The following is a 144,179-nucleotide window of genomic DNA, read 5'->3' on the forward strand; positions in this document are numbered from 1 at the left end:
AGATCAATTGCTCATTTCAACTGAAGAGACAAGAGTGGTTTAGCAAAAAAAAAAAAAAAAAAAAAATTTGAAGGGTGGTGGATATTGCATGACCAGTGCTGAGTTTTACAACACAGTACAAGATGCAACTGCAATCTGTATCAACATGTTTAAGTTAGATGTAAATTAATTCTGATGTCAATGGCAGTGTAGCTGCAGCAATGTGAACTTCAACTGGTTTAGGGCATTAACTAGATTAATTTGCCCATGGTTTGTACCTTGCACTGAACTCCAGACAGCCACTGCAACACTATTTGTTCCCCAAGCAAGTTTATTCAAAGCAGAACTGTGCGTTTCTGCAAAAGCTGCTGTCACACCTGGAGTGCGATATTTTTTGCCTCTGTTCAAGTGGTACAAACCATCTGGAAAACTAATCTAGCTGGCTTGCTGAGGATTCACCATTTGTTAAAGCACCTTTCCGGAGCACAGCCCACTATACCTGACCTTCAGTTATGGGTGATCCCACAGAGTCTCAGGTAGTCAGCAAGGACAGAACAGTTTCAGATGGCTCAAATTTATGCCAAACTCAGTCTGGCTCCTGCCAGTCCCAAAATCATAGGAGTGCAAACGTAGATTCAAGCCACATTTTTCCTACCTTTCCTTGCAGATCAGGCAGACAAAGGGCTTATCCATCAATTGTACAGCTGCAGGTTAACTTGGAGAAGTCTCTTCTTACATCATTTAGAAATTGGATTTAAAACTAAAAGGAAAATATTTTATAGTTAGAACGTTGTAGCTGAGGACAGAAATCTGAAAGTCTACGAATAGCTAAAACTTGACAGCAACCTTAAATGTACCCTTTTTCCTTTGTTTATTTTTCCTATTACTGAAGGAAGAATCATTTCTCAGGGAACAAAATACACTTATTTATAACACAGTATGTAATCAGTTCAATCTATTCCCTACCCATAGCAACAACAAAACTTCTACTCAGAACACTGAACAGGAATACATTAAAAACATGACATGAGCCCTTCGGAGGTTTTCAATTATTAGTTTTCTTGCATTGCACAAAGGTACAAGCTGTCATTGTATAGTGGCTTTTTAAAATGCAGAATATGAAATAGATGTATTTCCTCCCTACATAGCCTTTAAGCACTACCATTGCAAAATTTAAACTCTCTCTCTTTTTAATCTCCTTGCTTCTTTAATAACTCCTGACTACTACTTAACCCAACAATCAGGAAAAAAACAGTTTCCATGGATGAAAAATAGAACAATGAAAGGCAGCAGAGTGCACAGGATAGGATATGGATCTTTGGGATGCTCCATTTCTTTTCCAGGCTATGCCATTAGCTCCCTGTGTTGCCACAAGCAGGTCATTCTGTTTGGCTACTGCTGGTTCCCTGCTATGCAAATAGCAACACCACCACTTGTCCATGTTTTAAATTTTGAGGAAATAAACTTGGATTTAATTGCTAAAAACTTAGAGTGATTCTGAAATTCAAGACTGAAATCTGTAAGAGTACTTCTACTGGAAGATAATTCATAATAATAAATATTACTGCTAATAAGAATTTAAAAGCAGATAATTACGTACAATTTTTTGAATCAACACTTCCTCTTAAGTGTATAAAAGACCTGTACTATATAAATTTATTTAATGTTAACAGTAAAGCCAAATGAAGTCATCATCTAAACTTGCTCCTGTTGTTGCAAGCTACATGTTTTTGAAATTTTGCTAGTGTGCTGATGGATTCTAAAAAGTGCCTGTTAATACAGTATATTTGTGATCTTCACCCTGCACATTATTGTTTATTCAGGTCTTTGGACTAGAGAGAACAATATAAAAATGAAAAAAACTATAGCCTTTAAAAGAGTCACAGATCAGACTATCACACACAGAGTTTGGAGATTCCTGCTATGCCTTTCAGCTTGAACGGGTAAAGATATCCTTAATCACAGTGACTGGGAACAGTCTACCCCTTCTCACTTCCATAGGAATTAGAGCCTCCAGCAACACGGTGTGAAACACCTCAGCACATGATACGGTGTTTGTCACATAAACCTTTCTAAAGATTGCACAGAAAGTAGTATCACTGTGTCTGAATTTATCTTGTACTTTTGTAGTCAGCCACTCCTGGGAATATGGTATAGGATATATACCTTGTTTAAAACTCATACACTGTATTTTACAAATGTTCGTTTATAATTAGTACTTTCCGCAAATAACCCAGAAAGCAGTTCAGTGTCAAAGAAGTTTAAAAAGTTGTATGACAACTACAGACTACTTAAAAGAATTAGTTATTTCCAAAGCTGTCATAATGGCAAATAGCAGAAATAAGAAGAGTTGAACATATTTTGTAAAATATTAGCAAATGTGCTTCAGGAAAATTCAGTAGAAATGGGTGTAAAAAGAGAAGTACTATGCTGATATGCTTTCAGCCATATGTTATGTTGTTTTATTTTTCAGCACATGTCATCAACAGTTTTCTTTTGATACGATCAAAGAACCATACACATTCACTCAAATAAGGTGTAAAGAAATCTGTGCTTCTATTTTTCTTTAGTTTTCAGTCTTCCATTTTTGTCTGTTCTTTAAACAAGAAACCTTGAGTGTTCTTATGGCTAAGATATGTATCAATTAAAAGCAAACTGTTAACTACAGAAAAGCTAAAAACTTCAGGACCTTTCAGATATGCACATCAATGGTAGGAACCTGATTGCACTCCAGGGAGATACCCTCAGTTATCGCAGAAACACTCAGAACTCTAGTCATTAGTGCAGGAAAAGTACATATACAGTTAACTGGATTAAACAGAAGCAACCAATTTTGGCCTAGTGCACTGAGCCTACAAGGTAATTCCTGTACATATTTTGGGTTTTCATCAGTGGCTAGAGGTGCATATTATTATATAGGCTTGTGCTCTTCTGCTACAGGGCTGGGCTACACAATAGTGCATCAAGATGAAAGGAACCTTCATTTTTTAAAGGACTTCTAGTAATGATGTAAGATCTCCTAGTGTCCATAAGTGCCGGAAGTAGAGTTTGATGCAATAAACATACAGCCACCAGACATATTGTACCAACTTTTTCCTGATCCCATCAAATCTCCTAAGATAGTTTGTACTAAGATGGAAAACTTTCTAGGGATGCTTACTGGTGATGGTATTCCATGTAGTCATTTTGCACTGGAACACCTCTACCTTCTGCTCAGAGAGAAGGAACAGTCTCATGGAGATAACTGCCTTCCATATTCTGCATGCTAAGCACTGAAAAATCATGACTTGGGCCAAAAAGTTATCTACTTGCATTAAGAATAATGAGGATTTTTTTGGCCTTTGTTTAAATGCACAATGCAGGTTCTTTTCAGACACCCTGTGAGCTTCTTCCTTAAGAGGTTGTATGCCAACTTCCCTGCAACTTGAGAATCAAAGATTAATCCATAAAAAAATTGTAGACACTTTAGCAGATCCACAGCTCTGGATCCATTCCCTAGTCTCCAGCATGTGGAGAGGGCCAGAAGAAGGGAGCATGAGTCCAAGATCCCACCAACCCCCGCTTGTAACTGTACTAGACACAGTTCAGCACTCTTCTGAAGCACTACCAGAGCTGCATTTGTGCTATGTTCCCTTTTATTTCTAGTTCTGGCTTGGCAAGGTGGCTGTTTCTGTGCCTACAGTAGAGGTGTTTTGGCCATGATGATGTTCACAAGAGCGAGTGTGCCAAAGCTGCCGAAAAAAAAATAGCGGGAAATGCCCAATATGTCCTAAATACTGCTTCTCTTAGTAATTTACAGCTCCAGTTACTTTAGGAACTTCCAAGTTTAGGTGGAAAGTGCATGTCATCTTGTCTAGACCTGCCATTACAGAGGTATTGCTCGGTGCATGCAGGGCAAAACTATGAGCAGACGGAGACTGTGTATATCATGGGCAGAGAGACCTGGGGACCTGAGGTACCTCCTGATTTAGCTGTGCAAATGCTCAGGTAATTGCAAGTGTGGACCTGGAGACTAATGGGGGAGCAAGATACAAGGTGTGGTTGTCTAAAATCAAGATCCACAAACGTGTCTTCACAGAGCACCAAACCTTTCAGTTGAATTGGGGACCAATCTATTTTGTAGATCTGGCCCTAGCACCAGACTAAAATTGAGAGTTTCATGACAAATAAGACTTGGAGCTGAGAATATAATAAAAATACCAAGTACTGCAAGATTGGTGCTAAAATTGTAAGCACCGACAGTGTCATTCTGAAATCCTCCCTTCACCAAGGTCAGTGAGAGTTTTACCGAGGCTGAGAACTTCATGCCATGTTTTTAGAGGCAATATAAAACTACGTAAGCCTTGACCATATCTACTCATTTCAGCCTGTTTACTAGAGCCCTGGAAACTTTCCAGTGATACTGTTTTTAAACTGGCACCACTGCTTAAATACAGGTTGCTTAACTGCTGAAGACCAGGCACATCTACATGTTTTTAAACATTTATGTCCAGCCACCGAGGGTGGCATTGTCTTTAAATGAAAAGAGAAAAAAAAAATTTCAGAATTAAAAAAAAAAAAAAGCAGCAAATATACAGCAAAGACAGACAAGAAATGGGATCTTCTAATAAGAATAGGGAAGTTAACCCAAGGATCCTGGACATGTTTCAGTTCTAATAATTGCATTTTAGCTCTCTAAATTCCCTCTCTAATTTCATATAGGTAGAGTATTCTTCAACTCCTGTCCTAAGCTGTTGTGTAGATTTGCTATTCATTAACGAACAATGCCATTTTCCAGTAAGGCAAAGTTTAAGCTATACATAAACTATCTGGATTTTATCAAATTGACTATCAAGAAAATGCCCTAACTCCAGTTTAGTCACATGTAACTTCTCGGGTAGTTTCACTGGTGAAAAGAATCACAGTTCTCCAAAGCTGTAGTTCTTCTCTCAGCTGAAATACCCAAGATTTTAATATTAAATTACACAGCAATAGTATCTTTGAATGAGAGAGCATACACGCCCTACTTTGAACAAAAGAAGGTACATAATTCAGGTGATCACAAAAGGAAATACATAACATATGCATAAAATGTATATCACTAATGTTCAACAACATGCCTATCTACAAAAGCAAAACCAGAACAGTTTTTCCTGAATTTTACTCTGTCATTTGAGTACATTTTTTCTGATGCTCAATCTTTACTAGAGTGCATTACGGACTTCTCCAGGGAACAGAAAATGTGTTTTTTAAGTAAACACGAAATGCTTTGATAAATCAAAACATTCAAATGAGATTACTATTGGAAAAAAAATCTATTCTGTTTTTAACTGAAATTCTATTGTTTAGGATAATAATAAAACCCTTTATCCCAAAAGACTGAAACAAATTTTTATTCATTGTTGCCATACTGCACATTTCTTAAAAACTAAATTGTCATATCAAATGTAAATAACGTGTTCCCATAAGCTAATCATAAAGAAGTAGAGATTGCCTGCAGCATACTGAGTGATCAATATTTTAATGTGGTAATTAAAAGAAGCAGCACCTTTCCAGTCCAAATATTCCTGTATCACAGACGTTCAGTGGTCCACACCTTTACCTATACAACAGGAAACAAAGCAACGCGTAGGGCAAATGAATCACTCATCTTTTTACCTCTGATAGTAAGTTTCAGACCACTGCTTGGATAGTGCTGGGTAAAACACCAGAGGATCATTTTTACCTAAAAAAACACTTCTTCCTACTTACTAACTTATATTGTTTTAAATTACACCTTGGAATCTTATGGCTATGCAGAGATTTGTTTTTATGGAGATAAGCCCCCAAATACCTACTTTAAAGTAAAAGCCTTATTTTTCAGTTTTAAAATACAGATTACAAGCCTGATACTGCAACGCTCTATGCACTGTTCAGTAGTGCCTATTATCTGCAATAGGCACCTTGCAATTAATTGACACTGCTCCATAAGTGGAAGATGCAGTGTATAATTCTACATGTATTACTTACGTACTGTACTACAAATGGTAACACTGACATTAAAAGTAGTATTGAGCAGGAGCCAGATCTGCAAAAATAAACTGCAGTAGCCTTATTGCAGTTGCCTGAGGCACGATGGTTTATAGCACTATAGGTTTAACCTTGTGTTGAGAGAAATAAAATGACTAAATATGAGCTACAAGAGTATGAGTCATACACAGTAGTGTTTGGAAAGTTTAGGTAACTAAACAGGAATTAGTCAATGTTTAGATAAGTAAAACTACCTGTGAATATTGAGAGATCTCTTGCCCCAAACTGATTTTCATAGAAATCTAAGTCCGCCACCACTTTCAGCTGGACCATAAATTCTTAAATCGGGAGATCTGATTTCAGCAAGTTTAAGAAAGGTACCTAAATCATAAACCTAACAAGCTGCTAAAAGTCCAGCAAGGCACTTGGGTATGAGCTTAATTGTAATCTAGTGACTAGCTCCACTGAATTAATAGCACAACTCATGGGCTTGAAGTTAAGCAAATGCTTAAAGCATTTTATTGACTCAGTTACAGCTGTTAGATCAGGGCTTCTTGGGGCTGCTTCTCAGACACTGCCAGATTTGTAGTGAGTGTGAGACTAGAACAAGTGTTGATGTCACGGAAAACCCTGCAATTCTGTAAAAGCAAAGGGGCACACGAACTGCACGTCTTTGCAAGGGTCCCTGCATTTACATTTACTAACCTTGGAGCCTCTTCCTGAAATGTAATAAATAATTTACAGATTCCACAGCCCTGTACAAATATTAATTACAGCAAGTCTTATCACACTACCTTAGCAAAACTGAAAAGAAATTGTCCAAAGCCAGGCAGTGAGTGGCAGAGCTGGTAACACACTTCTAATAGCCATTCCTTTGCTCCCTACTTTGATTTGATATCTGATTCAAAGATCTAGACACTCTGTTTGAAAAATCAGACTTTGGGCTGAGGTTATTACATTTTAGCTAATCAGTCATAGGTGGAGGAGCTGTAATTTTTGTTTTTTTCTTTTTTTTGGGGGGGGGCCTTTAGTTTCCAGGAAGGAGAGTAGGTGATGCACTTATTTTTCAAGTATGCCCCTAGTTCTTCTCCGATACCAGAACTGCACATCCACCCTCGCCTCTGCCTGCTCAGGTGCTGTTACTCCTGCATCATCACAAGTACCTACATTCTTCTCAGTACACAAGCTGTGAGCTCTAACACTTTATCATATGAAAAAGCAGTCTGAACATTAGAATCCAAAGCACTTCTTTATGAATTAACTAGCACCACAGGACTTGAACCCTTAACTAGACTGTGGTTTGTAATTTGAGGGTTATCATTAGCAGCCCCTATAAAACTGGTACAATAGTTCTGTAAGCAATGCCTTCTAATCCAGAGTAATAATCTTCCTACAATGTGGTCATTGGTGTTCTTTAACTATGGGGAAGAAGAAACATATCAATTCAACTGAATGAATCTAGTCTTTATCTCTCTCTTGCTATATTGTGTTAAGAAGTTACAGAGCATTACTCATAATATCTATTTGGTAAAGACAGCAGTAAAAGGTTGGTGTAAAAAATAGGTACAGCACTTTTTAACAAAAATACAGTAAAAATACTGAAATTCAGTAGGTAGAAAGCTTTTATAAACTCTGGTTTCCGCTAGGTTACTGTATTAGGAGTTTCAAAGCTTCCTCCAGTTAAGGTTAATTTATTGTTTGTATTAGCACATATGCTTTAACAATGTAAAGAGCATTTCCCACAGATCAGTTAATAAGATGCAGCACAGAGAAAAGGCCAATGAATCTGTTTGTTACAGTCTACTTAGTGAAGCTATGACTACAATACTCCAGTGCTGAAGTCAGTGAAAAGACACCAGCACAACACAATCCAAGGAAAATGCAAGCTGATATAGCACAAAGGACTATTTGTGTAAGAGCAAGCAGAAATTTCCAGCAACTATCTGTACAAAAATGCACGATAGAAGAGAATGTAATTAAATAACAAAACAAACCCAAACTAAAAGAGGATCATTATAAACCAGGACAAGGACACTTTGTTTTTAAGTGCACACAATGAATTTTAAAGATCTTTCTTCAGAAGGGGCAATAAAGTATTATGGAGGAGTGACACATTTGATGGATGGGTGTGTTCTGAAAAACCACATTATCAATTACTTTTTTGTGTTTGGCTCTGGTCCAGTAATTTTTATTTGAACAGGCCACATGCTAGCATCGTTTTGATTGCAGGAAGTGACTGACTGTTGTTAAAGAGGGTACTATTCATTTGCTATCTCCAGCTTTACTCCATCCTTCTTTTTTCTGACAGGGACTCTGTTATGGCAGGCACTGTTTCAATTCTTAAAAGCAAGAAAAAAAGAAAAAAAGTAAAAAAAAAGTTTAAAAAAAGTTTGCTTAGTAAACTACTCCCTGTTTTGCTTTCAGCCAGCTCACATCAAGTTCAGCCCAAAACGTCTTGCAGGTTGTTCAGAAAACAAGCAATCTGATTGCCCCTCAGGTTTATTTCCCAGCCAGTTCGACCCTGTGGGTTGTACCCCTTCTCTCTTTTAGACCAGTGTTCATCCAAAGCAGTGCGGATAAACCCGACGGAGTCGCCTGAGCTACAAGCAATTAGGGAGCAAATCCCCACTCACTGTTTCCTTAAGTAAACTTTACAGAGGTTCAGTGGATTGCCTCATCAAAAGGTTTAGTTATCAGGAACAAAATGTCACTGTTTACCTTGGAGACAGGTGTGGGTTAAAGGACTGGCTGATACCTGGAGTACCTGGGGGGAGGATCGCTGCGTGTACACCCAGTTACACAGAGGGAAACAGTCCTTCAGATAACAATAATTTCCTCTTCACTTTCGTTAACTGTGGATTGTGAAGGTCCATTCGCCAGCACCCAGTGAAGAGAATTTCATGGAGACCGGACCGTGATCCCTATATAAAACATACCTAGGACACAGGACAGAGCCTCACCCCTTCCGGAAGCCACTTTGCTGCACTGACAGCAGTTCTCCATCCCACAGATGATGCTCCGGACTCCCCGCTGGGCTCCTCTCTGGTATTGGGGGCAGGAAAGAAAGATGTGTCAAGGAAAAGAAAGGCAGGACTGCAACTTAATGATGCAATTCATGCTAGGAGAGCATGAACTCTCAGCTCTCCAGACCCAGGTGAACAGGGATAACAGAAAAGTAACCTTACACACTGCTTTGACATAATATGATGACTTGGCAATATTTTTCACATCATCTCAAAATATGCATATATTCCATAAAAGCCTAATGTTGACCATTTTCTGAAGAAAGGATTGCTGACTCCATGGATATGTCCGTGTCCATATACAGGTCACTGTACCTTAATCCATTAAATACAGAAATAGAAGCAGAATGCATTCAGTGCCTCTCAAAATGCATTTACTGTTTAAAAATTTCAATGCTGAATACACTAACTGCCTGGACTCCAGTAAGACAGCAGGAAGTTTACATTGCAACTAATACATTTACCTGAAGCACATCACCCTGGCTGTTTCCATTCTGAATAATAACTGGAATTATTCTTCCTATTCCTTACGAGGAAAAAGTGTATTTAGAGAACAACCCTGGTTGTTCATCAGGCAAAAACACACTGCCATTGAATTAGAGTCTCCCATTGTTTTAGAAGAACAAACTTACATATGGCAGCTGTTTGTTGAAATCAGTCTCTGTTAAACACATTGATCTCTTTATATAGTAATTCCCTAGCTACTAAAAGAGGTGTGTACATCTTACTCATGAATGTTGCTCCGAAGGAAGGTGTAAATAAAATAAAAATATTTCACAATACGCAGTGTCTAAACTTCCAATTCCCTGTGCTTGCTGAGTCTGCTGTACAATGACAGCATGCAAGTCAACTTCAATATATAATTGAAGACTAAAAGAGAAATGGTGCTTTACTCTTTCAGAGCAACCAGGCAATTTGCAGTATATGATGTGAAAGTTCAAAATCTTATTTAGATTAGTAAGTTAAAAACCTTTTTTGAATTTTCCCCCCAGATAATATTTTTGTGCTCTTCAGTTTACTCACTTTTGACAAAGTACAAAAACATTAAAAGGGTCAATATAAAACATTAAACTAAAGATACATTACATTAACTTTAAATTATTTTTCTTTCTTTTGACCACTTAGCTTTCAGTACGGCCTTCCTCATCCTACTTAATGCACCTTGAACTTGAAAAATTAAATTGGTTTATATAGTTTTCTTGCATGACAAAATATAAATCATATCTCTTTTATCAATATTATGTGACAAAAATTCAACTTAATATTTACTTTTGAAAAGCTAAAATTTTTAAAAACGTGGAATAGTACTTCCCCTAAGAAATCCTGAGTCAAAGACTTAACTGAAAGAATTGGATTTATTCAGTAATTAATATGTGCCAGAGGCTAAATAGTGACTTTCATTAATGGTGTTGCGAGGGCTGGGAGAACTTCCTTTACCTTCAGGGGCATGGACTACATTTTGCATAGCAAGAAGGCATGCTAAATCCATTCTCCTCATCATCTAATATTGCTAGCAGACTCCTAACATTGTAGTAAGCACTGAAACCTGGTTAGAGAAGCTGAAAGGCTGGGTAGGATGGCAAGCCATGTGTTTTCATACAGTCATCACTCCTGAGAGGGAAATCCGTGTTTTTCTCATACAGGGGGTGAACGCAAGGGAGGCTGTGTCGTGTGAGGGGGTGACCGCTTCCTCGCTGCAACTCTGGCTTTCAGCACTTAAACCAGCCTATACATTTTCCTGTGAAACCATCTGATTAATTTTTTGGAAGTTAAGAAAGATTTGGATCAAATGCTGAAAATGAACTGGTGGACTTTAAGTTACTGAGGTTAATGTGGTTCCTATGAATAAAGTGCCCTACAAAATACTGTTGTATTCTCACCAGGGGTATAACTTGTTATCTAGCTGCAATGTGACTATAAGGTATAACTGCGTGGAAGTGCTTTGTTCAGGTCCAGCTCTGTCAGATCAAGCCATATTGCACTCATTCCATGTTTATTGCAAGCTAGAAGAATGTTCTGCAACACATGGGATAAACATTCAGCAAATGTTGCATGTGCGCCTCAGGACTAAGTCACACCCTTGCAGAAAATGAGGGGTGACTAGGTAGCACTTGCATCTCAAACATAATAAAAAGGCATAAACACAACTTAATGGTGGCACAGGACTTTATGAGACTTCTCTGAGGGAGTTAAGTTTTCTTGCCAAAGAATTTGTCATGGGTTTGCCGTGGAAAAAAAAAGAATTGTTATTGCTAGTTCATAGATTTCAATGAGAAAGGGAGCATTGTCTAGGAAAAATTACTTTAATTTCAAATATCTGTAAGCCATTCTGTACTGCCTCAGTTTGCAAATCCAGTTTCCAGTATATGATAGGCCATAAAGCGCTATCCTTCCTGCAGAAAAAAACTTCTGTGGACTTTAACACAGGTTTTCCTGACACAAGTGAATCTCTAATAAGTGGAATTGTGTCATTGCAAGAAGTGTGCATGTAATGAATCAAGCAAAAATGAACAAGGTAAGACTACAAATCCAAAACACCAATGCCTATAAAAGAACTAAATAAAATGGGACTTTGGCAATGTTGAAGAAGAATGTAAAAACTTTACTGAAAAATAGTTTGGAACATGCAGAACTCCTGTTTTGTGAAAGAACTACATATAAATGGACATACAAATCATTGTATTATGCATAGTATCATAAATTCTCTTAATGTGCTTACTAGCTACAACATATCCCTAAGGTCACTAATGACTAATTTAGAAGGTTGTAGGTAGGGAGCATTTTAAAAACATACTGAGACAGGGTCACTTGATAGCACTTGTAAAACACGAGAACATAAACCGTGTGTCATGCTGTTACATTCTTCTACCAGTAAAACCTGGCTTAACACCATAATTAAAAGTTTTAAGCAGAGAGAACTTGGTGCCAATTCAACTGAAAACCTCACTGAGTTTATCTTTTCGAAAGATAAGAAGAGCACTTGCTACACAGTGCACTTAAATATGTGTACTGATGCAAGATTTACTCTGAGGCATTTTGAACTGATTGATTTACCAGTTTAACACCGTTATTTTTGTGAGAGTGTGTGTGTGTGAGTACACAGCTGACCAAGCATGGTGACCTAGTAACTGGGTCCCAAAATAAACCATAATAAGTTGCAGTGCTAGGCGCAACTCTCTTGGTCTTCAGCCACAATCATTTCAGTCAGGAAATCTGTGGGGTTACATACAAAAAGGCCTCAGGATTGGACCCCTTATTAGAGGTCCTCTGGCACTCAGAAATCTCAGTATTAATGTTATGATTCGCCTATAAAAAAATCACCACAGTCTGCAAGTGGGTTAGAAATCTTAGCTGGAAAACGGAGTTTCTTTTTCACCTGTCCTGTAAAATACATATATAAGCACACAATGTTCTGTTCATTTCAGACCTTAGACTTACAGAGTAGTTCTGAATTATTAGGACAGTAATAACCAGCTTCTTCTCTTGGTAACAGGAGAAAAAGAATGGATGTGACGTTTTGCAATCCCGGGCGTCCCCTGTGATACGTCATAAGGGTTTTTCTACACCGGTCAAAACCCAGCACACCTACTGTGCATATAAAACTGCCTAAATATTTCTTGCAGTTGATTCACTTACGAGAAATTTTTAGTATAGGTTATATAACCTACCATAAAAGTTTTTTCATAAGAGGAGAAAAAAACAAGAAACTTTAAATACAAAACCGCCTATATTTAAAGACCCCTCAAGGCTGTGTCAGAAGTGACAAAAGATAGGAAAATAGAATGACATTGACATTTTGATCTTAATTCACATCATTTTAAAAGTGTCAAGTTATAGTGCACTTTCTCTTAAACTTCTGGCTTTCTTGAATCTTGCCAGAATGCTGCAAAACTGTGCAAAAATACACCGTGATTAGTTACACAAAGAGTTAAGTATATAGATATATACATCTTGCTAAAGCTTAGCATACGCAACTACGCCCTACCTCTAGCCACACAAATTCACTGAAGACTAATGGGCAAGCAAGAGCGAACACTGTTGAAGCTTTGACAAACATCGCTGGTAAATTGCCCTCCAAGAGAAGAAGAGGGAGCGGTTTGACCAAAAAGCTGTACACGTTTGCCTTCTGAGGTGTTGAATACCTTTCTGTCCAGAGCTCTGTGCCTCATGTCAAACTCATGCTGGGCGACAAGGAACAACGAATCCTGCTGTTATTTTCAGAACTCAGTTTCTTCAGGTACAGCGTTTATTTTATAACTGGACTCATCCTTCTCCAGGTTGTGGATTTGATGGTAAAATCCACTGAGCTTGCCCATCATGTTTCCAGAGATGCTTGTGCCTCTGCAGAGTGAGTTGTTCTGTTCTTGCACAGCTTTCAAGCACTTGGGTGACAGGCATTTAAGCACATGCAGTTTTGGAAGCCAAACTTCTGAATGTCAAGACTTGATCCTGGCACATGGTGAATGTCCTCGGTTTCAAAGGCGTTGAAAGTGCTCTGCTGACTAGCGAAGGGTGCTCATGACTGATCTTTTAAAAGCATTTTTTGTGCTGGAAGGTTTAGACACATGAGAAGTGCTGCTTTCATAATTAGGCAGGTGTGTTATCTCCAAATCTTTAAACAATATTTAGAGGTTTAATCCCACTGGATTATGAACTTGGTAAATATGAAAATTCCCACAGAAATGAAATACCGAAGTAGGCTGAAAGCTGAGTATTGCAATCACAGAATCACGCAATGGTAGAGGTTGGAGGGGACCTCTGAAGATCAGCTGGTCCAACAGCCCTGCCAAGGCAGGATCACCTAGGGCAGGTGGCACAGGAATGTGTTCAGTTGGGTTTTGAAGGTCTCCAGAGAAGGAGACTCCACAACCTCTCTGGGCAGCCTGTTCCAGCGCTCCGTCACCCTCACAATAAAGTTTTTCCTCATGTTGAGGTGGAACTTCCTGTGCTGCAGTTTGTGCCCGTTGCTCCTTGTCCCATCACTACTGAAAAGAGACTGGCTCCATCCTCCTGACAGCTACCCCTCAGGTATTTATAGACATTGATAAGGTCCCCTCTCAGCCTTCTCTTCTCCAGACTGAACAAACTAAACTAGTACCTAACGTGTTGACATTTTGGTGATATAAAATCAGAAAGTGAGGTGGACATGTTTTGGTCCATTTCTCGGTGGATCATTTTAGGCAAAAAATTGCTTCAAAAAGATTCAGACACAGTTGCCGCAATCCATGCCAGCTGCTAGCGGCGACGGCACTCCCCGTGGCGGAAGCAGATTTTGGTTGCAAACTCTGCTTCAGAAGAGGAGGGATTTCCACCCTGTGCCTCCTGCAGCTCCATGCCCTAGGCAGTGGTAGCAGATGGATGCCATTCCACCTCCATCAATGCCACCACTGCTCTCCTTTGGAGTCCTGAGCTCCTGACTGCTGGGACAGTCCCAGCAAGGCAACACCTGGGTGGCGAAACCTGGGTGGCATCTCTCGTCAAGGCCTCAAGGTGCTTGGCAGCTGCAGGCCTTAGTCAGAGCTCTGTGGGCAGTAAAGAGAATTTATGACCGAAAATCTAAGTATGTGTCATTTATCTACCATCGTTAGGGCATTAATTGCTGAGTGCAAGTTTTGAGACTGTAGATTTGGAACACAGGCATCAAAAATTACGTGACTAAGCCGCATCTGTTTTGCACGCAGGTTTAAAGTGCAGCTCATCAGGAATACAAACTGCTTGAAGGCAAATCTAAGCATGACAGTCACCAAGCGGGGGGTGAAGGAAAGAAAAAAGGCTGAGCCTATCGCTCATGCGTGGCTTGCCGCACGGGCATTGTCTGCAGTGGGGCTCAGCAGAAAAACTGTGCTGGGGTCTTTTTAGGACACAGCCCCATTAGGTGCAGAAATTGGTTGGGGTTTTTTTTTTTGGTTTTGAGGGAAGGAATCAGGAGTTCACGTTACTGCTTTCCCGTGGCAGCAGCATCGCAAGCACGCAACGTGCAGGCCGGGGAAGACATTTTCTGGAGCCTGCTCCCCAGCCTGCAGACGACAGAAGCCGCGGCAGCCGCAGCCAAGCCTCCCGCTCCCCATCCATAGGCGATTTCCAGGTGTGCTCCTTGCACCTGCGGGAAACAGCCGCCCTTCTCCCATCTGACGCCGGCAGAAACTGCCCCGTCGAATGTCGACGTAACCTTCACGATGTATCACTTAAAGGTCACGTCTTTAAGCCTTACTCTTGCGAGCAGCTAACATCCGCTCACTGCAGCCGCTTCCCCGGGTGAAGGCTGAGCCCCATAACTACAGCCGGCGGCGGGGGGGTTTAAAAAAAAAAAAGCCTTAAAACACGGCCCCGCTCCGCTTGCCCAGGCCGCACCGCGGGGCCCAGTGGCACCGGGCTTGGCGCGGCCCCGCCGGCACCCGCCTCCACTCCGCCGCCTCGGCCTCGGCGCCTTGCGGGTGCAAATGCTTTAAAACGGGCCGGTGCAAAGGCGAGGCCTGCCCCGGCACCGCGGTGCCCCGAAAGAGGAGGCGAGGGCAGCGGGCGCCCGGCCGCTGTTGCCGGGCTCCGAACCGCCTGTCGCTCGCGGTAGGCAAGGCGGGGCCAGCTGCCCCGGCGGCAGCGCCGCTCCTCCCGACGAACCCCCTACGACGGGCCGGGGAACGCGATCCCGGTCAACAGCAGCGCGCCCGCCTCAGCCAGCGAGGGGTATCGGCACGCCGCGGCCTGTCTCTTTAAGGAGACGTTGCCCCCTAATTAGCGCGCGTCCCTGGCGGGGCGGGCGGGCGGCCGGCGGTGGCCGCGGGCGGGGCGGGAGGCGGGCGCCCTCCGCCCCCCCCCGCGCCACAGCCCCGCGCGCGGGAGGTGGCGGGAGCAGCACCGGCGGCGGCAGCGACAGCCGACACCGGCCCACGTTACTTTGATTGACGGCTGAACAAATGTTTCCCCTGTTCGAACGCCGGCGCCGCGGAACGCCAGCGATCTCGAGGCTCCACCTCGGGCGGCGGGCAAACAGGAACGGAGAGGCAGGGATTGCCGCCTGATTGGCTGTGAGCCCGCGTGGCGTCAGGTCCCCACGTGGGGGCTGAGACGGGGCGGCCCCCCCTCCCCCCCGCTCCCTCCTCGGGCCCGTATGCCCATTTGTCAGCGGCGAAATGATGGGCATTAATACAGAACGGCGATTAATGTACGGCCGCCGCCGATTGGTCGCCGACGACGCCCTTCATGGGCGGAGCGGCAGGGGGGCGCTCTAGGAGGGGCGGGTGGCGCCGCACTGCCCGACGGGAGGAGAAGTCCCTAGCGCGGCAGCACGCGGGCAAGGCGGGGAGAGGAGAGGCACCAGGAGGACTGCGGCTCCCAGGGTGCCCCGCGGGCGGCGGCCTTCCGGCTGTTCTGAATATGTATCAGAATGTTAATGACCAGCCGCTGCTAAATTTGGTCAAAGGAGTCACCTCGGCAGAGCGTGCTGTGGGAGCGGCGCGGAGCGGTGGCCGGCTGGGTTGGGCTGGGTCGGGTCGAGCCAAGGCAAAGCCGGGCCGAGCCGGGCCGCGCCAAGCCAAGCCGCCGGGCCGGGCTCTGCTCCGCTCGCGCGGCGCCGCTGCCGCCGCTTCCCGGAGTTTCGAAAAGCAAGGAGGGAAAAAAAGAGAGAGAAAAAAATATAAATAAAGCAGCCCGGACCGTATCTTATTTTTCATCTTTCTCGCTCTCTTTTTAATTTTTTTTTTAAATTAAAACAAACCAACAAAAAGAACGAAAGCAGCAGCACTAGCCGGGGAGGTGCGGTCCGGCCGGGAGGAGCGAGGACCGGCCCGTCACGCAGGAGGGCACCACACCGCACCTCCGCGGTCGCAGCCCTCCCCGCCGGGGCTCCGCTCCGCTCGGCGCCGGCGGCGGGAGAGCTGCCGGCAGCAGTAAAAGTTTGCAGAAGGGGAGAAAACTGCCGGCGGGGATCTCTGGCGGAGCGCGCGCCGGCGGAGGGGCTTTCCCCGCCCTCCTCCTCCTCCTCCTTCTCCTCCTCCTCCTCGCCCGCCGCCGCACGGGGCTCGCAGCCCGCCGAAGCCCGCGGAGCGGCGGCGCTCCGGAGAGCCGGTCGGCGCCGCCCGCTGACCGCCCCCGGGGGATGTGGCAGCGGCCCCCGCGCGCCGCGGACGCCACCGTCGCCGCCGCCGCGCCTCGCTGCTGCCGGCGGTGCCCCGCCAGCCCCGGGGCGGCGGGGCCGGGGCGTCCCTGCCCGCCGCCGCCGCCGCGCCTGCAGCCCTGATCCCCGCCGCTCCGGCCGCCAGCGCCCCCCGAAGCGGCGTGGATGATCCGCGACTTGAGCAAGATGTACCCGCAGACCCGGCACCCGGTGAGTGGCGGCGGCGGCCCCGCGGGCAGCGCTCCGGCGCGGGCACCGCGGAGTTGTAGCCATTTTCTTATTGTTGTCCGCCGCGCCGCCGCCGCCGCCCCGGGCCGGGGTTGGCTCCTCCGAGTTGCCCCCGCCCGGTGCGCGGCGGTCCGGGCGCCCGCTCCGCGTCCCGCCGCCGCGGCCGGCGCGGGGGGTCCGAGCGGGGGACGCCTGCCCCCTCGGCGGCTCCTCACCGCCGGCGGCCCCGTCGGGGCGGCAGCCCGGGGCGCGGCGGGCGGGGGCCGTGGGTGGGCTGCGCCTCCGCCGAGCCGGGGTGCGAGGGCAGCTGGGGGCGGTGGCCGGGCGGGGGGAGCCGCGGGCGGGCGAGAGGGGGGCGATTAAAAGACCCGCTGTTGCTTGCTTGCAGGCTCCTCACCAGCCAGCGCAGCCCTTTAAATTCACCATTTCCGAGTCCTGCGATCGGATTAAGGAGGAGTTTCAGTTTTTGCAGGCTCAGTACCACAGGTAACGCTGCCCACTTTCCCCCGGCCCCGCGCGGGCTCGCCTCCCGCCGCTTTCCGCCGCCGCTGCCCCGGGAAGGGATGGGAGGGTGTTCGGCGGGGCGGGGGCGCTGGGACACCCCCCCTTCCCCCCCTCCCCGCCGGAGCCCGCCGCGCCGCTCCCGGCCCTCGGAGCCGAAGGGTGCGAGCGGATTTTCTTGTTTTTACCTTCGTCTTTTGTGTTTGGTTTTTGTTTCTTTGCCTTTTTTTTTTTTTTTTTTTTTTGAGGGCGGGGGTGTGTGTTGATGGAAAAATACGTGGCCGGGTGGGCTCGTCCTCTGCTTTCCTTCAAAATGCCGCTCAGGACACGCATCTCGTCTTGGCTCGGCCCCCTCGCGCCTTTCATGGACATGCCGAGCGCCGGTAACCTGGACGTGAGGCGGCGAGCTGCTCCGTGGTCCTTGGGTGGAAGAGCGCCGTGTCCTCGAAGTGACGAGTGACTTTCGGGCGGGATTGCTTAGCGGGCTTCTGAAAACAATCCAGGAGAAAAACAGCGGAGGTGTTCATGTTTATTTACTACGGTATTCGTTAAATTACCGGCAGTATTTTCCTTGCAGTTCTGTCATCAGTAACAGCAAAAGAAAAAAAACAACCAAACAAACAAAAAAAATCCAGCAACTTTTTGCTCCTTGAAGTGGCGATATGCGTTTGATTCCTCTGCGGGTTGTGTGAAAGCCAGAGGTGTTTCTAAAACTCAAATAAAAACTCCGAAACCCAAATTTGGATTTGTAAGTGGCTTCTCAAGCTTGCTATAGGTGTGAGCCCCTGCACGCTTCCTCTGCAAACCAGTGCTGTGGTTTTTTTTTTTTTTTTTTTTGTCAGAGAAAAGTACCCTCCTGTGTGTTGTATGCGGTTCGCTTAGGAGATGGGGATGTTGCACAGTATTCTCTTGAAAGTGCAAAGTACAAACCCCACCCTGAACTCCAAAGCAAAAGCTGGAACGGGCATTTCTGTTTATATGTGGGAGAAATGCTTGAAATGAGGGAGTAACCTGTGCTCAGAAGAATGTCACTTTTGTGTTATGAAGTACCCATGCATCTTCCCTTTTTTATGTCTTGCACAGTTTAAAGCTAGAATGTGAAAAACTGGCCAGTGAGAAGACAGAGATGCAGCGGCATTATGTCATGGTAAGCAAGCTGCATAACAAATTCAAGATGTCTATTAGCTTGGTATACTGAGACCGAAATACATTCAGATTGCTGGAGGCGAATGGAAAGATTATAGTAGCACTGCTGTTGTTGAGCTTGCATCAGTGCTTCCCTTAGAAATTCTTAGTTTCAGGGTTCTGTAACTTGTTTGCAGCAGTTAGTTTCTGCGCAAAACCAGCGTTTCAACATTTTAAGCAATTGGGGGTATTTCTTCCGCTGCTAGCAGGTTACGTGTCAGCCCTTGAAAACCGTGTACAACTTTCTTAGTGTACCCGGGGATGACATTTTTTCACTTTTTCTGATTTCTCCCAGCGAGCATAGCTCCGTGAAACGGTTCAGGGTAATATTTGTTTCTGTGATGGGAGCAAGCCAAAACTGTGCATGTACGCGTTTAAACCTGAAGCCTGCTTCTTAGAAGAACTGTTGCACCTGGGCAGCTGGTTCATTGTTTTGCTAAATTCAGAATGGCAGGGATCTCAGCTGTGAAAGGGATTTCCTCAACGGTTGTGGTCTGCCTGGTTAAATAACGTGCATAGGAAGACATCTCTAAATAGATAATTGCGTGATAGATCATGATAACTCCAGAGGAGCCTTGCTATCTGCTCCCTTGTACCTCTGTGAAGGATTAGCTGTCTTCCATATGTACCTGACAAATTTGTGTTTACAAAAAGAGTAAGTAACCTTGAAAAATTCTACAGCCAAGAGCACAAGCAAATGTTAAAGCTCACAGTTGTCTTTTTCACGCCTGATACACCTAAGCCTTGGAAATTGTTTGGTACTGAAATTCACACACCGAACCGAGTTCCCCACAATACTTGGGCACAACAGGACATACTCAGATTGGTCTATCTGCTTTGGCTTTCAATTTCCACGCGCTTTCATTTTTTGCATCCCTGCAATTTAATTGTAGGTTTTTTGTGTTTTTAATTTAAGATATTGAATAACTGGTCTGTAAGACATTGCTGATTTGTATGTGTGTCTGGCTTCAAGCACTTGGGGCGGATTTTTTTTTTTTGGCATCTTTTATGTGTGCTAGGGAATAAAATCTTAAGCATTTTCTCTCGTTTTTTTTCTATTTCTAATCTTTAACTCTGATTGTGATTACTTTTTCTGATTTTTTTTTAATTGTTTGTTCTTTTTGCTTGTTTTATGGCTGTGCTTTGTAAATTTGATACGAAGCAATGTACATAAAGCAAAAAAGCAAAAAAAAAAAAAAAAACTTAAACAAAAGGTTGTTGTGAAGTGCTCTTTCGAATTCCAGAAGCTCTTCAAGGCTAGTAAATGTTTTTGGGTCTGTATGTCTTTGTACAGATTATGTCTGAGTCAAAGTGAATTCTGGAATGGTTCTCACAATTGCAAGGTCTAATAGAGTAATTTTCTTCTTTCTTAGTATTATGAGATGTCCTATGGGCTGAATATAGAGATGCATAAACAGGTAGGTAGATTATTTTGTTTTGTGTAAGAACGCTCCATGTAAGTTCTCCCGTCGGTCTTAAAACCGATGTGTATCCCGTGTGATTTGCTTTAATTGCATGCTTGAGTGCATTGCAAATTTTTTTGTACTTAACCTGTCCCTGAAACTTGCACCTTGTGTATGGTATATGGGCTCTGTGTATGTTACGCTCTTGGCTAGCAGTTGCGCGTTATTTGGTTGACTTTCCACGTGGAATCGCCGCATATGCAAGCGGTCCTGTACTGCACGGGGAGGGTGTATGTGGGTTGGGATGGGTATGTGGATTGCACCTTCAGATCTGTCTGACCTCAAACCTTTGGCTTTTACTTTTTGGGATGATAATGACACCACAGATGCATATGGGGTGTCTGGGATTTGTATTTGTGTGCGGAAAAGACTGTTCTCTTCAGTGAACCTGGGCTGATTTAAGCCGGAGCTACAAAAGCAATTCATGCACAGCCATGTTCCTCTTTCCCTCAGGCTGCTTACTTGGACCTTTGTCCAAAACCAGTGTCTTAGCATCTCAAACACGGAAGAGTAAATGAGCTTTCTGCGAGGATGTTAGCATGCTGGGCTTTGTGCCTTGAAGTCTAGCACTTAGGCCAAGATTAGCAGGAGATTAGTCAGATGGAGCATGGTAGTGTAAATCAGAGTTTCTTATTTGGTAATGTGTGTTTTTAACCTTCTCCAGAGGAGAATGAATTAAACATCTGACCTCTTTTCCAGTGAGGGAACTTTTTATGTGGTGGTGTTTAATACTGACAACTCATTTTAGCAAACAGTTAAGCAATTCGGCAGCGTTGCTGGGGAGTGTAAGCTTCAGAAATAAAGAAATGGTTGGATGAGAGAAGCAAGACCATTTGAAAATTGGTTTGTAAGTGTTTCTGTTCAAAGTTAGGGGTTTGGAACTTCTCTGGGTTGTGGAAGCAGGATTTCTTTATCTTGTTGAGAGCAGACATACAAGTCAAATGTTTTTTCACGTTATTTGTTATTTATTGTATTTTGTATTTCATTAGCATCCCAATGCCACAGTACTGATTAGGGCCAGTTGCTCTAGATGGCATACAAATACGAAGACAGTGGGATTTTCTGCCTCAAAGCATTTTGCATCCGCAGCTCCAAACTTAATGGGACCTTGTCCATACACGTTATTTTACAGATGTATATGTAGACCTGTTGAATTCAGATGTCCTCCTCACAGGTACCTAATCATGAAGACTCAACAAGTGCGTTTAACAAACGGTTGAGAGGAAAAGGCTGTGATTGCAGCTGATCAAGTTGTACGTACGTACGTTGGTGACTCTCTGGACCGGATTCAGGTCGTGGGTGCTGGTGGAAAGAGTGATCACTGACTCGCAGAGGTGTTGGGTCTGTTCTCAGATGGATAGCCAGGTTGTTTCAGGTCCCGTTTAAAAAACAGACAGACAACCAAACAAATGAAAAAAAGCCAAACTGGGAACAATTCACGAAGACCAGAGTCCTTACAGACCACCTACATAGCAAATTCTTACAGGCGTTTGAAAGCAGGCATTGCAGTCAGACTTGTTTATATTTCTAGGTATTCTGTTTTTACAGCAATCAGTTGGATGTAGACTTAACACTGACTGCACAAAATTCTGTGGGACAAAATCAGTTTGCAAGTGCAATGTGTAACTAAATTGTTTTCAGCAGGGGTAAAAAACCCTCGGTGAAAACCCTTTGCGCTTTTAAATTCTAAACGCTTTACTTCAGAAATTGTATACAGTTATGGCGGTGGAGTTGTTGGTGATATTCTGCAGAAATTAAATACGTAGTTACCACTAAGTGTGCAGATTACAAAGGGCTAGGTTTTAATTACACACCTTTTTCCATTACTGTTCAGTCTATTCCAATTAGTAGCTTAGATATCGTACTCTCATGCAAAACATTTAAATATTTTGTCAGATGCTGATTCAAATTAGCTGCGGCTAAGAAACTTGTTCGCTATCGTTCTTAAATCTGATACCAATTTCATCTCTTCCATGTCTCCCCTTCCATTGCCACAGCATTTTTTGGGGGGATTTTTATGTTTATTTTGTTCCTTTCTCCTCTTGCTTCAGCAACTGCAAAATAGTTCCCATCTTGCTTTATGATCACAACATTAGGGTCCAATTTGATACATTATATAGTGTTGATTACTTCATTTTATGTGCGTGAAGTCTTCCACCTTAAATTCCCTTCTCTTCCTCTCCCATCTTTGAATTTTACTCAGCTGAAATTGAGTGATTCACCTTTGGTTTTTTCCTTCCTTTCCCCCCACCCCCCAAGCATTCTGAACTCAATCATATCAAAAATCCTAAGGGCAGTTTATCACATTATGAAATACAGACAGCCCTGCAAAGCACCTACTTATTATATTTTCTTTTTTTTTTTCACTTTAGCACAGAGGCGTATCTGTCTTTATTTGTTTTTCTGGGCAGACAGCCTTGGTTCCTCTCAGGTTCTTTTCCAGATGTACTCGCTGGATGCCCTTGTAATGGAAAGCAGGCAATAACGCAGTGAAGTTTTGCCCTTCGGCGTAATTGGGCCTAGTTCTCAAGATCAGGTTAGGCTTATTCACTTATTAGATTTGCGTCTCAAAGGGTTCAAGAGCAGGACTCCCTGGAGTCCTTGGAAGTACCCTAGTAATTGGTGGCCCTGATATTTGAAACCTTTGTGTATTTTTCCTGTTAAAGCTTCTGTTCTTCCTGGCTGCTCCCAGCCACAGAGTATTTATTTTTAGAGAAATTTTTCACTGGAACAGAAAATGATGGCTGTGATGGAGTCATGACTCTGTGACTTAGCAAATTGATAAAAGGATAAACGCACAGAGAGCAGCGGTAGTGAGCGTGCCCGTGTGTCGGGCGGGGGGGGAAGAGCATCTCTTTTTCCCACCCCTCGTGTGATGCTCATCATCAGTCATCCTGTGTTGATTTTGATAGAAGACTATTAAAGTGAAACCTATGGGGAATTTGTCATTCTGAAAGGAAAGCTAATGTAATTAGTACCAATTAAAGTACATTTAGTAAATTGGATTTAATCTTAATTAAGCCTGCATAATGTTGCCAATTTTTAACAATTATGTTTGAGAACATAATTAATTTAAATTTTGGTAACTGAGTAAATAGCATTAGACTGATAGAATTAGTCATTTGTATTTTTTTTTTTGAAGACAAGTGTGGGGTATGTTGTGACATGTGGTGTTATAGCCTAAAATACTAAGCTAATTTTTGATATTCTGTTCTAGGATCAATAGAGCTTCAAACCAGACATTTAAAAAAAAAAAAAAAAAGGCATTGATTTGGGGGTTTTTGGATTGTCGTATGAATAGATACTTCCCTACAGTTTTAAATTTCAATATTAGCATAAATATGAATGTTTGAGTGTGATCTGAAGACACCCATTTCTTACTAAGTCGCTTTTTTAACAGTTGTTTTTAAGAGGCTCAGCCAATAGTTTATGAATGAATACTTGACGTGCTGCTCTGTGTTTCTAATGTACTGTTGCTGTTTGGTGGTGGTGATGGTCATTTGGTTTAATTTCTGGAATTAGGCTGTTTTAATGTTATGGTAAACAGTTTGTTTAAATTGCTGTAATCAAACATGCTTACTGAAGGTTTTAATTCAGAATTGTAATTATCGCTTAAAATAAGTGTCTGTATTTGGCTACAGACAACATATTTGTGAATGGGACTGATGGAATGCATAAATAGGGTACAGCATTCACTTTTTACTTTGATTATGTTTTTTGGAGGTGGCAATACGTAAATTCTGAGTCACTCCTTTTGGTTAGACATCTGTCTTTGAAGTAATTCACATGCTAGAATGTTGGATTTCAGCAGTTTTGAAAGAAAATTCAGGTCTTTCAAGAAGCTGGGTATTAAAAAATAAATGAAATGACTTTTTAAGATCACAGTAAAAGAAAAAAGTTCAGTCCAATCCATGTAAATTTTATTACAAGACTTGGGCAACAACCATTTGAGTGCTGCTGAAATATTAATTGGGTAGAAATGAAAGGGCTCAGCTAGCTGATAGGATATCATAATCATAGCTGCAGTGGTCGATGGTAAATGATGATAAATGGCATTAGGAACCTTTTAGCAAACTGTAATAACTACGAGGAGGGAAGCAGTATGGATTTGCATTATATCTGATACCCTCTAGTACCAAGTGGATTGCCAATACTGCTTGTTTAGCATTTTCTAAGGGCAATAGGATATTGATTTCTGACTTACAAGGAACGGCTCTATTTTCACCATTGAAAAGTATTGCAGGTTGTTAAGAAGAAATTGACTTGAAGAGGCCTGACTGCTGCCCATCATGGAGCAAATAAAGCAAAACTGCCGAACCATGGTGGAGCAGTGAGATGGGGCCCTCAGCAATTTGTTGCTATTAATTTACCATGCTCGACAGCAAATCAATCGGCATCTACTTCATCTGCTGGAGAAAATGCTGTCCAGGGCAGATAAAAGGCCCTGCGTGGTACAGGGAATAGACTGGATTGGCCAAACGGAGGCTGCAGTTAATGTGTAAATAAGTGAAATCAAGGCCACTGTTGCCGAGAAAGCTGTTTTTAATTAGGTTGGGGCTTTATAGTGAGCTATTTAAGAAAGTAGTATGGAGAGTGAGGGGAGATTTATTGCGGACTGAGTTAATATATGGGTTGTACGACATCCCCGCCTTGAGTCTGCTTGCTGCTTGAGCCTTAGTAAATTATTTTGGTAAAGGGGTAAAGATGGGAATCAATTTGTTTAATTTAGGGCAGAGCTTTTACCGTTTTTCATCTTCATGGCTGTAAAAGGCATATATCACAGAGAATTGGTTTGTACATGTGCTACCTGTGTAATGTAAAAATAGTGGTGTTTTTTTTTTTAATTGGGAGGGATCTGGGCTCGTCGTGAATGTGTGTGCGCGCACTTTTTTTAACACAGTCAGTAGTTGAAACTATATTGTCTTCCATGTGAAGAGTAGCTGGAGAGCCAGCTAAAATTATATTGGCTGAATTTGTTCTCCATTATAAACAGTAGGAAAGATTTAATAGAGATATAGGCAGTGGGTAGTCAGAACTGAACGGGAAAACTTCAAAATGAGTGAGATTAGAAGTGAAATTTTGAAGACTGCAGCTCACACAGGACTATTAAGGAGGAAGAGAAAAACAAGTGGCTTTTCCATCAAAGTCGCAAAATGTAAAAAATAGGCTGTCAAATCAGTTTGACAACTGAGGCTTGTTTGTCCCAGTTTTAGGTTATTTAGCCTCTGAAGCCAGCAGAAAAGCTTAGAAGCTTGCGAAAAGTTTGAAATTCTGCAGATAAACCAGAAACCTTTTACTTGGTAGTAACTGCTAAGTTCTGAAACAAGGAGTCTATGCTTGCTTTTCCTCATGATGCAGGTGTTCGCTTTTCTGTGGAGGGGTCCTGCTAATCACTGGGAAGTTTGGTGTTGCCACTTCTCTGGGAGTTACTGTTGAAATGGCCGCCCCCCCCCCCCCCCCCAACTGCAGAACAGCGTGCATCAGGACAAGAACTTCCATTTCACCCGGGTTTTGCCGTTCGTAAGCAAAGCGTCTTTCCCCCCCCCCCACTTGTTTTGGCAATTCAGACAGACGTTGAAGACACAGGAAGTACCACAAAACACGCTGAGCAAACTTCGAAATTAAGACATATGCTCTGTTTTTGCTGGCGAAAGTCTGTGCTCTGCAGTGCTTAGGCATAAAAGCATTTTTCTGTCTTTGAACGATAGCAGTTGCTGTGATGCTGTGGCGATGCAGTCTCACTGACCGGGTTAGGTTATGGGCCCACTCGTAATACAGAGGGGGCCCGCGGTGACCCTCTGGTTAGGGTTGCCTGACACCTTCCCCTATAAAAAATTCTTGCAATTTTTGGTGTCCTGTCCCGTTCCACACCCTCCTCCTCCCTTTTTTTTTTAATGCAAGAAACTCCGTCACCTCAGCTGTTCGCAGTAGGGGACGCGGTTCCTGTGAGGAGCCCAGGCCCCTTCTGAGCAGCGGTGGGGGAGAGGGAAGGTGGAGGGGGAGGTGATGAGGGCCTCCCTCCCGCCGCTGCCGGCGTTGTGGGTCAGCCAGCGCGGCTGGAAGTACAGCTCCAGCGTCAGCTCCGTTCTCCGGCTGAACAGCCAGAACGTGCCGCCTGCGAGGAGAGGGAAGCCGTCTCGCCATTTTGTGCTCAAGTAGCGTTTGCACCATTTCGTGCGGTGAGATTTGCCTTCCGTTCGGGGGTTGGGGGGGCAAAAAAGCAGTGCAGAGGGAAGAAAACATTAATTAGCAGGTTGGTTTCAAAGGGAGGTGTCGGGGTGCTGGGATGCCCCAAGCCTGACAGCATTTGTGTAAGCTTGATCCTGCCTCGTTGCGTATGTGCATTGTGGTGCAGGTGTCAGTGATCTCGGTACCCGTTTTCCTAGAAAACTTTTAGAAAAAAGCGCGCCTTGTTTCAGTGCACAAAGTAGACATTAGGAGAGTAGAATTAAGGCTGCAGGGGCGGTTGTAAATCTGGCGGGCAAGTGTTTGGCTGCTTGGCTTGGCAACTGAAATAACTTTAAACTTAAGGGTTCAGGCAGGCGTGTGAAGTAATGGCGATTGTAAGCTCCTCGAGGCAGGGGTTCTGATTTTGGTTTATGTTACAAAAGGTGAAGGGGTGCTCACACAGGCTATACACAGGCTGTACACTATACATGGTGTATACCAGGGAGTCGATGCATTGAAGCCGGGAAACACATTTTTGTGACTCTTAACACCAAGGCTGTCTGTCCAAAGTTGAGAATTCAGAGTTACCAATTTGATCTTTTTTTTTTAACGAGAAGGTATGATGTACTGTTTGTGGACGTGGTAGAGAACTGGATTTATCACAGGCGTGGGCCAGTTTGTGAACAGTGCGATTATAATTGTTACAGAAGTCACTTCTGCTGCTCTGCAGATTGAGCACATCCGTTACCACTGACTTACAGAAAACCTACTTAGCCACAAGGCATGACGAGAAAAGATGATAATGTGAAACACAGGATGTATAAACGAATACTTGCATTAACTAACAGATGACAGTATACTTGAGGCTGAACCTATCTATACTCAAGAAATACTATTCTGTGAAAGAAGTTGAATGTTTGAACTAAAACTTAGTGTTTATTTTAAAATACAAAAGTATAGAGTGGTTTTAAAAATACCTATTGGTCTCTCTGTGTATTTTTACAGTTTTTTTTCTTGATACAGTTCCACTAGTACCTTGAAGTAGTACTTCTCTAAACTTTTCCCCTTAATGTTGTTTATCTTAGTAGTGGCACAAACTCTGTAATTTAGTGTAGCAGGAAGCGTTTTGGCACAACACCAAAAGCAGGTGTCCATAACTGTTGTGGTTTTATTTAATCATGTTTTTTAAGTATAACTGAAAGATGTCACAAGCAGTAAAGACAACTCTAAATAGTGCTTTCTTGCCTACATGGATAGGATATAGACATAAGGAATCACCTTTCCTAGCCCAGGACAGGTATGTAATGCTCTGGTATTGAACACTGTGGTGTTATGGCTAAGATGTTTTAAATGTGCAGGTGTCAGGCAAGGCAAAGTTATAGTCCCCAGAGTAAACTTGAATTGGTCTCTTTATGGTTATGTATTTGTATGGCGTGCTGTTTTGCCAACTCCAAATGTTAAATCATGCCAGTCCCCAGAAAATCATGAGGTTGGCTTAAAATTAATCACGAGATAAAAATAATAAATTCGGGGTTTGTTTTATTTCCTTTCTAATTTTAATCTGCATTTCTTAGGTTTTTCCTCCAGTATTCTTCCATAATAATTTTTTCCAAGCAAGGAGTGAAATGTCCCAAGATTCATGATGAAGTCAAGGGAGCTGGGTATGAGAGATAGTTGGCAATTTTTGTCATGATTTCCTGTTCTCGGAAAATGAGAGAGGTGAATCCTAAGAAAAAATAATACCAAATTAAAGATACATACATATTCTTTCTGGAATTGCCTATTAAGTTTTTGTGTTATATCATAAGATGGCACAGATACGCTGGTGGCAATTCCCCTTTCTGTATTAGAAGGTGACAGAACACAGGACATAGTTTTGAATGGAGGTCTAACTTGGCCTCTCTCTTTTGGTCTGCTTAAATGGTTTCTCTGCAGGATCTTATACTGCCAGAGGTTTCTGACATTTGCTGGATGAGTTTCAACTTCTTCAAAGGAGAAAAACCTTTCACTGTTACGTTTGGAATGTGAAACACTGGCAATGAGAACGTGTACTTTTCTTTTTTCTTGTGTTTGCTTAAAAACCTCAGCAGAGCATCTCACAGTTGAGCAGAAGTCAAAATCTGTCCCTTTCATGCTGTAAAGAATCTGCATAACAATAGGTCCTGCCAGTAGATTCTGTTTGGCATGTGTTGTGTCATGTGCTGTGCGCATGTTGTGTAGGATCACTGAGAGCATTTAATTTCTTAAAAATGCTGCTCTTTCTTCCCATCTTAAATACAGTAAACTTCACTTGTATTTACTCTGTCTGCTTATGTGCCTGGCTTCTCTTAGTGTCTTGGTTATATGGAGAATCCACCAATGCAAAGAACACCCTCTGACCCCATCATGGCTCACCCCGGAGAGAAGTGGTTGCCCTAGGACTGAGTAGCTGGTGATGGAGTAGCACCCTATAGAGGGCATGGTGAGGCTGCTACTAAGACTGCTGAGATTTGGACCCCTTACTACAAGAAGGACATGGAGGTGCTGGAGCGTGTCCAGAGAAGGGCAATGAAGCTGGTGAGGGGTCTGGAGAACAAGTCTTATGAGGAGCGGCTGAGGGAACTGGGATTGTTTGCTCTGGAGAAGAGAAGGTTGAGGGGAGACCTTATTGCACTCTACAACTACCTGAAAGGAGGTTGTAGTGAGCTTGGTGTCTGTCTCTTCTCACAAGCAACTAGAGATAGGACAAGAAGAAATGGCCTCAAGTTGCTCCAGGGGAGGTTTAGATGGGGTATTAGGAAAAATTTCTTTACAGAGAGAGCGGCCAAACGTTGGAACAGGCTGCCCAGGAAAGTGGTGGAGTCACCATTACTGGAAATGTTCAAAAAATGTGTAGACATGGCATTTGGTGACATGGTTTAGTGGGCATGGTGGTGTTGGGTTGATGATTGGACTTGATCATCTCAAAGGTTGTTTCCAACCGTGATGATTCTGTGATTCTAGGACATCACCTGGGTTTCAATTATAGGTGTATCCAGTGGTGCAGATCTACTGTGGCAGAAGAGTACTTTGGAAAGCAGAGAGGCTCCTTTCCCCTTGTCTGTTCCAGCTTTGAACCCAAAATCAAAATACAGCAGGGCCAACACATGCCGTCTGCAAATACTGACTCAAACATTGTGGTACTTGCAGGTAGTGACAGCAAATGCTGTTGAAATTTAACACTTGACAATTTTAAAGCCACGAACAGCAGCAAAAAAGCCTAGCCTGGGTCTGTTGTGTCCTCAAAGCAGAGAGCTTCCTCAAAACTCATTACAGGGTATCCATGGGGTTACAACAACAAGCCCAGCATCCTGAAGCCTGCTGAATGGGCACTGTAGTGGGATCCTCAGGTCCCCCTTGCAGCAGCTGGGAGGAGGCTTGTGTGATGACGCACGGACCTCAGTGTTTGGAGAGACACAGTGGTGCTTTCCTGTTATGCTTTCCCATTAATAAATGCAAGGGAGACAAAACAACGGTAGCGCATTCCAGCTAAGGGCTGGGGAAGGGGGCATGCTCGGACCTGGCAATGCTTGTCCATGTGTTTTCACGAAAGCCGCCTCACCAAGGGCTGTGCCGGGGCTGGTTTCTGTCAGTACCTCCAGCAGTGTCTCTGACCGGCTTCCTGTCTGCCTTGGGAAACCCTGCGTTGCGTTTGAGGAGCGCAAGCCACCGTCTACCTGCTTGACAACCAAGTAGCCAGTGGCAGCGTGGACTCTGCATGGCCATTTGAATCCAGCAGCAGAGCCAAGCTGTGTCATGGTTTTGGCTTTGAGAGGAACATGGGGGCTCCGCTGGGGTTTTGTGGCGGCGGCAGGATGACGGGCGCGAGTTCAGTACTCATCGCTCCTGAAGCACTGTGGCCCTGCAGAGAAAAGTCCGCGTTGATGCTTGTTCTGTTTCCTGCTCTGGATACCTGCCGGTGCCTACCCCAAAGGGGCTTGACTGCCTCGGATCTGGGGAAGAGGCCATTTTTAATTTGAAGTGTGCGACAAATCAGCAGGCGTGGTTTGACTGCGAGCTTGCACTCCGCAGCACTTCGTGAAAGTCTCTTCACATTTCTGTGCCTCTGCCTCTCTCTCTGAAACGGTGATGATTTTTACTTGACAGGGAGTGATGTAGAATTTAATTTGTTAATGTCCATTACTGGATGAGAGGCTCAAGAGAATCACAGAATATTGAGTGAATACGTATTTGCTGTGGAGGAAAGAGGACTCCTTCCAAACCTGTGTCCGCTGCGTAATGAGGTCCAGCAGTGCCCTAAATGCCGTGAGGTTTCCTTTGCTCTTACGCCCCAGAGGTTACCAGAAGAGAACACTAAAGACACTTTAGTTATCCTCCTGCCTGCTGCCCTATTAATTGTATTTGGAGATAAAAGTTGGGAATGGGGGAAAGGGGAGAGGCTGGTCTTGTGATAACATTTGGAGAAGGAAAGCAAGAAGAATAAGGCCAAAGCTGGCCAAAACGCTTATGCTGGGTTTTTGGTTTGAGGGAAGAGGCAGAGAACAAGGAATGATTGGAGGAAACTCGTTAATGGTTTTCTTCTCACGTCTCCTATTTCCCTGCAGTACCATTCACTCTGTATGACAACCATCCACTTTCACAGTGGCCCCCTTTGAAAGATGGCACTGGGCTGCTGTGTAAGGGTCAGCTGCAGCACCACTGCTGTCTGCTTTCTCTAATTTTATAAAGCGTGTGACTAAACACAAAGTAGGTGCCCCTTCTTAAAAGATCAGTCCATACTGAATAGCACAAGAAGGTTGGAAGGACTTTGTGGATAAAGCACACCCCGTATGTTTGTGTCAGTGTGTTAACAAAAGATAGATTAACCAGTAGGCTTTCTGTCCTAATTGCAGAAAGCTGTTGTAGTCTGAGCATGTTGCTTATTTACAGTTTTTATCAGTACTTTTTAATTTCTGGGGATAAACTGTATGGTTTTTTTCTCAGTCTTGTCCTAAACAACAAATACGATGACAATAAAATACAGGCATTGATGGGAGTCTCTTGCTTATTTGTTGCTCTAAAACACTGTTGGTGGAAGAGACACCAACTTCTCCAAACATCAAAGGATTTTTTAATGTCAGAGTTACTTGTTATGTATTTGTCCATATGTGACTATGGAGGTGTTATTCTTCAACAGTAAATTGCCTAAAAGCTCCTGGTTTAATTTATTCAAGAGTGACGTCCTGCTTCCTTTGCATCTCTCTGCTTCCATGTGCTTCTAGAGATGGCTGTTAAGGAAAACAAAGCTAATAATGTGTCTTCAATGTGGACAACATGAGGAGAAAGACATTTTCCATGCATATCTACGAGACACTCGGTTCTTTTCCCCTTCACAACTTTCCCTGGTTTATCTCTACAGACTTGTGACACCAAAACACGCATCTTGTTTCACTTGTTGGCAAGATAAGAAAAAGTATTACAATTCTGTGCCTGTGGCATCCTGGAAATTTCTGGGGAATTGTTTGTTTCCGTCATTTTTTTCGAGAACCACATTTGACTGAGGATGACAACCGTTCTTTTTCTCAGGTTTGATCATGTAGACAGAGATGTAAAGAGCAACAGCACCACAAGATTGTAGAAGAGAGCCCCCATGAGCATACATGCGGGATGTTTTTTTTTCCTGAGGTTTGAAATTTCTGCTTAAAGATGAGTTTTCAAACATGTGTACAAGATGCTTTTCAAACTATCATAAGCAGCCTGGTTACTATTACGCTTTCAAAACTTACCTCTGTAGAAGGACTTAAGACTTTCCTTTGCAGATACAAATGTACAGCTTCTTTGCATTTTTTTTTTTCCAAATATGCCTTCAGCCAAATGGACATAGAGGCCTCACGAATGTGTGAATTGATGGTATTTTGTCCTTTGTTTGGTTGCTATTTACTTAGCTCTGTTTTCTGCCTGGCAGTCATGTGTGTATTTCTTCTAAAGCATTGATTTTTAACAAGTCTTTTTGTGTGGGTGAGAAGAATCCTGGGATAATCTTAGTTTACACATTTTTCAAAGAAAAATGCCACTGTGAGTATACACTGTATTAAGGGTCATGAGGTTTGTTTAAGCCTGTGACAGAACCTGGAGAGCCTGAAAATCTGTAGACACAGGAAATACCTCTCCGTATTAACGTGAAGCAAAGCAGAGCGCTCCTGGGTGGATGAGATGCAGCCGCCAGGGTCTGGGGCTTGGGGGGATCCAGGTGCAAGTTTCTGGACTAGTGAAGGGCTTCCTGTGAGACTTCGGGCAAGCTGCTTTGACCGCTGTCTGCAGCGAGACAGGAATGATGCTGCGGGCTCTTTTGCAGCACTGGGCTGCAGGCCCAGCTGAATGAGGGCAGAACGGTGCTTGCGGTCTCTGGGGCGAGTCCAGTGGTTCGGTATGGAGCTGGGGAAATACAGTACGTACAGAGGATAGCTCATAGGGAAGTGCTGGGGTCACAGGTGTGTCTTAAATCTCTCACTGCTTGAAGGCTGAGACACCAAGGTTGGTGTTGCCATGACATGCTGCCTTAATCTGAGAATCACTTTTTGAAGAGTGACACCTAAACTTTATTTTTAAGTGTACACATAGTGCAGATTTGTCTTAATCAGAACATGAACAAAAAGCTGGGGAAGGCAACACTCTTGGTTCATCTCAGTTCATCTCCTTTTCTGTCTACTAGCAACATCCACATTTCTTCCCTCCCAGGAGGATGACCCAGATACCCAGTAGAGAGGTGTCTGGTTTGCATGAGATCCTTAATGGTTTAGTAGAGCTGAAAGAGGAGACATGCATGCTACGCTGTTATCCTGGAAAGACTCAAGCCAGCTGGAAGGAGTTGTACTGTGTTCCAGTCCCTGCCCCAAACCCATTTACATGTTTTAGCCCATGGTTATTTTTCATGTACATCGGCTCTGACCAGGGGCAGGAAAAGGGACTTTCCTTCTCCAGTGAAAGAATAAGGAGTGTATCCTTCCCAGAGATCACAGAAGCCTGTTAGACAGGGTGTTCTCCTAGGAGGTGGGAAGGAGAAGTAAAGAAAGAATGAAAGTCATGTATATAATCCGCTGATTAAACTCTTTAACCACTAAGCTGTTACACAGAAGTCCATCTGTTCTCCACCTTTTTTTTTTTTTTTTTTTTTTTTTTTTTTTTTTTTTTATGTGCTGCTGTGTTTTATATGGGAGTAATTCTGGCAGTTGTTCTCAGCTCCCTGAGAGACATGGATGGGGAAGTGTTGCCCTGGGGGAGTTGCAGGGCTTAGCTGTGAGCTGGAGGCCAAAGAGCTTGGTCTTGTCGATCCAAAGATTCTTCTGAATGTGTCTGGGAAGGGGACTGAACAGGGTTAATGGGGAGCTTCAGTGCTGCAGGTAGAGATACCTATACACTTCTGGCAACTTCAGCACTGCGTCATTTGTGAGTGGGGAGGCAAGGGGGTGAAAACTGTAGTGGGAGATTTTAGTGCCTAAATTCTTATGGTGTTCCAACCTTTATATATGATGTGCCTTCTTTTTAAGATGCAAAGGTACATTCATGTATCTATAGGTGTGGGTACGTGCCCCCCTTGTGCTTAGGAATTCTTGAAAATCTTCTTGAGCATTTGTCTGTTGCTGACGTTCTGCCTGAATTACCTGTCTAGTCTGCTTAGGCATTTTTAAAAATTCCACTACGTATATTCTGGAGACTTACGTGTGGCTTTCACTGCCTCAGTTCTCTGTCTGAGAAGTGGAAGTAATACTATTTCCTGAAGCATAACCCTTGCCGCAGAGTTTTTGGAGATCAACATGTGAAGAAATGGGAGGTGAGATATTATTATATGGGAGTCACTTAGCAGTGGCTGTGTTTCTAGATTTTAAGATGCTTGGGGCAAGATGCTTTTTCCCAAGATAGTTTTGTCCTCATTTTGCCTCCCATGTGAATTCTGCTGTCTTTTCCATCCCAGCTGCAATTAGCATGCTCCAGTGATGTATCTTTCAGCAGTAATGCAGTCAACGCTTTGATTTGTATTAAGGAAGTTGGCCCTTGGTAGTCTTATTTTCTCAGCCTTGGTTCTCCATCTGCAATATGGGATAATACTACTTTTTTACCTGTGTGTGATTTTTTGGGGAAAAGCAAAACAAACTTTCTTACCTTGTGGTAGCATATCCTTGCCTTCTTCCTGCACACCCAAACCTTGGCAAATGCCAGAAGTGGGGCTTGTTGCTGTGTGTGCAGGGGTTGCAAGCACAGTGGGATCTTGATTCTCTGGTACAAGCAGTTATATTGTACAGTTAGGGAAAGTAAAGGGTTTGTTAAATGTTTCTGTGCCTCCTGGTTCTATGCAGAATTAGTCTGAGGTAGGCTCTTGCTGTAGATCTCAAGTAGCTAGTTTCCCAGTCTTTTTTTAACTTCATTTGAATTTCTACCTGTCCATTAGCCAGTGAATCTATAGAAGGCTCTTTCTTGATTTATTTGTTGCAAAGGTTGAAGTAAGATAATGACAAAGCGAACTGTCAAAACATCTGGCACACTAGCTTAGTAGTCAATAGTGAGGATCACAGCTTTGGTTAAGTCTTCACTCTTCAGCATGTGAATACCCTACACGTGTGAGAAGCTCTAAGTGTAGTTACGGGCATAAATGCAAATTGGACTTTGGAAAAGAAATACTAGTCTGAGGGCTGTCTTCAGTGTAACATAAGAGGAAGGTTTGATATGCGGTGGTCTCCACTGAAATGCTGCTGTGCACTTTGATGAAGCAGTGGGATTTAGATGGTAAAGTAGGTAACTTTCTCTATCCAAGCATCACTCTGCCGCTACCTTTCTTGGTTACCCTTTTTTTTATCGGTTTACCCGATTTTGGAGTCAGAACAGCTGTGGATTTAGCAAGACTATACTAACTCCAGTGTACAGTCTAGCTTAGTCAGTAGAGCTGGAGAAAGCCTGATTTACAACCATATCAAATGAGCTCTACACAGGTTCAGCGGTGGATATTGAGAGTAATTTTACATTGCTTCGGGCTGCATGGGTGGAAAATGGCATCTATTTTTAAAACTTTGTTTACAGGTACAGAGTTAAGATAAAGTGCTTTTTGGTGCATGCAGATGGGGTTCAAGAGTGTGACTGAAGTACTCAGAGGTGTGCTTTAACCACTGCTGAAGAGACTCGCTCAGGTCCTGCTAACTGAGGAGTTGGCAAGGTGTTACTGTGCTGAGTATTCCTCCAGCTTCTTGGGAAGTTCTGCAGCTAGTTTAAGGCGACTTCAGTTTTGTGTTCAGGAGCTGAAGTTACACCTGTGATGTAAAGTCACTGTATCCCTTGGTGAATGTTAAAAAATAAACTTTTTCTCACTTCTCCTTCCTTTGCGTTCAACAGATTATGTTACAGTAGTGAAGACTGACTTATTTCAATAAAGAAATCAGTCATTTTGAACTGCCTTCCTTTTATATTAAAGGTTAATATTTTCCAACTTGCTCTTTTATCTTCACTGAAGCTCACACAAAGGAAACGCAGTTCGAGCTATCTGCTAGTCATTAAACCTATTTCCCTTCCTCCCAGCCCTGCTTTTTCTGTTGTCTTCGTGAAAAACAGAGCGTGGTTATACACAAACAGGTTTGCAAACAGTCAGTAGGTAGTTCAGTGATTTTAAGGTTTCCTTTTTTGTATTCTGGCAAATTCCTAATGTAAACAGCATAGTGCAACTAAGTCGCTGATTGTCATGGGAAGCTGCTGTTATGAAAAGGAATAATTATAATAGTTTGTGCAAACCAGATTCTCATGAAACAAAATAGATGCAACGTCTGTGTATTTTTGTGGGTAAAAATGTTAGGATTTGAATGAGTGTTTTTCATATAAATGCTTGCCTGAAACCTTTTTGATTAAAAGAGTGGCATAAATATGAAATTAACAAGCCCAGAGACTGCATCTTGGTAAACCATAGAATTACTCCATGGCGAAAAGCCAGAAACCCATTAAAAATAAAAACCAAATGGGCACAGAAATGAGGTTTTGCTGTCTGTCATGCTGTCTGCTATAACTGAAAAAAATACATTGTTTTATGAGTGTTTTTTCATCTGACCACTACCAAGCTAGGATGTCTGCTACTAATGTACACTAGTTTTTATTTATTTATTGCTTTGAATTCACTGTTCAATTGGGTATTGGTGATTTGGTTTACCAGGTGATCTAATAGGTGGCTGTAAAGACTAGTTGAAACTTTCAGATAAACCAGGTCGTAATGCTAACGTGAGAGGTGAAAAGTTTAGGATGTGGTTGATAACAATACGTCTTGGTCGCAACATAGTGGAGGAAGTGAAACGAAGTCAAGTGCCTTCCCATGCCCAGGGAATTACTGGTATCTGTCACAGATGAGCAGCTTGCCAGCAGTGCTGCTGTGTGGTTTGCTGTCTTAACCGTGCTCTTGTTTTCTGACTCCAAGCTTTGGGCGTTCACAAAAAGCCTCAGCTTAGAGATTTTGTGTGTCTGAGGCTGAAGTTTTCTGTGCGCTTCAAGCGGGCAGGAGGGGACATTGATAATGAAAGGGGTGATCCTGCATTTGGGTTAACCCCATGGTAAGCTGGGTCTGGGATGGAGTTTGTGTTTAAAAAAAAAATTAAAAAGGGAGAGGGGGCTGGGTTTTAACTTGGATAAGTTCCTTGCTTGGTTCACCACATACCCACAAAACTGCTAGCACCACACGGGTGGGGTGTGCAGGAATAGCTGGATTAGGGGAGAGCCTCTTCAGTGCCTGTTTTTATGCCAAATTAAAGTGCATGTGAAGCTACAGCGAAAGCCGCCTCTCTGTCTCAAGAGTAGATACGGCATAGCTGGTTGCGCATAATCTGTATTTCTGGCCCAGACATCTTTATACAGGGGTCATGGGTGCAAAATTGGACCAACTTTATGAAGGAATCCTGTTTGATGCCTTTTCTGATAAAAACATGTTTAAGGAGAAATGCATTGATATCGTTATCACATGGTTAATCTGTTTATAGAGTTGATTATTTACCCCTTTTATTTACTTATATTTGGCCTACTTTCCGTGTTCTAGATGTTTTTATTAAAGTCTGTAGGTGCAGTGTGATGAAGGGTGCATTTAACATATGGTGCATCTTGAGCATTTGCCTGAAATTAATGCAGTTCATAGTAGTTCTCCACACAAAGTGTGATCTCACAGGGAGTTACAGCACTGGAAAAGGTTTCATGGAATCTACATTTCCCAACCAGAAAGTTCTCTTCTGCTCCATTCCTCCTGTTCTGCTTTTTATGGCATTTTCTTAAACTTTTTGCTTCTTTAAAAAGTTATTTTAAGTTGAAATCCCTCTTGGATGAAGACTATTTGAAAACTTCAATAATGCTGATGTAATTTAAAGATAAATGCCATTTGGTGTTGTTCGACTCAGAGTCTGTCCTGGTAGGAGTTTTACTGGGGGAATGCCATTCAAATGAATTGAACATCAAGATGTACTTAGTGTATCCAGCTGTCTTGGAAAAGTGAATTTCCTGAACATATTAAGCATGCATGTCTTACAAATGTCTTTGCGTTTTCTTTGCAAATCTGCCTTCTTAGGAAGGTTAAAAAGAGAATCATAAATGGCCTGATTATTTTAAATGTACTTCACTAGTGAAACTACTAGTTGTTAGACATTCACATGTTGAAGGATAAAATTAACCTGTTCTTTCCTTGTCCTCCTTCACTTAGGGGAAAAATAGCAAGAAACCCCAGTTGCAGAAATGATGAAATCTGAAATCTCTTGGGAAGGCAGCATTTTGCTGCATCAAGGATGCCTTCCTGTTGAGCTAGTCATTGCGCCAAGTGTTTTGCTTAAAAAATACGAATATGAATCAGTATCATCTGAGTGGTGGCAAAGACATATGAAATGCTGGAAATTCCAGTTTTAACTTGTTGGATGAATGTCTCCTTGGTACTGTACCTCTTAGTCTTGGGGCAACCTACTCCAGAGAAAAGGAATTGGAATCCTGACTGGCTGTATCATCGTATGTGGCATGGTGTGAGCCCTGAGTGACAAGGCTGGTGATGGTTCATCCTAGCTTGCCCATCCATAGAGTTCTGCAGTATGGAAGTTCACAGCTGGTGGTCCTTCAGTAGAAATGTGGCATTGCCATCTCAAAGCATGAGGAAATCATGAGTCAGCAACTCAAGTTGAAACTTGTGTTTAAATTCAGAGTGAAAGAAAATATGCCCTACTTATACACTCATATTTTAGATAACTTTCACTTGTTGAGTGTTCATTTAAAAAAGAAAAAAGAGCTCTATAGGTGGGAAAGGGAGAAAGATGTCTTACATGTAATCTGATTCTCAGATGATAACTTTATTCCAGAAGCTGGGACTTGATAAAATACCACCAACGAGTATGAAACATTTATTTATCTTCAGAAAGAACTAACAGGTATCATGCTTCCACTTAGTTTAAAAATTGATATAGTAACGTGCCTGATTTCAATATGTGTCATTGCAAGGATCCAAAATTGAAGCTTGATTATAGCATTGCTATAAAATACAGTGCACTGTTCTTTAATCTTTTTTGGAGCGTTGTTGAAATCATGCTTTTATATACTGGCTTAAATGGGGCAGCATTTTTATCTATTATGTCAAATACAAAAATCTTTTACCGTAAGCTATGGAAGTTGCATCTGAGCATTGCTCATTTTCGTTGTACAATGGGAAGTTGCAATGGAAAAGGAGTTAAAATGTTGTTTCCTTTATGCAGACTGCTTTTCCTTGAAATAATACCATTTTTTTTTTCTGGATTTCTTAAGCTAATTTATAGCTATTCACCATATGGTGCGAAATTGTTGGGTAGGAAGAAAAGACGAGGGATTGAAGGCGAAACATGATGAAGTTTTCAAACACTAAGAATTCTTGTAACCAGACCTAACAAATCCACTGATCAGTGTGCTGAGTCCCAGTATGTATCTCTTCTGGAAGCGAACATAACCAAGTGTGCTTATCAATGAATCAGGCAGACTACGGGCTCCACCTTTCATGACCTGCAGGGCTGAGGTGGGTAAGCAAAGGAAACCGGAGGTGGAAGAGAAGAAGTAACCTTGTTGCTGATGCAATCAACCTGGCCTCCAGGTGAATCTGGAAGAAAATAAATTGAGTTCAGCAGTCATGTTGCTTTTCCTGTTTTCATGGGGGACTTCTGATTGCCACTTTTATAAGTTTATTGATCAGCTTTATGCAGTTCATTAAAACCTGGAACAGCACAACACTTGCTTGGAGAAACTAAATTTTCTTCCTTCTTTTTTGTCAGACTGTTACATGTTACCGTTGGTTGCAGTGTTTTCTGCAAGCTTTGAGACCGAACAGTACAACCTTGTAGATGTAACCGGAGGTCTGGCACAAGCTTCACAGTTCTTGGCCGTGACAGCATTATCAGCTTCTCAGTGATTAATGCTTGGAGCATACTGTTCCAGTGTAAGCACCGTAGCCATAATACAGATAGTGGATGTAGGATAATGGGTACCTATAGCTGTTTCTGAGTCTTCCTTTGTGTGTATTTGCAAATAAAAGATAAGCGCTGGTGAGGATCAGAAGTGGACGCTGACAGCTCTGTTTTGTAGAGGGAAAATGATTTTAGTGTTTATTTTGTGGTAACATTTAAAAAGAGCATCAGAAGCCCCTTTCTAAGCATTATAAATGTAAATTTTTAAAGCATGATTTCTTTTAGATTGATCTGCTAGAGGTTTTCAGCTATTCTTGAAGTGGCAGCCCCCTTAGTATTTTTCCAGGGCAGTTAAGGACACCTCAAGTTAAATGCAAGCCCACTGAGAACAGGTTTTGACTATCTCTCACCGTCTTTCTTTAGTTTTTCATGATGTATGTGTTGAAACTACCGATCCGCAGTATTTCTTTCTGACTACTGTTCCTACTACCCCTGAGAAACAGAGTGTGAACTTGTGATGTAAATAAATAGGGGACTTTCTGCATCCAATTAAATTAAAACTACACACTAAAAGCAATGTATACATTTAGTTGTAAGAACAGGCGCAGATATTGCGCCATTTTCAGCAGGCACAGAAGAACTGTGGTCAGACTCTTTGGAGGGATGTGTGAGGGGTGGAACTGAGTAGTAAGGGAGTGGAGATTGTGCGTGTGCTGCTGTGTTTCAGCTGTTGTGGGAAAGATTAAAATGGGAGATTCTGACCTAACTGCACCCAGGAAACAGATGCAGAAAATGGAGCTTGGATGTGAAGCTGCCTCAGTGTGATGCCACAGGTTTATAAGCTTAAAAGTTGTTTTAAACTATGTCAGTTGGTGGAGAGTGGTGGAAATTTCTCATGCCTATGTTATGAGGTCATACATCACACCACAAGTATTGCTGTGAAATCCTGAGGATTGCTGGTAAGTGAAGGGATAGTAACTTATAGAGGACTTCAAAGCTCTAGTGATGGAAACAGCATCTCCCATGGCAGCATCCCCTTCCTACTTGTTTCTGTCTGCTTTTTCAGCAAGTGTTTCCTGCTGCCTTCAAGGAAGGGAAATTGAAGCCAGCCTCTTGCCATTTCAAGTTCCACTTGCAGCCTTGTTTTCTGGACGCACTGTGGATGCTGGTGGCAGGGCAGGGCGGGATGCAGCTTGGTGGCAGCCTGAGCAACTGAAGGACTATGGGGATCTCCAGGCTGTGCCTTTCTATTCCCCTACTTCCTGGTAGAAGTCGATAGTAACAAAAAACATTGACTTCCTTGATGTGGCAGGCTTGAAGCATGTTTGTATGTCACCTTACTTGACTTGCTTTTTATTGTCTTAATCATGAATGATTCAATATGTATCTTCTCTTGCTCAGTTGAGCTCCACATGGTTCTTGAGACATTAAATAAAAGCCATGTCTCACCAGATCACTTCAGCAGCCCACGCATCGGGATGTACATTAGAAAATTGATTTTTAAAATTTTGTCGCTCCGATTTATTGCTTATGTTGCTGTCTGCAGTATTTTGTGCAAAATAAGCACCTAAATAAACTTACAAAGGGTAAGTATCAAGTTTACAGTACTTCATGAGCTTAGCTGGGATGTTTGTAAAAAAGGTTGATAGGAATGTGAGGTGGTGAATGTAATTGTGATTATTTGGCCAAGTCCAGTGGTCCCACTTCTGTTCAACTCATGCAGGCATCGCTCAAATCTCCTTAACTTGACAAACTGGCTTAGTGAAGAGGAAGTTTTCTGTTCAGTATCGTTCTCACCAGGGAACTTTTCCATCCACTTTTGTTGACTAGAAGACTAGACTCCTTGTGGTTCAGTTTCCAAACACCATTCCTTTAGGGCTGAAGAGAAATTTTATGTTCAGGGCTTGCAGTATTTCTTCCAGTTCTGTAGAACTGGAGTAAGCACTTTCAGACAACAGTCTGTGATTAAAACAAAACACATTCTTCTTTATGAAAGAAGAGTTAATTTTCTGTGAAATACTAAGATTAGCTTTTTTGCTTGCTTTATTCAGAATTGTGATATGTCTCATACAGTGTAATAATGTCTTTTGTTCTCACTAATTTGTGAAATGCTTGTTTAGATATTATGGGTGTGTGCATGTGTTCTTGGTAAGCACTTAATAAACTAGATTGATCTTTTTGGCAAAAGCTGCATTGTGTAGAACAAATTAAACCTGAAATAACAGTTGTTTCAGATTATTTTTCTGAAAGTGTAATTGCATATATTCTTTTTCCTACTGGCTGCTGAAATAGGTTTCCCAATAGTGTTTTATTATTCTGTTTTATTTCAACAATACATATATAGTAGTTTTGTTTCCATTCCACTGACAGACCTACAGCTTCCAGTGGTAATTCTTTACCAGCAATTTTTTATAATTGTAATAACTATGGAACTTTGTGAAATATAGTCGAAATATTTTCCTGAAGTTTATATACTCTAAATAAAATCCCAATTCTCTTTTTTCCCTCCACCAAAAAAGAATGCAAATGGAAATTTTTAAGCAACAAATTGATTCTGAACTCCCTATGTATTAGAACATTTCTGAGTATTTTAAAATATGTGGAGTTTATATGACTCTTGCTTCTCTTTTAGTCCCCATCTGTGCTAAGAATTCGGACATATGCTAAAATACTTATCAAGGCACTTAAACATATTCCCATATTTTACCATGTGCTTATGTCCTATTTTAGCTGTGTGTGGCAAGGGTAAATGGAATTAAACCCCTACATTGCCATCCTCAAAGGGATTTAGAAGGCTAATGGTCCATCACACGCTCCTCTCTGTGTACAGCTGGTAGCTGCTGGGCTGTGGTTGTACCCCAAGGACCAACTTTGCTGAGCCCTCTTCTGGACTGGTTTACCTACCTGAGATGTAGCCTTGCCCACGGGCTTATCTTCTGAACATTTCTCAGAATGCTTCATAGGCACTGTTGAACATAAAGGTCAGGTTTCTTGGCATATTTAGGCAATTAAGTACCATTTAATCATCGGCTTTGGTCAAAAAGATTTTGTTGGCTGAATTGGGGACGTAAGCCGTTGCTCTTGTGTGGTATCCCTGCAGTAATGCTGAGGGACTGTTAACCGATAGGGGTCTTCATTCCTTTACTTGGATCAGATTCTGGCACAGCGCTTTTACTATCGTCTCTTTATACACATAACAAAATGAAAAAATTATTAGCATTGTAGTTAATAAACATTTAATCTTCCTCTCTCTTCTAAAAAAAGATGCCACCTAAGTGGCTATGAAAAGAGCTCAAAACTGTTAAAATAGTGTCTTTTGTAGGTGTCTCCCAAAGGGTGCAAACAATACAAGCTTGCATTAGATAAGTAAAAAGATGATTCCAGCCTGAGCCTTCCCTGCCTGCCTCTCTTTCATCTTTTCTGGTTCCATGCTGGTGTGTGTTTATGCAAAACCAAACATCTTTTGTGTTTAGGGAAAGGAGTAATGGAAGTGTCGGTGTCTGTTAACATATTTGACAAACTGTGGCAGCAAAAGCTATCCTTTTTATATTTTGGCATGAACAATCGCCCTTTTATTGGGCCATTAATGCTATTTCAGAGCATCACGCTGTATCCACAGGCAATAATTTAGCAGCTGTTTATCAGGAGCTTTCATAAAGCTTTGAATAGTATTATAACATTCAGTAACCCTAACAACAGCATTTCAGAATCTGTGCCGGTTTAAATGGGATATCCGTGAATGTAGTTGTTCGGGGATGCGTGACCCACATAACCTATAAATTTGATTGGAAGTTACAGTGCTGGCATAGGCTGATGGATAGCAGATTAGAGCCCTGATTAACCATGTGATTCACAGGCTGGGAATATATTGTCCTAAGAAAGATTCATCAGATGCAATCAGAATTTCAAGTGGTCAGATGAAATTCAAATGCGCTGCGTGCTCCCTGCCCGTCCCTCCCTCCTCCCCATGCTTTTCTTCTTAGGTTGCCCTCTGTTATTTATTTATTTATTTATTTATTTTATTTCCAGAACTGAAAACTACTTCTTTGATGAATCTGCTCCTCACCCTAAAGCTGTCTGTCTGTTATTCATCAGAAAGCAGGTCGCAGTTCAGTGAGCAGAAGAAAAGATTTTAATAGAAGCTGTGCCAAGGGCTGTAATGCATCATTTTAGGGCCCTAATTACATTACAATGACAAATATCAATGGTGACAACAGCAATAACCTACATCCTTTAATGGCTATGCTGGAAAAGGAGTTTGGGCGCTGCGCCATCAGATTAGACTTGGTTTCAAAACACAGGCCATTAGAAGTGTGTGTGTCCACAGTATTATTGGCCGATAACTGAAGCCCAGTGGAAAGGTCTGTAAATAAATGATGCCTCTCTAAAGCCTGGTCCCATGGGACAAAGGAGGCAAAATTAGATGACCGTGGAAGCGGCCGTGTTTCCGAGGCAACTTTGGCTTTCCATGTGAGGAATTGGCTGCCTGATTTTATGAAATCATACTTCTTCCTTCTCCTGCCAATTAGGTTGATCATGAAAAACCCATTGGCCTGACATAAGAGAATAGAGAAGATCCTAAACTGGCTTTTAAACATAGCATTTTAAAAATCTATGTGAGCATAGAAATGTGAAACGGACTTGTGTTTTACTTTGTGTCTGACTTCGTACCTTAACGCAAAGAAGGATATGTTTCCAGGCCCCCTCCAATAGCAGCAGGAATAGGTTTACCAAGATCCTAACCTACATCATCAGTACCTACCCCTTCAAGTTTTAGGGCGTCATCGCAAGAAACCCTCTCAAGCTAGCTTCAGGTGTCTAACTGCTCCTCTTCTATGTTTTGTAGTGAACAGTCAAGCTTGTTGCTGTGGTATTATCCCATAAAATTAATTGCAGATGCAGTTGCAGTGTCAAGGCAGAGGGTACTTTGTATGTACTACAGGGCAATGTCTGGTTTAATATTTTTTTGGGTACGGAATGTGTAATGTCCTTCCTGTCATTTCTGCATGTACACGGTATTTTCCTTCATGCCTTCTCGCTGCCTGTGGTCTCCAAAGGTAGGCAGTCTGTGTCTCAGTCATGCCATGCCTCTGTGGTTCGCTGCTGCTTGGTTGGGCTGTTTCCTTGCCGCCCAAATCTTGAGGGTGATAAAACATGACTGTACACACAACCACGCAACTGGGGATGCTCATTGTTAGGGGGGAGTGAAGACCGTTTTAATAAAGAAATACCATAAACATTTGCTTCAGCATAGCAGGGGCTTCTCAGCTTTGTTGTCACTGGCCCAGCGGTCCCCTTGCCTACCTGAGAAATGCTGCTGGGGAATGTATCGGCATCTCTTGAAGCCATTAGTGAGCTCTTTCTCTTCTCCGCAGGCTGAGCTGGGTGCTGTCTCTATCAGCTCACTTCCTTGCGTGCATACAGCATGACTGTTCTGCACTCCAGTGGGATTGATATCAAGAGGTTTATTACGGTTGTGTAACCATTCATATACAGTCACCTGTTTTCAGTTACTTGCAGCTTTTTGGAAGGCGCTTTTTAGCTTAACGTTTCCCAGGCTCAGAATCTGCCGGAGGTGAATTTTTGTATAAATACTGAGCAAATAGGTTTCAACCACTCTTTGGCCAGAAGAGCAGTGGAAGAGAGACATACTTCCTCTGTTGGGGGGCAGTGAGGAAAGTGATCAAAAGAAAAACAACATAGCTGAAAAAGCTTGAAATAGCTGGGGCTGGGTACCTTAATTGAGAAGAAATGCCTCAAAGTGAGTTGAATAAAATTATTTTTCTTCACTAAGCTATATTCTAGCTGAACTAGAACTTACAGGTTTGATGGAGAGGTTGGTGAAGTTTTACAGCCTGCGTTACTTGGGAGGTCAGATAAGATGATTTTAACAGTTCCTTCTGGCCTTAAAATTTATGAGTCTGCAAGCCTTTTAAAATCACAGGCTGAGCTCCTGCCATGGCATTTCAAGCCAGTTTGATTCTCAGTTCCTAAGCAGTGCAGTAGAGGCATCCAGCTAATGCAGCTGTGGTGGAGGAGTGATCTTCCGCTGAGCGCAGCCAAGGCAAAGGCTCCCCGCAGGAGCTGCGCGGCAGGTGGGTAAGGTTGCAACAGGCATTCTCAAGATGGGTAGGAGGAATTGTTTTGGAGTGAGGAAAGCATCACATGCCTTTTTTTACTTAAGGCACATATGTGTGTTACATGGCAGGTCAGAGGGGCTTCAGCTCAAGTCAGGGTGTGGCACTTCGAGGCTTTTCCATATGAAGAGAAAACTTCGGAGAGTAGGACGGGTAGTGTTCGGTTTTAAAGCACTCAGGAGATCCCTTTAAAAAAAAAAACAAACACAACAGCAGCGTGGCTGGGACCCAAAATTTGGATATGGCTAAATTAGCGGTGCTTGAACCACTACAGCACAGGTACTTTGGAGCTGTGTGTTACATTACAGTCTACAATTCCTTAATCAGATATTGTTTCTCAAGTAATGCCATCTTGGATCGTACAGCTTCTCTGGCTGAAGCTTAGATGCGCACATCTTGTCGCTCCCTATACTGCTCTATGTAACAAGCAGTTCATAAATCTCTGTGTCAACTAGTATAGTGAACACTGTCTATTTAAAGGGCTATTTAAGTTTTACATTGTGGGATATCTGATATTATGGGCACATACGGACCTTTGAAATTAGCAGGTAATTTAGCTTTGTGGTGAACAGAACATATTCTCAAGTGTCCTTTAAGGTACCTATACTGCTGAATAAACAGAAAAGGTGTAGCAGGTGAACATAAAAAATGTGTTAAGATGTATAACTTTAACAATATGAGGACTTGCATAAACAGTGATGACCAGTGAGAAGATACTGGGGCAGTGTAACATAGAAATTACTGTATAAATAACGAGAGGAGTTTAGATGGATTTCAGAGAAATGAAGAAATTGTATTGCAAGGTAGCGTGTGTTAACTCAAGTGTATCACAGTATGCACAAGGGGGCAGAGTTAGTTTCATGTGTACCCTTACCTCTGACATACCACGTCTTCTGGTTACGTAGCCGTGTAACTGTACAGTTCCCTGAACCCAGCTTTATTTTATAGGTCGTTCTGACTTTTTTACTGCTAGTGCTGAGCCTTTCTGTTCTATAGGTTCTTTTCAGTTTGAAAGACAGCATAGCAAAAAGGCTGGAAGGGTTGCTGTTAAAAGCAGGAAGCCTAAATTGCACAAGATTATATGTCTTCGTCACATGGCTAGTGACTTTGCAAGAGGAAGAGCATTCTGTCCTACTGTCTGATGAGGAACTGACCCTGATTACAATTTATTATAAAAAGGTTATGATTTATTGTGAGAAAGTCTATGTGGCTTTAAATATTCTGTTTCTGGAGCTGTAATTCTTGTGTTACCTCTCCAAATCTCCTTCGCCTCTGTTGAGGTTTGCAGATCAAATGCACAGAATAAGAATTGATCTCCAGTATGTAAATAAACCAGTGTATATTATTCATTTCTGATCACAATTGCAACATGAAAGTAACTACTAATAACCTCGGGCTTGATAACAGCATAAATGTGATACCTATGACAATCATTTTGTCAGTGACGTATATTGTGTTGCTAATGTTCTCGTGATACGCAGTATTAGTATAGAAGTAATTGGCTTGTTTGTTCCCTTTGCTTACAGTGGCGTTGTTGTAATTTGAAATGATCCTTCTTTTTGCCTCTTAGGGGAGAGTTTAGTTCAATACACGGTATTTTGTTTCTCTTTTATGTTACATGTCCTGAAGATTTTTTTGTTAAATGCCTTTGATTGCATAATCAGAAACAAACTTTCTTTGTGCCAGTTCTAAACTGTGTTTATTAAGGAAAACTTTTTAGCCAGAAATGGTTAACTTCCTAGATATTGTTGAATTGATGTCCAAATACTTTTGTTACTTTGATAATCTGTCCTGTCCAGAGAATGACAGGAGTTGAAAACAAACAAACAGATGTATCCTCTGTGTTTGTGGGTGACCATCGCAGCTGGGAATTTACATAATTGAACTTCTTTCTTCTTGTCACTTGCAGGCAGAAATTGTCAAGAGGCTGAACGCTATATGTGCACAAGTCATTCCCTTCCTGTCCCAAGAGGTAGGTAGTCGTTTGTACTGGTGCTGAGGTAAACGATTGCCTCATCGTATTGCAAAAGTGGGACTTCATGTTGAGACACTTTCTTTATGAATCTCTTGGTGCTTGTAGATGACTTTCCACTGTACTGTTACCACTGTAACTTCATTATCTTCTGAAGTCCGTTATAATATCATTTAAACATATTTATGAAGTTGAACATGTTGTAACGTGCCAATTTTTGTTGTTTAAATATTTTGCTCCCATGTACAATACAGTTTTTCTTGCAGTTATGACTTTGTTGGTCTAAAATCAGAGGATAGCTTGCAAAAATGCTAGAAAGGCATGATTTGTGCTACATTCTTGGCAACAGGCATTAAAGTTCAGTGGAAACTTCTATTTTGGTATACCAACTAGTGATGTTCAACAGAGTAGATGTGCAAATGCAGCTTTTTTCCTGCCTTTTTTCTCTGCATTCCAAACTACTTATTACCTTAAATCCTTTTATGTTTTCTGTGTATTTGGGGAATGTAGACAGAAGATTGAAACTCGCTGTGAGCTAATTTCTCTAAGCACTAATTTTCTCCAAATTATGATTTGCTGGTATTATCTGGAGTGCATTGTAGATACTTCGAGGGGCACTGGGATTTGGGGGAGTTGGTGGGAGCAAGTGAGGGAGCCTTGGAGCCACAGGCATGTGTGAAGTAAAATGCTGGTGTAGTTCATGAAAGGAGACCTCGGGTGCATGATGGCTTCTCCTGCCCACCCTGCTGGAGGAAAGGGGCTGGAGAGTGGTGTCTGCTGTCACCGGCTGGCATGCATCCCTTCAACACACGTATTCATTTCAGTAAAATCGGTAGCTGAGAAGTCAAAGCTGGAAGGTGTATTTTTGTGCATTGCATCTGTGAAACATCGTGCCTGAGAACATGTTGCGACTCTTTTCTCCCACCTTTTCAGTTGTTCCATAAAGTGCCATTGCTTTTCAAGGGAGCTACTCATTCTGCTGCAAACAAGAAGCTGTGTGCTCGATATTAGCATTCAGCTAATGCGCTGCATGTGTGCACGTGCGCGTGCATGTGTGTGTGTTTGAAATGAGACTAATGCTATCAAAACTAGAGCCTGACAATGTTCATGAGCGCTGCTGTACTCTCTGCTTATAAAGATGGATTTGTGGAAACTAAATGACGTGTAATGATCTAGTTGCATCGCTGGGGGACTAGAATTCAAGTCCTGCGTGGATCGAAAACAAGTAGCTGTTGATTTTGTGCTTTGACTGCTACGGAATCTCTGTACATCCAGTTACGGGTTTTTATTTGCTCTGCAGGAATAGCACAGCATCTAAAAATGAGGTGTAAAGCTGATTCATACTTATGCTAAAGTGAGCACTAAAATTACAAGATTTTGAAACAAAGGCAGGGGTGACTACTTGGCAGGCAAATCTGTGATCTTGGCAAAAACATGGGATTGGCATTTCCATGACAGAGACATCTTCTCTAGAGTATGTGATACCGCATTCAGAAACGTCGTACCAGTATACTGCTGCTGGTACCGGTACTGCTATTTTCATCTGAAACACTAAACAAAACGTTATTACCATATACAAGTAAGTCACACTGTTCTGCTTCCACAAACCCAGCCCCTGTGCTTGCTTGGAGTAGGTGTTTCTTGCCAATTGGGCAAGCAAAGGGATTACATGGGCTTAGAATACGTTTGAGGAAAGATGGGTTTGATTGACAGTGACTGACAGATTCTGGCCTTTGATTTTGGAAACCCTAGCCTCCACCCCCTCTATATGCTTATGTGGAATTGAAGGAAAAAAAAAAAAAGGGCTAAAAAAGTGCTGTAGGTTTTTGAGCTTTGATGTTAGTGGCATCCCACTCAGGTGAGCGCAGGCTCTCTCTTTTTTCTCTGCTCCATATGCATCGTGCTTTCCTGTCCTTGGAGCTAAATCACTCGAGTCATTCTCCTGAAAGCTGGTACTAATGCATTTTAAGTCCCTGCCTTAGAGAGAGGAGGCACTGTGAAGGTTGCACATCGTACTTCCTTCTTTTCTTCCATTGAGGAGAATCTCCCGTGTGGTGCTCACACGCAGTAACTTGGGAACTGAGACAAGCTACGCATGGAGGGCAATTTTAAAGTAATTCTTGACTTAGCCATTGCACTAGCTTGTCAGTAATACACCCGTCATAAGAACTATGTAGGTAGACAACTGAGATGATCCAGACTGTAAATTTAGAAAATGATGTTGTCCCACTTCTGTCATGGGTACAGTTAACCACCCAGTGAGCGCACCAGCACCAGTGTGCTTAATGACTGCTGTTTATTTCGTTAGGCTTTAGATCAGAGCTTTGAGTTAAGTTGTTTTAGATCTGAAAACGGGCTCTCTTATGGCCTCTGTGCTAGTAAGCCTCTGCTTTTTAAATCTATGGCCCATAAAGTTTCCTTTACCTTTTCGCACATCTCATTTACCAAGTCTTAAGAGTTCCTCCTCTGTGCATGTTGCATGTTGTCAAAGCTCTTTGGGCTACAGAGGAGATAGAGAGGTCAAAAAAAAGTTCACAAGTTCAGCGTTTTTACCTGCATGGACAAAGTCAAAAGGGAGCCCTTCGGAAAAGCCAGTGTACACATTTGTCTTGTGTGGAGGCAGGTGTGCTTTTTAGTTCACTGAGCAAGGGGGGGGCGGACTAGACAACAGAGGGGTATTGAAAGGGGAAGCACAAAAAAACTTTTCACAAAAAAAAGCCGCTGATTGTGATAGTTTTCATATTGGGGCTAGGAAAATCTTGGTAATCATTTGACCTCTGTTAGTAGAAACACTTATTTAAATCTGTTTAGATTGGCATGTGCTGATGAGACAAAAGAGAACTGATCTCCAGATTTGAGTATTCTGCTAGTCTTGGTTTCTATCGAATTTGTGTCTTTAAAAAGTGTGTGTGGTAATGGAAGCCTCTTTATTTCATCATCTAGATTAATAGAGAATTGAATTGCAGTGTGCTTTTGCTGTTTATGCATTTTGCATACAGTCTAATTGTGGAATAGTGGCTGAAAAATGTGATCAGGCTCCTTTGTATTGTGCCTGAGGGAAAAATGAACAAAACGCAGTGGTTACATGCACTGATGGCAACATTATTGCCTCATAATAGCACCAGGTTAACTTGTCTTATTGCTTGTTAACTTTGTAAGGAATCAATGGCTTGCGATAACTCACTTCGAAGTAAGAAATCATGACCAAAATCACTAGAGATCTCGTGAAAAGGATGGAATATACATCACCCTGCTGCGTACCAGTGCATGCTTAGTTTCAGGGGGCAATCCAGTAAAGTATTCAGGAAGTTCTCTAGGCTTCAGTCAGTTTTACTGTGCTGTACATCATCTAAACATATGTTGAAAGTAAAGTTCTTAACCTGCCTAAATACACAGTCAAGTGGTGCCTTGTTTTTAGGTTGATGCTGGCTTAGGCAGACTGAAAAACAGCACCAAGAAATACGAGCTTCCCATTTTGATAGAAAAGAGTCACTTTGTGGTTGAAGCCTGAGATGGATCTCAAGGGTGATATGTGCTCAGTTTCTGCTGCGCTTGCAGGCTTCCTGTGTTGCAACAGTCATTTTCCACCTCCCTGTGATGTTGTGAGATACCAGTGTGCTCAAAGTAGTTCCTATTGCATGAGGTGAAGGGGCTGCCTGCAAGGTTGTAGGTAAATGCTTGGAGGTTGCTAGCACTCAGTTACCTTAGTTTTGATCTGGTGCAGCTGGTGATCGGTAGCTTGATGTTCAAATTGAATGATCCAGCCAGAGAGATGCAATTCATTTTGGGTCTGAAGCCACAGATCATGCCTCTGCTAATTTACACTTCTTCTGACCTGAATTTACAGCTGCAGCACAATGTGGTATTTGCACAACCCTGCGGCTTTCAAGTTGGGGCCGGTTTCTGTCTGGTCAGTGTGGGGTGTGTGGCTGGCTGCAACATGTGGCTATCATTGTGGGACCCTGTGGGCTATCGAGTGCTGAACGACCTCATGTGCTGGATAGTGGTATTTGTTCAGTGTGGCTGGAGGTACTCATATATCACGGTTACCTTCTTTTGAGTAAATATTGACTAAGTTTATATTCATGAGACTCAGGCTGACTGATTTACAGCTAACGATGTAGTTGTGGCAATGTGGAGCTCAGCACAACCTGCAAAAGCTGCTTGGGAAGCCAGACAAATGTTCACAGTACTGTCCCCTGTCAGCTTCCATAGAGGCATTGCACAGGTTGGAGGAAGCTGTAATAAACTTTTTCGGAAGGCACTCTTTCTGTTCCAGCTGCCAGTGAACTAGCTAGTAACAAACTAGAAGGATTGTTCTTTAATGGGCATCTTCAGTTCCCTGTCCACAATAAGGTGGTTAAATATACTTAGAAGTAAAATAAAATGCCAAGCAGTGGCATGCATACATGCAAACAAACGTATGAAAAGGAAATGCTGCATGCAGTCTTTTCCTTTCAAACACCTTAATATTAGTTGATGGTTTTCCTTTTACAGGATAGATGTGCGCCATGATGTGCTTGCTCTTCTCTTTACATGCATTCCGTAGAGGTGCTTCTAAAGTTCAATAAATTTGGACGAAGAATGTGAGATCCGTTATATAGAAGCAGAGCAGGAGTCTGTACATGCTGTTCAAAAAGGAAGTAGTTGTTGGTCTGAGGTGTGAGAGGCAGAGAAGACAAAATTGTTTTCTTCCATCTTAGATTTGCCCCAGAAACAGTAGATACAAGGAAGCTGTCAGGTATCTATAATCCTTCTACCAAGGAAAGCATCTTATTAGCAACTTATGCATAGATTGCTAATAATGTTCTTACCTTTTAATGAAGTGGTTATTATATCACGTCTGAGTTACGGTGGCTGGATGGAGTGACCCTGCTGGTCCCTTTTAGTTTTCTAAGTGTGTGCTGTACTCCACGGTAAACGTGTATTTGCTCTCCAGTCCTCGCTAGTGTAAAACACGAGTCCTTGTCTCATTACGCCATCTCTAGATGGAGCTTCTCAGAACGGCACTGCTGCTGTTCTTCAGCAAGACCTGATCTGTACTCCCTCTAAACAGATAATACAACGGCAATATAATATGAATAAAACATAGCAGAGCCCGCTTGTTTCTGCAAAGTGAGTTGCTCAGTGAGTTTTGCTTTGGATGTTGTTGGCAGTGCTGGAGACAGGCTGGAATTAGGCATTTTTGACACCAGGTCTGTACGTGCGTGCCCAGGGGAATGTTGACCACTTGGTTGCTCTCGGCACGGCTCCCCTGTCACTGGGAGCCACGGGGAGCTCTCACATGGTATAAAAAGCCCAGGTGTTTTCCAGAACGCTGCAACGCCTGCACGGGAGCCAGGGCGAGGTGACGAGGAGGTGTGATGAGGCAACGTGATGGTGAAAAACCCTACATCCTTCTTGTGGTCTCTGTTGTTGCAATCCACCGTGAGACTGAAAGGAGGTGATTTTCCAACACAAGGCAAGTGCAGACACACTGCTCATCACAGAAGGCAAGAAGGGGTGAAGGGAAGAGACAGGGAAGAAGTTAAAAAGGAGAAACGATACTAGTGTCTGCGTGACAGGCCGGGCAGGGCATTGAGTTCATTGCTCGGGCCTGTTAAAGGCAATGCAAAATACTGTTTTCCCGTAACTGAAGAAAATGGGTCTGTCATTTGCTTCTGTGCACAGAGGAAGGCTAGCATTAAATGTGTGCGAAAGCCTCAACCCCGTGTCTATATTTGGTTGGGGAAAAAAGTAACCCTCTTTTCGTCGTTGCTGTTCTCACTTGGCTGTAAATTGCTATGTGATCACTTGACGGGCAGGCTAACGCGCGCTGCTTGGTGGTAGCACAGTGCCGCTTGCTGCCGGCGCGCAGGCTGGAAAAGGCGTTCGAGCACGCGGCGAGCGCTGGAGCCACCCACCCTAGGGTGCCCGTGCGGGCTGGGCCTGCCAGCTGCCGTCCCACCCAGCGGGCCGCTGGGCTCCTTGCCCCTCGCCTTGGCTTCGGGTCGCAGAGGGTCACCGGAACCGGGTCAGGCTCCCACGTAGGTAGAGATCTCCGCCTGTTGCCAGAGCTGGGGCCGGTAACATGGAGCCCCCCCGCCTGCCCTGGCTTCAGAAAGGCCAGGGGCAGCCGGCGGCCCCCCCAAGCCCCGCGCAGCGCGTCACCACGCCATGGGGCGACTCTGCTTTCCCGTGTCTTCATCTGCTGGAGCGTGTGGTCAGCGCCCGTGATGGGAAGTAGCCCCAAGGTCACTCAGGGCAGCCCACCGTGGGGTTTCACGGCGCTGGGCGGGAGTCTGCTCGGTCGCTGCGCTGGGCTGGAAGTGGTGGAGGGGCTAATTGCAGACCATCTATTTTGGGTCTTCTGCATGCCATGCCACTGAAGATTAAATCAGTGTTAAAGCAGCTAGCAATAGGAGAGTTTTCATCATCTCTACCATACCTAATTTAGGTTCAGCGTTACAGAGCCCATGGTTTTTCTCTTCTCTATGAAGGCTTGATCCCAAACCTGTTAGAATCAATGAAGGATGCCGTGTGTGGCCGCTGAGGGGATTTCTGTCGTATAGTGCTTTCCAGCAGAAATCTCGAAGTGCTATTTTGGTAGTCTACTCCTCCACCTTCCTGTCCCCTCACATGGGAATGAAATAATGTTTTTCCCAAATACTCCTCAGAGCCATTCTTCGTGTGTTTGCTGTAAAGGAAAGGAAACAATTAAAACTCTTGTGGAGTTGACTTATTTTTCCAAAACCTGGATGAAAATTCAAGCAATTTCTATAATGACTTTGATGTTTTCAGGCTGGCTTTATGTAGGTCCCTCAGAAGTTTTTTTTCTTCTCCTGCCTGTGGCCCTGGGCACAAGGTTTAAGTAAATGGGTGTTGGAATTGTACACTCATATATACAAATCAAAAGCTAGATCCCTTTCTTTACCTCAGTGCAAAAAGCATTGCTTATGAAATGGTAGGAAAGCAAAGATGACTATAAACCTCACAGTAAATGATTTATTTTTTAAAAGTAATTTTAAAGATTCTGAAAATCCATTTCTGTGGTTGGTTTTTTTGAAGACCTGATCAAAAATGCTGTGATCCATTTTTGGCGTGCCTGACCTCCACCAGAAAATGGTGGTATAATTTTTATCATCACCCCGTTGTCAGATAGAGACACATGTTACCAGGCTTTCAGCTACATAATTGATGAAAATTGTACCTGTCCTTAACATGTGATGACCTGGAGATGATATCTCATCGTCAGGAACTTGAGGCTTGAGTATCATAATTTCCGTTTTACTGGTTATCTGTGATGGTGGTACATCACTGCGTTTTTGTTTTTGTCTTTGTTTTTTTTTCTGAATGCCAAGAACACATTTGCTCACGTTTGGCCTGCTTTTTGTTCTTTACATTATCTACTTATAAGTGACAGATTTGGTTTATGTTAGCACTGTACCTTTACAAAGCTCTAAATGGGCTGCTGTGCTGCTGTTTGGAGCAGTATGTTATTTGCTCTCCTGGTGTTTCCTTCATTTAATTCTTCTTTGCTTAAAAACAAACAAACCTTAAAGCCATTTTCTTCCTTCCAGGAGTGTTTCTAAATCACCTCCTTCATTGTTTACTTTTATCCATTTTTCGTAGGTGAGGTCAGCATTTCTTACAGTTACAGGTGGATTTTTAGACTTGCTTTTCCTCACCCTGAGGGCTTTTGTGGGAGAGAGTTTCTAAGTGAAAATGCTGTTTGTGTTTGTGCATTGTGCCGAGAACCGGCACATCTGAGACTGCCAAGCCCCCGAGGCGGCGGAGCCCTTCCTTACGGCCCCCCTCTGCCAGCGGGGCTCAGCGTGCTGCCTGGGGAGGCTTTCTGATGCTCTTCCCCTGCTCTCGCGTTGGAGGATGTCTTGAGGATTTGGGTCCCCACCTTATTTTATGCAGCTTTCTGCCCCTGGTAAGGACGCACAGGAGGTGCTGCTGCGTGGGCCGTACCTGGGCTCCCCTCTGCCTGTACATGCAGCCATGGGCGGCAAACTGGAGGCTTTAAAGAGACCCTCTCAGCCCTCTCCTAAGCTTTGCACCAAAGAAATCTAGACGCTGGTTTGCAATATAGAGCTGATGTTTCATCGTTACGGTTCCAGCATCTCTCGAGAAAGGCAGGAGCTCACTCCTCTCTGCGTTCAGCCTGTGGCTGAAATCAGAGAGGACTCGCTCCCAGCACAGGTCGCACAACCTACTTGCTCCAACTTGCACAACAAACTTACTCCCTGACCCCCTCTTGAACCAATTTGTCGCTTGTAATCCTGGTCCTGCGAGGCTGCCTGTGCCGATGAATTTACCACTGGGGTGGAGCTACGAACAGGCACGGATCTGGTTGCAAGAGAGGACCTTATTTTATTTGTCATTGATGTTTTCAAATAAATATCAATCAGTTTCCAGCATGCAGCAATTTTTAATTTACTGCAGGAATACAGTATCACTCAAACTGAGATAATATAACCACTGAAGCTTGTAAACTGTATTGTTAATTAGACCATGTGTTTTTGATGGACTTCTTAGAGCTATTAAAATTTAGATGTTGGGGATTGAAATAATTAGTTCTCTTTCACGTGTTTGACAGAATTGTGAATGGCATTTTAAATTTCTTTCTTACGGTTGAGCTGCTTTGAAATGTACCAAGAAGGAGAATCTGTATATTCTTCAGTGATGTGGGTGCCACATGCTTATTGAAAATATGTACCTTTCTTTCTCAGTACGCCTTTTTTTTTTAAATCAAAAAGTTTCTATGGCTGTAAGGAAAGTGCCTTGCATTTTAAGTTGGCGTGTAAATTCAAGAACACACTGTGGTGATGAACAAAAGGAAGACAGTACCCTGTTTAGCCAGGTTGTAAAATAGCTCTTTTGGGGACCACGGGTGTAATTCCTCGCAAGTAATGGCATAAATAAAATCCTCCCCTTACCTAATACTCTTGCAGATCAACACAGAATGTGACTGCCTGTTAGAGAACAGTTATTTCAAGCCCTGCATGTGTTTGAAAAGCAAAGAAAAAGATAAAAGGAAGAATCTGTGCTTAATAATTTAGAAAACAAATAATTTTATTCTGTTTCTGATCTTCATTTATAGCACCAGCAACAAGTGGTGCAGGCTGTGGAGCGTGCCAAGCAAGTGACCATGGCAGAACTGAACGCAATCATTGGGGTATGTGGTCTTTCCGTTTTAGCTCTAATAGTGTTTGTAAATAGCTTTTCTTTTTCTTTCTCTCTTGTATGAACTCATTTCTATCAGCTGGGCAAAAGTTGTGGGCAGTGATGAAGTTCAGTAGCTTGATCTTCATAAATGCTGGCTACCAGCTGAAAACTTTTGCTTGCTCTGTGCCAAGAAAACTAATGGGGTAATTAAGGTCTGTGTTTTATCCATTCCCTGAAGCAGGGTCATTATCTGGTTTTTTTTTGTCCTTTTTCAGTAACATTGCTTCCTTTGCATACTGCATGCCAGTCTGCTTCTGCAGCCACCGTAACAGGTAGCCTTTGTATGAGACACTGTGCTTCAGAAGAGTTTTTCCCATTCTTGCTGCCTACATCTTTTTCTGGGTGGTGGCCCAAGACTGTGAATATTCACCACACTTTTTATTTTTTACATTAAAGAATAGCTGTTACTTTTCTTTAAAAAAACCCCAAACAAACAACTCAAATCGATGGCAAAATGACTTGTCACCAGTGCCCTCATGGGCACCCTGCTCCCAGTCATCTCAAAATATGGGTGTGTGGAGCCCTGCTTGTCAGAAGTTTTACTGCCAGCAGTACTAGCACGGTATAGCAGTCCTGTGAGGTTTTATGGTTGTGGGCGGCCACAGTGTTTACATTTTACAGCTGGAGAGGAAAGGCATAACAACGAAAGCTGTGGCTGTTCACACTACATAAAATAAAGGTGAGAAGTCATAGCTTAATAGCACATTATTCATGTGTGTAATTATGCAGCTGGTGCAAGCAGTTGTTTTAAGTTATTCTAATGAAGACACTACAACTGTACTTCCCATCTTCTGCACCCTCCCAAATGCTTTTTCTTTTGTGTATAGATTATACATAAAAGTCCTTTCCTTTTTTTTTATTCAGTGTATCAAACACACTTTGAAATGCTAATTATTCCATTTACTTTCATTAAAATTCAAATTGCTGAGTGAAGATGTGGATAAGGGTCGACGAATAATCAATCTGAAGTGAAGATATTGCTTCAATTATGCCTCTGTCTTTTAACAAGGAAATCAGGACTCTCTGATCATTGCTGACGGTAGTGTAGAGCAGCAGTCTGATTGTAGCTTGTTTTTAATGGGCTGTTTCTAACTCTATTTTGTATCCCTCTAACCACAAGAAAACACTGGTAGTCAATTAGAAGATATAAATGGAAAAGAGTAACCTTTATTTCCTCTGAAGTGCCCGTTAGAAAGAAGGGGGTGAATCAGAGCAAGTCGTGTAGAATCATGAATAACATTTGTTGTACGTCTTTTATGCTCCAGCAGGGAGAGTGGGAGATGAGTAATTTCCCAATTAGTTTTCATTACCTAACCAAAAATATTGCCGTATATTAACATTCTTTGCATAAAGTAAGTAGTCAAAGGTTGGCTTCTTCGTTAAAGAAGTTTTTATATGTACGCTGCATGTGTGTATGTAGCGAGCGTGTATATGTGCATGTACCATTTTGTGTGTGTGTGTATGTGTACACGCATGTATGAATACTTCATAGGCTATCTGTGTACATTTTTGCCATTCACCTTTGTATGTATTAGGGAGACTGCAAAAAGCAATTTGCCGTCTAGTAAAGAATATGTTGATTGATGAAAAACATGTGATGTTCTAGATACTGGCTATTGCATTCATCATTTAAGTTTATCCTGCTTTCATGAACCACTAAAAGACATAGAATAAATATAAACAGACTAGGCACTTGTCTGGGAGCCTGGCAATAACTTTTGTTGGTCTTCCCCCACCAGAGAGAAGTAAATTTTGTGTTTTGTTTGTTGCTGTCTGAATTTATCTTTTCAAGTCAGTTGAAATTCTGTTGCCTCAAATTTTCATAATATTTGAATTCTGAATTTTTGTTTTGTGCATTAAAATGGACAGCTCTCACCTCCCTCACAAGACTGATTTTTATTTTGCTCAGAGGCATTTTTTCACTCTTCTGTTTTATGTTGACTTAGGAAATGCTTTGTGGCCCACTCTTTAGTTTTAGAGAAGTAGGAGCAATATGGACTGAAAATTTTGTGTTCATCAGGTTTAAAGAAAAGTAGTCTAATCTAATCTTTAAGAGATTCATTTAAAAAATTGAATAAATAGGATAGCATGTTATTGAAAAAGCTTAAGTTCTAGTTGCATGAATACCCAGAATAAGTTATGTCTGCACTTAGAGAGATGTAGAGTCTGAAAATGTAGCCTGGGACTAAAAAAGGCTTGTCCTACTTTGTGAAGTAAGTACCAATAAAAATAAAACAAAGAGCATAATTAGAAATCATGGCTTTTTTATACCTCTGATTATGTTGTCCTCTGTTATTTTGCTACTTGGTAAGTCTGACAGAGTTTGTGTTCTTTTAGCTCTGTGATTTTTAAAAGCTTCTGAAGTTTATTTGCTCTTTACAGTTTTTAAAAATCTATCTTTTAGTTACCCATTGAGCTGTGCATCTAACAACGACAGAAGCAGTACTTGAGGTTTTGAAATATAACTGTGGCTTAAGTTTCTCTGTGCTTTGGGGCCTTATTCAGTTCACCTCGCTCATGCTAAGCCCCTTTGGTTCAAACGGAGGAACCCTGGGTTTGAGTTTAAACTGGATTTTACCAGAGTGGAGGATGACACAAGGAAGGAATTGAATGTGCACAAATCACGTCTCTCTTTCTGTTCCACATGTATATATTTTTGTATGAATGTGCTCTGATTTAATGGTATCTGATGAAGCACCTTTTAACTTTGCAATATTATTCTATCTTCATTGGTAAATGAACCAAGTCACTGATCCATGCAGTTTAAATGCAAAATACTGAAGTGAGCCTGGAACCCGGAGAGACTGCTTGTTCTCCTGACAATAAACTAGTTGTGTTTAATGGAATGAAACACAGTTATAATGACTTCTTTCACAGGTCATGTTCAGTTTAAAACTGTTGACGGGCTGAAACAAGTTAAATATCATCTATCTTCTTGCGGAGATAGGCAGGGAGAAAAACTAAACTGAAACTAGATGTCACAGAGATGCTGCGGGAGGACTGTAAATCTGCAGGCATCCAGACTCTGCGTCTGGTGCTTGCCGTGGACGGTGCGGTACAGCGTTCTTGCTCTGCGCAATTTGCAGTGCACATCCAGAGCTCCTTTCCAGGTTGGGTGTTCACTGTATGAGCAGTGTGATGTATCCAGCTGATCTTGTCATGTGTCATAGCTGCCATGTTTTTAAATTAGAACCTGCAAGATCACACTGTTGGAACAACACGCAAATTGTAGCCTTAAATCAGTAATGTCATCTAATTAGGAATGATGTTTTCATTTCCTGTATTATTAAATTGAGCTGTCTAACTCTCTTAAAATGTTTTTTGAGGTTTTTTTTTTGTTTCGTTTTTCAATCCATTATACTATATAATCAGAACACGCTGTGTGAATGTGATTACGTTTTAATAAGGGAACCAGGGAATTAACTTGTAACTTTAAAAGAATTATATCAGTCTTTCCCCCCCCCCTTTAAAATAGTCAGTTTTCAACTGCAGTTGGGTAGTGAGGCAGAAATGGAGGCTACTGCTTCTGTGCTTGTTTATCACAAGGAGAGAGATAAATGTACCAAAAACTTAAGAACAGGTATGTGATGGTGTTGAAAGAAAATGCAGTTTAGCACAAGAAATGCTGAACCTCAATTTTTAGCAGTGACATTTTAATGATAGGAAGTCTGCAAAATTATTTGCCATCAATTGTGAAGGCAATAACAAGCCTTGGTGGTTTTTCACACCCTCTGTGTTAAGTGCTTTCAGAATGACAGCGTAAACTGTGTTGGAGAACTCCAAGGAAGTAAAACTGATTAAAATGTTCATGCTTGAATGGTGCTGATGGAATAGTTCATTTGGACTTTCTCTACCTCCTGCAGCTCAAGCTGAAATATTAAAATTCAGTGGATTTAAATCTCTCTCCCCTCAGCTCAGGAAAAAAACATTACATTTTAATAGGTTTTAAACTCATAATTCATTGGTTTGGAGCAGCACTATTAAATCTATTTAAATATTACTTGTATTACTAAGGAAATGATTTAAATGATTTCTCCTTTACCATTCTATACATCTGAGCAGAAAAAAAAGTCTTTGGTTTAATTTTTAAGCATTTTGTTTTATTATGTCACTTTTATTATTTTCTTTAAAAACAAGCAAATGGCAGTTACTGGAAGAAAAGGCTCCTTCTGTATTGTCACATATAATCATCAAGCTATAAAGTTACGTCTTGAATACACTGCTTTTCACAATTTCTACCCTGTGTTTGAGGCTGAGGTGCTTGTTTGACCCATCTCGAAAAGTGTGTAATTTTTGGTTGCTGTCAAGCGAGTACTCCATTTTAGAGCTGCGGAGAACAATGCCTGTTTAAAAAATGACAGTCTGCCGGCGCCGGCGCCGAAACCTTTGAAAGCGGCGCGGTGCAGATAGGTGCACACAAGTTGTAATAAAAACTGGGCATCGGTGTGTGCTGTCGTTGCCGTGGTGCCAGCGGTCCAGGGCTCCTGCTGCCAAATGCCCAGGCGCTTTTTTGCCGTGGTGCTTCACCTTACAGAGGCATCTCCCACTGATGGCGGAGGGTGGGTTGTTTCTGCCTCTCACGTGTGCTTGCGCTGCGAGGAAGAGCGAGGGGTTTTTGGCTGAGCTGGGGGGAACGTTTGGATTCCAGTTTGTCTGGAAGCGTGTGCGCTCAGAAATGGGAGCTTCAGGGAGGATGGGGAAGGGCGGTGGGGCGAGCAAGTGTGCTGTGGCACGGGAGCAACAGCCACTTGCCTCTCTGGCCCTCCGGTATTGCTTGTTCAAAGGCGTATTAAGCCGTGGTTGAAGCTTAAATGCTGTAAAACAAGTTGCCACTAGCTGTGTGTTGTACACAGGTTGTTTCAGTGGGAGGGTGGCAGAGGAGGTTGATTTAATGGGTACGTGCTTTGAGCTGCATTTGTTTGTGTACCCGAAAGAAATGTTGAAATTTGTTCCTCCTCATTTATTAACTCTTGTTTGCTGTTCGTGTGTTGAGGATGTCTGATGATACGGTCCTGCAGATTTTTTGATGCTGCCTAGTGCCTGAAACTGAATTGTAGAAGGAATTGTAGACCTAGAAGGCTTTGAGTGAGCACTTTTGCTTTTGAATTACTTAACTGAAGTCTGGCAAGGTTAAAGACACCTTGGTTTTTTGGGCGGAAAGAGGTGTTTTGTTAGGGATTTTAGTTCTTCCCTTACTCCCAGGTGCCAGCTTCAGACATCCTTGCAGGTGGGGCCTAATTTAAATAAATCTCTTCAATATACAGCATTATTGTGATTTAAAGAAGCTGAAAATGAGTGACAGGATCTTTTTAGGGGTTTTGGGGGGAATTAATGAGAATGTAAATAATTCCACGTTCCATATTTACTGAAAAAAACCCACTCCCAAGGATGGATTTTAAATACCGTTGCTACACTTGGAATGGGCTGCCACTGTTTTCCTCTTGACCTCCTACTTTCAGTAGCTGTGGTTGGTAGCTACTGAATTTATATTGGTATATCACTTTATGAGCAGTCAGTAACGTTGCAGTGTGAAGTGCAGACCACTTAGTACATCTCACTGCCAATATGCTGATGCCAGAGGCCCTGCTCGTTATGCTTAAGTAAGTGCATATGACATGATGTGTTACGGCTCACATACTGTATCTGATCAGGCAGGAGAGATGACTTCTGCCTCCATGTTTCGCAAGGTTTTCCAAAGCTATGTCACCACCATATCTTTTTTTGAATTAGGATTAATCAGTGCAGATACGAGGAGTCCTACGGGAAATTTTTTTCATGTTCTACAGCATGAATGTATGCAATATTTTCTTCATGATTTATTTTTGTATGCTCTCACTTCACACACAGTGGAATAGAGAAAACAGTAGTGCCAAGGTGGTCTGCACTCCAGTGTATGGAAGCTGTCTCCAGCCAAATACAGATTTGCCGTACTCCATCAGACTCTTGGTTGATTTTGCCTTCAATGATGTCCTTATACCAGTGCTTTGGAAAAGAAGAAAAAGCATATAAAGGATCTGTTCGGTTTTGAAGCATTGTGAAGGCAGGGGTTTCCCAAAAATGCTTCACTGCAAAATCAGCAATGTTTATGTAGTCTGTGGAGATGCATGCAGCCCATTTAAATATGTACCCTTCCTGTACAGTATAGCCTAAGGGCAGTTATTATTGTGTCATGGTTTCATACCACAGCGTTCCGATATCACCTCTAAACAGGATTGTGTATTTGTCACCTGGAGTTCTTCCCAGCCACACTTTGTAGGCTGTTGCCTACAGCTATGAATGAGGCTCCATACAGTGGATCAGTTAAGCATTTGCTTTTCTTTGCCTGTGTAGGTTGTTCTTCTGCTGTCTTCAATCTTAAATGTGGGCTGAAGCGAGTGCTTTTGTGCTTAACTGGAATGGATGCTGAAGTACCGCATAAGGAAAGTATTTCCAGATGTTAAGTTCATCCATGAAGAAGGAATTTAAGAATTCTTAAACCTTTAAGTTGTGTAATATTTCAGGGTTTGACTGCTGTTAGTGAGAATGTTCCTTGCTTACTGTTTGGTGAACTTTTCACAGCTACTTCCTTAGTATATGAACACATCAAAAGCATTCATATAATCCTATAATATTCCTGAAACAAGGGTGTACTGCTTTCCCTGTTTCAACTTTCGAAGAGGCTGAGGCAAAGAGAACAAGTGGTCCTTCCATAGTCCTGGAGCTGCGACTTAAATCGAGGTGATTTGCTCCTTGTCAAAAGACCTTCCTTTATCAAAGCTGCTGTAACTGGGAAACTGCACAAAAGCAAAAGAAATCACTTCAAGTTTTAGTTATTTGATTAATGGGCACTACATTAAAGAGACAGAACACTACATCTCAATGAAGTCTGCTTGGAGAGAGATAATGGTATCCACGTTTCCTAACACCCAACGTGGACCTGTGGGAAGAGGCTGTGGGAAGAGGCTGCTCAGCACGCAGAAGAGCAGGTGTTACAGTGCTCTGCACAGGACCAGAGCTGCACCAGAAATGGCAGTCTTTAAAGATGCAGAATGGATTGGAAAGAACAGATCAATCCAAGCAACCCCCGTTTTTATCACAAGCAAAGACAATTTCCTGAAATCCAACACTGTGTGTGTTTGTGTGTTGTAAGCATGACAGAACAGTGTTAGCACTCACAGAGTTATGGGACCTGTGCCTCTCGGTAATTGCTCTCCAGAAATTTGACTTGCTAAGGGTTGAGTTTAAAAGATGCATTCAATAAATGCATGTGTGAGACACTCTTTTTATGCTAAGACTACATGGCTCTTAGACTATACCTTGTGAGGAAGCATAGAAGTGAATTATAGCGGCCACATTAAAAGCTCTGGTGATGGAATTGCTTATAGATTAGCAACTCGGGTCTCTCTGTGACCAGTGGCATTACTTAACTTTTCTTCTAGCTTTTATTGTTTGATTCATTATATATCTCAGATGGTACTTTTTTCACTTTTCATGTTTATGTAGCCCAGGGTTTCCGAAACTTTTTCATGTGAGGACCGTGGAAGGAGGTTATTTGGGACTCTGCTGGGAAAAGCATAGGCATTGCTCTCATTTTGTAGTTCTAACGAAAAGGACTAAGATTCACAAGGTCACAACAGGGACACAGTTTTCCTAATGTCAGTCCAGACTCTTCCCAGTGTCCGTGGGTTGGACATGAGTGGAGCACTTGGTAAATACAGTACTTCAACCTCACACCTTCAACCTTCTGGATAGGTAGGTGCACCTACCTATCCAGAGCTGAGTACTTCCATCTGTTCAGCTCTAACGGAAGACACCCAGGTGCTGCCATCGTTACTCTTTTCTCTGCATTGGTCTTTGTGAAAAGGTTTTGAAGTGGAGATTTGCTATGTGTGGCACATTTCACACCACACATGCTCTGTATGGTAAGGCCCTGAGCTTACTTGCATTTGGTGCTGCCTTCTCCTGCAGGAGATCCGGCTTTTCTTTTCCTTAGCTAGCGATTGATGGGGGAGAAGGAAGGAGAAGAGAGCTTAACTGGCATGATTTATACAAGAATTTCTGTCCTTTATTAAATGATAATAGAAGGTGATTCTAAAGACCCAAGTTCTTCCTACCTCTGCCCCCAGTGTGAAATTGCGATGCAGAGGAGTCCCACAAGCAGAAGAAGGAACTACTGAACTCCAAGATTCTGGGGGAAGGTGCACTTGGCCTTTTGCAGAGGACTAGGTTTTTCCTTTACTGAAATGCTGGCCTTTTTTACCACAAATCTTTTGTTCGCTAGTGGGTTGTATTAATTATTTTGTTACTTTTGTCCTCTGTCTATGCTGTTTCACTGAGTGAAAAATAGTCATAAGGGGGGAAGGGAGGACAAATGGTGAAACATGTATCCTGACAGATGTTCCTATATATATGATTACGAACGGAAATGTGCTCTGCATATATTGCCTTTCATCCCTCAATATGATTTGGGAGATGAATTTTTGTTCCTAGATCACTTAAAAGATCTTTAAAGATCTTTGAGGCAATTTGTAGAGATATGATTCTGATAGTTTCTTTGCTTTATGTAGGAGTTCTAAATGCTCCCCTTCTGATTAATGACAGCTATTGATTTTTTTTTTTTTCCTTCCCCCCATAGTTTTCCCAGTGGAGCTTGCTTTCCTCCTGTAGAATCAGCATCCCCAAAGGCAGAAATTACTGATTCTCAGAGAGTAAGCAGCTTGGCATTTGCTTTTTTTTTTTTAATTTTTTTTTTAATTATTATTACTGGTCTCCTCCTTATTCTCTCTCCTTTTTTACTGTTTTTCATTCTTTTTCCTAGATTTTGTCTAACCTGTGCATTCATTCCCCTTTGTGAACAGAAACGTCATCTGTGTTTTCCAGTGTATCAGCTGCGTATGAGTGTTTAGAGTTCCCACGAATCTCTGATACCTGGCTTTCGCACTGGATGTGTTCATTTGCAAAATGATCACACTCCCTCAAAAGAGGAAACATAGTAGGTTCCTCTACCCTATATCTGTACCACAGTCCATGGCAAACCAATCATATGATAGATATATATATAGAGAGATAGATATATATAAAAAAAAAATAGCTTCAGGACCATCCCCCTGGAAGAACTGCTGCATGACTCTGTAGGCTGTTTTGCTGTGTTGTGTCTTAACATCAGAAAAACCTTTTTTGTGATGGTATGCTAGCAGAGAGAGAACTGTACAAAGGAAGTACAAACAGTGCACATCATTTCAGGCATGATAGATAAAAATTCATTTAATCCTAAACAATTATAACTGTGTGTGCCAAAGGACTTCCTTTTCTTCCTGGTCTTTAGACCATTGGCATTGATAATTGTGTACTCTCAAAGCCATTGTTTTTATGTCTTTATTTCCTCGTCAACTTGGTTACTGTCTTATCTGTATGTTCTCTTAACTAATGATTCACTCTGAGCAATCATCATTTCACCTAACAAATTTCAAACAAACAACGAAGCTATTCTATCCAGATTTTTTGAGGTCCCCTCCCAGCAGTATTGCAGGTATGGGTGGCGCACACCTGTATAGATATAAAATACCTTTTTGAGACATTAGTTTGTTAACGTTAGAAATGTCTTCATGTTAGAGGAGTATGTTTAGGTTGTTTGGGTAATGGCTGCAAGCTTTCAGGGTCTGTGAGGGGAAAAGTGGTAGATTACTGCGACACAGAGCTGCTTGGAAAGTATCCAGTAAAAACTTGAACGTTTTCCAGGAAAATAGGCTTTGAATATGCTGACTATAACAAGAGAGCATTAGAAGCTAATTTGTTAGTGGGTTTATTATCGCATTTTACTTTAAATTTAATCTCTTAAGATGTGTTGGGAAAAGAATTAAGCTAAGCATCAATATTTAGAATTGCAGTTGTAAAAATTAGTGATACTCAGATAAGAACCTTTTGCAAAGCCTTTATACCCATTTGTTTAGACGTGGCTTTGGAGTTATTTTACTCCTTACTGTAGACTGCTTAGAAGAATATACAGAAAATTAAAAACAAAACCAGATTAGTAGCAACCAGATGTTATCTTTATTTGACATGTGTGACTATGTCTTGGAAGTTTTACTTCAGTTTCTAGATGAATATATATTATATATTCAGTTTATATTATATTTATATTATCTTTATTTATATTTATATTATAAATATATAAAATAATATATATTTTAACTTGAGCTGATTTAAATTATCATCTTCCTAAACTTATTACCAAAAAGAACACAGTCTGGTTTTTTGGGTTCTTCCTGATTGCTGGGTTTACCCTTTCTTTTATATTTTTGTGTGTTGGATGTTTCTTAAAAACACTGCAATCTATTTTGCAATTCTATAGGGCATATTTCTTGGTAGTTAACTGTTCCTGTTTTTATTTTTAAATAGTTCTGGAAAATTTACAGCATAATAAAGCCTGGTGTACTGCCTTTGCAAGTTTTCAGTTATTATGCATTGATGCTGAAAATGTATGCTTGACTTTACGCATACTGTAGTCAACTGTGATGGGATTGTCTAAAGCTAAGCACATGCAAAGAGTTCATAAAGAACATGACTAAGGATAACAAAAAGAAGATGGAGGAGTGGGAAGTGAAAGCATTACAGCAACATAAAAAAAAAAAAAGTGGTTCCTCAGTTGGCTCATTTTCAGGCTTCCCTTGCAAGTTTTTAAATGGTGTCAGATTTTATGATCTAAATTCATGGTATAGGCAGAAACAAATGTAAACTTTCTTCCGTAGTGGAATATTTCTGTGTGGGGAGAATATCTGTCAGTTGTCTCACTCCTCCATATCTTTGGCATTTTCATGACTAGAGGTGAGCACCTTTTTTTACCACTTTTTAGGACTAACCTGATGCCCAAGGAATCACCAATGTTTTTATAACTTCTGTTGTAACCAAGCAATGGTGTACAGGCCGCCAGGGAAGCTCATGCTCTCCAGTGACACCCATGGGCAGTGGAAAAGCAAAACCAAGCTGTGAATGTCATGGGCATTAGAATATGGTAATAGATTTCAAAGGTCTGGAAATGGCAGTTAGAGATGTGCTGTCACTTTGTCTTTACCTTCTTGAGTACGTCTCTTCGTAAACAGTGCTCAATCATGTGATCATATACGTTTCTTCCTTTTGCTCTTCTATATTACGAGAGCAAAAACCTGCCCAGTGTTTCACTTGAATTCTTGTCATTTCTGTTTTCAGACCGGTGCCTCATTTTTGCCATGCAGCATTGCTTGTTGTATTGGAGGAGCTCATAGTCCTTTCCTGTACCAGTGCAATCCTAGTCCACGATCCTCCTTCTGTCGTTGAATTTTTAGTCCCGCCTCAGTCTAACAACATGTACAATATTATCCGTGTCCGTGTGGTTGGGCATGCAGGGCTATACTGGAATTTTGGGTGTTAGCTTAGATTTATTTAACAGTCTGGTTTTTGTACCAAGCTGGGGTTTTTGTGCCATTACAATGTGAGTGAATTGCCCCAAATTTCTGCTCTGTCAATTAATGTCACTTTTGTGACTGAGGGGACCATGTTCTTTCCAGATTCCATGTTGGGGTTTTTTCCCTACTCTCTTCAGTTACTTTCAGAGCTCTCTGCAACTCAACTTGCAGTGAAAACCCATTGGTTCTTGGCCAAGAGGGACTGGGCCAGCCATGCTATTTTAGGTGATAGCAATCAACTAGGCACGGAGATATCATTACCCATACTACTCTTAATGTCTGTATTGTGTCTGGTATTAACGAGTACATTCAAGGTGCAGTCTGTGCTGCTGCCTTGCTGACCTATGTAGAGACGTTCCCAACAAAAAGCAATTAAAAAAGGCGATTTAGTGAAGTTTTCTTCAAGCTCTTTGGAAACCATCCTGTATCTGTAGAGGAGGTCATATAATGCAAATTGGGTAGGGCAGTAGGCAGGTCTGTATGGACTGTACCGTATTGTGCAGTGAGTGTTTCTTATGTGGTATACTTTGGTCAGCAGTGAAATAGTTAACAAGGGGAAAACTCTGTCACTGTTTATCCTCAGGCTCTTCTCAAAGCCTTTGCTTCAAGCCACTGGCAGATTCAGGCAGCTATCTTCTTGCACTGGTTTACAGCCCATTCTCGAACCGGATTGGGAAATGCCTTGTTTAAAATGAGTCTCCAGAACACAGATTATTGTGTCCATTCCTTTTCTTCCTCTCGCGCTCCTCTTCCCTTACCAGATCCGGCATGCCAGATTGTTCCCTTGCTGTAAGGCAGCCCTGTTCAAACCCTGAAGCTAAACAATACACTGTTGGCTCTTGCTTCGTTTTGTTATAGTTAATTTAAAATTCTGAGAAACGAAGCATGCTTCCATGAGAGCATCAAGCAAGCAAAATGTGTTTCATACTTTCTACAAGATGGAGCACCTGCTGGAATGACATGGGTTCACAAGCAGCAGAAGGATTGAGGCTTCTCTCTTCCACCTGGAAGAATCTTCTTTCTGGTTTTCTTTCTGTTTTGGTGCTTTCCCTCCCCCCCTGCCTCGTATTTTTTGTATTTTAAATTTTTTTTTTCTCACCTTCCTTTTGGATCGTTCCCCAGCTTTCCCTGGCACTGATAGGGACCGGATGACATGTGCATGCCACTGCCAGTCTGATCCCACTGCCTGGGTTGTATTTCCAAGAGTAAGAGAAGGATCTGTACTTTCACAGGGGGGGTGTTGAGGGAGGCATGTGTGCGGTGTGCTGCATGAGTTACGTAGCGTGCTGTATGTGACTTGCCGTCTTTTACTTTCAGCTCAACACGTAAAGATTCATCCTAGGAAGGTGAGGAAAAAATCAAGTGAACAGCACATTGTCTCTTGATTGATTAAAGAGCTGGGTTGAGAAGTGGGAAGTGAATTTAGATTGAAGTGAAAAACAAATAAAAGTAGGACTGGAGTCTTTGCAATTATGAATTTCAAATAGAATGTTTTTATGCAAAGCGAGTTAAGTTTTTTTTTCTTCTTCTTCTTCCAAAGTCCTTTATACAGACATGCGGGGGGAGAGCACAATCCTAGAGGACTTCTGATTGGATTTACCCTGAGTCCTGAGCACTGACTGCTTGAAAAGGAAAAGGAGATTTCAGAGCTAACCTAGTTACTGTATGAACAGAAATTAGTTGGACGGTTAGTGGGCAAGCCTTAGACCTGAACAGATCTCTCTTGGGATATATTTAACATAACCTTTTCACCTGTTTAGTTTTGTGTTTTGGTCGTGTCCCCCCGCCCCGCCTTGCCTTCCCATTCAGTGGCAACAAACAATCTACCCCACAATGGTTAGTATAGCACAGAGTTTGATGCAGCCCTGGTTGAGGTCAAGCACTCCAATTCGAACCTCTCAAGGGCTTTCTCTATGTGTTGCCAGTGTACTGGTAAAAATGACTTTAAACTCTTGTCAGCGCAGTTACTGGTGCATGCATCACAGTCCCACTCAAATAAACCTGTCACAACACAGAGTCAGCAGCTAGAGAAGAGTACAAGGGCAGGCCTCTAGCTTTTCATTCGAGCATCACTAAACGTGCACAGAGTGCCCAATTATTTCAGCATTATTGAGCAAGCCTACAGGAGGACCCAAGCCTTGCTACATTAGATTTTCTTTAGTAATTTGCTCAAGTACCGCTGAGGACACTTAAAGGGCTTAAAACGGTGGCTGCAACCAGTTTCCTTTTCTGGATTGTTAATTCAGGTTTTCTCTTTCAAATTAACTCTCACTGCATGCTGTGCAGTAGCGCTGGGAGAACTGTTTAACACTAATTTTCTCAATTTTCAGCTTTTTTTTTTTCATTATATAACTGCTTTTATAGTTACATATGTTTTGATTAGACTTGTACACGGTGTGTTTCTGCTAGAAAGAGTAAAATGTAATACCTCTGTCAGAGAAATAAAAATTTTACCAAAACTGTAAAATTCCTTTCATTTCTTCTTTTTTTTCCCTTTTTTTTCTTGTTTTTTTAATTCAACCTGAAGTTTACAGATTGTATTGTGTCAAAACACATGGACATTTTTAAAACTCTGGGATGTTTGTGAGAGTTGATATCTGCATTGATCAAATGCATTGGTTGATCTGATCAATCACGCTTGATGTACAGGATCAGTTGGACAACCCCTGGTTCCCTGAACAAATTCAATATCTGTGTTTCGTTTTTCACAGCAGCAACAACTCCAGGCCCAGCATTTGTCACACGGACATGGTCTTCCTGTGCCGCTCACTCCGCACCCCTCGGGCTTGCAGCCTCCAGCCATCCCACCCATTGGCAGCAGTGCTGGTCTCCTGGCACTGTCCAGTGCACTGGGGGGGCAGTCCCACCTCCCAATTAAAGATGAGAAGAAGCACCATGATAATGATCACCAAAGAGGTAAGTGCTGCCCGATGAGTGTGTGGCTTCATTAATTTATCTTTTCTTCTTTTTCTTTAAACTCTCCTCTTACTTAATAAAAAAAAAGGGAATTTTCACAAAAATTCCCAGCTAATGACTTCAGTATTTATTACCTAGCGGTAGCCAGAAGTTGTGTTCAAATGCCAGAAACCCAGTTTTATAAATCTGGCTGTACAATATTAATAATTAACTGTACAGAAGAGTTAACATCTGTGCAATTTATTATTTAACAGACATCAGGATTCTTTCTTACGAGTATGATAAATGTATAATTTTATGTAAACTAACTAGTACTTTTCTCTTTCTCTCTCCCCGCACTTTCCCATCCTCTGCCACCGCCTCCTCCCCGTCTTGCGCACGGGGGCTGGTCTGCATGCAGACAGAGACTCCATCAAGGTAGGACTCCGTTTCGTAGGTGTAAGGGCTGGCTCAGAAGAGCTGCGCACTGCATTTTTCTGAATGTATGGCCCAAAGTGGCGGAAATAGTCACAAAGTGAAACCGGGTTGTGGTGCTCGCGTTGATTAGCAGAGCCCTGCGTAGACTGTGTATCACGCTGAGAAAGTGGCTGCTAGTGAGGCAGCTGGGACTGCAGGCGATGTGCCATCCTGTGGCTTTGGTGCAATAGCGTTGAGGCTGTTCCTGGATATAAGGGGAGGGCTGCCTGGGGTCTCTGCCCGAGCTTATGAGACAGAAAGAAGAATTAGCTGATTGTTTTAGAGTCATTTGGAGGCTGTAAACTGTAGTTCTGATACATCCGAATAATGCAGTTGCGGAAGGAGAGCTCTGTCGCTCTCAGGGGACGGGTGGGTTGCTGCCTGCTGTCCTTGCTGAAGCAGCTGGAGAGGAGCGAACTGCCATTCCCTACCCTGACAAAGGCAGTACTTGCACTGAGGATCCTGTCTTCCTTTTCCAAAAGCTAATTTTCAGGCTCTGAATGATTCTGCAGCGTCTGTGCATGCGCCATCCTGTGCATGGTAGCATCCGTAAGTAGATGTAATACTCACCTTGCAGCTTGTGTGATTTTGAGTACTCAGTGATGCGTATGGCTGTGATTCAGCGTATGTGCCTGGGTGCCTGTCCGTACTGGATCGCCACCAGAGCCTTTCAGAGGCTCCTGTGCTTTTAATGCTGTAAGTGGGGAGCTGTACCTTGGCCCTGCTGTCTCCTGCATCAGTCTGCTCTCCTCGCTGCCGCTGGCGGTATACCAGCTCACAGCAGACCCGGTTGTTGCCAGCTACACGGTTACCTGCCCAGCTGCGGGTAGCTGGATGTAGTTAGCAGGATAGAGCCTGAGTGGCTTGCACAATTTTCAGGAGCGTAAGATTAAGCCTTTTTCAGTCATGGTGAGCGTGAAACGAAAGATACCCTTCTCTTACAAAGGGTGAGACCTATACCCACCTTACTGAGCGCTTGCAATCCATTTGTCAAGTTTTTAGCAGTGCTTTTTTTAGGAAGATGTAATTTATTCTGAGGATTGGACAGATGGCAGAAGAGGTGCTCGTTGCACAAGTCTTGGGCGCATTAGACAGGATCGCCAGGAGCTTGCCAGGCAGCCGCTACTGCTGCGCCCTGGACGGCATTGGGAGGAGCGCGGCGCCGGGCACGGCTCTGCCCTCACCAGAGACCTGTCTGGCCTGCCGTGAGAGGGGCTACGCCTTTGCCTCTCCAGCTGCTCCGGGCAGGGCTGCGTCCCACAGCCTTCCCCAGTGTGCCCATTCTGCCACTGGTGCCTCTGCCGCGTCCCAGCCGAGTGCAGCTGAGCCGATGGTTGTCAGTGTTGCTGCTACCCGCATGGCTCTGCATAACAACCAGAGGCTGTCAGGAACTGTCAAAAACTCACAGTTTTTACTGTGAGCGGCAAAGGCACCGAAGCTGTCTATCTGCCGACGTAGGACAACGGCGTGCCCGATTTCACTTCGGCTTCCTTGTCGCGGTGGCTAGAGACGGGAATTGTGGCTCTATGTGGCGAGGCTGGGCACAGGTTAATTATGATTTCCCTAGAACACCCCTGTTAGCTGTGAACAGATATGTGTAGGCCATTTTCTTTTTTGTGCACCCAAACTAACAATTACAGGTAGGGAAGATACCTAAATGTGGGAATACAGACTCACCTGGTTTCTTCAACGAGTTCGCATACCTGTACAGCTGGAACCACAAATGTTTCACTGAAGAAAGTGAATGAGGAGAACTGCTAGTACATGCTAACTGCTGTTTTTAAACAGAATGTGCTAGTCGTGTTTCTGTAATGTCTGTGGGATGTTAGGGTGTTCATGCTGGCATGGTGTTACAGGGAGTGTTTGTACCAAAAAGGCTGATTTTTGTCTGGAAATGATTCAAAGGCGCTGTTATTCATACAGCTTTGAGAGGGAGAGGAGGATGTCACTACTTTGTGCCAGTTTACTTTGAAATGATAAGTAGATGTTTGTCTTGCACAGCGTTCAGGTTGTGAGTTGGCTTGTGTGTCAGCATTATGGGGCTTGCTGCCAGCTTTGTAAGGTGAAATAGTTTGCTAATTTCCTTAAATGTTTTCAGTGATACCCAGAGTAGCAGTTAGTTGCTTGTTCGATCGATCTGTCCTCCCTTAAGTGGCTCCTGGTTGAGAGAGGCTTTTTATGATTGTCTGCTGTGTGACTTGAGATGGTTTTTGTCAGCCAGAACGTGCCAGTTGCCAGCAGCTGGAGTCTGTGTGCTTGTATGTAATAATTTATTCATGCAGGATAATGCTCCTTAACATTTAGCAGGTAATGAACGTGACATAAATTTCCTTCTTGCTTTTAATTTTTCCCTTTCCTCTTCTAATGTGCAAACAGGCAGCTCTGGTACTCTAAATAGTAAGTAATTTTTGGCCATCTGTCAAAAGGAAATTTCAATACAAATTTAAATTAATGGTGCCTGAAATTTTTTATAGCTCCTCTAAAAGCCTCTAATGTGCAGAAAATTCTGAATCTGCTGGTAGTAATTAGTGTAGCATGTAATGAGGATATGGGCAATGTTATACAGCCCCAGTGTAACATTTTGATATGGTAGCAAAATTTTGATTTATTCAAGGTTGTGCCTGGGTTTAATTGTGAGAGACACTTTAAAGTGTTTTCTTGCTGATACAGATTATTAAGCAGGGCAGATTTTAGAATAGCTCATACAGTGTAAATTTACGCTGTAGTGTGCGATTCAGATAACGGAAGGCACCCTACCCGTTCCCACAAAGAAAGGAGTTTGACTGAAGTGTCCCATTTCTTGCCACCACTTCCAGTGCTTTGGATTTGCTGGAAAAGTTGTCTTTGTGAAACTTGCTGTCTCTAGCTGCGCTGGTCCCAACCCTCCTCCTGGTTCAGCCCAAAGAAAAGGCAGTTGGCATCACTCTTCAAAATATGACATTTTCTGCCTGGTAAGCCAGACCGGGCTCGCATCCTTCCTAGCACCTCCCTGGAGTGAGCAGTTCACTGCTGAAACTGAGTAGTCACCTTCCAGATAACTCTACATTGTCCAGGAGCTATTCCTAAATAATAGATCAGCATCGGCACAGCAAGCTCAGTGGGGAAGGGCGGCTTTGGCAGCTCTTTGATTTTGTGCTGGATTCAGTCCTCTGAATCCTCTGCAAAGTTTGAAGTGTGGGAAAACTCTAGGCGTGGTAAACTGGGTCACGGGAGCGCTCTTTGTGCAGCGCCAAGGCTGCGGCACGCACAAAGGAGAGGGAAGGGTGGCAAGCGCCCGGGCTGCGCTCAAAGTGCAGCCGTGGCTTAAGGGCTCTGAGGGAATATAATGTGTTTGGACAGAAAGACAAACAAACAGCTCTGCAGTTAACCGAGCAGCTTTTCACAGAGGGCTTGGTGTGTCCCCTTTTCAAAGCAGTAAAACTTCTTTTTAAGAAAAAAAAAAAGAAAAAAAAGAAAAAAAGAATTGTTCTACAGTGGATTCTTGCTTGCTAATTGCACCCTGCAAGGATTTTTCCACCTCCTGCAAGAACTGCTGATGCAGGAGGCATGTCGTTCTTCCCAGCCCTGGTCCTCGCCTACCCTCTCTGGGACAAATGGCGCAAAAGTTTCTCTGGTCCTTAGCAAAGTCCATTCTGTGAAACACACCCTGTGAAGAAGCGAAGGAAGTGCTTCGTCTGCAAAAGCAACACCTGGCAGAAAGTAGCCCGGTGCTAGCAGCCTCTTGCTGTGGCTCTCACGGCAGCACCAGAGTCAAGGAGCCCCCAGGTGCTGGCGGGGTTGCGGGCCTGCCAGGGGTAGCCAGGGCATCCCTGGGCAGGTTATTCCAGAATCTCCCAGTCTTCTGAATCAGACTCATGCACGGGCTTCAGCTTGTCTTTTAACTTTTTTTTGCATCTGCTGTTAATGCAGATCTGCTGCTCTTTACACTCGTGGTGTGGTGGTGTGTTGCCTTTCTGCCCCCCACCTCCCCCCAATTGTACATTATTTGGGACAGAGGGACACCACATAAACTGCCATGATGTCCTGCTGTGGACTGTGTCTTGCCAGGTTTCTTTTAAATGAGACTTCTCCATGTGGTAGAGGCTCTGTTCATTTTGATGCTGTGAGTTACTGTTTCAGCAGCAACAAGTGCCAGTAATTAAAAGCTGCAGTCATGTGGCAGGAATAAAATAGCCTGTTTGAGATTCCTCTGGAGGAAAAAAAAAGGGTTTTAAATGAAAGGATCTGACATAACACATCAAATGCAGGTTTGGGGTGAATTTCTGTCCAACATGCTAGTGAACTAAGAGAAGTCTGTCAGGGCAAATTCAAGTGGATTTAGCAGTAAGATTACTTTTGCCTTAATCTGTGTGAAGGCTAATAATTACACATGTGGCAGATACAGGGAAAGTGGACGGGTGCAGTTCCCACGTTCCATTTACATTTGTGGTGACAGGTGCTCCAGTGCTTCTCAATTTAGCTTCTTGAGCTGTTCGCCACTATTAAGTGTTTAGACCTCTGTTCATTTAGTATGTGAGTGGGAGTAAGCTGCTTACTCCTGCAGCTGTAATTTGATACTAAAAAAAAAAAAAATTGTATGAGTGTAACGGTTCTGGAAAGAACAAGGTAAAAATCAAAACGCCCAATATATATGAGAAGACATTTGGATATTACCAAGTGTAATTACATTGCTCGGACTTTGTTCTTCTGCTGGTAGAGGAACACCACGTAAACTGCCGTGATGTACTGCTGTGGACTTTGTCTTGTCAGGGTTCTGTTAAATGAGACTTCCTCTGGTGGCATGAGTGTCCTGCCAAATGTCTTTGCATTCAGTATGTATTTAACAAGCCAAAGAAACGTAGTTATCGGTCACACACCTAAGAAATTTACAGAATTTATCTCCTAGTAATTTTGTTATTTTGCCACTTTACGGTTCAGCTGAAAAGCACTTCACAGGCTTTTTAAGATCCAAACGTTTCACACTCATGTCATGGATTCTGCTCGTACCTTTCTGTATTCAGAAATGAGATAGTGCATGTTTCTGTAATGATGAAGTGGTAGGTTTAAGCTGAGCATATTTGAACTAAACTTTGCCCCTCAAGAGTTGTGTTTTTGATCTTCGTGGGTGTTTTGGGGGTAGCATTATCAAAATACAATGAGTAACTCCTGTTGGCTTGTGATACAGTAATTTTTTCAGTATTAATTGATATCTGCCTCTGGGCATATAAGCTATGCCGAATGTAACAGGTGCCCTAATTCCAGAAAATGTGTTGTAATTGTTTGTTTGTGGAACAGATGAATAAATATCTGTGGGGCATAGCTTGTCCTCAGGTGGTGAACGTGAATGGATTAATGATGTGATTGGGTGAGACATGCTTGTTTGTTGCAGTCTTGTCCAGTAACTGTCTGCTGAAGCAGAACAAATATTAATTAGCAGGGTCCTGTTTGTTGTCTCAGTCTATCTTATGGAGCTGATTTTTTGGCACTGCTTTTTTTTTTTTTCTTAATCACCTTTTCATGGCTAGACTTGTAGCTGTGTCATTCAAGCTGTGTGGTTTTTAACAGATTTTTAGAACACAAAACTGAAACTCAAGTCTTGGTGGGTTTTTTCTGGTGGGTTTTTCCCCCCCCTTCTCCCCCCTGCCAAGTTTTACATTTCTTTCTTCCATTCACTGTCACATCATTTGCCTTTTTAATGAGGTCATCTGGGAATTTTAATTTAGTGTAGAGTATTCATACGAAAGTAACAGCATGTACTCTGGTATCAAAGAATTAGATGCTTCTGCCATTTTTGATGGCTTCACCTCCTTAACCGGTAGCTTTTTCCCACTTCTGAGTATTAACTGAATGCCAGCCTCTTAACTCGGCCCCTTTTGCCAGTTACCACGCAGTGATTCTTTTTCAGTAGTGTGCCCACATTTGTGGCCAGACTGCTGCAGCGCTTCTCACTATCAAACTTTATTTTGCCACTTCGTGATTTTGGGTAACTCAAATGTTCTCTCTTCAGATGCTCTCTTCACCCAGGAGGCAAACACTTACATGGGCTGTAATTTCTAACCTGAGCAGTCATGTCTAATTATTTCTATGGCAACAGACTGTGATGTTGGTGACATAGGATTATGACTTCACATTGTAGAGTAGGAAGAGGAAGTTTGCTGGGGTGAGGAGGTGGGTGGAAAGGTCTTCTCCAGCGCAAAGACTTTGACAGTGTAATAGCTGGGGGAAAAGAGGTAAAGGGGGGTGAATGAGTTTGTTTATTATCTCTTTTGAAGTTCTCCTCATTATAAGTGTGCAATTAAAATCATACTTTGGATGCTGGCATTCATGGCTTATGACAATTTACTCATGGTGAACGTGTCTGGAATGAAGAACATGTTTGCAGGTCGGGTTAAATAGGTGTTAGTCAAAATAAAGGGAGAGAATAAACAATACTTCTCAATTTTTGTCAAAGTGGGACACAAACTGGATGGCTGCTTTTTGCCTTGTAGATTTCTCTTGGCACTGCGATACTTTTTTTTGTTGTTGTTGTTATTTTAAGCGCTTAGAGTTTTGATTTTAAGTTGTCTTTAAAACCCTTAGATCAAAAGTAACTTGAAACATTCCTTATTTTTATGCAAATCAATGGATTCCTTCAGCATGCTGATGATATGCTGAAGGGAGGGAAGGAGGACAGATTACCTTCTGGAATCAGCAACATGGATGACAAGCGTTGGAAGTTTCTGTCCTTTGGCTAAATTCACCAAATGCTAGTAATAGGTTAATATATGTGTTAATATTTGTATTGCTCTTCCCGTCTCTCTGGCACTGAGAAAGGAGCATATTTCTAGCCAAAGTGTTGTCAGGCTCTTGGGTTGATTTTAGAAGTTCTTGAAGGAAATTAGTAGTCTGACTGATTCCCAAGTTATTATGCAAGATTGTTGAGTGCATCGTGAACTACAAAGTTTTAGCTGTGCTTTGAGGGAAGAAGCAATTAGGCTGGCCAGCAGGAATCGGCCATTGAGGGGAATTTGCGGGAAAGCAACACCGTGTCTCCCGCTTCTCTCTGGTACAGCTCTAATTGAGTCGAATAATTAATTAAATGTCTGAAGCTCGATTAGCCTATTCTGCATAGCAATTTGAAAAGTTTTCTGTTTTCTTGAGCGACATTTGGCCTTTTGAAGAACAAAAAATTGGAAATGCTAATGTTTTTCAGCCAACTAAGGGGCGAAAATAAAATGTCTCCATAGCAACAAAGCTTCTTTCTAGATGGTTTCCTAAGATATGCCTGAACCAGAAGCAGATGTCTGATTTGAGAATCTCGCCTCCTTCAATGTAAACAAATAACTTCTAGGCAGGTGTTGGAAATAATATGGAAATCCTATTAAGGGGCCCTGGGTTCCTGTCACTCAGGAAGCCCCAGCCACAAAAGGGTTGGTTGTCTGAATAAAGGAGGCAGAGTAAATTCTCGTTAGGCTTTAGCTTTTCCCAGGAAATTATTGTCTCTGCGTGCTCTTTCTCCTGCGAGCCTGAATGTAAGCCGTTTCTTCTATTGATCCCTTCTGCCACCCTCGCTTTCTCCCTCTCCTCTCCTGCTGGATTAGTGCTTGGTCTTGGTGGCGGCTGCTGGCGTTGTGGCATTTGGCATTTTCAGCCCTATCCCTCCATCCCCAGTCCCCAGCCCTGCCGCAGCGGTGGGAGGACAGCTGGAGGAGACTCCCTCCGGCCTGGAGTGAGGAGAGGATGGGAAGCGGGCAGTGGGGGAGGCGGAGTTGCGGAGCCCTGGGCGGTTTATTGCTCTGACTTGTTTGTGTGAATTCATAGATGATGTTGTAGTCCTTGCCACTGCGACACTGAGTGTCGTCTGGGCACAGGATTTTCCTTTTCCACGGGGACCGCAGCTTTGGAGGGGCTGTGGTAAAGGTTTCGGCGTGACTGCCTTGCTGGTGTCACACGTTGGGAGTCAAAACGAGAGTGTGGTTTTTCTTGTGCTGTGTCTAGGAAGTTGGTGGGCTCCCTTTTTTTTTTTTTAAATCTCTTCTTCCCCCCCTTCCCCCACCCCTTCTTCTTTCAAAGTTACTGAGAAAACATGTTGTGCCTGCCGTTGGTAATCTGTTAGTCTAAAGCGACACTTGTGACGCCTTTGCACTTGCCAGTGTCAGTTTTGTCCCCCGACCCTGCTGTGCTGAGCCCTGCACTACCACAGCCTGGGGATCAGCTTGCCCGTGGGCGAAAATTTCAACACTGGGCAGACGGGAGCAGGCATCGAGGACGAGTTTTCCAGGGTTTCTAGGCTGGAAGCGGAGATTGTGTGTCCCCACCTCCCCGTCTCTGCTTTCCTCGGTGCACCAGACGTGCATAGTGATGTTCTTAATAACACTCAGAGGGTTAAATGTGGATAAACACAAAACAAGGCTTCTGAAAAGCCTGACGATTATCACGCAGCATTTCTCGGACTATAGCCCCCGAGACGCACTTCATAAAGCCAATAAAGCGCGCGCCGGTGGTCTCCCGTTGCCCTGGCAACGGACCACAGGGCACCCTGTGTGTGAAATGCATGAACATCTGCAAATTAATCTTTTTTTTTTTTTCTCTTAGTTTGTTCTTTCCTTGGCACCGGCGGGGCCACGCTGGCTGGCAGTGGTGGGGGCAGATCTGGAGGGTCCCCTGGGGATGCCCTCAGCGCCTGGCAGAGGGGGTGAAGCCAGGTCCCTCCTGGCAGCGCTTCCCACGGTGGAGGGACTCGGCCTGATAGCACTCTCGCTGGGATGCTGTTAGCTTGCTTTCGGCTGTGTGGGGGAACGAATAAAAAAATTTTCTCCTAAGTTGAGGCATTTATTGGGCTTGTCGGTCTGCCGTGAAAACAGTAATCTGAAGGGAAAATTGAAATAAGCGTTCGTGACTGCACCGCAGTCTGCTGGACTTCACCGCTCCCATGCTTCGCTCTCACTGGATTGCAGTGGCAACAGAAGTCGAGGGGTAGCTGGTCTTGCACAAACAGCAAAATGGAGATGCGTGAGAAAAAACAGCAGTGTGATAGCCGACCCCGGCGAGAGGCCTGTCCGTGACTCTGCTCGAGAGGTGCAAAAACTTGGGGGACAGTAGTTCCCACTGCCTCCACGACTTTCTCCCCCACCGCTCTGGGGGCCCTGTCATCGCCTGGATCTCCCCTGGGGAGACAGAAACAGGCTGAGGGCAGCAGCGAAGACCTTCACCGCCCCACGTCAGACCCACCGCGAGCACCCACAGCCAAGGAGCCCTGAGCACAGCAGGGACTCGGGGACGTGGGGGGCAGCGGGGACCCCACGCGTTGGCGTCCCCTCGGCAGCCTTGCTGGTGTGCGGGTTTTCTCTCCCCTCGCCCGGGGTGCAGATATCATGTCCGGCTCCGGGCGCCGCGCCGGCCGCGGGCTGTGAGCGCAGGGCTTCTTGCCCCACCACTCTTCCACCGAGTCTCTGGCAGGACTGTAGGGGGAACACTGTGTATGTCGTATCATCAGCGCAGTCGGTGTTCTAATGAAGTATTGGAGCTGAAATGCTGCTTTCATCTGCTAATTACATTAAGAGGATGGCAGATTGCTCTGTATCACTTCTTTTTGAGCTGCAGGCTTATCAAAGAGTGCTACCAAAGGTGCTTTTAAGTGAAGTATTGCAGTCAGTCTGCACCCTACCTGTTTGCATACGAATGTTAGCAGGCACAGCTGTACCTCTGTTTTTTTGCCTCTCCAGAAGCAGTGAAGGCAGCTGTGGGAGTTTCCTTAACGCGTATTTATGTGTAAGTGGGGCGGAGCGGAGGGAGAAGGGAAAAATTTCGACACGGTTAGTTCCTTTTTTAGTTCACAAGGGTGAGCAGTCTGTCGTAGCTTCTTCGTGCAGCGAAGCTGGCATATTTCGAGCCAGTCTATTTTTTTGAAAGAGGAAATACAGTATTTTATTTGCTATATTAATCTTGCCAGGTCAAAGTAAATAATAACCCTGATTTTGCTGGCGGTGTCCTGTTTTGTCAGAGTGGTGTGTGCCGCAGAGGTGCAGCACAGGTGAATGGAAGAAGGGCCAAGAGAGGTGTCTCCTGATTGCAGCTACCTCCAGCAGAAAGGCTGTCCGCAGGGGTGTGTGGTATGAGTTTTGCACAGATCACACATGACACAAAACCTACAGCAATGTGTTTCTGAGTCCTTTCCTCATTTTATTTTAGTAACAAAGTGGCCAGACTATATAGAAATCATTGCTTGCATTGAGTTGAAAAGCCACTGCTGACCTATATAATGTGAAGCTTTGCCTTGTGGGTGTTACAACACCAGGCATTGGGAAATCATTGTATTTGGCGTGCAGTAATTATAGCTGTGTGTTTATATTTCTTGTCTCTCCCTGATATGTTTGCTGAAACTGTACCTGTTGATGCTGTATTTCTGTCCCACCTCTCTATTTCTTTTAAAAATACCAAACTGCAACTTATTTTAGACCTTGAAGAAATGAATGTTTTGCTTTTCCTCTCCTGCTTCGAGAAAAGAGTTTTATGCAATGACCTGCAAATACTGTTTTGTAATGAGCTTTGCTGTCCCATACTGCAAAATATGAGAGGAATTAGTTGTCTGAATAATTTAAAAATAGTCCCTTTAAAATCAATTACATTAAACCTTGTGGGGTGAGAGAAACCCTTTTTCTGCCATTCCCTTGAAGTACAGTATCTTTCCAAGTGCCCTGTCAGGATGCATAATTGACGTTAGAGTAGCAAAGGCACTCTGCTTTCAGCATAAAGACAGCCTGTCTGGGGTCAGTTTGGTGCCTTTATAAAAAGCACTGTATGCTCACCACCTAGGTAGCCTAAAAGCTTTACATCACACCACAGGTATTTGAAAGCAATTAAGTTTTTAACAGACGTTCTGTAGGACTCGTGTGTGCTTCATGACGGTTTTCTGGTACCTGCGTTGCGTCCAATCATGGCGAAGGCTGGAGGTGCCATTTTTGGACCCTTCTTTCTGCTCCAGGGATGATGAGGAAGAAGAGACATTTTTGTGTGGTGGTGTCTCTCTTCCCTGTTCTTTTTAGAGTATCTAGCATCAGACTGTGCAGGTTTTTCCCAGTTTATATGTGTCAGTTGTAATCCTTTTGATATCAAATGTTTTCTGTGTTATAGTACCTCTCTGTTGTGCCTTCGGCCTCCATGGACCCTAAACCATTTTGCAAACAACTGGTAATGACTGTAACAGTGCTGCTAATACTGGTAAACAAACTTCGCATTGCAAATAGCAATAACTTGATTTATAATAGTAAATTTAACTGAAGTTTCCCACCAAGTGGAGTAAGGCTGAAATGGGTATTAACAGCAGCAGTGATCACAATGTGATGGAGCTGTGGCTGCTTCATAGGCAAGTGTTTCATAATTGTTTTGGACAGAAAGAGGAAGAAAACTTTGATTGAGGAAGGCTCTTTATGTTGACAACACACAACTCCAGAGATGGCTATGGTGCAATCACTGTAAAACTGCTTGTTTTACAAACAAAGTATGTTAAGAGATTCTAATTATAAAAACAAAAATATGTGCTTTAATTTGACACACAGAATTTCTCTTACTATTTTGCTAAGTCTTAAAACTGCCAGGGATTCTCTCTGGAATACTAGTTATTCAGCATGCACAACTGCTACTGTAAATGTCAAAAATAAAATATAAGTGTATTTGATATGGTGTTCTGGCTCAAGATACGTATCTGTCCAAGACTGGACTGTGATGTATACGTAAACTGGTCTTAGGAAAACCATTTGTTCATATCCAGGGTTGTTCTTGCCAGTAGTGAGATTAAATTGAAACAAGCACTGCTTGTTATCTAATTTGTTGGTTTTCTTAAAGTTGACTTAAAGTTTAAAAAGAATATGTTAACATAATGATACGGTTGTGACAAAAGCCAGCAAAAACAAGGAAGCAGACGTCTGGAGGTGGCTGTTTCCCACGCTGAAGAGGCGATTGAAGTAGAAGATGTAATACATTTGGTTCTATGGACTAGTTTGCGCTGCTCTTTGAAAGGGTAAATATGAACCCTGGAGAAACCTCTGGAGAAAAGCACATGAACGTTCGCCTTGTGGCTGCAGAGAAAGATGGTAAGGTGGGTGATTAAGAAGAGATCAAATGAGCATTGGGGAGGGGGGAGTGGAGGGAGGAAGAGATGTGGGAATAAATGCGTGTTTCCTCTCTGCATCCACCTGACTAACTACTGTGCTTATTTTTATCCACATTTTACATATTCTCTGGAGAGAACTCTTTTACAACTCGCGTGGAAAAAAAAGAGGAGGAAAAATCGTAGGCAGCAGCCGTGATGATGCTGTATAGAGATCAGGCAGCTAGTAGACCGATGCGTGCCTGGCACTTGCATGTTAAGAGCTGTTTACTGTCTATACAGTGACACCAGAAGCAAGGCGTAAGAAGGCGTGAATCCTCTCAACATTAACGCTTTCCAAGATCACAGGTTACCATTGTCCTCTCTTAGGTCAGAATTTGTCCAGTGTTTCCTTTTCTCCTGTCGGACATCTGGTGGTTCCTCGGAAATATTTGAAGAGCCATCGTTTAGTAGTTTACGGGGAAAGCCTTGAATAATTCACACCACAAATGATTAGGCAAGCACTTGTCTATCTAACTGAATTATTCTGCATGTTTGCTGAAGCAGTAAAGCAGGAGCACAGCATTTCCTTCTCCGGAGGGTTTACAGTGGTAGTATTGACCCACCTAGTTATTGGGTTTCAGCCTTTTGTTGACACTGTTGTAAATGAAAGCAGCCTGGACAGGCACTGAGCAGCTGGGCTGGATAATTGTGAAGGATTCATGCTTGTTGCTGTTACCCCCAGTGTTTGTAGTGGGTTGTTTGCTTTGACTTTTGTTGAACTGTTGACAAAAGCATTAGATACAAATGGGAACAAATAAAGTGGTGAGATGCCAGGAGGGCTTGGCAGTAATGCTGGTTTTCATTCCGACTTAAATGAGGAATGTCGACACTTAACTGGATGGGAAATAGAAGGTGTGTTCGGCATTTGTGTGCTTCTCCCTCCCCTTCCCCCTCCTTTCTTTACTGCTGAGTATGTTTTGGCAAACACAGGTGAATAAAAACAGAGCGGAGGCAATTTTCACCATTGCCGTAACTCTTTGGCACCACATTTTTGAAGCTTTTTCTGACTGTGGATGTCTTGCTGGGCAAATCCCGTTCCTGGCATGAAAGGATTAAGTATAAAAAGGGAAGGGGAGAGGGGAAAAAAGACAGAAAGGAAAGGAGGGGGAGGTAGAAGGAGTAGAGTTGAGAAAAGAGAGGATTAAATAGAACAGTATACACTAAGTAGTATAGCCAGCAAAATTGAAGTCATTTACTGGAACGCTTTTAATTTGGTTTAAACAAAATACTCTTTTGTATATTCAAATGGGGAGTAGCTCAGCTGTTGTGAAGCCAGAAAATTAATGGTATTTTTAGTGAAATAGCAAAAGCATGTCAACAACATAGCTGTGGATGATAATGTTGGCATTTTATTCATGAGGAATTATCAATGCAGGTTACTGGACAACATAGTGTGACTGGAATGATTGAGCACAGGGGGAAGCGGCTGTCCTTCTGCAAGATGATTTCATTTTGCATTTAGTCTTTCAGGAAGAGAAGAAGGAGAGAGAAAGAAGGCATTTAAAAATATGTTTCTAAGATGCCTGTCCTTGTGGTTTCTGGCTCCCGGAGACTAACCTTTTTACCTCTGTCTGACTCATGGTTTTGTCACTGCTTCTTTTTTGCCAGCTGTCCTTTATTCTCAAGTCTTTCGTGAGGGATGGCAGAGAATAGAGGCAGAAGAATAGAGTTGCATTAGGATGTCTTTGCTGAAAAGGCGGTTTTGGCCCTGGAGAAGCTGCAGGTTTGTTCTAGCCGTCTCTGGCTCTTAAGTTTTGTGCCTGAGCATTGTTTGTTTGGGACCCTTAATGCATTTAATGTGTTGTGAAATATGGTTACCTTGGCTGGTCATGGAGGAAGTTAGTGTATGATCTGGAAGGTCTTACCACTTGGCAGGAGAGATGCTTCGTATTTGCTATTCCAGCTATAGTTTTCATGTAGCGATCAACCTCAGAGTGTTGTGCAGGTCAACTGGAAAGTGGCAAATAGAGTTCGCGGAGGTGAAGACACTTCTGCGATGAAACGAGAAGACACGGGTTTTGTATTGCTGTCTGAAGGCATACAAAGATATTCCTTGCCTTTGCTGCAGCACGTGCATCTGGTGGTGCCTGAGATGCCTACAGGGTTTCAGAGCACCAAAGTTGTCGTGTGCAGGTATTTTTTTGTTGCCTGCCTTCCTGCAGCTTCAAGCTGTCCTAAAACCAAATGCCATAGTAGCAAGGTAATTGTGGTGTTTATGAACCCGCTTTGAGCAATCAGCTGTGTTTTCTGTATTTCCCTTTGTTATGGTTGCCATACTGTTCCTAGTCTCTTCACAATAAGAAGGGAAGCACAAAGAGATAGGAAGAAGTTGCCTTTTACTGCTGCCATTGCCAGTGTTTCTTGTAACATGCAGTGTGTTTGTTGTGCCAAACCACAGCCCTGTGGATGTCAGCAAGAAGCATTTTGCCCAGATGTTAAATACTGTGAGATCAGGGCCTGAATTTGTTATTAATCCTACAAATATTAAAAGAAAGTGAAGAAACACCAAGCTATTTCCAGCAAATGTACTGGGAGTGGTGTTACTGTAAATATCAGCTTGTGCATGATGAATCCCCAATTCTTTTTGTCTCCCTCTTTGGGGAATACCCTGAACAATTCTACAGGGAGCTAAAGAAATTCTCATAGCAAATTTCAACCCTGAATGAAGGAAAAATGAGAAATCTCTGAAAAGGAGGGACTTAAAGCCCAATCAAAGCAAATATATTCCATAATCATGTCTGCAGAGCATTTGGGAAATCCAGTTTTGGATCATGTAAATTGTGCGAGAATTCAGAAACAAAATAACTTGTGAACATTCTGCGGCATTGCCTGGATGCTTTTTAATGAAGCTTAGATAGTTTTCTGATTTCGTGTGAAATGCACTTTCCCCTGTACTCGGTTACGCAGAGTTAGCTCTTTAGCCTAATCTGCTTTGCTTGCAGACCTGTAAGAAGGGCCTCAAGCTGCGCTTTACCAGGAGAAGACATGAGTTTCAGGAAGCCAAGACCTGAAAGCAGGAAAGTACTTCTGGAAGGAATTTGCATGGGAGTAACAATAGTTTTGAATGATGACAGGAGCAGGAAGGACAGAGAGAAGTGGAAATACTACACAGGCTGAGATTGGATTGGATTTGCCCAAATCACAGAGTGATGATGCATCATGGTGCACATTTTTTTTTGCATGGACTGCTGTCAGATACTAAGAAAATGGAGTGCTAAACTGGCCAGGTAGGAACAAGAGCGGAGATGGGAAAGAGCATTCAGTAATGTAGCACAGGAAACTGTAAAGCAGTGAGACAGAAATAGAAGTGTGATGGAGAGATGATGCCCTAAATCAGTGGTGCACAACCTTCAGCACAGAAGGTCTTTGCTGGCAACTTGCCATGAGCCAGTGGGCTGCACCTATTTTGCATATAATTTACATTGGATTTTAATCAGATAAGCATACACCCTGTTTGTTTTTCTTATTTATGGAGTGCTGTAAATGCAAACATTGCATAGCACAAAGCAATAAAACTGTGTACTTGCTGGGTTCGTAGTAAAACGAGTGGCGATGGGACGACTGGCTCTGCGTTTTTTGAATCAGGGAGGTTTGTCTGACATCTGACTGTCTTTGAGAAGGCCTTACACATTCTGAGGTACAGGTTTGATTTTAGTAGGCAGCTGCAAGTTTGGCTTTGTTCACATTTCAAATACGTAAGGTTAATTTGAGAAAAATCGTTTGAAAGACAGGCTTGCAGATAGCACATTTCCTGGTTAATTCTGTTACCAGTGGGTAATTTAAAAAACAACAGCCACCAGCAGTATTTTCTTCCTGAAATTTTGTTCAGAGTATTAAGTTAGTTGCATCTCAGATGGAGTGGCTTTAGGGTCTCAGGAGTTTAGCTGATGACAGTTTTACATAGGATGCAGAAATGTTTCCTCTTTTACATTTCCTATGTCTGTGTGGTACACATTTATGCAAACTAAGAATGGGCTAAAGTTACTATTTGTAGACATGCTAGTTTCTGGAGTTCAGTATAGGCACTCTGTTACAGCAGTTGGATTGCTCTAGTCACCTGGTTGTGCTTTTGCCAGTACGATAAAAACTGATTCCCCACTCCCCGCCCCCATTTTTCCATTTCAGTCCAGGATATTTAATGGATCCATTCCTCTGATACTGGAGTACCTCCAAATCTTCAATACATTAATCCTCACAACAACCCTGTAAGGGAAAGAAATGGGTCTCTAGGCTTCTGAAATTACCCCTATTTTATAGATAATGAACTGAGGCATGAAGGGGCTTAACTGACTTCACATGATCAGACTAGAGAGCTAACTACTGAACCTAGATTTCCCGAATATAAACACAGTTTTCCATCCTTCCCAGTTTTAGTTTTTTGTTCAGGCATCAGTGTTACTGTCCTGGTTTCAGTTGGGATGGTGTTTTCTTCCTGAAGGCTGATACAGTGCTGTGCTTTGGAGTTGATACGAGAATAGTGTTGAGCAAGCGGCTGTGTGGTGCTTAATTGCTGGCCGTGACAGTCCACTTCTGATCCATTTTTACCTAATTCTTCGGAAACCTCTCAGTGGGTTTGAGTCCCATTCATGGCAAGTGCATGCATGCTGCTTTGGAGTAGCTTGTGTGGGCTTGTTTGCCAGCTCAATCCTTTTGGGCTAGTTCCAGTTTCAGTTGACTACCTAATCTGTGTATATTTTTCAGAAGGGAAGCTCTGGTTGAATTTTCATCCTTCCTTGGGGTTTGATTACCTTGCTCTTGTGTGTGGTGTGGATCCTTCAACACTGCAAGGGTTGTAGGCATAGCAGTGTCGGCCAAAGCCCACTTGCACTGTTGGGAGGACCAGGGCAAGAGGAGCACACCTGCAATGTCCCCCTTGGGGTTAACCAGCCGTCATGCAGCATATAAACACCATGCCACAAAGCACAGCGCTGAAATCCCCGTCTTGGTAGCACACCACCCACCAGCAGTGTGACGCTGGCAGCCCTGAGCTGCTCCCCATTGCGTTAACCTCCGGCCCAGGGCCACGCTAGCAGGGCTCTGCCGCCTCCCTACGTGGGGCAAGATGGCTGAGCCGCGGATCAGGGTTGTCGGCATGGCACTCCGCTGCCAGCTAGCAAGGTGTTCAGCGCGGGCTGCTGGCACGCTGTGGGGCTCTCCCAGGTTTCCTCCGGCGCTGCTGTGGAGGGAGCAGCCCCAGAGGTGGGTATGGGAATGTGGTTTTTGTCAGTAGTGGAAGCACCCTGTGGGGAGAGTGTGTAGGCAGGGAAGAAGGATTTCCATCTGCAGGCTGGAGCTCCGGATACAATTGTGCCTGCTGTGAAAGAGCTTGTTACACTTTCTCACTGTAAGGGCTCCATCTGGTGCTCTAGGTGTCTTTAAATGGAAATTTACATTTACTGTGAGGACTGAAGTCTATGCACAATGAGCAGTGTGATGGTCTTATCAGTCACAACAAATGCTGGAAGCCTTTCTTTCGCCTCCAACCCTGTAATATAAAGGGCAGGGAAGGACAGTGGAATGGAGGGGGATGCACTGGGCAGGTTCAGCATCTGTCCCCATCGTAGTAGGAAGCAGTAATGAAGACCCCCTTTGAAATTCAAGATTTTGTCGGTCTTAGGGCAGGGTTTAGCTCATGACTGAGAGAAAACAAGGTGGCATTGCAAGGAAACCAAGTCTCTGGTTGCTCATGCAGCCAAGATGTTGGTTAGTGAACATTAGTGTGACTTACAACTCAGCCTCTTAAATTCTAGCTAGAAACTTGCTGGCAGTGCTTTGTGTACTTGATGTAAAGTCCCCAGTCACTCATCAGGACAACCGTGCCCTATGTTGATATCAAATTTGAAGATGGGATGTACAGGCATCATTATAGTAGTCAAGCCTTGCATTAGGAAACACTTTGATAGTTAGTCTGACTTCTGCCTTGAAAAGTCATGGTCTCGGCAGCTACTAAGGAGAAGGAATGCACTGGCAACTGCTGCAGTCTGGTGTTTAATAACCCTTCCCAGCTGAGAAACGTATTTTACAAGTTATCCCCAGCATTCTTCCCTGCTCCATTTTTGCCTTCTCAACATCTAGCTGCTTCTGTCTCACCTGGATCAGTCTTTACAACTAAAACAATTCCTGACTGTGCATAAAATCAAGCTGCTTGGTTAGGTGTCCATTAAAATATAGGTGGTGTTTTTTAACATACGCCAAAGCAAGTCCAAAAATGCTCGTCTTTGCTGTTGCACTACCAGAGTGAATGGTGGCTAGAGGAAACTTTCCATACTGCGGAAGCTTGGGGAGGTTTTCTCTTAACCCTGTAGCTCCTGGTTTTATAGCGCTGCTTGGGCCTTTGATCTCCACACTCTTAATTGACTTGCAGGGAGGTTATTTACAGTCAACAAGAAAAGTGCCTTGAACTTGTCATTTTAATAAACTTGTTACTTGCCAACTTCTCTAGAGGCATTCCAAATGGAAATAAACATCTTTCATTTTGTTTTATAAATAAATATTAAAAATGGTTTCCTAGACAACCTTGATGAAATGTCAGCTTCCTCTCAGATCTAAGCCCACACCATAGGTATTGTTATCTCCATCCCTGCTGGGTAATTTGTACACTGCAATAGTTTGTTTGGAAACATGCCTATTGTTCTTTAAAATGTACTTAATGCTAGATTAGAGAACATAAGACCTTTTTTTTTTTTTTGTCTCCTGTTTCCACCAGCTCATTTCTAAACCATTTAAAATAAAGAGCTTGAGCATGTGTGGTATTTAAAAAACCTTTCACATGATGTTTTTAAAACAGATCAATTTCAGCATTAAAGTGTTAGGAATTCAGCCAAGGAAAATTCAACTCGGGATTGTATAGCTATAATGATAATGTATTATACCCGTCTTCCCTGAAAATGATTGTAACAGTAGAGTTCAACCTAGTGAATTACATAATTTAGGAGCATTTGCCAGAATGCTGTTTTAGGGGGATTACTGTAGTCTTCACTTAACGAAAGCAAAGGGAAAGATGGATCGTATTATGAAGTACTTAAATGAGAGAGAACAGTCTTCACAAATTATCTAAGATAACTCATTTGAATAGAAGGTCATGTGTGTGCATGCCGGTTATCACACTTAACTACTTGGCAGAGTGTAGGGGGAGTACAAGAGGGAGATTTTTGATTTTCCTCTTCTCTAGCCTGAATTAAAAATGTATTTGCTGCTCATTGCTGACATCAAGACACTTCCAGCTAGCCTGACGTTAGTATTTGATTGTGCTTTTAACGTTTACAAAATCAACAGTATGACCTGTCTTAATATAAATAATGAAAGGCCCAGAAAAGTAAAAGCTACTGCTGCTTCTCTTGGCAAAGCTCTAGGATGTTCAGGAGTTGTAATACATTTAAAAATCTGGCAGAAAGTACTGTGTGTTTTACTTTTTCAGTCTTCACAGTAGGTGTTGTACATATAATGTGCCGTTATATGCTGATGAAACTGCTTTAAGGCTGGCTGCAGGTTCTGTGTTCCCACCACTCCTCCATCCATCCAACTTACCAGGGTCCTTGATTTGAAGAAAGGGACTGGGGACAAATACTTTTGCAGCAGGCTGAGGTCCAGATTCAGGGTAGCATGCAGTAGGCATCTAAAGTTCAGCACATACGTACATTCCTTTGATTTCTTTATCTGCCTTGTGACTTTCCTGAGATCAAAGTATGTGCCTCAAATCTGGCATCTGCTTGAGTGCTTTCCTGAATAGGAAATGGGATAATTTCCTGAACAAGGGTCTTGGGAACACAAGTAAGTGAGTGTAGATGAAGTGAGGCAGATATAGTGGCTTGGATGTTATTTGGGCAGAGAGGCGAACAGTAGTGTTCAAAGATTTCTTTCTGGAAGATACTTTTATAGATGGTTGAGAGAATGTTTTTCTTCAGAATCAGCATGAACTGAAATTTGCAAATATTTAATAGCACCTGACCATGTTTTATCTACTTGCCCAATTAAGAGACTGGTTGAATAATGAATTCCTTTTTCACTGGGTGCAGTGGCTCTGGCTTCCTAAATCATGTAGAGTACTAGAAAAGCATAAAATATATCGAGTCTTCAGAAGCCACACTAGATCTGACAGGGGAAGAGATGAGCGAATTGCCAGTCTCTTAGCTAATACCTGAGAAATACATGTGAACATGTTTCTGCTTATTGAAGGAATCAGGATGTGCAGTGAGTGTTTCTATTGAATTTTAGGATGCTTTTTGTAATCACGCTAGCCTCTTGAAGGCTACCTCTTTTCCCATCACTTTTCTACTGGTCAAGTCAGGAACAAGTAGGATTAAAAATGGGGGCAAGGGGGGGAACAAGTCAGAAAGTGTGGAAGGAGATAGTCAGCTCTATCCGTGAACTATTCAGTTAAAACAATAATTTGCTTTGTTTTCTTACCGTCTCCTAGGTCATCTCTGCAGCAAAACAACTATAAAATCCTTCAGAGAAAAGCGGGCAGAAAGGAAAGAAAGCGAAAGTGTTATTCCCTGCAGGGTTGATACATATGGATAGTTTGGAAGGGAACAGAAATGTGAAAATTGAAAACTGATGCCTTTGCCGTGAATAGAGCCTAAGTTAGATGTAACCAAAACTAAAAATGTGGGGCACTGGGGCACAGTACCTGATTGAAAGCAGCTAAATGGAGTGCCTTGTGGGACTGTCTTCAGACATGATCTCTCTGGTTTTAAAGCAACAGAAAAGGCTAATTAGTGCTAGTTTGTATCCTTCGGGTCAAAAAGAAGAATCAGATAGGGAACGTAAACCCCGGGAGAAAGTTGTTAGGACCTGTCACGTGAAAATTGAATCCACTTAGCTGTCCCCAGAGAAGGCAGTGCTTAAAGCCTGATCATGACTACTTTAACATGCAAAATCGGGGGGGCGTAGGTGTGTGTATTTTTTACCTCCTAACCTCTGTTGTTGGCACTGACAAGATTTTTATAACCCCTGTGGCTTGAGCCACTGCAGGAAGGTGTTTGCGTTCAGCTTGGCTCAGTGTTGTACAGTCCATTTTAATCACTGTGCAAAGTGAAAGGATAACAGTTCTACTGTGGTGCTTGGTCTGAAATGAGGGCTCTAAGCAAAAGCCAGTTTTCTTCCGAGGGATTTCGTGATTCTTGCAGATATTTTTTAACAAAGTGTAAAGCATACTGGCACAGGCCTTTAATGGCTACCATAAAACATTGCCTCCTTAGTGTTTTCTTACTATTCTAAAAGCTAACTGAATTACCTTGTGTGTTCTGTTTAAATTAATTCTCTATGAAAATGTAGTTAGTGTTAATATTCTGGAGATATGTTGGACGTTGGAAATTTTCTGCGCGCGTCCGTCATTGGCTGTTGAAGAATGCTCACGGAGCGATGCTGCTTTTCCTTGCGTCGTGGCACACTGCTGAATCAAAGCCCGTAACGCAGGCCGGTGGTTATCCTGCTCTCTCCCTGTCATGGTGGTGAGCCCACAATTAAATTGCTGCATTGAATGCTCCGGCTGGTTGAGCTTTTTCTCTTACCCTGTGATTGCATGCCCTCCCTTGCTCTTTCTCCCTAGTTAACTCCCAATACTCTCTGTTTCTATGCTGCTAGAGCTGCTCAAACTGTTTCAGGTCTCTGCTGGAGGAAATAGCATGAAAGATCGGTAATTGGAACCCCAAATAAATATTTGAGGAGAGGAGAGCTATAGTTTCGCATTTCCTTGGCACTTCTTCAGATTTCTGAAGGTGATTATATTTACCCTCAGTCCTCCTGAATCGCTGTAACTCTGTGGCCTCTGACCCCTCTGTTTCAGTGTGTCTGGTTTTGGTTAAAGTAACATTTAGGGGTTTGTGTGCTGGGATGACCAACATGCAGGTTTGTCCCAGATTTTGGCATTTATTTTCTAAAATGCCAGCAGTGCGGTTTGGTTTTCTCTGCCTGGTAGTATTTCCACGCTTCTGCCTTTTTTATCTGGGAACTTCTATCTTGTCTGGTATCGTTAGGGACAGAATTCCTTTGCAGCCTGCACATGCCCTGAGGCTCACCCGCTGTATTGCCTATACCAATTGCAATTTGTGCCGTAACACCTTCTTGCCAGTCTTTTCACTTTGTCCAAATTACCTGCTCTGCTGTGTGCTGAAGCATGTGGTCTTCGTTTGGGGTCTGTTCAAAGGGGAGGAGATTGAAGTGCAGGCAGTGAATAGAGAACGGATCAGGTGAATTGCTCTGTGGATTAAAGGGGAGGATGTTTGACGATGCCTGGGTTGTGTTACCATCAATTAAATTCAATATTTACGAGTTGGCAGATGTGGGTGAGAGCAGACTTGATGGTAAATGTAATCTGTGAACTTTGAAGCTTCTGTAAACCTATCAGAAGTGTTTAACTCCTTTTCCTGCCCATCTGTTTCTTTTTCTTTTGTTCCCTGCTGAAACTAGGTCCTTTGTTCAAACTGTCTTGCTTACCAAAGGGTGCTTGTTATTCTTGCCACACTTCTTCATGTGCCTGTGTTAAGATATACTTTAACCTAAACCTGTCTTTCCTTTTTGCCTCACAGCTGTGCTCCTCTACTGCTTCACTGCTTGTACTTAAGCTGCATCGGTTCTTCTCTCCATCCTTTGACCCTCACAGTGTCAGTAGTGATTAGGCCTTATGTGTGTTATGTCCCTCAGCCAGTGATTACTGGAGAAGCTGTATTTTAAAGGATTTATTGCAAAAATCCACCTGTGAAAGGCTAGCCAGCAGCCCTCACCATTGCTTTAACCATCTACTTTTCTTGCCACGACCATGCACCTATAGAGCAGGAGGGGCCAGAGAAACAACAGCACATGCTGGTAGGATTATACGTCAAAATTGCTAGGTATCTGCAACTTCTGCTGTGTGGCCTGCTTAGCTTTTGCAGCAAATTGATAAGTGTGTGTTGAAATACATGACTGGAATTAGTGTGTACAACTGTAGCGGTTTATTGTTCATTTTATCACAGAATCACAGAATCACTAGGTTGGAAAGGACCTTTAAGATCATCAAGTCCAACCATTAATCCAGAACCACCATGTCCCCTAAACCATGTCCTGAAGCGCCACATCCACACGTTTTTTGAACACTTCCAGGGATGGCGACTCCACCACCTCCCTGGGCAGCCTGTTCCAATGCCTGACCACCCTCTCAGTGAAGAAATTTTTCCTAATATCCAATCTAAACCTCCCCTGGCGCAACTTGAGGCCATTTCCTCTTGTCCTATCACTAGTTACTTGGGAGAAGAGACCAACACCCTCATCGCCACAACCCCCTTTCAGGTAGTTGTAGAGAGCGATAAGGTCTCCCCTCAGCCTCCTCTTCTCCAGACTAAACAACCCCAGTTCCCTCAGCCGCTCCTCATAAGACATGTGCTCCAGACCCCTCACCAGCTTCGTTGCCCTTCTCTGGACACGCTCCAGCACCTCAACATCCTTCTTGTAGTGAGGGGCCCAAAACTGAACACAGTATTCAAGGTGCGGCCTCACCAGTGCCGAGTACAGGGGCACAATCACTTCCCTGCTCCTGCTGGCCACACTATTCCTGATACAGGCCAGGACGCTGTTGGCCTTCTTGGCCACCTGGGCACACTGCCGGCTCATATTCAGCCGGCTGTCAACCAGCACCCCCAGGTCCCTTTCCGCCGGGCTGCTCTCCAGCCACTCCTCCCCAAGCCTGTAGCATTGCATGGGGTTGTTGTGGCCAAAGTGCAGGACCCTGCACTTGGCCTTATTAAACCTCATACAGTTGGCCTCTGCCCATCGATCCAGCCTGTCCAGATCCCTCTGCAGAGCCCTCCTACCCTCCAGCAGATCAACACTCCCACTCAGCTTGGTGTCATCTGCAAACTTACTGAGGGAGCACTCGATTCCCTCATCCAGATCATCTATAAAGATATTGAACAAGACTGGTCCCAGAACCGAGCCCTGGGGAACACCACTCGTGACCGGCCGCCAGCCGGATTTAACGCCATTCACCACAACTCTCTGGGCTCGGCCATCCAGCCAGTTCCTCACCCAGCGAAGAGTAAACCCGTCTAAGCCTCGAGCCGCCAGTTTCTCCAGGAGAATGCTGTGGGAGACGCTGTCAAAGGCTTTACTAAAGTCCAGGTAGACAACGTCCACAGCCTTTCCCTCATCCACTAGGCGGGTCACCTGGTCATAGAAGGAGATCAGGTTGGTCAAGCAGGACCTGCCTTTCATGAACCCATGCTGGCTGGGCCTGATCCTTTGGCTGTTCTGCAGATGCCCTGTGAGCACTCTCAAAACCAACCGCTCCATAATCTTCCCTGGAACAGAGGTCAGGCTGACAGGCCTGTAGTTCCCAGGATCCTCCTTCCGGCCTTTCTTGTAGACGGGCGTCACATTGGCAAGCCTCCAGTCTTCTGGGACCTCCCCTGTTAACCAGGACTGCTGATAAACGATGGAGAGTGGCTTGGCAAGCTCCTCCGCCAGCTCTCTCAGTACTCTCGGGTGGATCTCATCAGGCCCCATAGACTTGTGGGTGTCCAGGTGGCTTAGCATGTCCTTGACTGCTTCCTCCTGGATTATGAGGAGTACATTGTGCTCTCCATCCCCGTCTTCCAGCTCAGGGGGCTGAATATCCTGTGGATACCTGGAGTGGCTATTAAAGACTGAGGCGAAGAAGGCATTAAGTACCTCAGCCTTGTCCTCGTCCTTGGAGACAATGTTCCCCGCCATATCCAGTAGGGGATGGAGATTCTCCTTGCCTCTCTTCTTGTTGTTAATATATTTGTAAAAACATTTTTTATTATCCTTTACGACTGTGGCCAGACTGAGCTCTAGCTGGGCTTTTGCCTTTCTAATTTTGTCCCTGCTTGACCTAACGAGATCTTTGTACTCTTCATGAGTTGCCTGTCCCTTCTTCCAGAGGTGACAAACTCTCCTCTTTTCCCTGAGTCCCAGCAAAATCTCCCTGTTCAGCCAGGCCGGTCGCCTTCCCCGCCAGCTCTTCTTACAGCACATGGGGACCGCCTGCTCCTGCGCCTTTAAGATTTCCTTCTTGAAGACTGTCCAGCCTTCCTGGACCCCTTTGTCCTTCAGGACTGTCTCCCAAGGGACTCTCTCAACCAGTGACCTGAACAGGCCAAAGTCTGCCCTCCGGAAGTCCATGATAGCAGTTTTGCTGAGTCGTCTCCTTACTTCACTCACAACTGAGAATTCTATCATGTCATGGTCGCTAAGCCCAAGATGGCCTCCGACCACCACATCTCTCACCAGTCCTTCTCTGTTTGTAAACAGCAGGTCCAGCAAGGCACCTCCCCTGGTGGGCTCACTCACCAGCTGTGTCAGGAAGTTATCCTCCACACACTCCAGGAACCTCCTAGACTGTTTCCTCTCTGCCGTGTTATACTTCCAGCAGATGTCCGGTAGGTTGAAGTCCCCCACAAGAACAAGGGCCAGCGAATGCGAGACCTCCGCCAGTCGCTTATAGAATGTCTCATCCGTCTCTTCATCCTGGTTGGGTGGCCTGTAACAGACTCCCAGCAGGATGTCTGCCTCATTGGCCTTCCCCCTCATCCTTACCCACAAGCACTCTACTTGGTCTTCACAATCTTCAATTTCTATGCAATCAAAACACTCCCTAACATACAGAGCCACCCCACCGCCTCTCCTTCCCATTCTATCCCTTCGGAAGAGCTTATAGCCATCCATTGCAGCACTCCAGTCATGAGAAGCATCCCACCATGTTTCTGTGATGGCAACTATGTCATAGCTGTCCCGCTGCACAATGGCTTCCAGCTCCTCCTGTTTGGTGCCCATGCTGCGTGCATTGGTGTAGATGCACCTGAGCCGGGCTATAGATTTCAACTCTGGCACGTTGAACCTACCCCTAGGTTCAACTCTAGTGAGCCCGGTTTTAGCCCCTCCCCCCTCCAATTCTAGTTTAAAGCCCTCTCAATGAGGCCTGCCAGCTCATGAGCAAGAATCCTTTTTCCCCTCGGCGTCAGTTGCACTCCATCATTTGCGAGGAGACCTGGTGCCGTGTAAACCGCCCCGTGGTCAAAAAACCCAAAATTCTGACGACGGCACCAGCCCCTGAGCCATGTGTTGATCAGGTGTGCTTTCCTGTTCCTTTCAGCGTTCTTCCCCGTCACTGAAGGGATTGACGAAAACACTACCTGTGCTCCCGCTCCATTGACCAGTCGCCCCAGTGCTCTCAAGTCCTTTTTGACTGCCTTCGGGCTTCTTAGCGCAACCTCATCGTTGCCAACCTGCATGACCAACAGCGGGTAGTAATCAGTGGGCCGAACCAGACCAGGGAGTTTTCTGGTGATGTCTTTCACCCAGGCCCCAGGGAGGCAGCAGACTTCCCTGTGAGTTGGGTCTGGTCGACATATTGGGCCCTCTGTACCCCTTAGGAGGGAGTCACCTACAACAATCACCCTCCTCTTTTTCTTAACTAAGGACGTCTTGATGCGTGGGGCTGGTTGACACACCCTAGGCACCCCCTCGGATGGACCTTCATCAGGGTCTTCATGTTCCTGTCCCTCATGTTCCAGAGCCCCATACCTGTTGTGTAAGGGCAGCTGGGACGGTGAGGGAGGCCGGGAGGGAATTCGCCGACCTCTCCGAGGAGGGACCTGCTTCCATTTCCCCTCATCTCTTAGGTCCTCTCCTTCTGCCCGGCAGCAAGAGGACAGGGGATCTCCTGCTGCTTGTGGAGCCTCCACCAGCTGCCCCTGCCTCAGGGCCGCCAGGGAGTGGCTCCACCAATCTATCTCCCTCTCACACTCCCTAATGCTCCTCAGCCTCTCCACTTCCTCTTTCAGCTCTGCCACCAGGCTGAGCAGGTCGCTGACCTGGTCGCACCGCACGCAGGTAGCGTCCCCATCGGTCTCTGGGACAACCGACAGGCTCAGGCACTCTCTGCAGCCGGATACTTGGACAGCCACGTGCCTGAGCGGGAGCTCCGTCTGTGTCGCCACAGTCTTTCTGGCCCCGGTTTTCAGCCGAGTGGCGACCATGGCTGCGCCTCCTCTGGGAGGACGATGGCCACTTGTACTGTACCACGCCCGCACGCCTCCCCTGCACGCCCTGCCCGCGCGAACTGCCCTCCTGACGTGCCGCGCTCCGGGTCGCTCGCGCTCCGGGTCGCTCGCGCTCCGGGTCGCTCGCGCTCCGGGTCGCTCGCGCTCCGGGTCGCTCGCGCTCCGGGTCGCTCGCGCTCCGGGTCGCTCGCGCTCCGGGTCGCTCGCGCTCCGGGTCGCTCGCGCTCCGGGTCGCTCGCGCTCCGGGTCGCTGCTCTTGTAGGCGAGGGGTTTTGGCCGCCGCCGCCCTGGGCCCCGCCCACGCTGAGTCAGAGCTGCCGCTCGTTAGGAGCCCGCTCCGCCGGCCGGGGTCGCGGGGGGAAGCTGGGGCACCCTCTCGCTCCCTGTGCTGCCGCCTTCGCGGTTTGGCCGCCTCGGGAAGGCTCCCCCGGCGCGATCCTTCGCTCCGTAGCCCTTCGCCTCGGTGGCTTATCACCCATTTCATAACATCTAGACTTCGATGCTTTTAATTAGCTTAGATTTAATATCGCAGTGGTACCACCAGGGCAAGCAGATCCCCAGTGTAAACAGTTACATGGATATTTTTAAAGAAATTACACACACATATACATACTATATGTATATATCTATACTTCTATTTGCATAAAACTCTTGAGAACACTTGTGTTTTGAACACTAACTGCTGAGCCTACACATTGTCTTTATTCTGGACTTCTTTATGGCCGTCTCATTGCTCTTGCAGCAGCACTGTACATCTAGACTTTGATGTTTTTTATGACACTCTTATCCACTAATTAACTTCATTAATTTTGTAATTAATGAAGTTAATCAGTGGGTAAAAATGCTGTATGAAACTTCAAAGTTTGCATTTTAATCGTAGTTTGTATGAAAAATAATTATCACATGCTTGATTACTAAACTCAATCCAGTTAGCTCAGACAGGGTCATGTGATATTAAAACCAGCTTTGTTGTGTATCTTACCCAGCTCTAGTCAGTAGCATTTTCCACTAACAATTACTGAGACTTTGTCTGGTATCTGAAAATGCAGCTACAGGGAAAAGGCAGTGAATGGGACAAAAACATTAAAGAAATTTGATCATGGTATGGCTGAGCAGAAGTTGGGTTTCAGTTTGGGTAAGTAGAGAAACAAGCTGGAAAAGGGGGAGGTGAAAATATTAAAAACGTTCACCGTGACTGGTGATATATGTGGGAGCAATACTTGGCTACCAGCCTTCTCTCCTTTGGTGAGCCATTTCAGAAGAGTTGTGCTCTGGGCTGTACTACCTGTCAGCCTGATCACGACCCACTGCATACACCTAAAGGGAAAGGCACGATAGGGAAAGCCCACTTGCCTAAGTAAGGACAGCAAAGGGGGAGTACTGGAAAATTAAAGCAAAGAGCACAAAAATCCGTGAGGCTAGAGTAGATACTGGGGTGTGGTAATAGCAGTAGTAGTAATAGTAATAATAATAACAACGATAAAAAGCAGTAATAGCAGTGTAGAGTGTGGGTGACCTCAGGAGCACAGCCACTATGCAAACACTCCATACGGTGTCTATAGAGCAGTCCACAGCGTTTCACACCATCTGTCTCAGTTTAATCAGAGTAATGTACCTGTGCTTGTGGGTGTACGTAGAGGAATGCATTTTTTTTTGACAAATGGGTGTTGCCTTACAGTTAGAGCCGTGCAGAAGGTTTGCTGTGTAGGAGCTCTCAGTTACAGCTTTTCTCCCTGGGTGCATGGTCTTGGTGGGCTGCGCTGGACGGCCCCTTCCTCTCGCCTGGGTGTTTCTTACATTCTGTCCTGTCGTCCCTCTGGTGGGACCTCTCCCACCGTGTACCACTTGTTACTCACCAGGGTGGTCTCTGTCTCATGCCTGGTGTGTCAGAAGTTGCAACACTAATTTCTTGTCTTTTTTGGGGGGGGGGAGTGGAGGGGTGTAATTTTTCTGATTTCATTTCTGATTTAAGCATACGGTTTTATCTTAGAGACCTCAGTGCTCCAAGCCCAAACCTGGAGCAGTGCCTCAGTCTAAGCTCCAGTGCTGTTACATCCACGTATAATATTGGCACCAGCCAACCAAACAGTATTACTGCCTGGTCGTTTCCCTGCAATGCATATTGTATCCGTTTTTATAGTTTCTTTTATACTTTCAACAGACTTTATAACAGCAATAATGTCATTCAGATAATTATACTATAATTGACCTTAGCGTTGAGCATCCTTGGCTTTTACTGCAGCTTGCTTAATACTTCAGGATGGTCAATTATCTTGTAATTCCCACTTTGTTGGGAATTATTGTTTTAATTATTACACTCCAAATACATCATTTTGGCGTAGTAGTAAGAGTACGCTGGGGAACAGTCATATTCGTGAATGCTTTAAAGAGTTACCAGCTTTATCATGTGGGAGGGCTTTTCATCCTGTCATCTCTAGTCATTTCTTTTAACACTGATTTCATTTAATTATCACTTAGTCTGCTCAGGCCATGTCTTCATCTGCAGGAGCTAACATATGGGGAGTTGGGGCTTGCAGGATTTGAGAGCAATTGGATGGCTGTGCAATCTGACCATACTGGTTTCTTTTTTGCCATGTTACAGTGCGAGTCATCTGTGTTAATGCAGGTAACTTCCAGTGAAAGTTGGGGGTAAAATGGTAATTTTTTTATTTTTCCAGCAATTTGAAGTATTAATTATCCCAAATAGACAGCACGCATGCTGATATTTGCCCTGTTACTGGTGAGAATTTTACGTCTGTGTCAGAGGCTTGTATGGCCCTCTTCGTGTTCATTTGTTTTGCGCCTGTGTGGCACTGGTACTCCACCAGGAGCAGCACCCTGCCCATGTTGGAGAGAAAACAGAGTGGTCCTTGTGCTGGGAGATCTTTTGGGTTAGTACTGTGCTCAGCACTGCCCAAAACAGAGAGTGAAGCGTAGCATGCCATGCTTTACAGCCTGGTGCAAAATATACTGTGGGTCCAGCACTAGAAACACACTGTTCCACTTCTTAAGCAAATTATGTGAACAAGGCAATGTGCTCAGCCTTTCTATAAATATTCAGTGGGTTTTGGTCAGCATTTTTTGGTGTGTTTAATATGAATAACAATGTTCTACCTAAGCAGAATATGAAAAAATGGTACATTTTGCTAAAACAGAAACTAAATGTAACCTACTTTCATCAAAGAGTATTTTTTCCTATGTCTGATCTAATTATTATATGTGAGCAAACTCAGTGTTGGTTAGTAGCAAAATGCTACTCTCTAGTAGATTAACACATTTGATTGAAGAAAACAGCAGTGTGAAAACACTTTATTTCTCCATAAATTTTAATAGTTACTAAATTGGGGACTCCAGCACATTAAGTTACAGCCTGCCAAGTCATAATGCTGAATCACTTAATTTCTCTAAGTAGCTATCCTATTGCAGCTTCTTAAAGGCAGCTGTTAGAGGAGAGCACTGATGTTTTAATCAAGGAACAGGGCAGAGTCTTGACAGCTAAAGAGTATGCTTTGGTGGAGATTTTCTTGCACGGTCTGCAAAGATAAGAACGCTCTTGGAGTATGTAGACTTGCACACTCAGGAACCAAGGCATGGGTGGGTACAGAATTTTATGTAGGAAATTTTATGTCAGTGGAAACCATGAGGACATGGTTACATCCTGGTATTTCTTACTGAAGAAAGATCCTTACAAGTGTGTATAGACTAAAAAACTGTTGCAAACAATAGTAGGAACTCAGTATGGGTAATAATATCCCTTGCACACTGAAAATAGTAGGAGTTAGGTCTGTAGGAAGAACTAGACCATAGCTCATTGGCTATGTACTTGACCTATCTTTATTACTTAGCGTAAGATATAAACTTAGATCTGTCAGCACCAGTAACAGAGATCCCATGAAGTCAGAGATCTTTATGGGGCAGGTGCATTACATGTTGAAGGGAAAAGAAGCTAGTACTGCAGGGGTATCGATTGACTGGCTCCATGCAAGGAAAGGGGTAGGACAGTAAAAAGAGAATATTCAGATTTGTTCTGTAGTAGTTGACTCTTGAGGCAAAATAATGTTCGTTAGTCCTAGTACACTGGCCAAATTTCAGTTTGGGAAATGAGATTCTGCTTACTGAGTTGTCTCTGTTTTTCTGCTAATGTCAGGTGAGATGCCGCAGTAAGATGTTTTCATATTGGTATCAGGTCTGATCCATCTTTGAAGCAATAAGGCCATTAAGCAGTGTGCATTGCCCCAGTGCCCAATGTGGTGCTCATCCTGTATGCACTAGTGATAATTAGCTACTTTATCATTCTAGTAGGGAGCTTTAATTTATTACTTTATTAAGCAGTGAAATCAAAGATTAAAATGGTATCTATAGCACATAGCTAACTAGATTGTGAAAAATGAAACTATATGGTTTCAAATTTATGAAAATAAATATTTCTGTTTAAATAAGTGCAGTAGTTTAGTTTAATTCTTTAGACACCACTCTAATTTGTAGTTTACTGGTGATTATTTTTCTTCGTTTTAAAGCAAATTGCTTTCAGTAGGGTGAAGTTGAGAAATAATGAATTGAATTCACATTCCAAGCTATTGCCTCCCAAATTGTAAATGAGTATAAATGTAATAGGAGCATACTGTTAAAATCTTTTGCAAAAGACTATGCTATATTGTTGCAGTAAACAAATACATTTTTCAAGCCATCAGTTTATTTAATGTTGCATTTCTACTTGGCCTTTATTTTAAGGGCTTCTGTGCCTAGTGCCACTGCTAGTCTCCAAATGCCTTAACTTGTGTTGTCTCTTCAGAGCAAAAAGTAACATTGTTAGTTTGTGTCATTTGCTGTAATAGTTGATTAATGATCTGTTTTAAAGCAAAATCAGTGAATGTATTTTAAGATGTCTTTGCTCAGGACGGGAAATCCTTGTCTACCTATTTTGTACTGTCAAGGAGAGAGAGGGAGGCAGGCAGGCAAAAGGGAAAGGCACAGGCTGTGTTAAGCAATAGCTTTGTTTGAAAATTTTTATTTCCACTCAATGTACTTAGAAGGTAATTAACAATTACCAATCAAAAAGATGGAAGATTTTTGAAAGCTCCACCACTCATTAATCTGAGTTGCTGTTGACAAGGATTGGAAATTTTAAAGAAGTGGAGAGGAGGACCTGAGCGTCCCAGCTGGGAGAAGCATTCTCTTATGTGACTTGGGCAACAACCACAGCTTAAGTTCTGTGATTAAGTGTTCTTAATCCTTACCAGAAGCTCGTGATGTAATAAGTTAAGGAAAAAAGGAAATTCATTAACAGCAATGGAACAGAAGTTGCACAATGTAAATGCTAATTTCTTGGTTTGCGCTCCTGGCATTAGCTATAAAATAAGCCTAGGGAGGTGTGCACTAAAATCCCCAAAACCAAATTGCTGTGTTGCACAGTTTTATGCGGCATAACAGCTGTCCATCCTGCCTGTGGAGGAAGAACCCCAAACCCAGTGTTTCTGGATGAATAGGAGGATCTAAAATCTCACAGCAAGGTCATCTTTGGTAGTTGTTCCTCCCCCCCCCTTATATAAGGAGGACAGAGAGATGGAAAGAGTCAGCAGGGTTTCAGCTGAGAATTACTTTCATCTTCATTCCTGTCAGCTCCAATTCTGCAAAATGCCTGAACACATCCTTACTTATGTATGTTCAACTGTTGACTTCAGTGTGAGATAAAGTTTAGTGCATGCTTAAATGCTTTCTTGAACTAGGGCCAAACACTGCTGCTGCTAAAATCAATTCCAGAGGGAACTTTGCATCTTTCTTTACTTCTTTTTTTTGTATACCAAGATACAGGCTCCACCAAGCTTTGGAAACATGGTAGGAGATGATATATGTTGCCTGCCTTGTTTAAAGCTTTAGAGCAAAGTTGTTGGATGACAGTGCATAAAGTACATATTATCTTCCTTCCTCTCCTGTCCCATATGCATGCTCTTTCATGATCATTACTAATAGAGCACTGCAGAATGGTAAGAGACTCCCTAAGCAACTGCGTTGTGTTTCCGTCTACTGCAAGCACAGCCTGTAATTGTAAAAGGCACCAAAATAAAATTAGTTTAGGTGTTTTCCCCTGTACTTTCCTTCTGCAAGTCTGTTCAGAAGCTTGCTTCTTTCTTTGCTAGAAATTCATTCAAATGTTTGCTGAAGTGTGACTTACCTTGAGCCACTTTGTTCTTCTTGATTTACGTAGGCAAACACACACATATATGCACACACCCTCCATCTTCTGGAGTATTGATTTTGTATATTTACATATTTGTAGAGGAAACAAGCCAAAACCAGGCCAATGCACAGCATTCATAAAATGGTCCAAAGTAGCCCTGCATTCATCCCGCTGACACTGCAGGTAACACCTATGATCAGTCCACCTTTATCTGTTTCTTGCAATGCATTGTGTCCTTCTAATACAAGACACTTGCTGGGCAGCTGTCACTGATTAAAACCCAAAGTGCTATCTGTGAGAACAACTCCAAATCACATTATCAGGTTAAGTTGTGTTGAGGGATAGTGACAACTGAACCACTGTTTTGAATGAGCCATCTAATGATGTTTTCTTCATCTCTTTTCTGACTGCAGAGCTCTTCTGTATCTCCCTCAGCCAGTTTCAGAACGGCAGAAAAGCACAGAAATTCAACAGATTATTCTTCAGATAGTAAAAAACAGAAAACAGAAGAGAAGGAAATAGCAGCTCGTTACGTGAGTAAATTGTCTACATTGTGTGTTGTCAAACTTAAGTGTTCCTCTGTAATTTTACCTGATTCATGACACATAACTAATTTTAAAATTGAGGGCCAAATTTTTAACAGGACCTTACTGCCTGCCTCTAACATCTATGCTGGATGGAACATTTTGGTGTGTAGGATTGATAAGGTTTTTAACAATAGAAATACAAAGCACCTGGAAGGTGTGTGAGAAGAGGACTGAGCATTAGTTAGGCTGTGACTTGGTAGATTTGCTCCTGTTCTCAGTGCAGTGCAACTCTGGATGAGGATTTTTATCCTGTGTCTTCGTTCAGCAGTGTAAAAACTATGAAGAATGCTATAGCTGTGGCAACCTGTTAAGCAGAAACCCTATAGGTGACCTAAATATTATAATTGTATTACCACATAAAGCTTGGTAAAAGTAAATGCTATGTTGCATAGTTTGTGAGCAGCCTTGAATTGCATTGGCTTATTTTTAATTCGTACTTAAGAGACATTGGCATATTAAATAACTGGTTTTAACACACTGTGATTTGTCATTGCAGGACAGTGATGCTGAAAAGAGTGACGACAACTTGGTAGTTGATGTTTCCAATGAGGTATACACTATGGTGGTTTTTGTACCTTACAGAGGTGTGTGTAGCGCGTCTTCAGTGGTTGCTGTGCGTATTGGGTATATGAGTAAGATTACAGCCTTTGCCTTCGTAAAGGAGCTTGAAATGCCTGAGAGAATACAGTCAGGTTGTCTTTCTTTAGAATGCAAATCAGGTCTGTACACTTACTTCTACAAAGGGCCTTTTTCTTTCTTGTATGAACCAAAAGTCTGCTTGAGATATGTGAAGCCAGCCCAGCACAGGAGATAGGATGCAGCCTGTAACGGTATCTGTTTTCTTTCACTCTGGCCGTGACTTCATTTGTGAACTTTATCAGGTCTGCCAAGTACCTCAAACCTTTTCAGTCTGTCACCTGACAAATGAAATTTACTTGGCTGTTTCAATATCCATAGATTTTAAACATTTTTCATGGTTAATGACGTCAAATTTTAAGACTTTCTTTAAAAAAAAGAAGTTGTCTTTCATTTATCCATCTTGATTTCACAATTTTATCAGCTAAATCAATTAAGAAATGAAGGAAGATGTCACTTTTTATGACAGATCTTCATTCCAAAGTGAGAGTTGCTCAAGAGAAGCACTAGTGGCTAGTGTGAATTTTTTGTACTAACCCATGTTGCTGATGTTTAGGATCCTTCCTCTCCTCGGGGGAGCCCAGCACACTCTCCACGGGAGAATGGCTTGGACAAGACTCGACTGCTGAAGAAAGACGCACCAATTAGTCCGGCATCTATTGCATCCTCCAGCAGTACTCCTTCCTCCAAATCCAAAGAACTTAGCCTTGTAAGTGTTTCAAAATGCTCCTGACCCATGATCATATGCTGAAATACATGCTTACTGGATTTCTGTCTGGACACAATTTGGATCTCCACAGCTATCAGTAAAGCACTATGAAGCAACAATTTAAAATTTATTTAATTTATCTCTTCAAGGGACTTCAATAAAATAGTAAGGAGAAAGTCCACAGCCTTTTTTGGGGTTAGGAAGAGGTTATTTTCACTGGTGGTGTGGGTAGATGATAGATGTGCTGTGCTGAGAGAGATTTTTCTCCTCCCCCATACAAAAAACTGTCATTCTGAGAATAAATAAAAGTACACAGGGGTTTCTTGAGCTGCTTGCCTGTGTGGTGGTTTATAGCAAATTCAGTTCCCTACTTGGATGTGATTTGGTTGTTAGCTTTGTTTGAATTACTGGGCCTTATACAACAACAATAATTTTTATTTTCTATCTAAAAAGTAATCTGTCATTTACAAGAGCCTTCCTTGACTTTCACGGCAAATCACAATGCAAAAAAAAAGAAAAAAGAGCTGCCTGCAAGTCAGGGGTGTTCTTTCCTTTCCTGTTTGTGACCACAGTTAATCACCTTCCTGAGCTGCACAGTAACTCCCCTATCAGTCCTTCACAGGTCAGGATATGTGATTATTTAAAGAAATAAAACAAATAAAAAGAAAGCTTAAAGTGAATGTAGTGCTCAGGAAAGGTGGTGGAATGACAGGTTCAAGCCCAGGAGTCAGTGGTTTGTCTGATGAACAAGCTTGTCACAAGAACAGCACTGCACAGTTCCTGAATTTATACCTATCACTGTCTCCATCCTGTGTTTCCAGCATCACACTTAGGCGTGAGTTGAGTTATTGGTCAGTTGTGGGGTTTTTTTCTGCTCTTCTTGTCCATCCAACAGTGGTGTCTCACAGAAACTCATAATGGTAACGGAAGCGGGTCGACCATGAGCAGAGTAAGACCCTCAACTGATTTCACATATGCTGCTAGCGTAATTGTCAGACAGAAACGATTTTCAGTCATTGACCTCATTCTGAAGCATACAGACGCCCCCAGTGAGGAAAGCTGTGAAGACTGTAGTTAATTCCCAAAGCCATTCTGCCTTTTTCAGTGTCTCTGCAGCTTCTCTTCATTGCCAGGGACTGTTGAAACCCAAAAACTAAATACCAGTTATCATGCACACTCTGGTTGCCCCTGGCTGTCTTCCCAACCACTAGCTAAAAAAGTTAACTAACTAACTGTCTTCCTTTTTCCATTTTGGTGATTAGAATGAGAAATCTACCACTCCTGTGTCTAAATCAAATACCCCAACTCCACGGACTGATGCCCCAACTCCAGGCAGCAACTCCACTCCCGGACTGAGGCCAGTGCCTGGCAAACCCCCAGGTGTGGACCCGCTAGGTTAGTGTCTGTATTTTTGGATGGTGTCAAATGGTGGTCATGAGTCTCACTTCAAATCCACAGTGACAAGGCATTATATTACAGCTGCTTAAACTGGATGCTGAGCTGGTTCTTCACATTAACACAGTGTGTATAATATATGTATATATATTTTACTGTTTGCAAACTCATATTTCATCTGATGGGTTTGGGCTGGCTGTGTGACTTCTCTCTTTTTTTCCCCTCAATAGCTTCAGGTTTAAGGACGCCTATGGCAGTGCCATGTCCTTATCCTGCTCCATTTGGGATTGTGCCACATGCTGGTATGAATGGGGAGCTGACCAGCCCTGGAGCTGCCTATGCTGGTCTACACAATATTTCCCCACAGATGAGTGCGGCAGCTGCAGCAGCAGCAGCAGCGGCAGCTTACGGGAGATCTCCGGTGGTAAGTATTTGCTGCTAGGGCATTTGGTGTTGAGAGCAGTTTATATTAAATGTAAGACCTGTGGGGTTAAATCTAGTTTAGTCTCTTTGTAATTTGGGGAGTATGTTATGGAGAACATGAATTAAACAGTCTTCCTTCGCCTAACTACGTCTTCAATACACCTTTTTGTTTTGCTTGGGGAAAACTATAGGTTGGTTTTGATCCACATCATCACATGCGAGTCCCAGGCATCCCTCCCAATCTCACAGGCATCCCAGGAGGAAAACCGTGAGTATCAAACATTCAACTTTAAAAGTCAGTCATCTGTTGAAGTTGTGTTCCCTTGCCAGCTGGAATTCCCCTTAGCTACTGAAAACTATTGTGTGAATAGAAATAAATACAGCTATTTGGCAAGGGCAGGAGAGACACTGTTTAATCTTAAAGTTGCATTTGTAAATTTGTTTTGAAGACTAATAGCAGCTGACAAGGTCTGGATGATACAGAGTAGAGGAGACAGAAATAAATGGGAAAGGGAGCTGAACTTTGAGGTGTTACGTGCTGAATCTGACTGGTTGGTCTTATATGGAAATGCAAACTGGAATGAGATCTTGGTTTTCTATCTCTACTGTACTCTGCTTCTCAGTTTAAAAAATGATGTCTTTGTTCACAAATGCCTTGCAATTACTTGCAGACTTATCAGCTGCTCTAAACAGCAGTGTGCAGAGAAGGGAACACTGAAATGCTTTGTTTGATTGAAAATATTGGAAAGAATTATTGTATCACAATGTTCAAATTCATCCTTGATGGAGCTGACTGTAAAAGGTGACCTGCTCTACCAGGCTTCGCTTCTTGTGAACCTCAGAAGAAGAATTACACATGTATGAAGAACACTCTGCTCACATCCCTCTTGAGTTAGAGAGGGGAAAAAATAAAACAGTGATGCAAACCATACTGATCCAGATTTTATATAAGTGTCCTCCAGTTCCACTTCTTGCATGACACTTGTGGGAAGCTGTGACCAGCTAATAGTGGAGAGTTTGAAGGTCAGGGGATGTTTGTGCCATTCTTTCTCTCAGTCTCGTAATGGATGAATGTGTTTGTGGAGGAGTGGTTGGGGGGTAGTCGCAGACTTGCATGCATGTGAGTAAATGCTTATGCTTACCTGCCAGCGAGCTTGTGGACATGTGGGATTAATAACATACCATGCTGGCAAGCGATCAGTCCTAATGCCTGTACTCCTCTTGTTACATATGAGTCATACAAATCATAAACCATGTCTAGCTCTCTCAGATATCACACAGTAGTTATCACCTCAAGTTGACTTTTCTGCTAGCTGTGCTGCCGTGTTAGACAGCTGCATAAGGCTAGTTTGGAAATGGGTGTGCAGCAGCTTCCAGACCAACTGCTTGCATTAAAAATTCTGTGGGGCACAGATCCTCATCCTGCATATGCCACGGGCACTTACAAATGTCTCGATGTAGTGTTGAAATGTCACTGGTTTTGAGTTCATCCTTGGTGGAATTGGTTGCCCAGAAGGAAGGATGGTTGGCTGTACCAGGCTTTGCTTGCTGTGGTCTGAGAAACAGCAGTATCAGGGGTGTGGACACCTCCTTGCTCACATCTCACTCATGTTAGAGATGGGGGGAAATAAAACGTGAGGCAAACTGAAATCAAACTGCTTCAATTCTGATGCATCTCCAAGGTTTTGAATGTTGTTGACGTATTGATGACTGTTTTAAACATTTAAATGTAACTGTCATTTGTCTGCTGTAGGGCTTGAAACCTTTGAAATCTGTGGTTGTTTAGCATGATTGCATTGATTTTTCTTCATCTTAAGTGTGGTACTTCTCACAGCTGTCATTCAGGATCGTTGTTTTCTCATTTACTCTTCCTTTTCCCTTAGAGAAAAGTTGTGTAAATTCTCTGTACTCTTGAGTGCCTGTTGAAATGGAGCAGGCAGTGTGTGGCACATCAGGGATCTGGCCCCTAATAACTCTCTTTTCACTTTGGAGTTATATCAAAATGCTGAGGATTGTACAATATATAAATAGAAAAGGTAGCTAATATGAAAAGAAAAAAGTGGTCACCAGGTGTTTATATTGTCAGATATTTGTAAGATATTTAGAGTACTTTAAATAAGCAACATGCGGTGTTAGTTCTCAGAGTGAAAAAAAAACCCTCACTCAAGCACCACAAAACCAAACAAAAGCAACATGTGCTGATGTGGAGAGATGAATAGAGTGAGCATAATGTAGTCACAGATCACTCCACATCTAAGCTTTATTTCTGTAGTTGTTAAATATGTTCCCTGTGTACTTTATAAGCGTGCTAAAAATCACGTTGGCTGATAAAAGTATCATACACTCAGTGCTCAACATGGCTCTGCAAAGAGTGACTGCATACAGAAATCAGAAAAAGTGATGATGAAGTTCCACTTGTTTTGTTAGAGATTTTAGGTGACTATCAGCTGCTTTTTTTCAGTACTTTACTGCAGCAAACAGGAATTAGGGAGATACTGAGGAAGATATTTCAGATTTCTGCAGTGATAATCAAACCCTAATTTTACTCATACAGGCATTTTGCTGCTTCTGAGAACCACAGAAATAACGTCCTACCCTTTCCTGAATGTGTTTCATGTAAAAAAATGGAGAATGATGATGTTATCTGTCACTCAGACCTGCCAGAACAAGAAACAGAGTGCAGGATGAGAAGAGTGTGTAAAGCTCTGTGAATAGGGCAAAAAGGTGAAAATGCAGTTGCATTTTGTCCAACTGAAAATTATTATTCTAGTATTAACGACCTGTGAATCTTAAATAACAAATACAGTGGTTGAATGCTGAAGACTGTCTTCTTCAGTGACTTTGAAGCAACAATTAAGGAAGTGGTCTTTCTAAGTATTCTCATAAAATGATTTTTTTTTTGTGAGGTGTTCTCATCCCACTGTTGTGACAATGGATTTTTCATCAGTGCTATGATGATTTTTTAGGTATATGGAAATTAAAGCTTTCCCTTAAGCATATTTTGGTATGTGTAGGTGAACCCTCTTAAAAAGTTTGTGGTCTTGTAATAGATGGGATGTGTCAGGTAGCATCTAAGAGCAAGACGATTGCACAATCTAACTGTTCTCCCTGGAAAATATTTTGAGATGAAGCTGTTGATAGGTTATTCACAGGTGGCATAACTGGCAGTCACACAACACATTCTTTCTCAGTGAGAGCCCTGATTCTGGCAAGAGTAATTGGGATTTTCAGTTGTTGTGTCAGGTCCACAGAAAAAAAAAAAAGAGGGGGGGAGGATGGGGGGAGGAAAGAAGAAAGACAGCGAGCCCAAAAGAAGGAAAAAAATTCCAGTGCATTTTTGCTGCTCTGTGATGTCAGATGTCAGAAGGCGTGCCTTAACGACTTCACTCCTTGAGGGTGGAGGTTTCACTGCACCATAGGTACACTGCTGGGCAGTTTCTCTCAAGGGGTGTGGGACCTGGGGTTCATTGAAGGCAAACTGACAGCAGTCCAGCTGAAGTTTGCACATTAGAGTCAGTAAGGGAGCAACCAAATGTCGCCGGCATGTGGCTACCTGCCATGCTCTGCAGCAGCCTGACAACTACTTCTGTCTTCCAAGGGGCCCTGGACCCAACCTTCCTTCCCTTCTCCACGTGCGGTGGTCTCCCTGTGCCCCAAGTTTCCTCACCCATGCCAAAAATTATCACTGCATGAGTTATAAAAACTTATTTGATTGGTAGGTGGTGCTTGACTTTCAATGTTAAGAGTACCTAAGCTGATGCTTTGAGGGCCATGCTATAAATATTTTCTTCTTCACATGATTAAAAAAAATTGCAAAAGGACCTGAATACACAATCTGAATGCCTGCAGTGGAAACATACCTTTAATTCTGTTTTCTTAAACAGGCTTGAAGAAAAACGTCTTAGATCACCCCCTATCTTTTTTTTCTCCTCAGAGCATACTCATTTCATGTAAGTGCAGATGGTCAGATGCAGCCGGTTCCTTTCCCTCCTGATGCCCTCATCGGTCCAGGCATCCCTCGCCATGCCCGTCAGATCAACACTCTGAACCACGGGGAAGTTGTATGTGCAGTCACCATCAGCAACCCCACGAGACACGTGTACACGGGTGGGAAGGGATGCGTCAAAGTCTGGGACATCAGCCACCCTGGCAACAAGAGCCCTGTCTCTCAGCTGGACTGCCTGGTAAGTGAACAGTAGTATATGACAGTGGAAGAAAATAAGCAGGTTGTGTTAAGGTTGAAATTATACCATTAAGGTACAAAAAACAGTGGCCATTTGAGTGCTGTCATTGGTATCAAAGCTTGATATTTCATTTGTAATTTTGTTGATTCTTTTAGAACTGAGTTTGAAGGATGTTCCATGTTGTACTTATGATTTTTTCCCTCCAATGAATCAAAACATCTTTAATATCCTAAAATTGTATTGGTAGGGGGAAAGATCAAAGACAGCACAGCAAATATTGTTTATAAACTTTGACATTTGTTGGCAATCTTAAAGCTTGATAACCTATCATGCTAAAAATTGCTGCCTTGCAGCTGTATTCTTGGAGCATATTTGAAGATTGTGTCACGTATTTTGTGTCTCTTTATGTGTGTGAATGCATTGCTCTGTCTTAATGTGACAATTAAAAATATCCTTGAGTGTTACTCACAAATTATTTGAATGTGCTAACAAGATGATCCATTGTTAGCAGCTTTTATCGTGTCAATTACCAGTTCTTGGTAAGATGTTGCTTCTTGTTACAGAGGCAGTAAAATGAGAGCTGTGCAGCACATGTAGACATATAATGAATTGCTACACAAGTTGCTACACAAATGAAGAAAATTGCCCAAATATTTTCCTCTGACATCTCCTAGATGGTGGCAGCAAGTCTCACTGGAACAGAGGTGGGGGGAGTGTGCAGGGAATTTGGTACTCCCCCATGCTGAGAGGTTAATGTGCTGAAATAAACAGGGTATGAAAATGTAACTTTCTACACAAGCTGTCGAATACAGCTTTCTTGAATTGTTTTGGGCTGGGTTCAAGTCTTTGCGTTTTGATGCTAATTAAGATTAAATATCTCTCACTACTGAATTTTGTAGATCAAGTTTAAGTACTTCCCTAATGTCATGTAATTTTCTGGCATTAATACACTTTATCATTGTCATAAGTATAAATGGCTCATTAAAACCAGGAGGGAATACAATACTTTTATGGATTTCTGCTCTCATGTTAATGCTGTTTTCCTTTCCTCATGAGTAATCTCTTGATGGCTGCTGTCTCCACAGAACAGAGATAACTACATCCGTTCCTGCAGATTGCTCCCCGACGGCCGCACCCTGATTGTCGGTGGGGAAGCCAGCACGTTATCCATTTGGGACCTGGCAGCTCCAACTCCTCGCATCAAAGCAGAGTTAACATCATCTGCTCCGGCTTGCTATGCCCTAGCTATCAGCCCCGATTCCAAGGTCTGCTTCTCTTGCTGTAGTGATGGGAACATTGCAGTGTGGGATCTGCATAACCAGACTTTAGTAAGGTAGGTCAACAGAACTGGATCACCAGGTTGTGAAGAATTACTTAGACAAGGCCTTACGTGCTGTTCTGTGTACATACGCTATATTCTCCATGGTGTCTGCATAGCTGTTTCCAGTATTTCATTGCTAGACAATAGCCATGGTAATACCTTGACAAAAATCTACATAATTACTTGTAGGTTCTGAGTGTTTCATAATTCCAGGTCTGAATTGAGCAGCCCCATAACTATAGTTTCCTAAGATCAGCTGGTGTTGACACTGCTGTAGGTTTTTTTGAACAGATGGTTTTCTTTGTTTCCGTGCAATATACTGTGCTCACAGTCTTTAATCAGTGCTCCAGAAAATGTGTCTTGGGTAAAGATGTGTGTAAATTACTGCATTGCAAACTTAGCATCTTAGGAGTATGGGTTGCTGCTCAACATTAATGTACAGTAAGCTAGGAGCCAGTCGTACAGATCTTCTCTGTGCACTGTACTGTGTGTATCTTGTTACATGCGATATTTCAGTATTGCATATAAAGGCAGGCTTTTACTCCCTGATGTTCCCATTTAGACTGCTCTTTTTTTTCCCAGCTTTGTTGGTGACCTGCAGATTCCACTTAAACTTAAGCGAATTTTGATGAACATGCTACGTTCCTTTGGAGGGAGTGGGTATTTTCAGTTGAATTAGTGGGTATCACATGGTCGTCAGCAAAGATCCCCAGAGTATGACTTGTAAAGCATGCTTTTTGAAATCAAATTAGTGCTTGGCTGTCTGGACTGATTGCTTCATCAATTCATCACAAAACTCACATGGTCGTCCCAGAGTTTATATTAATCTCAGATTGCTATTGGAATTTATGTTACTGTTGTCTTCAATGGTTGCGTGTCAGGAACTGAAAGAAAAATGAGGTATTTTGTGTACATGCTCAGAACCAACTCTTTCCATTGTGAGAATGTATGTATCTTCTTTCAACACTTTCAGACAATTTCAGGGACACACAGATGGAGCAAGCTGTATTGACATTTCTAATGATGGCACCAAACTATGGACAGGAGGCTTGGACAATACAGTCAGATCCTGGGATCTCAGAGAAGGGAGACAGCTACAGCAACATGACTTCACATCACAGGTTCAATCTCAGAAGCTTTGGCATGCTAAGAAAAATCTATCATGGCGTTCTAAAACAAGCAGGTTTGGGTTTGGGTTTCTTTTTTAAAGCAAAAAGAGGAGGCTCAAAGAGAACTCCAAAGGACTTTTCACTTAGTCTCACACTTTTTTTTTTTTTTTTTAAATGTGGCAACTAAATATCTTTCTGGATTATGACTATTTGACAGATTAGTACTTCTCCCATGAGAGTAGTGGAGAATCCTTTTTATAAACTAATTGCCAGATTAAAGTGTTCCTATGTGCAATCTATTCACATTTCTGTAAATTCTTGTTCAAAAATATTTTATGAAAATATTTTTAAATGCTGTCAGATAAGCTAGGACATTAACTTTTATAGCTTGATTCAGTGCTTTACTATTAGAGTTTTAACTGAGCTTTGTTTATCTGAACTAATTTGTCTTGATTACTATAGGAATTGGATTATCAGGTTTTTAGAACTGTAGTAGAAGAAAATGTGTTTTTGCATCGTGTTAACAGTCTAGCAAGAGTCAGTTTTGAATATCTCAAGCTCATTCCTTTGCTGATTGAAGCATGTACTGTACTAATTCCAGATCTTCTCACTGGGCTACTGTCCAACTGGTGAGTGGTTGGCAGTAGGAATGGAGAACAGTAATGTCGAGGTGCTGCATGTTACTAAGCCGGATAAGTATCAGCTGCATCTTCATGAGAGCTGTGTGTTGTCACTCAAATTTGCTCACTGTGGTAAGCAGATCTTTCTATGCCAATGTTTTTCCTCATGACAAATTTGTACAAGATTACCTTATATGAAAGTAACAGTACAGTTAAAAATTAGATGCTAAATTTAAATATGAAAATTATGTTTAAAAATTTTTTATTACTGCTTTTTTGTGTGAACTGCTTATGTTGTGATTGAACATCATAGTGCAACCAGATGAAAATGTGACTGTTCTTTGGATATGTTTTCCATTAGCGTGTGAATGCATTGTTTTTCTGCTTAGTCCATTTCTTGGGGTGCATTTCTTGAAAACAGAATGCAACAATAACATTTAAACAATCTCTTGCAGGCAAATGGTTTGTAAGCACTGGAAAAGATAATCTTCTTAATGCCTGGAGAACACCTTATGGAGCCAGTATATTCCAGGTAATAATCTGCTGAAAGCTATTTTCCACATACATTACAGTGCAGTAGAGCTGCACGTCTCGGGGTCTGTCATTAGCTTAAGGAGTTTTTAAATGGAAATTCTTGGCTAATTACTATGTTCCTGTAAGACTTTGTAATTAAAGAGAGATATGCTTTTGTCCTTTCTAACATTTGAGTAATTTAGCTCTTACAGTAAAGTAGCCCTTTAATCCAAAATTGTTTTTAATACCCTTCTTTCTCACCTTCTTAAGTGTATTGCTGTAATAAAGTACCCAAGTCATGTCATTAGGTAAGCGTTCACTTATCCAGAATGTAGCTAAAACAGTGAACATCATACTCAACACATGTATTTTTCTTGTATGAGATGTGTAAGTCAGTGGATTGGGCAGGTAGATGCCTGAGCTGAAGACTGTTTCCTTATGGAGGAGGTCCATGGAGTGTAACTGGAAGGCGTAACCTTTCTATAATCTTTAATCCCTCTGCGCCCAATTTTAATGGAACTTCAGTGCCTTTAAAGAGAAGTGGGGGTTTTGGCATGTCTTTCTTTTCTTACACCTGCTGGTACCTCTAGGCTAGAAATTTTTTGAGTTAAATTAACTGGTGTTCTGGTTTAAATGGTCAGGTCTCACCTGTACTTATGCCTGCCATGTCTCCATCTTTGGGGACAGGACAGTTTGCCTTAATGTGAGAAAGCTGAGGTCTGAGTTTTCTTAGTGAGGACTATTCAGCTCTGGAACCATTTCCCATGGAAAGCCCAAATTGTCCTAATGAGAGCAGATCTCCCTTAAAAGTAATGTGAAAAACCCCAGTGCAGCTGTCTTAATGAGGGGTAAGAGAAAGAAACATGCTATGCAGTGCAGCAGAGGCTTCTTGGCAAAAACTTACCATGATTGGGAAATGTATCTGCAGAAAAGAGTGTGGACATATGTTATGTAAAGAAAACATTCACTAAAACAGCAAGTAAAATGTGACAATACGTACACATCATCTCAGGAAAGACAGAAAAGCTGGGAGAGACAGAGCAGCTGCATCCTGGTATATCCTGTCTCCTATTCACCTGCTGTACACTGTTGCACATTGTGTTCCACCACAGTGTCTTCTCATATTTGCATCCACCTGATAGCATATTCCTTTGTGCAAGGCTTTTGTCTTCTGTGTTGGGGAAATAGTGAGAGGACATAGTTACTTCTGTGGAGTCTCTTTGTTTCCTACCTGTGGGTGGTTAGAGCTTTCTAGTGCTTCTCCATACGGATTCCTGGTTTACAACAAAAAAGGAAGGGAAGAAGAAGATGGCGTTTCATTCATTTTTGTGTAAAAGCTAATGTATAAAATATTAATAAATGTTCATTGCTTGTAAAGTGTATAGAAAGGACTGCTTCTTTTTGTTTGATTGATAGATTATCTCTAGGTCTGTAACATTAACTTCCCTTTCTGCTGCTGGTTTTTGTTGCCATAGAGCTTTAGGTGGAACAAGTTTGGAGAAACAGTATTGTAACAAAAGCTGCCACTATGGTACTGATATTTAAATGAGCTTTCGGTGTATTCCCTCTCTATATAAACTCTTCCAATTAATCTTCAAGCCCTTCTGGATTGAAGAATTAGAAGGACATAATTTTCTTTTTTATTTTTCTTTTTTTCCTTTCTTGTAGTCCAAAGAATCCTCATCTGTGCTTAGCTGTGATATCTCTGTGGATGACAAATACATTGTCACTGGCTCTGGGGACAAGAAAGCTACAGTCTATGAAGTTATTTATTAGAGACAAATCTGAATGCAGACAGAACTCCTTCTCCTAGCACTTTGCTGTATATTCCTTTTTTGTTTGTTTGTTTGTTTCTAAACTGAGAACTTAAATGCTCATCACAGTTGTGGAATTTATTTTTACTTTCTTAACTTGCTATTGATTTGTGAATGCTCATTAAGAACTTGTGATACCAAATTGTCAGATACCTGCTTGGAAGAAGATGGAATAAGCATACTTAACAGTGAACTTGACTCTTTAATTGTGTATTATAGCTGTAATGTATTTATTTTGTTTAAAGAAGGCTTTCTAACAATGAACTGACTAAATAAAGCTGTCTGGCCCGGCTTTAGTTTGAAAGGTGCATTGTATACTTTGTGTTTTTGCAGGTGGATGAATTGGGGATCTTGGAGAAGGATGTTCAGGAGATAGTTAAAGTTACACTAAATAGACTTGTAGTTTCTATTTAAAAAAATAAACTTTGTTATATTTTTTAGTCCTGTTCTTGGATGAGACCTCTAAGTGTTATTACAGTATAATTATTTGGTGGGAAGATGCTGTATCTTAACTATTTTAGACAGTCTTGGAAACTTAGGAAATTGCAAACTGTAGCCAGTAATCTACATGCCTGTGATGAATGGCAAATTCAGTTCACATCTAAATTAAATTCACTTTAAGTAAGAATGTGCTAATTTATATATTTGCAATGTTAATAGAACATCTTGTGTACAGATTTGTTCTCAATGCTTTTCTGTTGATAAACATAAAGCATTTTGGTGTCAAGCTAGGTTTTTTAATATAAACACCTCTCTTTGTTATATTGTAGAGAGTACAATAAGTTGCCTCAAAGAATCACCTTTGTTACTTCTGGAAACTTTTGCAATGTTTCCTTGAAAATGGGGATATGTGTCTTTGGGCAATTTTTCAATTACAAGAGATTATGAAAAATATTTGATATGTTCTTTGGAAACTGCACTGAAATAAGAATGGATGCCTACCAATATACAAACTACAAAAGCAATGACCTCTGAGGTAGGATTTACAAGAGTACTCATTCCGACATACAAAAAGGAATGGATTCTCATTGGGATAAGGACTTGCTTTGTTCGCCAGCAGTTCAATCCAAGTCTTGATTGGATGTCCCTAAAACGGACGCAGACTGAGCCATTGTGCCAGAGACAACGTGTTATCTTTTTATGTTGTTGTTGTTGCTGTTAAACTATGATCTGTGACTTTTTTTTTTTGAATGCTTTAAAAGAAATCTTTAAGTCTGTGGATCTGCTGATGTACAGTGCCTTTGCTGCTATGGATCAAAATCAAAAGACCCGTGTAGATAAATCTTATTGTATAAGTAGAAAATTACTTAATTTCATACTAGAAATGGATTGATGCTGCAAGTTAAAATGGACTGTTCATTGAAGTTCCAAATGTGGTAGCAAAAAATGGTGTCTTAAGTGCTTAGTGTTTGATGTCATTAACAGTTTCGTAATACTCTACATTGTAGAAAGATTTTGATACTAAACTGTGTCATTGTACATAGGTTTAATGCATTGTATTGACCACCAGTACTTCTATAATGGTAGATTATTGTTTGTGCATTCAGACTTTTAAGCATTAAACATAAGTAACTTCTAAGATGCTTTTTTCTGGGTTTTTTTTTCCTCCCCCTCATTCTTTTTGCGTGTGATAGTCTCAGTTATGTGTACAGAATGTTGTCTGCAAGGACAGAAGGCATTCAGTCGCAGAGCATGACACTACAGATACTTTGCAGTTTTGTCACTGAGAGACAATGTAGAGTTTCACAAAATTTCTCCAAGCTAGCAAAATCAATAAATTTTTAGTTTCCCAGGTTACCTGACTGCAGTGATTCTAAATTCTTGGAGGCATCAGCCACAAGACTTTGTCCATGTCCTTTAGGAGTTTTCCGCTATTTCTGTAGTCTCCCATCTGATACAAAGCATTACGTTATCCCATACCTTGGCTAGAGTGAAATTAGGGACAATTGCTGCTCCTGTGCCTGCTGAAGTATGCAGAGCTCAGCAGGATGTGGGGAGTGGTGTTGCACTGGAGCATCACACCTGGATTTCCCTATCCAGAGCTAAAACCTGTTGATGCCTGTAGAAAGGCTTCTCTTGACTACAGTTGGTTTTAAATGAAGAATTTAATCCAGCTTACATTGAGTTAAGACACAGGTTAAAGTGAATGAGGGGAAATTAATTTATACACTATTGTAGGGGGGAGGGGAGACTTGTGCTATTCATAAGAGGAGAAATGGAAATGGAAAAAATCCAAGGAAAACTGGAATTAAATCTTTCTCCTGTAAAACATTTCTGAATGCCCAGGCGTGTAAGCCTGTCCTGCTGTGATGTGCCAGCCCATGGTGACTGCTGGTATGTGAACCCCAGCTGAGAAATTTTTGTGTTTTTTTTGAAATGCCAAAATAAGGCTTAGGCTGCGGAGGTTATTTACCTGTACTGTGAGTGACTGGGTAATACTAGTGAATGGAGGAGAGTGTAAAGGCAAGTTTCCCTCAGAGCTATCAGTTTCCGTAGAGCTAACGGTGAAGAGTTTTCCAGATGTCCCCGAGAATAATGTACATTTTCACTCTTATTGAGGTTCTGTGCTACTTAGTACAGTAATGCTTCATAAAGATAAACATGGTACAGATGCTTTCTGTTAATTGTTACTTTTGTCTGAAAAGATGTAATTTACCTGTTACAAATACTGTATTTGAGACACTTTTTATTTCAGAGTCATTCAAATATTTAAAAGGCTAGGGTATACTCTATTTGCTAACAAAAGAGAAACCGCCTACTTAAATGTTTGCAGAGGATGTTATATTTTTATGTAGTAGTTCAGGCATAAGAGATTACTTTTGAACCCCTAAGATAAAACCTTCCTTTAAGAAGAATAAAACATTGCATACTCCTAAATTTGTACCAGAGCTAGTTTTGACAGCAAAGTCATATACTTTTAAAGCAGCCTGCCATATATCTGCTTATTAATGTTTGGATTGATGGTTTGTAAACAGTCTAAGAATTAATCCAGGATTACTGCAGTTAAATGTGTAATCATCCTAATTTTTTTCCCCTTCAGGGTTCAGTGCAAGTGAGAGATGGTACAGAGCTACTTTCTGTTTTTTCAGTTAAGCATACATAGGGGTCACCTTCCTTTTTCATTCTTTCGTTTCACTCACCACTGCGGAGTACAATTTTGTGCAAAATGTTTTGTTGCAGGTGTTTTTTGTGCCACAAACATGTGGCCAGCATATACCACATTCAAGGTACAACCATTGCTTTCTCTGTATTCTTCTTCCCCTCTCAAATGTTGTTTAGTGCAGTGATACATGAGGAAAGCCATTTCTTTTTAATCTTTGTATCCTTTCTGACTGGCCAGTAGAGATGTGTTTAAAGGGAGCATTTTCCATCAAAAGAGTATTTTCTAAAAAGATGAAAATTTAAGTTACATTTCTCCTGATTGTTCTCAGCCAAAAGTGATTTTTCTCTCCTATTTGTTTTTAAGTTACATAAAAAAGAAAAAAAAATACGTGTTTTACCAGCTGTGATTTTCCTGTATGAGGGATTTTTAAGCCTGTACTGGAATAGTTCACATTGGATTTTGTGTTTGTTTTTACTCTGGCACCTAAAACACATAGGAAGTTCCTTCTTCCCTAATTGTTGATGGCTGTGTGAAAGAAACGGGAAGGTAGCTGTGCAGGTCTGCATATGTCTGGAGTATCTTCTACAGAAATGCAGATCCTTTGCACAAAGGAGCTCATCTGTGCTGAAGACAGCAATGCTCCCATGGCTTACACAGCTGAAAATCTAGCGCACTGCTACAAGCATAGAGGACCCAATCAACTCATTTGGATTGGTTTTTTTTGTTATGCTTTTAACAGTTTGGTCCTTTGAGCCTCTTCTGGTTTTCTGCTAGCATGTTTATTTGTGATCATTCCTGCTGAAATCCTGATGTGACTAGCTTCTATTCAAGGATTTATGCTCTGAAACAATGAAAAGCAAGAACACGGAAATTGAAAGCAGTAGCTTGGGCTGCAACTGTTTCTCATTTGTATAGACTGTACTACATCGTTGTGGCACCAAATTTGCACTGAATACAAGCAATCAAAACACGCTTTAGAACATCAGGTATGGCTACTGAGAAAAACGTTGCTTTGAATTTTTCGGAGCAAGTGCACTCTGAAGAGCTCAGCCAAAGAACTGCACTTCCATGGCGTATGTGGGAGGAGTAGCTGCATTCAGTAGTTGAGGACTTTTTCTGGTTTTAACATTTTGTTAGTGACGACAGTGGTATTGGAGAGGGTGAGGCAGTTTGGGCTTGATGTGCAGCCAGCCAGTTCTGCTGTATGTTTACATGAGAATCCCCTTCCCAGGCATAGCAGGAGATGAATTCTGGAGTAGTGTGCTGTAGAAGATCATCTCTGACAAGCTCTTGAATAATGCACCTGCCACAGCTGCTTTTGAACCAAGAGTTACTGAACATAACCCTTGAGATTCACGTTTCTTCCGGTATTTGGAGTACAGTGTTTCCACCTCACAGCAAGAAATTTTTATGTCAAAACCAATAAATGTTCTTACTCTTACCAAATGATTTTCTGTCCTAGTTACAAGGAAACAGTATTATAGTGTCTTTTTTTATTATTAAAAATGGTGTAGTCTGACATTTACAACATGTCCATAAACCTGCTGTCAAGTGCAAAGAAGCTTTTCTGGGGGGTCACTTGACTTACATGGTTACGTTCTAAAATGTTGTTGAAGAAATACAATTTTTCATGTTTTTTTGGGGGGGAGGATTAACCTGTGATATTGTGTGCATAGTGTACACATTAAGGGAGGGACTGTCTAGTGGTTACTTCTGCATCTGTGGTTTGGACTTGGCCAGTTACCCCAGAATGCTAAAATGCATCTGAAGGGTAAAATCAGTAAGTACAAATATTTAAGGATTTAAAAAAAAATTCTGCTGTTCTACAGTAATTATATTGACCCAAACTGTCTTTTAATGTCATATCAAGGTAAGGATCTGCATTACACCTTCTTTTCATACTCAAATAAAAGAAGGAGTGGAGGAATTAAAGCTAATCTTTACCTTTCAATCAAATCTGTTCTTTAAAAAATACCCCAACACTAGTGCTTGGAGGAATAATTGTCTTGGTTTTATTGTCGTTATTCTTGAAGAATTTTATAACAAATGTACTGTGGCACAATCCACTGTAATGCTATAAATGGGGATAGGTGATACAGCTCCTATTAAAAGCCAGGTTGTAGACAGTGCTATTGATGTAAAAAAAACCCCAAAAGTCAGCATGACTTGGTCAAAGGTGTGACCTCATTTCCTGACTAAAAACAATATGGATTTTTGGCAGTATGCTAAATGAAGGGATCCTTCAGCAGTGTATTTCAATGCATATGGATGTCTGTCCAGGATGGCTTAGGGAAACTTTTAGAGGTTTGAACAGTTCCACCTTGATTTTTTTACTGTAATTTAGGATGTGTTTGATGCAAGAAATGATGCATAGGGATGAGTCAAGTCCAAGGGCCATGGGCAGGAGGTGCCACGTGGAACGTGCTGCTCTGCTTCTAACTCCAGGCTCTGCTTTCTGCTGCCTGGCATGTAGTGAAATGATTTGCATGAGCCTGTGTTACATTCTTCTGCATGAAAGGCATTAGCTAAAGGCTAGATGCCCCTTATTTAGAAAAATTTGTCACAGCTGTATGGAAATACAGGGAGACATTTTCCATTGGGGAAAGAACAAGGAGGACCTCTGGGGAATCAAACATTTCAACCCCTTATCAAGCACTGTAAGTGTGCAAATGAGGCACTTGCACCGCTGCTTTATAAACTGTCAGTCTTCTGCTGGAGTGGGGAGCAAAAAAATCCTAAAATACATGGTATAAAGATAATAGAGTTCCTCGTGTTTCAGCATGGCTTTAAGGTATTAGGTGTGAAGTCCGATTTACATCCATTTTAGAATAAACAAACGTGAATCCTCTTGTGATATTAATGATGGCATGGCTAGCCATTTTACAAAAGATAGCGACGTTGAAGGCGTGAGGATAGTTACCAGGCTTTCTCCTTTCCAACACATGAAGCAATATTATACAAAGAAATATGCTCATTTTACAGTATAATCTCCTAAGTGTGGACAGAGATGTTAACATTTCAATGAAAATATTTTTTCCAAAGCAACATTAATGTCATCCTCCCATTTACCTATGCACATGTCTTAGCCTGATTAAAAAAATTCCCACCTCCATTGCAAATTAGCTTATTTAATTCAGGCTTTTAAGAAACAGTTAGAATAGCTTCTCGATGTCATATCAATTTTAATTTTTTGGGGGGTTCTGTGTGACTCCAATGCTCACTCTCTCCTGCCCCACTGAGAACCTTCCCAAGGCTGCTGTTCAGTGCTCAAGAGATGCTGTTGCTTGTAGCTTGGTCTTGATCTCGGGGGGTTGCCCAGCGAATGGGAATGGAAAGCGTTCACAGGATTTGGCTGGCTTAACAAGTGCTGTGACAGTTGCCACAGACTCATTTATGCCACTTTCTTCCTCTGGGCACTCTTAAATAAAGAGATGCAGTAGGAGCTGTCCTCTGGCTGGCTGACCCTTCTGCTTTACCAAGTTTCACAGGTGCTCATCAGCTGGAAATGACAGAGGAGGAGAAGGAGCTGGGAGTCCTAGCTGGACTAGGACATCAGCATGCCAGCGGGAGACAGCCATGAAAAAGACAAATGCGATCTAGGATGCGTCAGGAGAGGCATTGCAGCGGAGATAGGGAGGTATTGCTGCCATTATACAAGGCACTGACGAGACCTCGCCTGGAATAGTGAGTACAAACCTGGTCACTCGTGTTCAAAAAACTTAATGGGAAATGAAACTGATAAGGAGAAGGGCCTACTGGTCAGACTGGAAAATCAAGGGGATGGAGAACGTGTCGTGTAAGAAAAGCCTACGTCCTTTTAATCTAGCAAAGTGGAAGACCAAGGGCAGATACAAATGTTGCCTAAAAATGCTACAGGTGTCTATTCATAAAGAGCGAAAAGGTATTACAACTGAAAGATAATGCTAGCATAAAGAAGAAGTGAGGAAAACGCTGTAACCTGGAATTAAAAAGGCTCCTGTTAGACCAGGGAGACCCTGGAGCCCGTTTCCAACCCAGAGACCACTGAGGAAAAAAAAAGCAGGCTGCTTTTAAGATGAAGCATGACACATTTATGAAGAGGTGTATGTGATAGTAGGGCATTGGCATCCATGGCCCATAGGTGTCTTCCAGTCTTTCCTACAGGCTTGACCTGCATATGTAAAGGATGTATAATGGTAATGGAATGAAGGAATGTTTATTTTGAAAAAAAGTTTGCTGTGAGGGAGGGAGAGGAGGAATGTGAGTGAAGAGAGTGGGAGAGAAGGGCTGTCAAACAGAAAACACTCATTTGGAGTGTTTCTCTGCAGCTGAAAAATGAGCACTTCTCCCTAGGTCTATTTATTATGACACTGCTTATCTAAAAACAACAGTTAAAAAGAAAACTGCACATTATTCAAGCTCTAATGCAGTGTGTTCCAGCCTACCCAGCAGCTCTCTGAGTTTGTACTCCATCAGCCCGGACAGGTGATCTGATTTCTTTCATAAGTCAAAGTGTTTGGATTATATTGAGCTTGGACATATGGCAGATGCTTCTCCTCCACGTCTCTCACTGGTCATATCTGCAGCACTTGGGTTCAGTGGAGTATCCCAGGCTGCAGCTATTCAGACTTATAGCTCTCAGCTGCTCAGAAAAACAGCAAGGGAAGAGGGGGAAGATGATTTCGGCTGTACAGGAGGGAGGCAAGGTGATTACAGCTCGGCATAGTCAGTTGTACTGGCTGCTACTGTGCACTGCTGCGAGAGATGTGGCTTGAGGACAAAGATCATCCAGGATCCCTTCACTTACCCTGTCAGGAAGAGAAAGGAAAATGGTATTAAAAGTCAAATTGTTCCATGTGAAACACAGGTAGCCTTCTCACACCAGGCTAAATTTTACCAGCCTTGTCTTCTAGATAAGGCATTTCTTTTCTTAATACCTAGCAAAAGGAAAACTGATCCTGCCACAAGTATTTGTATACTTTTGGGCTGGGCAAGTCTGCAGAGCTGGAGGGGAAGATGACTGGCCTGGCTGAACAGGGAGCTTTTGCTGGGACTCAGGAAAAAAAGGAGAGTTTATCCCCTTTGGAAGAAGGGGCAGGAAACTCAAGACGAGTACAAGGATCTTGTTAGGTCAAGCAGAGACAAAATTAGAAAGGCAAAAGCCAGCTAGAACTCAATCTGGCCACTGTTTGTTATAGCAGATAACAAAAAACATTTCTACAAATATATTAACAACAAAAAGAGAGCCAAGGAGAATCTCCATCCCTTATCGGATGCGGGGGGGAACATTGTCACCAGGGATGAGGAAAAGCCTGAGGTACTTAAAGCCTTCTTCGCCTCAGTCTTTAATAGCCAGACCAGGTATTCTCAGGGTATTCAGTCCCCTGAGCTGGAAGATGGGGATGGAGAGCACAATAACCTGCCCGTAATCCAGGAGGATACAGTTAAGGACCTGCTACACCACCTGGACACTCACAAGTCTATGGGGCCTGATGGGATCCACCCAGGAGTACTGGAGGAGCTTGCCAAGCCACTCTCCATCATTTATCAGCAGTCCTGGTTAACACGGGAGGTCCCAGATGACCGGAGGTTTGCCAATGTGACGCCCATCTACAAGAAGGACTGGAAGGAGGATCCCAGGAACTATAGTCCCGTCAGCCTGACCTCAATACTGGGGAATATTATGGAGCAGTTCATCTTAAGGGTGCTCACAGGGCATGTGCAGGACAACCAAGGGATCAGGCCCAGTCAGCATGAGTTCATGAAAGGCAGGTCGGGCTTGACCAACCTGATCTCCTTCTATGACCAGGTGACCCGCCTAGCAGATGAGGGAAAGGCTGTGGATGATGTCTACCCGGACTTTAGTAAAGCCTTTGACAGCGTCTCCTGGAGAAACTGGCGGCTCGTGGCTTAGACAGGTTTACTCTTCGCTGGGTGAGGAACTGGCTGGATGGCCGAGCCCAGAGAGTCGTGGTGAACCGAGTTAAATCCAGCTGGCGGCTGGTCACAAGCGGTGTTCCCCAGGGCTCGGTTCTGGGGCCGGTCTTGTTCAATATCTTTATTGATGATCTGGATGAGGGGATTGAGTGCTCCCTCAGTAAATTTGCAGATGACACCAAGCTGGGTGGGAGTGTTGATCTGCTGGAGGGCAGGAGGGCTCTGCAGAGGGATCTGGACAGGCTGGATCGATGGGCCAAGATCAACTGTATGAGGTTTAATAAGGCCAAGTGCAGTGTCCTGCACTTTGGCCACAACAACCCCATGCAACACTACAGGCTTGGGGAGGAGTGGCTGGAGAGCTGCTCGGTGGTAAAGGACCTGGGGGTGCTGATTGAACATGAGCCAGCAGTGTGCCCAGGTGGCCAAGAAGGCCAGCAGCATGCTGGTCTGTAGCAGAAATAATGTGGCCAGCAGGACTGGGGAGGTGATTGTGTGCCTGTATCTATTTGCTAGCCCAACTGGATGAGTGTTTATCCTTCTATTATTGGTCTTTTTCTTCATTTTGCAACCTTTCCTTAATAAATGAAAGGTTTTGTGTCCAAAGAGGGCAACAAAGATGGTGAAAGAACTAGAGGGCATGACTTAGGAGAAGTGGCTGAGGATACTAGGTTTGTTTACCTTAGAGAAGAGGAAACTGAGGGGTGACCTCATTGCTGTCTACAATTTCCCCATGAATGTCTGTTATCCGATGATGAGACGTGAGGAAATGGCATAAAGCTCATTAGGGGAAGTTCAGATTGAATATTAGGAAAAGGTTGTGCACTGAGAGTGTGGTCAAGCACTGGAACAAGTTCCCCAGGGAAGTGGTCATGGCCTCAAGTCTGTGGATGTTCAAGAAGTTTTTGGACAATGATCTTAGATACATGGTTTAACTTCTAGGTTTCCCTGTGTGCAGTCAGGAGTTGGACTTGATGATCCTCGTGGGTTCCTTACAGCTCAGGATATTCTATAATTCTCTGATTCTAAGTTACACCCAGTTAAAAACTTAGAAAAAGAAAAAATGAAGCACCCTCAAACAAACTAAAAGTATCTCAAGAAAAGTATTATGTTCTTCCTTCAAGCAAAATGACAGATAATTGATAGTAATTCACTTTTTAGATAGAGATTTATATTTTAGACCAATTTTCATCTGGAAGCTTTCTGAGATGAGAGAAAGCTGACTCAGAGCTCAGTTTCTGCTGAAACGATGATCTCCCTTCCCACATGAGGGCACCCTGGGCATGACCCCTGGTGAGGTGGGCATCTCATGTTCAGTCCCCTGCTCTGCTGAACTCAGAGCAAGAGCCTGTGCGCTGGCTATTGACAACATGGCAGGCTATTGACCCTAGCCATCAGATACGTATCTGTGAGTCTGTGCCTTTTCCCTTTCTTGTTTCCTAGGTTGCACCCTCTTTGGATGTGAGGATTGCCTTCTCTTCTGTGTGTGCAGAGCCTGAGCCTCTCTGAGACCTCCGTGCTTTACCAGAACACAAATAAAGTTGTGTCCTAGTTGCTGGTTCTAGAGGTCTAGACTGAACCATGGGCCTAAAGGTCTCTCTGAACTAATGGGCAATTTTTAATGTGTTTTACAGTTGATTGTTACAATAAACTTCCACATCAATTGGTTATGGTGGGACTGGGACTCTTTTTTTGCTGTCTTGGGCGTTAGGAGATGTAATATCAACTCCTACAATCGTATTCTGGCCAAGCTAAAAAGTCTTAAAAGCATGTTTGATGTTGCTTTCTGTTACATTACATATGCCTGCAACTGTGAGTTCATTTGGAGTATGGGATATTAGACTCCGATGTAAATCATGTTTCTTTTTTCTTTAATGGCCATAACGGATCAATTATTCCACAGTGGCTCCTAATCAAATATTCTGATAATGTCCTCCATCAAAACCTATGGAAATTTTTCTATGAAGCTACTTTAACTTAGCTTTTATCCCTTAATGCAATACAGTCGATAAATAAAGTTCTTTATGAGACACTTCGATATCTATGAGTTAGAAGTGGGAAGTGTAACTATTATCTTTTACTTAGGGATTCATTTATAAACTATGTAACATAATTTCTGTGCAAGATTACATAAAGGACAGAAATTTTTTTTTAAAATGCTTCAGGAAATTTGCGATCAAAAGACAGGGTAGTGTGAAAACCTGACACATCTATAGATATTCCAGAATCCAGAATGCTTGCATGTTGTGTCTCATTACGCAGAATCGTGTATAAAATGAGGTACCTCCCTGAGGGATATCATCACGTCTGTCAGTTGGTGCTTGCCGCGCACTATGATGTTACTCTTGGATGTACTACTCTCTTAGGAGGGCTTAATGTAGCAAGGAGGTTTGTAGTACTTTCCCAGGCAGACCAGAAACTTAAAATAAGAAGCTTTCACTGAGTCTCTAAACATCCTTCTAATAAATAGATAATCAGAACTGGAGTCTGGTTTCTCCTTTTCTGAACCCAGATTCTGGGTGGGTGAACTTTGACAAAAGACTGCATTGTAGTTGGAAGCCTTCTCTAGACATTGTTACGTGAATAGAAGACGTAGAGCAAGTGTGAAACTGTGTCTTTTTTTCTTTTGAGTGCATCCTTGCTCATCAGTTGTAGTAACAGGTGGTAGTCGTTATGGAAGCCAGGTTGTTGTATGGTATTTTGTGTATTTTTTCTTTCTGTCAGTGTGTCATTTTCTGTGGATGGAGAAGGTTGAAGGTATTTGATGAGCTCTAGGAGTTGGAAGGTGCTTCCATTAATTTACACCAGTGTCTTTGTTTGCATTTCTATTCCAAGTCCTGGTGTATATGAAACTGGTAAAAATATATTTGCTTTTATTGTAGACATTGTTTATGTAAGGATTTGAGACAAAAATGGTGTCAGTGGGCTAAATATTGTGCAAAAGTTAAGGGAAACAGAGATTTGGTAGAAACGGTGTTTTTCAAGGTCCCCTGCCACTAAAGAGTTTTAAACAGCCTTTTAGTAACCATAGGAAAATCTGTGATTGTTTACATAAAAGCATTTCAAGCTCTTCCTCTGTTATAAATTATGTCTGGTGAGTAGGTATGTTAATGTTCGCAGTAAATCTCTTTATCATGATGAGATAAAAGGGATATTTATAATTTCCTTAAAACGTATTTGGTTTTCAGTAGACAAAAGATTATGAAGTTACTCCTCTGAAGAGAATTATATTTCTTGCAGATGTTAATCCACTATCAGCTGTATAAAAATGGTTAGCCTATTTAAGTGTTTCACCTACCCCATAGTCCTTTTCGTTGCATGCAGATAAGATACAAATGAATTACATGTATTCATTTGTATGTATTTTATCTCAGAATAAAACAAAGTATTTTACCTCAAAAAAAAAAAAGCTATCATTTTCATTTGGAGACACATATATATAGCGTATGGTTTCCATTGTTTGTTACATTTTTCTGATGACTTATTTATGGGTGAATTCTTTTTTTTAATAACTGAAACATCACAAGGTCATACAAGCCATTATAATTCAAGAAGTTAAGGAAAAATATTATTTGCTGTATAAGCATCTGTAAATTTTGAACATGGGTTTAAGCTTGTGCAGGATGGCCTATGGGTGGCCTAAGCATTAGCTTGAACATGTGTCTGATACTCAAAGAATCTGATGCTTCTTTGTTTGGAGAAGAAGTAGCAAAATCCCCAAAATATTGTCACCTCTTTTTAAAGGTGCAATCAGTTTTAACCTGCCTCCTCCCTCTTTGCTGCAGGCAACCTTATTTTTGCAAGCTACTGCTGGGAATGGTATTTCCTCCTAGAAAGGATTGTTTTGTTCCACTTTGTTTTGCCTTATTTTCCACAGGACATCAGTTTTACTGAGTAAAAGCCCCTCATCAGTGCAAGCAGCTACCTGTAAAATAGAATGGTGGGTATAACTGTGAAGACCCTCCCAAAACACTGGTAAGACCTCTGCGTAGCCTGTCAGAGTCCTGACGCTGCGTTGTCGTTTATCCCAAGCAGAGCAGTTATGCTGCTGGATAGCAAAACGGGGTTGAAATCTGTTGTCGCTGCTTTTCGCTGCTGTGTGTTGAGATCGGCGCTGCCCAAGTGACTGGTGAGGTACTTCCCTCTGCTTGGCCCTCCTGCGGCTCACAGCTTTCAAAAAATCTGCTACTTGATACTGGAGTAATTGACACTATAAATGTTCTCTACAAAATTCTTTTGAAATGAAAAATGAGCTAGATCTCTCAAGTTGGGTTCTTTTACATAATACATAAAAGGTAGCTATGTATAATAATACGGTAGATGTGTTCACTCATTACGCTATAATTCATTTCATGTCCTATTGTGATGTGCCATTCTGTTTAATATCTGTAACTTGCTCAACTGAAGCACAAAAGTAGCAGAGCTGTAATGCAACCATTCAGAGTGATAAAAGATGATATATTTTTCTTAAAGGGACAGTCCTTTGATTTTCATCTAGTCTCGCTTGGGCAAGTTACCTTTTACTGCCTCGTATTTTTGCTTCAGGAGAAAGCCTCAGGTCTAGAGCCAAGATTAGGGTATACAGTTAGGCTTTGTAGTTGCACTTTTAAACAACTTTGCTCATATGGCTCTGTAACTAATACCTGGGATATTGTTGTGATTTAACCCCAGCTGACAACTAAGCACCACACAGCTGCTTACTTGCTCACCCCTGGTTGGGATGAAGGAGAGAATCAGAAGAGTAAAAGTGAGAAAACTCGTGGGTTGAGGTAAAGACAGTTTAACAGGTGAAGCAAAAGCCGCGCACGCAAGCAAAGCAAAATAAGGAATTCATTCACCACTCCCCATGGGCAGGCAGATGTTCAGCCATCCCCAGGGAAGCAGGGCTCCAGCATGCGTAACGGTTACCTGGGAAGACAGATGCCATAACTCCGAATGTCCCCCCTCCCTTCTTCTTCCCCCAGCTTTATATGCTGAGCATGATGTCATACGGCATGGAATATCCCTCTGGTCAGTCGGGGTCAGCTGTCCCAGCTGTGTCCCCTCCCAACTCCTTGTGCACCCCCAGCCTGCTTGCTGGTGGGGTGAGGAGCAGAAAAGGCCTTGACTCTGGGTAAGCACTGCTCAGCAGTAACTAAAACATCCCTGGGTTATCAGTTCTGTGTTCAGCACAAACACAAAACATAGCCCCATACTAGCTACTATGAAGAAAATTAAGTCTATCCCAGCCAGAACCAGCACAGGTATGAAAATGCTTTTGAAATGTGCCTACTCTGAATTCTAATATGAACTGTCAAAAAAACCCCAACAAACCACGACACAACCTGTTTTTATCTTCACAGAATGAAAAATGGTAGAAAACTGACTCTGAGCTTTGGTTTATTTTCTTTAGAAACAAGTCAAATGTGAAGTACAGTGCAGATGGGAAAGATGATGATGAAAAAAACTTTTACAAACAATATGTTGCTGAAAGGGGTGCTCAAAAGTATAACCTGTATGTTATGTAAATATGTGTCTGAAAATGCAAAGATATCACATGAGGATAATACCTGTACACAAAAAGCTAGGTCTGTACTCTCCAGGAAATCGGTGAATGTTTAATTGCAATCAACAGCAAGGATAGATTCATGATTTTAAAAATAATTGTTATTATAATAAGAACAGTTGTAAGGTGACCAGCAATCTTCAAGGTAGTTTGGTCTGTATAACTATTTGCTGTGAAATACTTGAAATACAGGATATAGAAGGACACACAGTTAAAGAAGGAGCTCTTTGTTTAAGCCAAACAAGACTGCATAGGATTATTCTGTTTACCTGCTCTTTTTCTAATGTCCAAACAAAACTGTCAGATGAACGTGGTTTTGAAGCTGCCTTACTTTCTTAAATATTCATTTTTTAAAATAAATACTGCAGACAAGCCTAAGTGGATAAAGGCCTCATTTGGTCAATTCTCCCTGCAGTATTGTAAACAGTCATTTTTTAATAGGCTATTTTATTGTATTTTTTTGTGGTGATGGAAACAGAGGAAGAAAAAGAGGGGTGTGATTTTGCAGGCGTGTCCTTTTCTTCAGCAGGAGAATGGATAAATGCCACTTAACTGATCTTGTTCCCTGACAATTCCTGCCAAAGGTCTTAAAGAGAGTAGTTTGAGGTTTTTCTCAGCATTCAGACATCTACTTATTGATTATGATATGGTGTTTTGTTGCATACTCTCACCAAGAAACTTAACCTGAAATGCTTTTAGGTCAAATCAAGTAATTCACAGAAACAGCAGAAGATCAAGAGCTAAGCCATGCAAAACCACACTTGTGGTACAAGTGGCTGGAGCTTAAGAGAATTGAATTTGGCTGCAACTACACTTATTAACTAAAGGGTATTTCATAAAATTTCTTACCCTTTTCATGTCCCCTGGGATAACAGAGACCTCGTGGTTGCTAGTGATGAATGATTAGATGAGCTTGAGTGGTTGTGAAGAAATGCTGATCAATCTTCCCAAAATATGAAGATGTGCTTTATAAGTCACACTGAATTTCTGGTAACCTATCTTCTCAAAAATCACAAGAGTTATGAGCATGTAAGAGCCTCACCAGATGCTACCAAGCACTGGGTCATGGGCTGCAGCAGTAATCTGCCCATTGGAAGAACAATAAACGATTATAAAAAGTATTTTGTATCTCAAATTGCTCTTAGCCATCAGGCAAAGAATGTCTTTTCCTCAGCTCAAGTTACTACCACCTCACACATTTTCCTGCATTAAAAAAAATACTATTCTGAAGTCTAGTCCTTACTAATCCACCACGGCTATGAAAATCACTCCGTGTTTTCATTTTCAGCCAGTATTGCTGGCTGGGGAAGACTGTTAGGGGAAATGCAACATGAGAGCAGGAAGAAGCGTTCCACCAAGAAGATGGACTGGGTGAGTGGGTACCTGGCCCTGGTACCATTTGGTGCCACTTTCAAGGAGACCTTGAGTTGCAGGAAGGCAATGGAGAAGGAGGATCATCTTGCAGCACTTTCAAAGCTTCAAAAAGCTACTGCTGCCAGGTGTGCGAAATTCAGAGCAATGTATTACAGCATCTCATCCCTAATTTAGAGCTAAAGCGTGTTTCCAGGAATGCGCTGACTGTTGCAGAAACCACCAGTGCAATGCTGAGAAAGCTTCTCTCAGTGAAAACAACCATGTTAGAGAACAGCTTCTGCTATGGGCTTAAAATCAGTGCTGGCTGCCTGCCAAGGGGCAGATGTTTTTGGCGGCTCAGGAAGAGGATCCACAAAAGAAGGTCTGTTACCACAAGAAAGACTAACACTTGCCTCTGGAAATATATCCTGCTTCGTGGAAAACCAATTAAATACAGTCACTGAATCCTTTTAGCATTTTGGTCTATTTTTTTTTTTTAATTTTATTTGCATAGGTTACATTAACAACATTTCAGAGTGTAAAAACGGTATTTTTGCTAGTATGAAATGGTGCGATTCTTCAGACTTAAGGTAGGTCATGCATTATTTTACGCTGCTTGCATTGTGTAAAAATATTTACAGTATATTCTGGAAGTGAAATAAAGACAACAGTCTTTTACCTGAGCTTAGATTCTTACTAGTTTTATAACAAGTAGAAATCACTTATAAGACATAAGAAGTACTACTCACTATAAGATTTAATTAAAAGAAAGCAATTAGAGGGGATGCTTTCAAAGGCACCTGGTCACCTCAGTCCCATGAGCGTCCAGTCAGAAATTTGGTAGCTAGAGTACCTTACTAAATTGTGCTTTGAGACCCTCCCCCTCACTCCTTTTCCAAAACCAGGATAAAAGTGGAAGGGTGAATGGCTTCACTTGAGCATTTCAAACATTTTGGACCTTAGAAATCTGAAACAACCTAGGCTGGAGAGACTTCCAGTATGCCTTAGGTGCTGACTTTACTCAGGGCAATGATTTCGTTACTGGATATGGTTGCATTTTGTTTTGTTTTGTTTTGTTTTGTTTTGTTTTGTTTTGTTTTGTTTTGTTTTGTTTTGTTTCCAGAGATGTATGCTGTATGGCTGTAGTGTATTCTTGAACTTGCAGTCTAGAAGAGAATTATTAGAAATTTGCATAAAGTTGACAGACACTGACTTTGTTTTCTTTGGAAATCTTGAACTGCATCAGGCCAGTTGTGTAGTCTGAAACCATGTTTTCATTAAAAGTTATTAAGTGTCTTTAAATGCTTAACAGGGCTGTCAAGCAGATATAGGCTGTCTGCAGGTAAATACAGCTGTGTGCAATTCTTGATGGCAGTGATATTCCTTCTGACTACTATCTCAAAGGGATAGATTAGGTAGCATGGACTTCTCACACCAAAGAAGGACGAGTGCAGTTTGGGGACATCTCATGCCAGGCATGTCCACAGTCTGCTGTGATTACCTAAAAGATGTCAGCTTTAACTGACCAAGTTATACATGTTTTTGAGCCTTTCTGATGGCTGTTTTTTGCTTTTGGCTATTGGCAAAGTTTTTTTAAGATATGAGCTTGCTGATATGATTAATCTCTAACACCTAGTCCTTATTCATCCAGCTCATCCATGCAATAGTGTAGTTTTGTGGTCTCGTGAGATCTGTATACCGTACAAATCATATACCATGTTTTTGAAACTATTTGTTTTTTACTCTTTCCATCCCATTTCTCCCTTTGAATCTTTGGAAGCTTCCAGGGCCTTCTCATTTAGCAGTACAACAAAAGCAGATTACTCCTGACTTCCTGATGAATGTTTTTTAATGCTTCAGAAAAACTAACAATCAGACCAGTTATATTCATTAGATAGAGGAAAGAATGCTGATGGTAGGTGAAGTTCCTAAATACTAGTTCAGAAGATCTCTGATTCAAAGCTTGAAAGTCAGGTTAGTCTGTGGCTGTGTGAAGGTAGGAGATGGGTCTGGGACGGATTTCTGTTTGTCACTCTCATTGAAACTGGGGTTTCCAAACTAACTACAACCTGAACGCTCCAGTTGCTTAAAAGGGTCCATTACAGGATACATTTCTAGACTATCTCAGATTCAATTTGTATCAGTTGTATTCAGCAAATGTTATTACTTTTTCTTTTTAACTTGCCCTTGTTTTCATTGCTGTAAATTGTATGAGATCATGTAATTATGGTATTGTTGACTGAAAGTGTGTGTGTGTATTTCAACTGTGTGGAACATTTTTAGATTTCTTAGGACTTTTGCCTGATTCTCTGGTTCAATCTTTCTGCTCCATCTGTTGCAAAATGAAAGAGCAAGTGGAACATTTCAGAGAAGAATTGAGTCTTAGATATCTAAGTCCTGTAATGTGGTGACACTTGACGTTCAGGTAAGCCTGAAGTGATTACAGTTCTTAAAACAAAAGTCCAGTTTTAAAGAGAATTGTTAAGTATCAAGACTTTTGTGTTTTCTTGGATAAAGGAGAGAGGAAATTTCTTTATGTTGGGGAAAAAAGTGTTTTTGGTGTTATATCTGCTGTAATTGAAGAGGGTTTGTACTCTTGTTTTTTTAAAACCAAAGTCATGAAAGGCTCAGCTTCAGAAAATCATGCAAGCATATATTTTGTTCCTTTTCTGTCCAGGGAAAATCTGTACTTATATGTGAAGCAAGGTTTGATATGTTCTACAGAACTTGTCCTTTTGTATAACACTTTATGTGCCTGACAACTGTATTTAGTTATTATGTTAGTGCATTGCAGTGCTTGTATACCCTATGTAAACATTTATGTAATTCCTTTCTCGGAGTGGGAGAACATGAGATATAAAAATCTCCTGAAACTGAAAAGAGAGATTTTACTTTGCCCCTTTATATTTGAAAATATATCTTCATTTATAATATTCCACACTGTGAGTATTAAAAGAATCTATACTTAGAATTTGATTAGTTTCCCAAAGATCCTCTGCTTCCATGACACCAGTGATCAACTTACTGTTGTTAACTTTCTTAGTATGAAGTCTTCCTGGTTTTCAACAGTTCTTTGGAGTGCTTATGTGATATAGGTGGCTGAGGTGATTAAACTGTATAGTCCTGAATGCTTATCATCACTGGTGTTCTTGGGATTGCAAAACTCAAAAGCAAATGGATGAGCAAAACTGCTGAAACCTTGTCTAGTACTTGTATAGAGTGTGACATTCTGGGAATAAAATCAATTTTCTTCTGGTTTGGTGAATAGGTGCAGTTTTCAGAGTTCAGAAATCTTAATTTATCTGAATGGCAGCCCTGTTCTTTTTCAGTTTGAGAAAGTGTTCATGACTGTTAAAACAAGAATGAAAAATATGGGCATGAAGCAGATGTTACTTTTGCCTGCCAGACCAAGAATTGGCTAACACTGAATATACCTCTGTCTAGTTCCCACAGATCATGCAGTATTTCTGAATGAAAAGACTGTGGATTAGATCTTGAGAAAAGACTTTTAAATATTTAGATACATAAATGGACTTTGTAATTCTTGATATAGATTCAGATGGACATGTTCTTTGAATAGTCTGTTTTTTCTTTTTCTTATTCAGTCTATATTCACTTAGCATACCCTTAAAATACTGTCTACTACTTGGAGTAGCTTTTGGAAAATAGTTCCCTCTGTGGACACTGTATCTCTGCTTTGTGAAAATCGTAGTATTTCCAGAATAAAGTAAGATAAATAAACATGCCATTCCAGAAATTAATGCCGAGGGAGGAAGGGAGGGAGGGAGGTGTTCTGCAGTAACTACACTAGTGCTTTTGCCAAAATAGACAGGCCTCTAGTTTTCTCCAAGTGTCTAAAGGATGCCGACTTTTCTAAAGAATGATAAAGCACAGCACTGGCTTTGTTAATAGCTAACAAGAAGTTGAGTATGGATAGTCAAATTAACAGACATTTTGCACTATGCTCAGCTACTTCTTTGGTGAGAGGAAGTCTGTGTTTCTAGTAAGACAGTAGTCTGAGACTGGGGACACAGCATTTGCTCTTCCTGGTGCCAGCAATGACCTCAACAGATTGCTCAGGTCACATTTTGGCAAAAGGCTTAAGCACAGATTTATGTCCCCATGATTGCAAGACATATGTTTCATGAAACAGAGAGAATAATCCCACTGCTACTTAACTTCTTGCTTAAAAAACAAGGAAAAATACCAATCCTTTTCTATCCCCCTTTTTCTGCATGGTCCACTTGCATTGTCAGCTTCCCAGGACAAATATTTCCTTTCTTTAGAAATACATCATCTTTGTAATGGCTCTCTGCCAGGTGAATTGGTTCATGCTATCCACGGCCATCACCAGCTCCCTAGCAGTTGTGACTTCCCTGAAATTTGTTGGCACATCTGTTTGGGTGAGTATTCTCTAACCTGTTTTAGCCAATGACAGAAAGACCTACTATTGAGATTGGTTTTTGCAGCTAATTTGGGTAACTTGGGCTCCGATGAGATGGTCATCCAGGAGCAGCAATGTCATCTGACGGCATGTAGTACTGAGGATCAGGGAGCGGTTGCATCTTCGATTGGCACAGCCATGGTGTTTTATGGACGCAGAGCTCTCTTGTAGACATGATGAACACAGCGCAGGCCTTTGTAAAGAGATCCTCAAGTAAGACAGCTATAGAAAAGTCTGTCATGCTTTCTGTTGTAATGGTTGGTCTGTCATTAGGTGAGTGAACCGGTCTCAGTTTTGTTTGTTGCATTTATGAAATCTTCATTTTTTTCTTACATTTGGATGTTGGGTTTTGGGTTTTTGGTTGTTTGTTTGTTTATAGTATGCCTTATACTTGGACACCTGAGATTTTGGCAGTTTCGTGTTTGTTGTTTTTGGACACTCAGCCAGAGTATTTTAAATCTCAAAAACATACATATTATTTTCTGCTTTAAAGCCATAAGAAGTTATTTATCAGTCAATCAAAATAAAAGTCAGAAATGCTAGAATTTTATTTTCATGTCTGAAGCTGCCAATCCCTCTTCCAAGACACTAATATTATATTTTCAGCCTTACTTTCTTTGTATTTTACAATTTAAAAATGTAATTAATACAAAAAAGATATTTAAGAGCAGTGTAAGGTTGCATGATCATGTTCTGAAAAGTCAGGAAAGCTGAATGCAGCATGCAGGATACCTCAACCCATAAACAATCCTTACTGTAGTTACACCCAGGTTTAGAATCTGCTCTTCATGTGGATCTCCATTTGCATTGTTATTTGTATCATTAGGCTTTGAAATGGGAAATTAAGCTAAATGATAGATTTCTAGGAGGTGTGGGGAATAGATAGGTCACTCTTGGTTTCTTTCATTCATTCCATCTGTCCTGAGATGGACCCTTTGCAGGAATTGGTTTGAAGATAGATGATGTTTTTTGAACTTATAATAGACAAGGTCCATAACATTCTTGCTTCTTGCTTATAAAGTTGCTATGTAAGATCTGTGCGTAAGTCGTCTGCTCTCAAGTTTTCTACCATGCTTTGCATTCCAGATGGTGATCTATTCATAGGCCTGGTTGGCTATCACCACAGCCTTTTTGGTATTGCCAACTAAAAATCATCTTCAGGCAAGAGGTGTTGAAAACCTCTAATTATCTCTGTGCATTTTGCTCCATATTCTGTTTTAGTGTTGACAAGGCATTGCTGTTGCACATTTTCAGTTTAGTTTTTAGTTTAGATCAGGCAGCTGCATCAAATCTTTCTCACTTGTCTCAATGCATTCTTTGCTGTTGGGGTTTGGTTTTGTTTAGATTTTTTTGACAGTTGATCTCGTTCTTAGCTTATTCCCATTTACAATTTTTGGCTTTCTTACAGTTACCACTTATGTACAGACATATATGCATGCCACTTTTCTTAGCTTTGAGGGGATAACTTTTTATTTTAATTCCTTCAAACATGTACTATATTTTGCATCATCTGTCGTTCTTTGTGAAGTTTCCAAACCTTTACACGATGTAGCATATGCAAATTTCAGATCCCTTAGCTATTCCTCTTCATCTGCTTGATTCCCATCTACTCCAGTCTGCAGTTCCTCCATATCACAATGGCTGATCACGGAGACACAAATATGTACTCAAGTGTGCAAGCTTGTGCGTGTACATCACACACAGACCTGAAGATGGATCTGCTCCAGTCCAAAGTGTTACATCTATACTAAGGGATCATTTTCAGTCACCTAACGGATCACATACATATATGTTTTCCAGATTAGAAACTAACTTGACAGGTATTAATGCAAGTTATTTTCACCTCAAATATTACTTCGGACCCTTGAAATTAAATATTTGTCATTTTATTTAATATTTTACTATCTTTGTTATCTACAGAATTGGCTATTTCAAATAAAAACCTGGAATTTTATTTTTCCAAGATGCTGTACGCAGAGCGGGGTAAGAGTGAAAGACAGAGGAAAACGAATGTGAGGGCTCTCTGAGCAACTCTAACAGGGAGAGGCATAGCTGTCTCCCTGCCTGTGCTCAGCCCTGAGTCTTTCCCCTCCAACCGGAGGTTCACACCTCCCATAGTGCTAGAGAAGCTGTTTATATGAATGTTCTGTAAACTGCTTGTGTCCAAATGCATCAGGTTACCTAAAACAGGACAAAGAGTAGCTCAAAAGGAGCTAATTTGATTCATTTTAGAAATGACAGGGTAGGAAGCTCACCTGGAAAATTTGAAGGGATAGTAACTCTCAGTGGGAGGAGGTGAGGGTCGGCAAGGGGAGGCTGAGCCCAGTAAGTTCTCCTTCAGCACAGGTGGGTCTTGGACCCTCCCTGTGACTTAACCTTCTCTCTTCTGAGAAAAGACAACCTCATCCAAGCAGTGTTATTGTTTGTCATTTTTGTCATTTCCACAAATAACCTTAAATTTCCAGAAATTAAAAAAGAATTTGAGACTTGAGGAATGTTTTAGGTTGAAATAGTGCTCTGAGATTCTCAAAGATAAAGGAGTTAATAAGCTAGACCCCAAAGTACCATGTGATAAATCTTGAGCAATTGATACTGACTTTTTTTTGTTTCTTTTCTGGTTTCTGTGTTGTGGTGGTTGGGTTTGGGCATTTAAAAAAAATTTTTTTTTAGGGCAAACTTGGCCCATGTAAAAATATGATCAGAAATTTATATTTCTCTTAAATGTGAGATGAGTTTTTATCCAGTGACTGGTGCTTAGGTATGCTGACTTAAATATCAAATCAAAAGAAAACACAACAAAAAAACCCTGATTATCAAAGCAGTTTCTAGTCTGTACTCCTTTGGTAGAAAAGGTGAAAACAAAGAGCAATTGATTGCATAACATCTTGACATCTGAGACTCCAGTTCTTCTGATATAGCTGTAATTAATAGCATAGCAATGGTGGTTCCATCAGTGTGAGTTTTCTCTTCTCCTTTACAGGTAGGAGGACATATTGTTAATTGTGGGAGTCAGAATGCAGTGTTTGACTTCCCAGGGCTCTGTGTATGTGGATATGGGGATCCTGTATGCTTTCTGTCCAGAAAGTTGAAAGAAGCTGAAAATGTTTATCTCAATGTTATTAAATTTAATGTGATATTTCCTGTTGGTGTGGTGAAATCAGGACTGAGCTCTGTGTAAGCAAGAATCTATGATATGTCAGTTTACTGATGATAAAACAATCCTACTACGGAGCTATAAGTGCTTTCTAAAAGAGAAATAATATGACAAACATCAAAGTGTAAGCTGACACTGGTAAACAATCATCAATTATTTAAAATAATTCTGTGAAAAACTGCAATACCTTATCAGTTTCAAACATGAAATGTGAGAAAATTAATTATTTCAAATCGCCTTCACCTGAAATTGAATTTTGAGCAGTATGTTTCCTATTTAAAATTAAGATTTGTGGAAGCTCCTTCCATTCAGTGCTAGTGAGTTCCTTTATTTTGACCTGACTCAGCAGGAATACAAAGGTCCACTGGTCCTCTGCTTCTCCGTGGGAGTGCGGGTACGTACTTTGTTGTCTTGGATTTGTAACTATCCAGCCTTGTGCAACCTTACTTACGCAAGTTATCCTTAAGCAGGGACAGACACAGGGCAGATGTTTCTACTTTGTAGAGAGCCCACCCCATGCAACTCCAGTTCTGCAAAGTCGCTTTGTGCGTCGTGTATCGGTTTTGGATTCGGGGCGCTGCGCGTGTGCCTGAGCAGACACCCAAGTACGTTGCTTCGGTTTGTCCTGATGCAAGGTTTGATCCGGGTTTGGTCACTCTCCGGTGAGTGGTGCTGGCACTACAAGGCGCGCTCAACTCCAAACGAGTAAGCGCTCTTAGTAGTGTAAGTAGTTCCATGACTCCACACTTGGAATGTGTAACAGATACCCTGGTTTCAGTCATATTCCCTATACAGCACAACGATAGAGCTAATGAAATGTACAGTAGCCAAGTACAGTAAATAAGCCTGGAGTTTTCGTTCTACAGCCCTTCTCCTGCATCTAGGACTGCAGCACAAAGTGTTACATGCTTGAAATTTTAAGTCCTCAACACATTAGCTTGCTGGATCAGATATGCGAAATAAATTAAATAAATAAACAGAGGAGGGTTACACAAGAATGAAATAATATATTAGCCCTTCTCTCCTTTTCATCAGGAGAGAATGTGCCTTAAATGTAAATACCCTGCTGCTAAATTTCTAAGTTATCTCTGGTTTTAGTTCTAACACCTTATGAAAATGAAAATAAGTGAGGTTTATATATACTTTATATATTTTATAAAAATGTATTAAGTGCACTGGTTTTTTTATTCATGTTCTTGATGTTTCTATGCACCTGATGGTTTGACGTAACAGTTCATGGGATGACATTAATGCTGTAAACTAATAAATTGAACTACGACAGACAACTACTGTCTTCTAATTCTGCTGTTGTTTGCTCTTGTAGGAGGTGGAAAAAGGGCCAGGGATTCTGGACAGGGTGTAAAACCCAATGCCCACCCCCTCAAAATGCTTTGAGACAGATGATATTCAGCTCTTCCTTAATGCTCGTCATCCATCGAGCTAAAGCGCTTTGCATTGGCAAGCCGGTGCGTGGGAAGCATGGCTCCATGGCGGAGTCTTGCCTCCAGGGTCAAGTGGGGTATGGCCCTCAAGGAAAGGGGGCCTGAGTTTGGTTGGCATCAAGTGTAAACTGCATCACAGCTGTGAGGCTTTGGGCACACAGGGATGGGAAGGGTAACCTAGAGAAAAAATAAGCTGGGAGGGTAAGCCATGGCCACAGAAAAGTGGTTTCCGAAACGTATAGCAAGCCCTTTCCGAGTGGTGGGTGGGGATGAGTTCAGCTCAGCTCTGGCCTGGTCATATGAACATCCAGAGAGTGATAATGGTGCTATTTAGAAGATACTTATGCTAATGCTGCCTTCCTAGTTAACAAGCTAAATCTGCCAGCAACGAAGACTTTTAAATATTTACTACTTTGCTTCTAAGGCAATCATTTCTGACAAGCTGGGAAGTAGCATTAAAGCACTATGGAAAATGGTTTATAATCCTCTT

At 42.3% G+C, this 144,179-nt stretch overlaps 1 protein-coding gene across 12 annotated transcripts; it reads left to right on the plus strand.

The window, feature by feature from the left end:
* Nucleotides 1–17,268: 17,268 nt before the first annotated feature.
* On the plus strand, nucleotides 17,269–119,024 carry LOC309415894 (transducin-like enhancer protein 4; the record flags this gene model as incomplete). Of its 12 annotated transcripts, none has more annotated exons than XM_082013572.1 (20): nucleotides 17,269–17,313; nucleotides 17,720–17,817; nucleotides 18,916–18,979; nucleotides 20,391–20,435; nucleotides 48,068–48,130; nucleotides 57,219–57,359; nucleotides 71,475–71,679; nucleotides 72,080–72,096; nucleotides 105,835–105,954; nucleotides 106,505–106,558; nucleotides 107,201–107,353; nucleotides 108,616–108,748; nucleotides 108,979–109,172; nucleotides 109,363–109,439; nucleotides 113,106–113,355; nucleotides 114,441–114,688; nucleotides 115,650–115,797; nucleotides 116,387–116,537; nucleotides 116,861–116,937; nucleotides 118,587–119,024. In XM_082013572.1, the coding sequence occupies 20 exons, from the start codon at nucleotides 17,269–17,271 to the stop codon at nucleotides 118,692–118,694; spliced, it is 2,391 nt and encodes a 796-aa protein (XP_081869698.1). In that variant the 3' UTR covers nucleotides 118,695–119,024. The 12 variants fall into 12 exon arrangements, with proteins under 12 accessions (XP_081869698.1, XP_081869702.1, XP_081869704.1 ...); XM_082013576.1 differs by having other exon boundaries at nucleotides 57,219–57,293; nucleotides 108,616–108,752; nucleotides 108,959–109,172; XM_082013578.1 differs by having other exon boundaries at nucleotides 57,219–57,293.
* Between the last annotated feature and the right edge of the window lie 25,155 nt (nucleotides 119,025–144,179).

Source organism: Phaethon aethereus, assembly GCF_964289735.1.
Source record: "Phaethon aethereus genome assembly, chromosome: Z".
Classification (NCBI taxonomy): Eukaryota; Metazoa; Chordata; class Aves; order Phaethontiformes; family Phaethontidae; genus Phaethon; species Phaethon aethereus.